The sequence below is a fragment of the Falco punctatus genome, assembly GCF_963210335.1.
Source record: "Falco punctatus genome assembly, chromosome: 14".
Taxonomy (NCBI): domain Eukaryota; kingdom Metazoa; phylum Chordata; class Aves; order Falconiformes; family Falconidae; genus Falco; species Falco punctatus.
The window spans coordinates 8,406,311-8,550,489 of NC_137594.1; positions in this window are offsets into that span (position 1 = coordinate 8,406,311).

Here is a 144,179-nt window from a genome sequence, read left to right on the forward strand (position 1 = left end):
TCAGTGTACAGTGACTACTAGCATAGGTAGACTTCCAGTAGGAACCATTGTGCGTAGGATGCCAAACTGGAGGCAAAGGTGCAGCTCTTTGGTTTTCCTGAATCAGTCTTTTCTAGTCTCTAACATGACCCTCTATTTTTAAAGATATTTTGAAGACTGTCCTTGAAAATTGTTATTAATGGCCTAGCTAAGCAGAGAGAGGATTACTACTTATCTATATTATATTTATTCCAATTTCTACTTTAAACATTGTTTTATGTAAATTTACCATGATATTTAATCCCCTCTATTTATACACTTGACTTACTACATTTTTACAAATACTTATTACAGTTATTTTGAGAATGTCTTGCATATTCCCTATCTACACAGTCTTATTTATTATTTCTTTTTCATTCTGATTCGTTATAGAAGCTAAAGTAAACCTGTGTAGGGAAGGACAGGTAGATTTGTGCATGGAATGAAGTGCTATGGTCTACATTGTCATAGAGCAGAACCTGGAAGTGTTGGAGGAATAATCAGTCCAGGAAGAAAAAGATGCTGAAATTTTACCTTTCTCCTTTGAACGCTCTATGTGGCTGTGTGCACTAGCCTTAAAGCAAGCTGCTTTGGTTGTCAGAAAGTCTGGGTAGAATAACATGTTGTGGGCTAATTTAGCTTACTGCTGAGCACTGCTGCCCAGCAGAGCTGAATAGATATATCTTCTGTCAGTCTACAACTCTGAAAACAAAATTGTAAAGTCGCTCCCACAGTAAACGGTTATTTTCCCTGCACAGTTAATGCAGTTGTATAGAACAACTAGGAATCCAGGAACATAAAAGCACAGAGACTGAAATCTTCCAAAGTATTTAGGCAACAAAATCCCATAGAAGGTGGGTTCCCTAAAAGGATGATCTTGACTGTGTTATATTCGTTTATGTTGCAATACAAAAATAGTATTTCTCACCGTGTCTGGCAGAGGTCATAGCACAGTATGGCTAGATCTTTGTAGTAAAGGAATAGCTGCAGTTTCTCAACAGAGTTCTTCTAGTAAAAAAACGGATCTGATCACTACAGCTAAGAGACTGAGGCTTGGCTCACAGAGGGATGATAATCCCAAACCAGTGAAGCTAAGTGAAAAGACGTGTAGAATTATTTGAGCACTGAAAAGATGCTGAGAAACCCATGACAACAAATAATCTGTTCCACTTCAGTGACGGAAACTGATTTCAGACTTACCTAGAGAGATAAATATGATTAACAGAATTTCAGTTTCAAGTCTATTAGGAATCAAACTTTCAGACTGACAGCCATTGTTTGATTTTTTCAACTATTTTTTACCATTTGATTAACAACTTGCAGGACACTGTTTCTCCATCACAGAAACAAATACCTTGGTTATTGGTAAGATGATCCGTTAAAGAAGAACCATATCCAAAGGTAGTGGAACAGCTATACTGAGGTTTTTTTAGCCTAATAGGGAATTGAATCTACTTCAGCCCAGGGACAAAATACTGCATCACTTGTGTTTGAAGCAATGACTGCAGAACATTTGCTACAATTGATCATTTACTGCTCTCTTTTTCTGGCTTTAACACTCTGAAGTCCTGCTTCTTCAGCACTGGGTTGTGTGAACAAAATGCACTGAAGTGAACGGTTGTCTCCAGACCTAGATTTTGCCAATACCTTTTTTTGCACAGTGCCCCTTCAGAGTGCACTTAGCATTATGAAGTGCCGGAAAGGAAAAGTGCTTCTTGGTACTAGTTCTACAGTGTAATCAGAGTTTAAATGTAAAATTTATTTTCCAGAAGAAAACAAATGCCAAATTCTAGTGGCCAGGAATTCAAGCAGTGCAAGTCAAAATCATAATCATAATCTCTTTCTCTTTAATGCTCCACTTGAAGACTGTGGAAAAGGAATAGTACGTTTTCCTGCTACTACTCATCCACTTTCTTTTTGAATTGGAAGGTGGGTTGGTTTTGTTTTTTTTTCTTACAACTGATCAAGTATTTGGAATACTAGTGTGAGTTTTTCCAGTTGATAGCAGGTGATCACAGAGGGCAAAGGTGAGCAAATGGATTTAAAACAATACTGCACAAGTAATGTTGCATGCACTAGTATTACATGCTTCATTGCATCTTTGGTTATTCATTCTTTACACCAGTCCTCTGGGACAAAATCAATGAGACATTTTATGTTATGCTTCAAAGTCATCATAATTGTTTGTTTTGAAGCAACATTTTTTTTTCCTCTTTTGTCAACCAAGCAATTTTCTGAAGTACCCAATTTTGCAACATCAGTCAGGAATAAAGCCAGAAGCTTTTTAACAATAATTTGAGGAGGGGAAAACCCAACAGCAACAAAAACCTATGCTGAAGTGCTGTGTCGTTTATAACATGGAGTTCTCTCCAAAGGGAAGTCATAATGCAAAAAAATACAAAATCCCCATAGCACTTACTTCAAACAAACATGAGCATTAAACATTATGTGTAGTATCTGCGTGACAACAAGTTGTCTTTGCATAATTAAAGCACCTCAGAAGATATGTACAGCAAGACATCCCACTGTCAATTAGCTGCTTGAGTGGCCAAGTTTCCACATACAAATTCTGCGTATTACTTCTTCAGAGAAGAGCAGCGCTGTGTTTGACCTTTTCTGCCTTCCCAAAGGACATTGCTGTATTATTTTTTGCACTCTATTACCTATATCTGAACCTCTGCTTTTTGTAAATGCCTGAGTCATAAGTTAAAAAATTACTAATTAGTATGGTTTTTGCATCTGTATTAACATCCAAAAGCCTTGACAGAGATTGCAAAGGCAGTGGTTCCAGACACAGTACAAACACTTGGTAATGAGTTCCTCTAGTGCTTTTCATCACATGTCAAAACGCTTTAGTGTCAGCCCTGGTCCGTCTTGTGTGTATGGGAAGTGGGGCACACAGCAGTGATGTGATTCCCTGTAGCCAGCCAGGAGGCTGGTGTCAGCCAGGGAAGAAATGAGGCTTGAAAATCAGGTGAGGCTTTGTCCATGCTGGCCCCCAAATCCTACAGCACAGAACTTGGAAAAGATACCTCAGGTCTCTATCTCTGCAGTCCATGAATGTACACTCAAGGCCTCCTCGCTAATTAGGAGATTATTCAGGAATGGCTATAACTGAAGCAAATGGGAGGGGGGCGGGGCGGGGAGGCAGAAGGATATTGTTAACATCCCTCTATCATAGTAAGACCCTCTGGGGATGATACTTGGCTGCTTGTAAGTGTATTTAACATAAAGCAGAGATGATTGAAAAATGTAGCTTGTAGCTCCCCGGGGCAGTTTGCCATTCACAAGATATAGGACAGTGAGCAGTACTGGAAGGAGATGTCGCAGGCAGCCCTATCCATGATGGCCCAGCAGGCAAAAAAAGGCTTGTGTGTACTCAGAATATGATTTGACGATTAGATCCTTTAGCACTTGTGAAAGCCACTGATTTACAACTCTTATTAAATTATTTTGTACGCTCTGGTATAAAATATTTGTTTCTTAAGATTTGATAAGGTGCATAAACCTAATACATCTTAAACACTGCATAAAAGCAGAGACGGTGGAGCTGTAAGGCCAAATTCATTAGTGGCATTCTATCGAGTTCAAGTGGGTTTATCCCATGGATGAATTTTGCACATACTCTGTGAAATAGGTAAGTATTTGACTAAAATTAGCCAAATCCTCCAGAGCCTAATGGAGTGCTTATGGGCTCTGGCAACTTAACCCAATGTTTCATTTGCACTAATCTAGCCAAGACTGCAGAAGCATGAAATATACTCTGCGGGGAGAGTGCTGCTCTTTGAAGCTAGTGGCTTAATTCCCATTGTCTCTGATGGGAGCAGGACTGTGTTTTCTGTGGCATTTACTCCTATTATTGTATACAAAAATCTTTTTACATATGAACTAATTTGGTCTGTATTTGGAGAAATTCCCATCTTCTGAATTTGCTAAAATCTTGTTAACTTCCAGGAGAGCCTGCACAGCAGTACCTGTGAATTCTGTATGTTGTCCACGTAGATACCATGGACTTCAAGACCCTACAAATTTCACTTCTCAGTGTGTGTGTGTGTATGCATGCAGATTGCTAGCTAGCTAATAGTAATGGAAAGAGGAAAGGAAGGGAAAATAACTCTTTGCACAGCAGAACGATATCACCTAACACATAATCCAACATTTTCCTTTTTGTAGGGGGATTCTGTAAGTACCGACAATTCAAAATGGGTTATTTGATTATTTGTGTTCACCTGCTTCTTTTGGATTCTCACAGCCTGGAGGTCAGCTGTACTGTGATGGTCTTGGGTGAATATGCAGAGTGCCACTGCTGCCGGCGCTGTCCCAGCTGGGCGAAGGGCTGCTGCCAGCACTGGGCAGCTGGGAAGTGGTGATGGAGCACTCTGGTGTGCAATTCTTCAGCTAGGTAAGTGACTGTTTCAGTTTATCCTTTCAGCAAGAGCAGAGGGTTTCTATTTTAGACAGTCACAAAAGGTGAGCATGTAGTGTTTAGGAGGAAGGCAGCTCAAGCAGTGATCTGGGCACAGAGAAATAAGGAAAAGGAAGCAAAAGTATCTTTGAAATGATCCCATTTAATGGTCAAGTAACTATTACCATGGCACAAACCCCAATTGATATGCTGCCTCCACAACACTTTGATTTACTCCTGTAGCTAGGTGCTGAGAGTGACTGTAATCATACGGGGTGTTTCAACAGAGAAACACATTGGGGAGCAGACAGGCAAGACAGTAGTCAGAAAGCAAGCTGTCTACTGTACCGGCAAGGCAGACGCTTCAAAGAGTGAGGAAACCTTTTCAAGGAAGTTATTGTCAGAAGCTACACAAGAGTTCCCAGTGATGTGAATGCCCACTGTTACTACTCACTCCCACTGAAAAGTATTTTTGTCCTGGTGAGGTGGCTTTCCCCATGATGGGGTGACAAGCAATCCCTGATCCTTTGGGTTTATTCCAGTTTACTTGCAGATTCCCTGTTTTTCTAGCCCATGGTCACTGCTTCTTTGACTTGAAAGATCAAAGTGGCAGTGCCATTCATTTTACACAAGTGCAGAGACACAGGAAGAGTATATTTTAGTCCTAGTAAGCACCACACATTCCCACACTTTCATTCTTCCCCTTAACCTACTGGAAACCTCAAACATCCAGTGTATAAAGTGTATATATCCAGGACTGTGTATAAAGAAGAGGGACTGCTGTTTCCTTTCTACATCTTAGTTTCAACACTTTCTGCAAGTGGATGCTGACAGCAGCCTACTACTGAAGGAATCGCTACTGGCTTTAGATGCAATTTCCCAAGCCTGTTATCTCTAGGCCACATTATGACACACTGGTAGCATGTATTAGTCCAGCAGTTTCTAGTATTTACCATAACAGCTCTCGTGTCACATCTGCCTTTCTTATACTTCAGGTGCAGCTTGAGGCAGGTAGAGCAAAATCAACACAGAGAAATTCTAAAAGCTCCTCTCTTTCCTTGCTCTCATTGCTACCCTGGAATGAGAATGGCATGAGAAAGGTTGCTGTGGAAATGGAGGAGGCAAAATCTCATTTGGGGAAATACTGGAGGCAGGTGATAGGGGAGAATGCTAATATATCAGCCCCACTTTCTGGCTGGTACACCCCCCTCTTGCACTGAGAAAATTGGTTTGTATTTGATTCTGCTGATGTAGCAAACCAAAACAGCAAGTCAATTTGTGATGAAAGATGGAAAAAAAAAAAAAAAAGAAGTGACCTGGTTTATTAATCTCAGAAGAAACAGGACTACTAACCAAACCTGTAACCCCCAAGAATGAATCTATTTACTTCTTACAACCCTATCTTCATTTTTGACTCTCACAGTCTGGTTTTGAACATACCGTAAACTTTCATGGGTATTCAGATTCCCTGATGGGATTTCCACATGCAAATGGACAGGATTCAAATCTGTTCCATTAAATCTTCACAGATGATCCATGTTTGAGACAAAATTTATGGCATGTAGTCAGTGTAGCTGACTGATCATTTTGTTATGGTTGCCTATTCTGAGGCATTTATTGTACTTCAAAGCACTTTAAGAGATGGAGTCATTTATCAGAGTACCTTTGAGATGATTATAACTACAAGAGAAGCCCTTTAATTGGGAGATTGCGTAAGATGGTATTGTACCTTAGATGCAAAGGAACAAAAAGAACAGAAATAAAGGGAATAACCTGCAAAATGAAAATGTCAGGAATAAAGAAGGATCATCACTAGATTATAGTGGTATTTCATCTTAACCATACCAACATTTAATCTTTTTATTACATTTTCTACACTAAAATATTGAGGCTTGGGATTTCTTTGGCACCTCCTCATGCACATTTTAATTACATCTATGTAGAATTCTATATAAAATCAGGTCAGCCTGGGGTGTCTGGTGTCAGCCTTGAAGGACTGGTGTTGCTACAGCCTCGGGTTAACCCATGAAAGCCATTAGGGTTAAGCAGTCCTTACCCTGACTTCTGCCAACCTTATCCAAACAAACAAGTTACTCTGGAAATCTTGGAATAAACTTCAGGGGAAGAAAACACAACTTCAGCCATTCTGAGTTTGACTTTTTTTTAATGGAAGTGTCGTGCTACCATGTGCTTCTCAGTTTGGCAGCAAAGGCTTCCTCACTAAGGCCTGTCTGCACACACACGTGGCTTCCAGTTGAAGATACTGTCCCAAAACAGATTCCAAAGAATGCATTTTCAAAATCCGTCTTATTTATACTTGTAATTGGTAGTCTGGAGTCTAGCAAAACCAATTTCTCATCACTGCAGAAAATACGCCGCCACCTTCACCAGTTAAATGCCCACAAAGACCCACAAAATCTCACTTTTGCCAGTATGATGATTCCTGTGGTGTGACTGCAGCAGGACACTTACCTGTACAGTTATACTGCACTAAATGACCAGTGCTGCTGCGAAACATGACTAACATTGCTCTGGTGTAGAATGGCCCTAGTAATTCCTTGGAAGCCAGTATAACTCAGTGAGTCCTGAAAAGGCTGGTTGTGCTTGGGTGACTGACTTTGGGCATCAGTGGCAAAAGGCTGGGAATCTGAGAAAAGCTGAAAACCTCATAGTAAATACAAATGACAATCTCTGATAATTGTTGTGGTGCAACACTTATTATGACAAAGAGGCTCAGCCATGCAGGTCATTTCTCAGCACTTGTAAACCTTCCTCACATAAAATCACTTAATGCTGCAGAGAGAACAGGCAGTTCTGTAGAGCTTTTATTGGTTTAAAAATTTAACATCTGGGAAGTATCATTTTTCCTTCAGGAGGTGTGAGGTATTATGTCTTATTCTGAGGGGGAGAGAGATTCCACCTGAGGAAAGGTAAAGTGTAGGGTCTGACAGCAGCAGGGACAACTCGGACACTACGAAGGAGAAGGTGCAGTGAGGGATGTGTCTGAGAGGGGGTGGTTCATTGCCATGAAGCCACATCACCTGCCAGGTATACTGATTAGGTGGTTGGAACATGCATACAACCGGGAAATTAATTACTCCATTGATTTTAAAAAGCACTCCAAAATAAAACGAGACATATCCATCCTAGATTTTGTATTGTCCCTAAAGACAACACAAATATGAACAGCTGTAGGTTTCAGTCATAGAAATGTACCTGCAAAGCACATTTTAAACCAGTACATGGAAGTTTTTGTTGGTTTTGCATGAAGTCAAAGTTTCAGAATACTACCATATAGCTTGCGTTATCAATCCCAACTGAAACACTTTATCAGTTTGTCGGAGTGAATTGTTCATAAGCAGTCAAGGAAGTTTATGGAAAATAATCCTCATGTAAATTTTTGTTAAATTAATTCAAATAATCAATTTGGAAATCACAACACATGTAATACTTAACCAGGAAACAGATTATAGCCGTTATAAAAATTAACATCTAATGAATATGAACAGCATAACTGTTGTCAGTCGACGTGAACAGACATTCAGAAATACATGCTGTAGAAATTTTAGATCTGAAATATCCTTAGCTGCCGTAGCTCTTCTTCAAATGATGCCACACCAAATACACTAGAATGTGTAATGTTGTTCTAGAAGTTTACCTTAATTGGATTATCTGACAATGTCAGTGATTGCCACCAATATTGTCCCTGCCTTTGTGCCTCTGATAGCCAGAAGAAACAGCAAGTTATAGAGACGTGCAAAGACTGAAATCACTCCTTTGTCAGTCTTGGCTTTGTTATTGCGTTTCAACCTGGAAAATAAGTGACACATTAGTTAGGCCTTTTCAAGATTTGGAAAACACTCTTCACCCGCTTTGTTTTACTTCATGCTTAGTAGGGGTGACAGTGGTTTGCTTTGAGTGAGTTTTTAGGCAGAGGAAAAAAAATTGTTCTGCATTTTGCTAGTGTTGCAAACAGAGGTTTGGAATCAATGGATGTTCAAAAACTGGAAAGAAAAAGGATGCTTTAACTTGTTGAAACTTTTGACAGAATTACATACATTATTTAGGTATGTGTGTAAAAGTGACACTTGGCTATTTAATGTGTTTTTGAAAAAGAAGTAAGATACTGGACTCTTGCTGCTTCTAAGCCTAGATTTATTTAGTTCCTGTTTACTGTACTGGAGCCATTAATAGAGTACATTATAGGAATATTTTTTTCATTCCTTAAGTTCTACAGGAAAATAATTATATGTCATAAACACCATGCAAAACACATTGACATTTAAAGTGAATTTTTTCCTAAAACTTTCAATTACATCCTTTTTTTGAAAAATCTGCAATTTTATATCAAACTGTTCCGGTTTGTTGTTTAAATGAGAGAATTCAAAGATACATCACTACTAGTGTGAGGTGTATTGTTTAGGAGTCTGTTGGAGGGCTTTAATTCAAATACAGCTTTTCTGGATTTTCTATTGCATAGAAATTCTCAGAAGGCAGCTATTGGAGCTGGAATAAAAGGTAAATTCAGTATTCTTGAAACCAAACAAGACAGGATACTTGAGCTGGTCAGGGTGTAGAGCAAAAAGGTAGGAAAGCTGGAGAAGCATGTGACATTTCTTAAATTATTGTATCAAATATACATGTTCTGGAAAGATAAATACTTCTTTGTGAGAATACTTAAATGATGTTATTCAGCCCTTTGCCTGCCACCTGTTTCCTTAGTTCTCTTCTTTAAAACAAAAATCTCAATAAGGCTTTTTCATTATTAATTATAGCCATGACTCTGCAAACCAGAATGATCTGATTAGTGAACTTTTTCACAAAACTTCTGGGAAATCTCTGTGTCCTCCACCAGATATTCTTCCTAATGCCCACTACTTTGCAGATTTAGTATTAAGTGATCAAATAGCAGCCCAGAGCCATTCAAGGTAATTGAATCCCATGATTTGGGACCAGGTGTAGAAAGATGTTCAAACTAATTATTTAATAATTGAAAACAATAACCAGTGTAGTTTAATCTCTTGCTGATTTTCTAATGTTTATTAATTTAGGCACCTGTGTCTTCTGCACCACTTTCTTTCAAAAAGCTTACAAGGATATGCATGGCATATAAATTTAAAGTGAATGTGATTACCTTGATACACACTCTAGGCGCTTAAGTGATTAGAAGAGCATTATTATTTTAATTGTTATATAGACTTAATTCTTATGAGTATGCTATTAGTTGTTTAAATTCCTAGATAGACATCAAGGTGCAGAATTTTCATTAAACACTCACTGTACCGTTTTCCACTACCTCTTCAAGTGGCCTGATTTAGGAAGAATCACAGAAAATATTTCCTTAAAAATTAGGCAAATACAACATTCAAAAATAGTTAAGATAAGTAAATGAGAAACAACATCAACACCAGCACCCTTATCAGCAGAAAAATCATTACCCTTCCACTAGTGTAATTCTGCTTCATTCTATTGTTTATGCAAAGTACATTGAAGAACCATCTGAAAGAAAGGAGGCTTATAATTACTATGAAAAATCAGCAACATAATCTATTTTAAATCACTTTGTGTCTTCTTTCCAAGGGCTTTGAATAGTAGAGCAGATGTTAAGCCTTGCACATTACTTTCACCTACCCTTGGTTCACTTAGCTATGTATATTATTTTAATTACCTTCTATACCTTCAAGGCAATTCCCATTATTTTATTTTGCTAATGCACCTGCTTAAAGAAAGAAAACTGTAAGTGGTGCACACAGGAAAGGGTAAAATGGCAGCAAGATTAGGCTTCTTGGTGTCCTTTCTTTTTCCTTTTTTCGACTGCCTTCCCTGTGACTAAATAATAACTACTGGAAGGAATAATTTTACAAGAGGGAGTTATCTGTTATTTTTATTTGGTCCCAATACTGCTAATTAACAGCAGATATGAAAGGTCCTGTAAAGGTTTTAAAATTCTAACAAAATCTGGTTTTACCTTCTATTCTTATTCTACTAACAGCATTCTTAGACTCCTATGAAATGGGCTGCTTTAGCCTTAAAGTCATAGAAAAGAAATGAATATAGCAGAATAACAACACAATTTACCAGCATGAACAAAATAGATGGACAGTGTTAACTGTATCATTCCAGCAGTCTACAAAGCAGTCCTAATGCCTTAACAGAATGTGTGAAAGTAAATGAAATGGCAGCACGATTACACTGATTACACTGGTTGCAGATACGTTAGGCTGCATTCATGCTTCAGTAGGGCTGTAATTATTCTTCAAAGAACTGCTGTGTGCAGGCTGCTCCATTCTTATGGCATCCCTGCTGTTTGTTTCCTCTTATTTTGTTCTTAGCATCGTAGGTCTCAGTCTTGCAGACACTTACAGGTGTAACTCTTCGTTTCAGCAGTGGGGAAAAAAAATCACCTTTTGTGCGTATCTGTAGTATTGGCTATAAACTCTTCCAACTCTTGTATGCCGCTACAGAAGTACCATCAAATAATAGGGTTTGGTATGATTTGATATCATTCCTAATTTCTTACAGAATAAACCTTTTGAGCTTTCATTAAATTGGTTGGTAGAGAGTGTGGGGAGTATGGCTGCTCAATATCAAACAGTTCTCTTCTCCACCTTGCCCCTAGGTATTAGTACTGAACAGAAGAAATCCAAACCTTTGTGATTTGTCTTTGATTAGTGCTGCCTCATGCTGCAAGCAGTACTTCAGGAAGAAAGATGAATTTGTTGCTGTTGTTTCTCACTTCCCATTGGCGATGCATGGCAGCACCTAGCCTAAAGCTGACCATTACATTTCATTTAAGAAAACTTATAGAAAAGGAAAACACATTTTGAGGTGTCTGCATTTTGTGTATACTTCAAAGGCACTGACATTTTACAGCCGCTTTTTTTCTTTTTTCCCCTCAGATAATGATATGATGCCAAGGCAGAATACAAAAGCAGAAAGTGGTAGTGTCTGGGGTGACTGTCAAGTCCTCTAATTTCTCTTCAGTGCCCTCTGCTTTCCTTCAGATACCTGCTGGCAATGGTAAGGTAGTGTTCCTCTCACTCTCTGGACTTTTTTGTGTGGTTTCTTACCATGCCAACTTCTGATTTGCAGAACTTTCTCAGATCCCACAGCTGAGCACAGGTCTGAATACTCCAGATGTGGACCTCAAGCAAGACTAGCTCAGCCACAGGCTAAAATGTACTGTAGAGCAAACAACAAAGTCTGAATCAAACCCAAAGGACCCACCTAATAATAATAATAAAAAAAGCAAAATCAAATCTTAAGCTCTGTTCTCCCCAAGGCTGAAGCACTACTAGAAAAAAAGCTATGGACTATTGTCGTCATAGAGAAAAGGAGGTTGGGAACACTGAAATCACAAAGGGACGAAGAATCAAATCAAGGCAATCCCAAGGATATTTTGGGGACTTTGTGTCTTTGCAGAGACTCAGGAACCAGAAATGGCAGTTGAGAAACAAGCAATCTGTTTCAAAGGGAAGATGGGGCAACCGCTAGACTGGAGATACTTTGGCCTCTATGGTCCATACCCAGTTCCAGCAGCTTCACTGGGGCTTTACCACCTACTGATGGAGATGTCAGCCTGTTTGTGTGCACGGATGGTGCTCACATTTTTCACGGAACTGTAGGTCAGGCAGCAATAACAATTTTCAGTATCCCCAGGCAGCTTTCAAACCAGGTGAGCCAAAACCAGATCTCCACCTTCCTGAGAGCAGAGCTAAGCATGTCGTAACTGAAAGTTGCTCTCTGCTTGTCAGACACAGTGATATATGAAGGTAATTGCTTCCGTGTGCATTTAATTACAGTACTGTAATTAGTAGGTTGCAAGAGCAGATGCAGAGGGTCTTTTCATAGGGCAGACTCTGATAGGCCATGAAAACATCTCAAAAAGGAAAGGGCAGGGCAATGTCACATTTGGCAGCTCTTTGTTCTTGGAAAAGAGGGTTAATTAGCTGATCGCTCCACTCTTCATCTTCATTTCTTAAGGTGGAGGGAACATGGTAGGAAGGAGACTGATTTATCTTCATGAATTTTTAGAACTAGCAAATAGCACCAAATCTTTGTTCAGCCCAGCATTGTGGCTTGGGCATGATGCTGGGGCAGGGACCAATGAGAACGCGAACAAAAACTCCACGAAGATCTTTATCCTCTCCAGGGAAAAGGAGAGCGAGAGATGCAATCTTTGAGTAGAGTTCACCATGGCAACTAGAGCAGTCCTTCCTATCATTTCTCATCAGGAGAGAGCAGTGATGATTCTGGGTTAATGCTGCGTGTGGGGACTTGTAACTCACCTGTACTTCCTCAGCACCTATTAACCAAGTTCATTTTTCAAAGTACCCCTTCGTGCTTTGTGGCAGCAAATGGCAGTGAGGTTACCCAGCTTAGCGCGGCTGCAGCTGTGGGTAACTCTTGGAAGGTTTTGAGGGTCAGTCCAGTGCAGAGCTGTTTGACAGGGAAATTGTGTCACTGCCTAATGACAAGCAAGGTGAGGATTTTACACTAGATGAGATGTGGTTTGAAGTCCTTAAAGAAAGCTGTGGTATTGGGAGCTGTGGGAAAGGGAATACAGCAGTGCTCATGTTGCAAAGCACATCAAACTTAATGTTTCAGGAATTGTTTTGTTTGCTTTAAATAAACAAAGGCATCTAAAGTAACCTTTTTTTTTCCTATTGGGAAACTTCACATCTTGTGTTCTTTAACTTATATTATTATGCAGCTGAAGTATTAGGTCCTGGTATTCATATTTATTGAAGCTATCTACTAAAGGGATTAAAAAGCATAGTCTTTTTAATTGTGCTTGTAGAAGTCAGTACAAATTGCACATTTAATTATTGTGTACTTAAAATCCGATAATCACAGAAAATCAAATACACAGCTTGGTTGACTCAGAAAGTATTTTTAATAGGGCACTATTAAATTATAGAGTTAAACATTATTAGATATATTTATTCATGAGAGATAATTTGATATGTAACAAAATAAGCCAATACATGGTGTAACCTCTTGCAGTCTAATTTTCATGGATGAGCTCTTGCATATTTAATATCCTTTGAGGATATATTTTAACCTAGACTAATTACTGCTTTCCTCTTATTTCTATTCAGTTTGACATCGACGTTTTGCTAAAATAATGTAATATTGTTATTACTGAGCAAATTAATAAATCTAGTTTGTTTATTTTAGAGCCATTGTTGATACTGTAAATGGCCTGATGTAGGTTATGACAACAAGCATAGTACACAAACAAAAAATAGCTATGGGTGAAAGACAACTAATACATCAAAATCATCTCTATAAGGGATCCTGTGCACATTGTACAAACACAATCATGAATATTTTCTAATCTATGAAGCTGCTTTGTAATATGTGTTTCTCATAGGCTCCTGGTAAATTTATAAAGAGGAGCAAAGTCACAAATTAATGATGATATAAGTTATTTTTACATTATTAAGACAGTTTAGCTTAAAAGACTCTCAGGATAGCTGGGGCCCTTGTCAGAAACTTTCAATAGACAGAATACCTGAGCACAGAGATTTTGTACTTGAAAGTAGGTTAATAAATTAATTGAGAACCTGTGTCATGGCTTTGATATATACATTAATTTTGTGTCTGAGAAAATTTTTAATGAGATGTTTTAATTTTGTTCTCAGTGACATTTTAATAAAATGCACTGATAGGTCAGGTTATATGTTTGTACATTTTGGTATAATGCCAGCAGTGTCAGCTGGCTTAAGCAGATCGGCTTGGCTTTGCTTGGTTCAGCAGCCAAACATCTTGCTACATTTTGCTTCCATTGGTTCATCAATTTTTTAACGTACTGAAGTTTTTATAGGTCTTTCTTCTGTGAAAATAATTTACAAAATGATGAATATGGAAAATAGTTAAAGAGAAAACTTACATTGATGAAACTTTAAATTGTATTTGATTTTACAGTTATGATGATGATACAGACTGAAAGTTTTCTAGATGAGTAGTGCAATAACATAGTTCATCTTTGTTCTGAATCAAGCTTGATTAGTAAAAGCTGAAATTCTCAGTGCTTTTTGTGAGGCTAAAATCCTTTGTTACATGTTGCACCAACTAAAATAAGTAGTGATTTTGACTACATGTAGATCTTTTATGTTTTTCAACCATTTTAAGTTTTTCAAAGTTTTTCAACCATAAATCAACTAAAATTCAAAACAGGAAAACCATTCTTCACTGAAAAGTAACAACTTAATTTAAAAAAGGGTGTTTTGGATACGTAAAGCAATGTAAAAGCAGGGTCTTGAAACTTCAGGAATCATCCAAACTGACTCTTCATGAGAAATGGTTTCAGATTTGAAGTCCATTTTGAGATTCAAGGCACATTTTGGAGAATTTCTGACCCATCTGGTTAGACGGTTGAGATTCGTAAGTCACAGTCGGGGAAATATTCATTGTTTTAAGCAGAAACTTAGAATAATACACACAAAATGAGGGCACTAATGGTAACTAGACAGTGACATATGCAGGGATTTGACTTTGTGCCTGTATGTATGTCTTGACTAACTTCATTTACACTTACGGGTACTAAATTAGTCAAGTGTGATGAAAAAGCAGCCCTCTGAGCGCTATAGAACTTCAGTGATGATCTCATCATGAAACATGATTTAGGGAAAGTTAAAAAAATGACTGGTATTACAGCTAGTAGTTTAAATAATTGTGCTTGATAGTAAAAAAAAATGATATGAAAGCAGGTAGCTTCCTCCTGTAATGAAGTCAGATGAATTTTGGAAGCTCTTAAGGACACACACTTTATCTTTGAAAGTTTCAGAGCAACGCTCATGAAGAGTTTAGCCATACACTAATATGAAGGAAATAAAATACATTTTAATAACGTCATAATCCTTCTATAAAATATTTTTCAAGTTTGAGTTTTGGGGTTTTTTTTTTCAAATTTTCATTTTTTTTCAGAGATCTATTGCATTGCTACTGCAAGTATTAAATGTGTTCGATGTGATAGTGCAATCAGTTGCAATCTCGGTCAGCCTTTTATGAATCCGTGTGACAAAGGCCCCATAACAAGACACAGACAATGAACATTTGTGCTTGGTCTTTACCAGAATGAGGTGTGGAAATGTTTTCTGCAAAAGCATCAGAGTTCTATCTGGAAATGTGTTTTTTAGGCTCAGTCAGACTGAAATGCAGTAATATCTATGGATTAAGAGAGGAAATGTGTTTGCCATCAGATTTCCTCTCAAAATTTTCACATTGCTGCTCCAGGAGTTTATGCTAGAGAATATGTCCTAAAGAACTAGAATACAACTATGTTCCTGGGTCAGCTCACTCTGAATTTTGCCATTGTGCTGGGCTATGGCAAATAAGAACCTTGTAGGTGTCTCAAAGAGAGATATTTTTGATGATGAATACTGACAAAGTAATTCTTACAGCATCCATTTTTTGTACTTTTAAATGTTTTTCTCTACTGCCAAGAAAATGTTGAGATTTTTAGAGCCAGGAATACATTGAAAATCTCCATTATTCCCCATGCTGTATAGAAATTTCTTCTAATAAATACATACATCTCATGAATTCATGATCATGCTACTCTCATAGAGCTTGATAGGAAAATCGCCCATGATCTTGGTTTTTTTCCACCTTGAAATTGTTGGGTTGCTGGTGCTCTCAGGTTACTCTGATTTGGCCATAATGCTGAAAAACAGAAGATATTAAATTAATCAGCTGCCCTGAGCTCAGGACCGACTGTGCTGAGGGCTGAGGTCAATGTACTGATAGAAATTGCACTGCCACAGGTGGGAGTAACCAGCTTTATGCTACTTTCACAGATCTAATCATTAGCATCAGCAACTGTGCAAATCTGCTTCTTGTGTTCAAGTGAAGAATCCTTCCCCAGCATCCAGAATGTATTTAATAAAATATCCCATAATCTTCTGGCTGAGAAAGAGACTTATCTGACCTTATCTGGTACCATCCATCTGTAGAGGTTGTCTGGCAGAAGAGGGGTCTGTGTTTTCAGTGCCTCTCATCCAGAAACACATGCTGAGTTTCATGTAAACTCAGCAGGCTCAGAGCTATGAACTGATACCAATACCAAATACTTTTTTCCCCTCTATCAGCTACCAAGAAAGTAAAATTGCTTCTAATCAAAAGGACAGCCCTCCCTTTGCAATTGTTTGCTCAACTATTTTTCTGACTGGTCTGCTTGACAGGAAAATGTGCAAGGAGATGGAAAACTTCATCTTTCAACATGAAAGAATACCAATGCACTGTGAAGAACTGTTTCTAGCTCACTTCTCATCTCATGTGGATTCATGTTGCTGCTAATTTCCTAAAATTGGCTACCAGGTTAGCTTCTAATTTGTTTGATGATGCATGTCATGGTATCTGGGAAGGCCCAGCAACCTGCCAGAGGCATTACAGGATTTACTAAACCCAAGACTTTTCTGCACTAAATTAAATCACACATTTACAACATCAAAGTTTTGGAAACTTTGTATTGCTCTGTGTTCATTACCTGTATGCCTTGTTTAAAGTGCACATGTTTTCTTCCTGAAGCAACCAAGCTAGTAATACAGATATTATTCACTGTGCATCTTTTGGGACCACGTAATCAGCCATTAAAGACAGAGAACCAAAGCATATTATATTTCATTTTGCTGACACCTTGCGCGAAACAACATCAAAATATGGGGATATTTGGTACCTTTTTCTTGTGGGTATTTGGCACCTGGTTTTATGAATTAGTATACATACCAAGTAATTTTTCCTCATATCTACTAAAAATAACAGCATGAACTCTAAGAGGTTGTCAACGTATTACTTCCCAAGGGAGAATTTTGCTCTTCTCTCTCATTTATCTAGGCATGTGTAGAGGCTTTTGACCCATTTAGCATAGATAAATGACCCATGATGTGAAATTTCCCAACAGTTTAATAATGCATTTAACTCAAAGTGACACTTGCTTGCAGCTGCCTTAAAGCAGTTTCTAGGCTATATATGTCTCTTTGAAATGATGTATGACAAGTAGGAAAGCTTCCTTGGTAGAACCCCAAATCCCATGGGCAGGTTACAAGAAAATCCTTTTTAGATTGCCAGCAGCAAATTTATACTTCACAAGTCTTTATTTAATTTTATCTGTTTTTCAATATCATTCACAGTTATGACCATTAGTCTAAAGCTCACAGTAACTTCTATACAAATTATTTTTTCCTCACAGTAATACATTGTAAACGCTTTTATTGATCCCATTTTTTTCACAAAGTACCAGAAGTAAACCCCTTGTCTTACCCTGAAAATGTTTTTGCAATCCTTGTACTAACTTAGCTGTATCGAAATTCTATTCCTTCTGAAACCCAGGTAGTGAAACAGAAAACTACATTCTGTGTATGTTTAAAATCAGGAAACTTTCTTGAGAAAACTCCCTTATGTATTTGAAGACAGAAGTCTGAATGATAGCTCTTAATTTTGCTTGCATAGTTTTAAAGCAGTTTTTGAATGTGTGGAAAGGTTTTTATAAAGTCTGCTTCTGGTGAAGTGAGCAATTTCCCCTGATACATGTCATATTATTAGCAAGAAAGATTTAAGAAAGCGAGAAATAAGCATTAGACTTGAGGAGGCAAACAATTCTAACTAGACAATCAAATCTATTATTTAATAACATTTATTTCTAGTATTAAAGTAGAAGTCAAATATCCAAAGTTGGATCCTGTAGCGTCCTGAATCATTTAGCATAGATAAACGGTGTAGAGTCCCCAAAGTCTACAAACAGAAAGCCCAGTCTCAAATAATAAAAAACAAACAAACAAAAAAAAACAACCCAAAAAAAACAAAACCAGGAAAATAAACTGGGAACAGTCCTGTCCATATGGAAAGGTTAATGTGGGCAGAGGGAGAAGAGATGAGAAAAGAGAGAAAAAAAAAAACAACAAACCTGAGACAGCCAGAAGCCGGATGACTAGAACAGAAACAGAGTTCACAGGATGTTTGCTACCTAGGACTCTGATCATTTTTCAGCTCTGTTGCTTCCTTTTGCCTCCAGCTTTGTCCATCTTATATTTCTCAGCCACAGTGATATTCCCCTTGTTTAGTTTCCCTTGCAGCATCCCCAGAGTCCCCAAGGTCCAGGCTGTTTAGTGACACTTTTTGTTGGGTGATTGTACAGCATGCAGGAGAATTTGGCCCTGACCCACAATTTGTAGTACAGGTATGAAATAATGGGGTTTGGAAGTTTACTCCAGCTGCCCTAACTAAGCCTGGGAAATGACAGTGGAACAATATCGCAGAGCAGAGCAAGCTCCTGCGCGCAGCACAAAGGCTGTTCTGCTGCTTGCTGCTTTCCTATTCATAGCAGTTTAAGCCCGTCTCCTCTGCTCCGTTTCAGTTTAAAGTCAAAGAAGCTAGTTTAAATCACCAAGTGCTTTTGATCTAGATCTAAACATGGCTTATATTTGAGCTTTCTGGCTACCATGCTGAGAGGCACGTGTAACAGCCTGCCTGAAGTTTATTCAGAGAGGATGGTACACTCGGAGTGTGCAAGCAAGGCTATGTTGGGCCTCTCACAATACTGACAGAATAATTGGGTACAAATTGCTGGAGCTAGCTTTTCCTCCCAAAGGCAGACGCCCATGCCTTTCAGTTTGGGGAAAGGGAATGGCATTCCAGAGAGGAATTCACTTACCCCACCCAGTGTTGGCTATCTGGAATGAGATGAACCAGATTTTGGAGGGTCTTCTCTTTTGTTCCTGACTACAAAAGAATCCTGTTAAACCTCTAGCTGTTAGTCAAACTGACCGACATGAATTCCTCCCTCAAGCAAATGAACTCTAAAGGGCAGAAACCCCATCCCACTGACGATGCAGCTTGTTTTATTCAGGGAACAAGATAGCTTTTAGAAGTCTGGTTGCCAAAAAAACCCTGCGTTCGGCAACACAGAATGCATGTTGACTAGAGGAGACTTGCAGAGACTAATTCTTTATATCCTAGACAAGGCCCATGTCACCATTAACAGCACTAGTTGCCAGCTCCCTGTGCTTGGCTGGCAAGTGGAAGTTGACTACATCGTGCGTCACCTTTGATACAGAGCAATTCTTCCTAGTTGGGGATGAGAACAGCTTTTACAGCGTAAGCTTGGATAAGCCTGCTAAAGGGGTGAAGCTGCCGACTACCCTGTAAGAAGATAAGCACAAGAAACAGCAGAAGTGAGGCAGGGAGCCTATATCAAAGTTAATGAAGAAGGCACAGGGTCTAAGGAAAGGAGGAAATTCTTCCAGGAGTTTGGGTTTGTATGAACTTAGAGAGATCAATTTGCTGCTGAACCATTTGAACTGAGCGACAGAGTTCATTTTGAGAAAGACATACAAACCAGAGCTCGCACAGCTAGTGCCTCAGATCAGAGTGACCTGATGAGCTGTACTCTGCGAGAGTGTAGCTCTCAGACTGCAATACGCTCAGAGCTTCAGTGGCAGGAAGCAATCTCATTTTGTAACTGGTCTTGCTGTTGAGAATGCCTGTTTAGAAATTTCCTTCACAGATGAATTAATTAGAATTAGCTTATTTACTAGGAAAGGAGACAGATGCCAGTTCATCTTTTGAAATATAAAGAAAACAAGTGATATTTACACTTCGTTTCCTCTTCATAACTCCAGATACTGGATTTATAAAGATGAATGCATTTGAAAGACGTTATTACAACATTTCTCACAAATAATATCTGGTTTTAAATATTTGTACCTACACACTTCCCCAAAATAAATAAAATCAACCCTCCCAAAGGGTACTTTTTGCAAGCTGCTTCTCTAAAGTGCATGTTTATTTGATCTAAGCTTCTTCACCAGTCATTGTTAATGAATTATTATTGAGGATTTCTAACTGAAACAGATAGCTTCATTTAGTATGATTAATGCTGATGTACAACCTCATTTTCATAATTACAAAATATAATAAAATGAATTCCAAATACGAATCTCTGTTATTTGTGTTACCAAATACCTGTAAAAAGACATTATGTTTCAAAATTATTGCAAGACACAGTTATAATACTCTGTGACTGAAATTGAAAGGTAAAATTATTTTTAATCACTGTTCATTACAAAGCTTTGGCAAAATATAAGTCGTATTTTTGAGACAGATAGAATTAATCTACTAAAAGTACGTATCTGCTGAAGCAGATATTCTTTCCCTACTTTTAAATATTTGGAGCTGTTTTATGTGAAAATTAACTAAGATTTTTCATGGAAACAGCATTTGGCCTTTTAGAACGTATGGAGTATTTTTTACTCTTAGAAGTTTTAACAAACCTCATTTCTTTTGCAGGTTTCTGAGTGCATTTTACTGCTGTAAGGAGAAAGCTCCCTTTCCATTCTGCATGCCGCTGATTTCAATGGTCTAATGAAGGCACAGTATACTCAAGAATGCAGTCCTTGGTACAGTTTACATTTAATAGCCTGTTTCCTTTTTCTAAATTTACTGTTTTCATTTCAGCTAAACTGATGTGATGTCAGAGTGATTACTGCTGGAAGTAGCTTCCTGCATCTTACATTGTAGGAGCTGCATTGAAAACAGGTGATATTACTCATACCTCCAAATAAATCAGAGGTAACAGTTAGGCTTCATCAAGACTGTCAGGAGAAAAAAGGCTGAGGAAATACTGTCTGGAGAATCAGAGCATCAAGGAAATTCCATGTTCCTGAGGCTGCTTGTTTGGTTTTCACTCAGGCAGTTCCTGAAATCAATACAGTCATTTAGCCAGTAATTAGCCAATAATTTTTCTAAGGAAGTAGGAGAAAGAACCTCAAATGGGAGGAGAACCTAAGTGAGCAAATGACTTAATGGCCATGGCAATAGAGAGCAAAAGCAAGCACAGTTCTGTGAAGGCTTGAAAATGTATAGATAGATAATAAATGTAAGCAGAATGCAGCTGATTTGTTCTTACCTTGAAAAATGACTGAGTGTCCTTTTATGCTTGCTCTGGTGTAAGTCAGATAAAAAGGAATCTGTTGTATCTCTTTCTGTAGATGAAGTGATGTCTCTGGGCTGTCAGTTTGGACTATCCAGTAACGTTTAAAGCTATAACTTTATTTTGATTTGCCAACATCTATAGGTCTATAGAGCCACTCTTCTGCAATAAGGAATGTTTGATTTTTCCAAGCTATTATGTCTGAATTAATTAGCTTAAATGTTGTGGTTGTAACATATTGAAGAATTCACAGAGGTGAATTGTGTCAGTCCCTGCATGCACATATGTGATCTTGCATAGGGAGAGAGGGACTCTGGCTTTGTATTACGTTATTTGGCAGGACTTATGCATGGCCCTAATCATTGCACCTAATGAGTAAGGGGTTATTCAAGGCTAGTTTAAACTGAAGCACACGGCAAACAAAGTAGGATCCTACACAGGCTGGTGGGTATGGTTCCATATGCTATTTAGAAGAGGAGATATACAAGGATATATAGGATATAGCTAACCGAATTGCAATGGGAGGGGAGAGAGTGAAAGTAAATTGGAATGTGTCTAAATCTGTCTTGCGGTTTGAATACTTTCTCTCCTGAAAAGTGAAATAGCATGCTGGATGCCCACAGGTGCTCAGGACAGTGGATTTATATCCTAGAAGACTAAGTCCTTCCTAATACCTGTCTTTCAGAAGGATACGTTACTAAGCAGGGACTCAATATGAGCCTGAATTTCCAGCAATTTTCCTTCCTTTGATCTAGATATAACCAGCACCCAATATTGTAATGAATCTTATTTGTAACATCTGATTAGCACTTTTATGGCTGGCTGATTGTGACAGGGCAGGTGAAGAGATTTGTGTCAAGGCTTTCATTAAAAAGGTGAAACTTGCACAGACTTTTTGGTGGTGAGACAGATAAACACATATGGAGATGGGGTCCTACAAATGCCATATTGGCTCAGAGCAGGTTAACAAGGGCCAATTAACCCTGTCTTGCTACAGGCATCAAGTCTAGTGAGAGTTTAGCTCAGTTGCCTGCTGAAGAGGAGGACAAAGTATAAAATCTCCGTGGCATCTGGGGACTGGAAACAGCTGGATGGTTATGTGAGCCTCCTGTCAGATGGCTGAGCTCTGGGGAGACAGGCTAAATAACCATCAAATAGGAAATAGGCCTTGGGACTAGTCCTTTAAGAATATTTGCTGGGTGACTGTATTTTTAATTATTTTGTTGGTTTGTTTTATTCTTATTTTTGAACTCTCCTTTTTCAGAAGTGGAACTAAAGAGTGCCTGAAGAGGAAGGCTAGGATACCTTGTGCTGGAGGGCGAGACCTATGGTAGCTGGCCACTGGAGACTCTGTGGGAGCGGACTTCAGCGAGCTCTGGTGGGATGAAAACACAAAAGCAGGTTGTGTCACATAGCTCCTTTCATGACAATCCTCCCATAAACAGGGGGAGTAGAGTAATATTCACTGTACTATTAGTTTTCAAATTACAATGCCTTTCTTTAAAAAAATTACTCTTTAAACAACCAGCCTCTCCAAAATAGGAATCAGAGAAAATTACGTTATTTGAATGGCTTAAAAGCTGTCTAAGCTGAGCTTTGAAATTTCAGTTTTCAGCTCTTGAATATATCTATGACTGTTCAGTATGGGTGGTGTAAGAGATCTTGAACTGAAAAAGTAGCAGCGATAAAAAGGCCCCAAATAGAAGTCTGTGTGGAGGTATTTCACCCAGGTCTGTTGACACAAAGCTTGCAGACTGTTCACCAGTCCTTATGAGATTAAAACCTGCTACTAAACATGGGCTGAAAAATAATAGCTTCCTATATACCTCATCTTTGGTGGAAAAATGAGTGTGATTGTGATGCATGTGTATGGGTGTATAAATGAAAATAAATTGTATATAATGAGAATGCTAGAATGAAGGCAAGTGATGAGCCACATGCCCTTTTTTTCTCTACTGAACGCTGCTAATAACTTGAATCCAGTACTGACAAAAAGAGGGATGGGAAGAGATTATAATGTGAAAAAATGTGAATGAAAACAATTTTAAAAGCATTTTGGATCCATACCGGTTTATTGTCAGATCTGACCAGTCATTCTCATTACCTACAAAAGCCAGTATGTGCTCTGAGAGCTACAGCACAGCCCTTTCTGTGTTCTGGTAATGGAGTCCTAAGGACTTAGCTAGTGGACCTGGCAATCCTGTAATTAAGCTATTGGTCCTGCTGCATTTCTCATTGGATTGATACACCAGCTTCTGACCTGCAGTTACTGACATCCTGAATCCTAGTTCCGTGGCTGCCTCTCTATGGAGGGAAAGTGTGGAGATCACTTGCATCGAGGCCATGAGGCAGAAGGTAAGTGTTATTTCAACTTTCATTTGGTACTTCTTGTGCTGTGGGATTGCATTGTTTCCACTGATTGTCTTCCATGAAAAGTAAGCACTTCTGTTGAAGCTAAGAGCCTGACTGTATGAAATCCTCTTTTGTATTGTATACCTAGTAAGTATTATATTTGCTCGAAAAAAAACCCCAGAAGATATAAAAAAGTCACTTATTTTCTCTTGTGCTTATAAACCTTAACCATATGAATGCCAGTGACCTGATATTTAAACTAAATTATTTTAAAGAGAAGTGTACATCATAAGCAACTGGAAGTAGAGAATCTCAGTTCATTACAGTTAGGATGATATTCTAAATCTTCCAAGTTCAAAGTGATCTACAGACCTCACTGTACTATTTACTACCATCCTCAAACTGTGAATGCAAGCACAGGTAGCTGTTCTGGTGAAATCTACTATAAAAATGCCAGAATATCACCTTTTAGAGGCAGAATATCAAACATCAGCAGGCCAGTCCCCACTGTTTTGTTTTGTATTTTTTTTTAAAGTATCTTTATTTAGAACAGATATTTAGAGCCTGAGCAGGCCCAAAACGTACAGAGATCTCCTAGTTGGGCATTTGCCTATAAAAACGATTAACTAAACTAAATGTGAATTGAGCCTTTGAGATTAAATTGCAAGTATGGAGATCAAATCTCCACAGGCAAGTTAAAATCTACCAATTATTTAAAGGGTTTAATTAAGTGCAGATCTTTCTGTAGGCTGATCTAAAAGGACATAACGTAACATTTGTAGCCAATAAAATGTACAGAATAGAAGACTATTTTTTTTTCATTTATTTCTACCATAAAATGTATGCTGTAAACTATGAGGAACGTCTGAAGATATTTCACAAGTAGCACCATCTGTCTTCTTGGCAGACTACGCAGGCAGTGTGGGTGGCTTAGTTACTTGCTTGTGAATCTATAACATCACTTGCTTAGTCTGCTGGATGGGGCTGCCCCTTCACTGTTTGGCACAATTTCAACAGCTCTGTTTTGGTTCCATAAAACAATTCTCTTTCTTTATGTGGCTGCTCTGTGCACCTGCATGAAGTAGCTGGGAATTTGCTTAGAGAATGCTTACCTATAAAGGTGAGTCTCTTGGTCCTCATACAAAGAATACTTCTTGCACGTGTACATTTTTCTATGTAAATCTCTGCAAGTTTTGAAAGTTTATTCACTTATGGCACTTGCTAAGTACATCAGGATTATAACTGGCACCAGTACAGAAAAGTATTTCTTCTTTTGTTCTGTGAAGCAACTTCTCCCTGAAAATGTCCACATATTTGATATTAAGCTCTAATCCAGAATAGGTTTTTCATGATTAACCTAAGTTACCAAATACTTAATCAGTCCCAGGCTCAGCTCCACTGACTGCAGTACTGTATGTGTATATGAGAAAGATTTGTGCCTGAGACGCTGTTCAGTGAGTTTTTGAGGAAAAGAATTAAAGGCAAGAAATACTGTATGTCTTAGCAAGAAATGAATGCTGTGAGAGATGTATTCTTTTAAATTTAGTCAGACTACGCAATTCTCAGCGTGTCTTCTTGCTCTTGCATGTTGTTTCTGTATAGTATTGTAATCACTTTGTAGCAGACTTTTAAGCTATTTATCTTGGCTTTAAATAACAGCCCAAAACAGAGAAAACAGCATTATTGGTATATTGATCTGTATATTGAGAAAGATCTGATGCCACCATTTAATAGACAAAGAACAAATAAGTATTTTCAGCCTGGCTGCCTTTTTCTACTGAGTATCAAAAAACTTTAAACCAGGTAGAGAAGAATGACAATGTTTCATGAAAAGAGCTCCCTTTCAGCTGGCTGCCATATAGCACACACTATACACTCAGGAGGGCAGAAAACCAGAAATCCTCCTGCAACAGTTAGAGGTTGTGAGTTACAGAAAATATATGTATTTACTATTTTTTTGAAAGGACAGCCAATAGCAATTAGTAACAAACTGACAAGGCTTCAGTGTTATAAACGTGTCAGTAAGAATAGTAATAACCCTGTATTCTCATATTACCTAACAACAGAAAACTTTTGCATTTATTAGGAAATTTCTGTTTTATTTCTTGCTCATAAAGTAAGGTCACTTTCCTGACTTTTTTTGAAGAAGAAGCAGGTTTTTTGGTAACTAGGTGACATTTTTTCTTGTGACCTAGTGAACTTGTGCACCATGTACATGTGCAAGTGTCTCAGATACTACTGTGGTGCGGTGGGTTAATGTTACTTAATTTTTATGTCCTAATGTTTAGGACATTTGTTTTTCTCTACACACGTTATTAGTTTCTCACCTTGTGTACTCTAATGTGAAAGAAAAGGCTTCCATTGGCTGCAGTGAGTTTTAAGCTGTATCAAGAGAGTACCTTTGTGCACACTTTTGCATCTTGGAGTTCAATCTCTGTCATGGCTGATGAGATACCAAAGCTGAAAGCCTGTGTGTGTTGCTTCTAGTTTCAGGGCAAAATGGTCTTGAAGCTTCAGCACTTACCTGCAGAACAAAAGAGGGAAAACAGCTGTTTGTTTCTGTATGTGTTGATATATTCAGCTGGATAGAAATAGTTAGTGCTAAGAGTTACATACTCCTGTAGCAGAAACTTGCTTTATGGCACATGCTGTCTTTATGTTAAACGAACAAAGCAGAGCAAAGGGGTTTTATTCCTTGCCTACTTGCTGCTGATGTTTTTGTATTTATTTATTTTTTTTTTAAGTAGAAAAGAAGTTGAGTTTTGCAACAATGGCTGGTTGCATTCACAAATAAATTACTCCTAAGGTAAGAACAGACTTTGTCCTTTTCTCAGGAGTGCTTTTCAGTCCTAGTAAATACTCATCGAGAATCTTCTCAATGACAAGAGTGCTGTAATGCCATCTCTCTGTCAAGTACAACCAGATTCAAGTTCCCAGCTGAACCCTAAGGGAAGGAAGATTGAATAAAATCCTCCTCAGATGTCTGGATTAGCCACATTGATACGGAGATGATCATCTTGGTAGATAAATTATAATATTCTCCTAGTCATCCTAGGCAACAGTACTATCATGTTATTGCCACTTCACCGAGATATGCAACTCTATCAGGTTATAAATGGCAACTCAGATGGCACTGACATGCCCTCTACTATCAGCTACTCTAGATATTATTCCTTTATTCAGTCAAGCGGAGTTTCTCCTCCACTGGCTAATGCCTGCCCAATCTTGGATTTAGCAGTAGCGTAACATTCAGACTCTGCTTTCCAGATAGTTCCCCCTGTGAAGGAATTGGCAGAGAATGGGCACAGAATTGGCTCCACACCACTGCTTACTAATGATCAGAATAGCTGGCCAGGCATGAAGAGGAATGTCAGCTGCAATCATTTATTTCCTTCCCTGGAGCGGGAGAGGAGCAGTGCAGGCCTGGAAGGAGTGTGGCTTGGAGACGAAATGTCTCCCTAGGCTTCTTGAGGAATGGGGCAGCTTCCTGAGCACCCCTTGCTTGGGGCTGTGCCTAAAGGCACAGTCTAGCATTTTCTGAATTGCAGACACTTTGAGTTGCTACTTTATATGCAACATTGACATTCCTTTCATTGCACATACAGTGTTCATCAGGCATTTGAATCTGGATAATGAGAAGAATGCATAATCCAATTGCAGCTCTTCATATTTCCTCTCATGCCTGACACATTGCTCCAGTTATTCCCAAAGATTATCTGATTAGCACCGTAACTCTGCTTTTCGGGGGAGGAACCTAGCAGGAATGGGCAGTTGAAAGAACACCACTTTTTTTTTTTCTTTTTCTTTTTTTCTTTTCTTTTCCCCAAATCCTGCCTTTAACAGAAATTACTCAATATTTGTGATTTCAGAATGGGAGGAAACTGGTATGCCAATTACCACACTAATAACTTCATTTGAAATTAAAATGGTAATTAAAAAAAAAGAGGATGTGTGCGCTAAGCCAAGTTCCTGCTACTCTGAAGACTGGTTTCAATTTACTGGAAACTTACCCTGACACCTGCATCTGCTGGGTCTTTTAAGTTTGTCCTGACAAAGTTAAGATACTAGCTTTCATTTCAACTTAAGTTATGCTTTCAGTGTAATTAAAAAAGGTGAATTATTCCATCTTGCTGTTGCACTATCTTACTGCCCCTCACTGAGAAAATTTATACAGTAAGGGGTCTTTTGGTGTAAAGTATCAAAAACTGGTCAAGTGCTACATTGCCACCAAGGCAGGTATTTATTGGCTACTGTAAATGGCTTGTAAAACTTCTGAAATGAACTGGGAGTCGTTTAGGGGAAGCTCACATCCCTCCTCCTTAAGACTGTGAAAACATAAGTGGTACTTCTCAATTCCTTCAATCACAGCCCATACTGAGATACACCTTTGATGAGAATATACATCATGAACCACACAGACCTGGTCAAGCTCAGTCAAACAAAATAGTTCCTGAAGCTGTGAAATAATGAGTTTGAACTAAAAAATAAATCAAAAGAGTATTTATTAGAAAACATTTTAGTAGCTACTCACGTTATTCTTCCTGCTGCTCTTTTCCCAGCTGGTAATACCAAACCTGACCCATCTGGATATTTTTTTTTCTTGCAGACTACCTTTTTTTCTTTTTTCTTGAATGTCCATTGAATAGTCACTGTCTCTTTTTTTAGTGCCTGTAACTTCTCTTACTAGTGAAAAATATATTCTGTGAACTGTACTTCTTGAGAGTCCCAATTCTTTCTGAACACAGTGGAAAAAAGCAACAGAGGAGGGAATTTGTCTTGAATACTTTAAACCCCCAGCTCTCCCCAAGGAATCTTTGCATTAGTGCTGGTTTGGGGAGAAGCCTAAAGTCTGATGAAGAAGCTGAATCTGACAGGTTTGGTTTTAATTATCTTTTTTTTTTAATTAGCGCTTTTTTTTTCCCATTTGGTTTCTTGTGTGTGGAACCAATGCTATTATAACTCATGGTTATCAATACGGTATCTTATGCGTGTACTGTATTTTCTTTAACAGATCTGTGTAAATTTATCATGCTTGGTCAGTGGTCTTGCTTATCCATGAGCCTCTGCTGTCACACATTTCCTCAGCAAAACCTTATCCACAGTGAGATGACTTCTGGGCACTGGACAAAGTCACTTATCTTTCAGCTTTTGGAAAAAGTGATAGTTCTTAAACTTGTCAACAGGCATAACAAGAAAGTTGAATGGGAAGGGGTTTTTAAAGTGTTTGAAAATTGAGGAACACTAAGAAATAGCAGTCCACAGCTCTTCCACCTAGAGCTGGTGAAGCACTTTATTTAAAATGAAGTATGGAAACCTTGGACTAAAGATTGAAGTACCTGTGGACCACCTCATTCCTTCAATAGTTCCCTAAATCGTCCTATGAGGACTTCACTGTCCAGCATAGATTAAAAAGATACTATTAGCTCACAGACTATAGGAAGAACTGCCTAATCTCTCGCAACAGGAAAGTTAATGACCTTTAAGAACATGTTTATGGCTGAAATGAAGGATTCACTGCTTAGAAGTGTTTGACACTTCAGTTTTTCGCCGCTACTAACACTTATTTGAATGCATGTATAGACAGTGTGACATTTATTCAATTTTCAAAAATCCATCAGATCCGGCAGAAACTTCAAACCCACTTAAAATGCAGTGAGTTTAGGATTTTTTGACAGAATCAAATGACATATTTAGAAGCCATGAATTAAAAATCCTGTGGAAGATTAATGAGCTCATATCGCATAGAAGTTACTCTTCTCTGAAGACCAAGTGGAGTAGATACTGTTTTCCAAAAGCTTAATGATTAGATATCTAGTTAGAACATATCAGTTTGCTAAGCTAGGGTTTGCTGGGTTTTTTTCTGCTGATTTTACTGCAATCAGAGCTTAAACCTCAAACTTGCAAGACCAAGATATTTGTTTGGTACAAGGATCTAAGAGCTGCAGGGATGGGTTATAGCTGCCCAGGTTCTCTTCAACTGTTCAGCTGAAGCATAGCCTTAAACAGAAATTTAATGGGGATTTCTGTACTTCTAAAGAAATGCTCTAAAAGCTATGATACACTGTCAAATATTCTTTATCTGTGTCCTTAAGCCTCTGCATTTTGAAGCATTTTCTGTTCAGATATGCATTTTTGACTGGATGTCGCTACCCTGAACAGCCCGAGTTGGTAGCTAGGGCATTCTCCTAAGAGCAAGAGCTTTGAACGACCTTTCACAGGTAAGCAGTATGTTTATTGTGCTGCTTTTGCAATTAGGGAGGTGTGTGGGTAAGTTCCTCCTGCTATTATTAGCAATCTGAGGAGGGAGGAAGAATATAGGGAAGGAAAGAGATACAGATACCTTTTATCAGGAGCAGTTTCTGGGCTCTGGATCTAGACAGATTAAGGCAACTCCCTAAAGCTTTTAATAAACTCCCTGTGCTCAGGGTTATCCTGTAGGTTTCTCCGGTATCTCGTTTGTTCTGGCTGTCTTGGATAGTACCATAATTTTTCTGTCATCCCGCGTTCTATGTGAGGATATGCCTCTGAACTGAGGTTTTTAGATCTGTGTCTATCTATCGGTAACTAAATGTGGCTATTGCAAGGCCTGATTTTAAGGACCTTCGATCTTCATTCAGATTTCAGTATGTGTGGGCACAAATTCAACAGATCTGATGCTGTAAAATCATTCAGTGACTTCTAGTGTGGCATTTTACAATGTATTGGGTTTTTTTTTTTAAGCTTCATGATTGAGAGTTAGGAAGAAGTGTTAGAAGGAGACTTGTGAAGGTGAAGAAAAGAAGGTAGCTTTTCCTATGATGAAAACCTCCTCCAATAGCTTTTATTCATCAAATCTTTTAAAAACATATTAAAAAATAAAGGTGGGATAGAATATTAACCAAAAAAATGCAACAGTGAAATTGTACACAGCTAGCATGAAAAACAGGATAAATGAGATGGAAATAGTTCAACAAAGGGGTAAAAGTATTGGTGTTCTTTAAATCTCCTAAAAATGGTGATTGAGACATACTGGAAATGCTAACATTGCTGATTTAATTTCTGCTCTAACACAAGAATATTAGTAATATGGGTCTACCACAAAGTGAGTAATACTACATTTAGGATTAAGTAATACATCAAGTATGATGGATTAAAAATGTGAAAGGAAAACTGAAAACCAGTAAATATATTTTTATTAGGTCAAATGTGAAGACAGGAATGGAAATTAAAGGTAGAAATCTAAGAACATCAATCTTGAGAAAGTCAGACCCTACCATATATGAGTCTAGTCAAACTGGAGTGAAATAGTGCAGGCAGCTAGCTCAGAAAGAAATGAAAGGTGCTTAGGGTGAAATATTCCAAGCAGATAGGCCAAGACAAGGCCTGATCCAACACTGTGCATTTGGAACAGGGAAATTCAGATTATAAACAGAATCTGCTTTCCCTTGGGTCCATCTTTGAGACAAACACTTTATTGCTCTTCATAAGCATCCAAAGACTGATCATGATGCTCATTGAACCCAATTAAACCTTTCTCTGGTTGAGCAACTGCTAGGTAGCGGAATTTACATTCCCTTGTCAAAACACCAAGGTATTGGCAAAATACAGCAGCAGAACTTTTGTTGAGCAGCTTCAGGGAAGGAATGGAAAGTGAGTGACACAGATGATTAATGAGCCTATTAAAGCTGAAAGTCTGACACTGTAGAGATAAGCTAGCAGTGAAAATGACTCCTACCGTATATGCATCAAGGGCATCAGAAAGAATACCCTCCGTATAATAGCTACCCACCATCATTAGTGGCAGGACGTACACATCTAGCATGTGTTGCCTCATTGCTGCTAAGTCGGTTCAAGTATTTTGAGGTGAAGGGCCTCGAGCAATTGTGTGAAGCCTCAGCCAAGTTGTGTGAGGCTTTGCAAGGTCTGATTAGAAAGGACACCCACACATCATTCAGGAGGGGCCAGATCAAAGCAAGCATGACAGTTGACAAAGAAGAAGAAACAAATAAACAAATATGATGTTGCAACTATGCAGTGACAGAGCAGGAGGTACAAGAATGATGAGGGAAAGGTTTGATAAAAGCAAGGAAGATGTTAAACTGACGCTGACCTTGGGAATCATACTGCAGTTGTGTTAGAAACTGTATGCGTGGTGACCCTGGGTGGACTGAGACTTGGACTTGCTTTCTCTGCCTCTGACATTCAGTAAAACTCATTACCTCCCTTAGATTCTGTAAAGGATTTTCCTAACAGCAATACGCCCTTGTGCTTTACACGTGTACGCATATTGAGTCCGGTGTTCCTGGAAAGTGTCAGATGTACCACTGATACACCGCACAGATGGCCTGTGCATGCGCACTCGCTCGGATGCATTCAGAATCCATCAGATTTAGCAGAAACATGCCGACCATCTGTGCAGCATGTATACAAAAATACGATGCTTGCTTTCGGAAGTTTCAGGCTTGCTACATAAGTGCTGTAGAGTTGCGCTGTACAGTGTCGCTGGAAACATGTCTGGGATTTCTGGACTGTTAGCATCTAGGCCAGGTGGTCTGATATCTTAGAAAATTGTGCACATACCTCAAACTTCACCCAAACAAAATTTCTGGATACAAACCCCAGATATTCTAGAAAAAAAACAAGGTTTATTTTAGCTCCAGTCTGTGGCAGTTATTTTGTGCCAGTTTTCCTTAAAACATTAACTTCATGTATCCATCTGTAAAGTATGCATATTAGTATCATGCCTTCTACCTCTGTTGTGCCGATTTAAACAATCATTTATTTACAAATGTGGATCTGGAAGTTTCATAGTGGTGTTGTGTAGATGCAATTCAATAAAAGCAATAAATATATTTTGGCCTTGTACAGGCAGTGGAACAAAAGGATTCTTAGCCTGCAAATTTAGCACTGGATACTGTCACATGAAAGCAGTGTCTTCTAGAGCAGTATTGCTAGAGTGTGGATTTGCCAGAGCTGCTGCTTGAATGCTTGATTTGTTCCTGCTACAGTGTTAACTTTTATTGTCACAGTTTACAAATACATCCATCCTCTTCCAGCCTGTCACTGTCATTATTTCCTTTCACCCTTGGAATAGAAAAACATCCTATTTTTTTAGTAGATCCCTATGGTAATCTTCAGTTGGCAGTGCTGTTATGCGCTTCTGTTCTTGGGGACCAAAACACATAAAGCACTAATCCTCAAAAAATATTTGGTAGGTCTAGCAGATGCAGCCCAAATGGAGAGGAATCATTGTATCATAAACAGGTCCATTAGACTGATTCTAACCAGCATACAATTTTAAGAGGTATAACCTGAAGGTTGAACTTGGCTTCTTTTCTGCAGTAATGCTACTGCACTGTCAATGGGGTGATGATAAACCACCAATATATCCATGGTCCTTTGAGATACCTAGTACAATGAAAAGATAGTATAATTAGGTGTGGGTAAGAGCAGAGATGTTTTTCAGTTTCAATATTGCTTTTTTTTTTAACCTTGCTTGTCAGAGATGCACGATAAAAAGATAAGTCAAACAAAGCAAACAATTCCTAAATGCTATATTCTGTTTGATACATTTTTTTTTCTTTTCCAATGTCAATCAATGTTGTAGCCTAAAACCTGCAGGCAATATCCATATGAAAGTTTTTTAACTTTACATTTCAGCCACATAATCACAAAAGTTAGTTCTTGAAAACTTAAAGGCATTCTAAAAAGCTCACATTTCACACATGTTAATTTAAGGGCAAAATGAATCTTGCAGTCTGAAATGACTGTTGAACTGTATATTGATAGACATCTGCTGATTTATTTATTTATTTTTCTTGATGGAACCATGCTAGCATTCTATAGCTTAATTGACTACATATGAAGCAAAGAGCAACTACAGTTATCTCCAACTGGTGAGACTAAAGGCTGAGCAGAAACATTCAGACTTCACACATAAACCTCCTGGCATTTTATCCCCATGGTTTACTTGGGAAAGAAGTGTGGAGCTCCAGATCAAAATAAAACCAGAGCAATTCAAGCAAGTTGAATTGATGGATGGCCTGCAATAGATGATCAGAAGACAAGAAAACTTAGCGTGGGCTTGTCATGCAGTTCAGACAGTGCTTATGAGATTGCTCTGTCCTGGAAGCTGAAAGCAAAATTGATCTGATGATGTGGTATTTGGAGCCAGCAAAGGGTAAACTGACAACACAGTAGCAGTTATTTTTATTAGATGATATAATAAAATCTCCATCACTTCATGTAGGTTTATGGGTTTCTGTTCTCTTTCTATAGATCTGTCATTACACAATGGAGTGAGTACAGAATTGCCTAAACCGACACTGACCTAAGTCAGTAAGTCAACATAGTGACATTACTTTGGATCTAGAAACAGTCTAGGTAACCAGAACAAGTTCCAGTTTCTCTGCTACTTCTGAAAGTGCATGTCTTCCCATCTACCCTGGATTTATTACATATAAGCTAAAAATAGAAATATATGTATTCCAAAGATTTGGACTTTTTTAAAAATTTTTTTTTAAGCAGTTTTCAGCCAAAACCATTCCAATTTTCAGCCAAAACCATTTCTGTTTTCAGAAGCTCATAGATTAAAACTGCTGCTTCCAAAAGCCAAATCACTTCTCAGGGGTTTTGTTGCACTGGACTTCTCTGAAGAAGAAAAAAAGCAAACAAAAACCTAAACAAAAAACCCACACAATTTTTAACTGGGTCTCAGTGTTGCAGTATTGAACAAAAGGATGATTGTATCTGCAGAATGAAAGACTTTACTAGACCAGATCCTCAGCTAGTAGAATCTTACAAAGCTGTACTGTATAAATGGAATTAGATCAGTTTATGCTGTTCAACAACTAAATCCTGCTAATACACTGTTAAATCAGGTATTTCTATAAACAAGGGAGTGGCACCCAGGCCACTTCATGAAATTTTGGTGTCAGCTATGGGCTTGGTTCTGCCTTACTAACAGCTTATTTCAGCTAAAGAAAGGTTGGAAAGAACTGAAGGCCTCTACATAATGAATTTGGAAGTGTCCCAAACTGATACTTTGCTTATTTTCTGCCACAACATATGATTAAGGAAACCCATGTGTCTTCATCATGTCCCACACGTGAGTTTTCTCCAGGGAGTAACACTCGCCTGGTGCTATTCAGCAATATTGAAAACACAGCACCAGTAAATTGGACATCCTTGCTTAGCAAGAATAAAATTAATAGATACATTATAATGGATTTTTTGTTTATTTCATGCCTTCAAATCAGGACACTGAAAATCTATGTTGCTGTGATAATAGTTTTTTGAAAGCAATAAAAAAGTATATTTTAATTGTTTTAATATGTGAGACTGCAAAATGTTCAGCCTCACCCTGCCTTCATAAAAAAAGACACTGAATTTATATTAATTGGATCTAATCTAGGATTATTGACTATATAAAGACATATAAAACAAGTCATCCAGTATACTAATGTTCTAAACCAGATGATTAATAAAAATATTTTGACTTTTATAATCCTTTGGTTTCTGTGCAAATGCATAGTCTCAATAATATATATATAAAAGAAATCTTGTTACAGAAAGTAGTAGCTATTTCACAGCAGTACTACAATATAACAATTCAGACTTAATGAAACATTTAAAATATGCTATTACTGATATTGTTCATTTAAATATGCTATTACTGATATTGTTTCATTATACAATTTCTTGTACACTATTTTCATGCTTAAGTGACCTCTAAATTGGACTATTGCAAATCACTACTAATGGATTTGCAATGAAATACTTGATATGGGTTCCTACTGGGACAAAAATGTGGCTGAGAAGGTACACTTGCCTCTATTACACTTTACAAAGCCTTTTGGAAATCAGTAGTATATGCAGAGTTTCTTAAATTAGGGACCCAGCTCCGTTTCTGAGTAGCAAACTAAGAATGGTGACACAGCAGAGAGAGGGGAATGGGTATATCCATTTTATGAAGAGATCCAGTTCACCTTTCTGCTGATGGATAAAAGATGAAACAAGTTACAGGGGAGAGAGCTGTTTCCACAGCAAATATCGTAGCTATTCTTAAAAGTTTAATGAGGACTGTAATATGTATTGCTAGAAGATTATATTTATAGTACTAAATGTATCCCATGATTTGCTATAAACATCATACTGTAATACCAGGGAGAAAAATTCCATTGTTTTCCACAAAGAAAAAAATCACTTGCTAGTTACTGCAATTTAAACATTCAGTCACTGACAACTTGGAAGTACAATATAATGTTTTATTGTAATTTATTAGTCTCCCTTTTTGGAATTGTAGTGAAACTGACTTGAATGCACTCTAGCGAGGTACAGCAATGTCTTGGCATGAGCTCTGGTTTTCTGATAAATAGTATAAAACAAATAGCATATACAGCCATTAAAACTGTACGGCAGGGTATCTCTTCAAGTTTTCATTCCCAGAGAACAATTGGCCTGTCTGCATTTTCATAAAGAAAATGATGCCTTAGAAGGAAGTTCTAGTTGCTTCCATGCAGCTCCCTTGCCATGGACGAGATGGAAGGCAAAAGTTAGCCTTGCCTTTCTTAACATCTGAAAGAAATTATTTTTCAAGTACCATGAAAACCAGGGGGAAAAAAAGGCACTTTTAACAATCATGCAGAGGCAATAGCCTCCTCTCTTTCCTCTTGTCTACTTCCCGCACCACCAGCATCAGAGCAGCAAGCCAGCATACCCTGCATCAGCCGAATCGATGCCACTGACAGGCATATTTAGGTCAGGAGGAACTCTGGCTAATTAATGCAAGGAAGAGTCACACCACTTCTGATGATCATAATAGCAAATTTTAATTATCAGGATAGTGTAGTGCCCTGATAAACCTGAATTCGCTAGCCCATGGGAACGTGTGCTGCCCAGAATAAGTAAGAAGTAACTCCTTGATCTGAGTGGAAATATACGGTGAATTATCGTTGCTGTCACTGTAAGTTTATAAAGCATTTTACAAAGACATAGCAAGACATATTCCCTTACTCAAAGATCTTATAATCTGGTATGAGATAAAAACAAGACAAGACAAGAAGCAACAGTTCAGGAGAGATCACTGATTATAAATAAAGGGTAGGAATAATTGTCTGAAGAAATGTTTCAGCAAGGAATTCAAAGGAAGAGAGAGAGTGCCTGCATACAAGATCAGAAGGATAGTTCCAGGCACACACGGCTGAAAATCAAGAGAATGTGATTACAGGATTGGAAAGAGCAGAGGGACAAGAGGCAGGAGGGAATGTGATAGTGCCGAGCTACTAGAGGCAAAATTACACACAGCTCTGCAGTCACTCGTAAGTATAGCTCTACTGCATGTTACCAAAATAACCACAACAGCAATTCCTAAGAGCAGGAATGAGGACAGTTTAATTTAGAAGAGTTTCCACGATGAGGTAAGTGATAGATGATTCAAACGTAGAGAAGAGGGCATAAGTGGGTTTTGGGTTTTGGTTGTTTTTGGTTTATATATATATATATATATATATATATATATATATATATATATTGCAGAAATAGATGTATGAAACAGATGTAATTTCATGAACAGCTCTGGTCAGCCCACATATGCAGTTTCCTATAAATAAAAACTCCGTCATAAACATTATGCCAGTTCCACTTGCTGATCTGGGGAAAAAAACCCAAACACTAAAAAGGGGAAAACTCTTTCTGTGCTCTGTCAGATCCACCTGTCTATCAGAACAGATGAGACCTTCCTCCAGTGCTTAGAAGCTGAAAGTCCACCACCATATTAATCATGTTGTGAGGGACCTTTGTTTTCTCCTCCAAGACAGCTAAATAAAGGCAAAGGTGAACAGAAACCAGTATCTGCTGGTGCCAGACTAGCTCCAGAAAGGTGACCAAATAACTAACTGGTCTTTTACTATAGAAGCCACATAGGATAACATAGAGCTAGTATCCCACTGGAGAGCTTATATAAATGGAGCTGCTATTCACCTTGATCGACCAACACAAAGAGAAAGGTCAGGACTGGTTTCTCATATGCCTGGAATGTCACAGGCTTTTTTCACACAGGCATTTTCTGTCAGATATTTCTAATGTTTTTTTGAGAATTTTAAAAAATGAATTTAATATCTGCTATGTTGTGAATGGATTTAACTGTAGCACTTGCAGAAGCGTTGTATAGACATATGCAGAGAAATCTTTACTACAAAGTCATATGTGAGCAGAGGTGGCTACTGAATATGACTTTGGCTTATACAACACTGAACAAATTCCAGCTACAGTCAACATAGGCCTGTTGCTCATCTCTAAACGTCTGAAGAGAAATCCCCTTTTCTGCCAACATGTGGTCATTCTTCAGTGATTATTTCAGTCTACCCTACTCCCCACCAAATATTAAAAGGCAAACATGAACTACACCTGTGAATAGTAAATTTATTCTGTCAAGAGTTACTATTTACCAGAGGCAAGATTCACATTTCTATGTTTTTCACATTAAGTGTAAACATTAAATATTTTTCTTACGTACTGTCTGGCCATACATAATTTACAGCATTTGAAATCCCGTTCTCCTCCTGAAAGAGAATGCAAAGTCCTCTCTCCCTGTGGATGTTTTGCAAGGTTAAGGATTTGCATTCTTTAATATACTTACTGAGTTGTTGTAGGGTGATGTACAATTTCTGAATTCTCATCAGTGTAGAAGCGAAGTTTATCTCAAAGTGTCAAAATTACATGTTCCTTTATTTTTGATCAGCAGAGTTCCCTTACTTTTGATCATTGCAAAAACTGAACATGGCATACACATAGAAAGGATTCTGGGAGCTATTAGCAGCTAAGCTTTTTAGGATTAACAGATTTCAAAAAATTACCTCCTTATCTTTTGATCAGAAATGAAGAGTTGTTGAAAGGTAACAACTGTTACACTCACTCCTATTTGGCAAAGGAGTTGTCTTGTTTTGTGGCAAAGCAGCATGTTATAAAACAACTAGTCAAAACTGTTACATTGAATCAGGGGCTGACAGCGTTTCTGTTCATTTCTCATGAATGACCTTGTCGGAAGGAAAAACATGGTATATTCCTGATAATGTTTACCCAAGAGGTAAGAAACATTTTCAGCAATGGAATGTAAATTGGATAAAATCTCAGCCTACACAGGCATTAAATTCCATACTATCTGGCACTGATAGTATGATGCAGATATTTATTAGTGCTTACAATGCATGGAGAATAATTTTGATAATTTCTTGCCACATTGACTCTGTGACTGTAAAAACCTGAAATGAGAGTGGGTGTGTATGTGTATGAATGAGAAGTATGGCACAGGAAGGCTTTTACTGAAAGCACAAGTTGGCAGAAAGGGTTTGCAAAGGCAGCTGGCAATCATCAGCTAAAAATTACTCCTGTGAGTCACAGGGGAGTAAGAACAAGCTGACAAACCTGCAGTTGTGGCACAAAAGCCCTAATGTTACTTCCAGTTACATGGAAAGTTTTAGCTGGGCTGAGATTAGTGCTCAGCACTCTCAAGTTTCAAACCAATTCTTTAATTCCTAGGACATTCTTTCACCTCTCTCTGTTGCTTTCATGAGGAAACAAACAAGACCCACATTAAGCATGAAAAATCACGCTTGTGCAGACAGAACAATCAGACATATTTACACAGAAGTATCTGTCTCAGTCTTTATATGCCATTTAACACAAATGTACACATCAAGAGGCTTTTTAGGAGACAGCAAAACCAAACATGCGAGAGAAATCCAAGCTTAGATGAAGAGATTTATCTATCTAGTCCAGCCTCTTATCTCTCCCATATCTAGACTGAAATGGTTACAATTAACTCTCAGAAATTAAAGAAAGTGACAAAGAACGGCTGCTGAGACAGAGGAATGGAACAGTCTCTTCAAATATTCTTCCCTCAGGGCAGGTTTGTGTAAAAAGCCCATTTTTATCCTGACCCTTCAGAATGAATACAAACACAAATAGCGTGATATAAATATGATTCAAAGGATGCACAGCTGTCTCCTGCTTCACTGTTAAAATTGCCCACACTGATCGTTGTCTACTGCTTAGCTAGGTTACCGTACCAAAACTCAAAACCAAGTGGAATTTTTCTCAGATGGATTTTGTTGCAAACAGAAACGTCAGTGACAGGCTGGTGAAGGGTATGAGCTGTGCAGATGTGCTCTAGCATGACTGGGCTTAGTTTGTGTTCTGGGCAACCTATGACTGTAACCCAGGGTGAATTTCTGGCTAGGGCTACAAAGGGGATGGAGAACTTCCAGCTGAGTTGTCTCTTCAGCTTTACACATTTTTCTGCATCCAGAACTCAGACTGATAATATGAAAGAGAATATGAATCCGTTCCAGTTAAAATAACAGCCTCACCAAATGAAAATATCTACACTTTCCTAATTTCTAGTCAGAAAGAAATAGAAGGTTTGTTTCCATTACAGCATCTCTGAAATACCAAATAGTTTTACAAAATTAGGCAAGCAGCTCTTTATACTTCTATCAAAAAAAAAAAAAAAAAATGCTGATCCTGGCAAAAAATGAAAAATCATTACATTAATTGCTTACAGCATGGGTTTATTCTGTCCCATTATTCAGAAAACATGCAGTAACTTTTCAAGTTATACTCACAGTTATGGAAGATGGACAGTGAAGGACAGTGTAATGGAGAGGAACCTAGCTGATTATCAAGTGCTGTAAAATCCTTTAAGATTCTTCAAGTGTTTTCAAACTTTTTATTAATTCATTCTGTTTATCTATTTCATGGTCCAGATATGCCATGGAACAGTGCTGACATCTCTTAATGCTGCTCACCTGTTCTAAAGGCTACTATAGCCCGTAGACCTGCCTACAATCCAGTTATATAGCCTCCTAATCAATGAATTCATCTTGACAATCCCCCAGTTACCTGGGAAGGTACAGTAGCTAAGAATAGTTAAAAACTTGTCCAAGATCATATAAAATTAAACCTACACTGCTTAGGCTGGAATTGTTACTAGGATAAACCAAAGCAATGTCATCTAAAAAACAGGAGTAAATAGTTATTTAAGAAACCATTTCTGCCAGATAGCCCCTGAAACTACTGTTGTATTCCATATTTATGATTTAGCAATAATTATAGAAGATTAAAAAGTATATCAACATTAACATTTCCCCAAATATAATCTTTGCATCAAAATACCTGGCTGGTCACCAGGAGGCAAACTACTCCTTTGCATCTTCTTTCATACCCACCTTACCACCCACAGACAGGAAAACATGGAAAAAGGGGGGTTAGCAAGACTGGATACCCAGTGAGCACTATAGACTTTTGACTTAGTCATTGTTTCAGTAATAGCGCTCTTATTAATGTTTCCTAAGCAGGTAGAGATCATTGCATAGAGGTCTAATGCTCCTTCAATGTCTTTGTAATTACATTCTTAATGGAATATAAATTAAAGAAATCCTATGGTGATGCCATGTAGTCTTGCTGACATCTTTTCTGTTTTACTAGTGTAACTACAAATGTAGAAAATTAGTCTGTTTTGATTGACAAAATCTTCATGAAAACTAGTCCAAAACTTTGGCTTAAAAAAAAGTAAGGAACTTGTCTTGGAATCCAACAAGACAAAAAAACCCTAAGAATGCCTGGTTTAATGTAGCTTGCCTTCTACAATGGATTTTTTCTTTTTCTTTCCAAAGAGATTTTCCCAGTTTATTATCATTGTTGTTCTTTGGGTTTGAGTTTGGGTTTCTTTCCCCTCTCCTGATTTATCTATATTTATTTTGCACAGATTATTTCATAAGGATTATTTTGTCATTTCTTCTATATAAAGTGAACTTCAAGGTCTTCTGATGAAAAATCAAATCACAGTAAAAATGTTCCTGTACAATACATCCATAATAAATAAGCATTGATATTGTAAGCTTAAGAGAGAATTCATTAAGAATCAAATAACAAAAGAGAAAGTCAGAAAATAAAATATGAAAAATTAATGGGCTTATTGTACAGGAAAGGAGAGTAAAGAGAATAAAACAAGAGAGCTTACTGTAGGCAAGTATGTTTAATGTTTATTTAAGTAAAAACAAAATATAAAGAAAGTTGGATTAGTGGGTAGATGAAAGAAATATCCAATGAAGGCAAGAAATAAGAAAATAATAATGCCTATTGAATTTTCACAAATTTTCACATTTGTCTCCTTTCCCTTTGCCATTTGTTTTCTCATTTAGAAAAACAATAGAATTAGCAGTGATCGGAAGATCTATGTTAGAGTCCCCACAAGAAAAGAAAAAACAGTCTGATGACTTTAAGCAATTCAAATATATTTTACATGAAAAATTAAGAGACTGCAGGAGTAAAGATCAGAAAAATAGTATTCTTTCTGTTCCCATTTTCAGGATTTTCACAGTGTTAGAAATATGGTTTTACTGTGAAAATATATAATTTGCTTAGTATTACATCAAGATTTTCCAGGTCTGGTAAATAACTGCCTCCTGAACTCTACCCAGTCAACTTTTGGGGGACAAAAATAACCAATCTATTTTTATATGTACAAAAGTATAAATCAAAGCAATGCTGTTTTCCTGGAAGTTTTCTTGACAAGAAAAGACATATTTGAAAATGGACTCCTAACTTTCACACCTATACAGTTCTTTAAACTGTATAGGACACTACAGGGTTGGTAGCATATGTCGTTGATTGGGCACGGTACAAATACCAAGCTAATGTGTCAAGTTACAGATTTTTTTTGCATGCTTACATTTATTACCACCTAAATTTCTGGATCTGTGTGAGGAAAACTGCTTGCAGGTTATTTATTTGTACAATTAACATATCTGCATAAGCAATTGTGCTAAATAAAGCTAATGAAGGGAGGTTCGAGATGTCTGTCTCTTCCAAAATATATCCAAATGGTGGGACTACCTAGTGAGGTTCAGTAGAGGGTCTCATTTAACCCCTGCAGGCTAAGCAGTGCCTCTCAGCCCTAGAACTTCTTTTGGTTTTACTCTTTGGATATCAAGAGAGGAGAAAGGTGATCTTCAGGCTGTAACAGACCTAAAGAAAAGATCCACAAATCACATAGGTGTTTCACAAGACACCTGTGAGTTAAAAGACAATCTGAAAACATGCCTAAGCCTTTGTTTTTATAGCAGTCTTCACCAGCAAAAATGCTTACCCCTTAGGGGGGAACGTGGTAGTGGTCTCCTCCTCCTGTTGGTGTAAGTGGGGAAGTGTGTCTCTACAGCGAATCTGGTTACAGGTCTCCACTAAGATCCACAGCTTGGTTAAATACCCAGGCTGTCTCTACCAGATACTTTGCTGGGTACAACACCTTTAGGTTATGAATCTATATAAAAAATAATTACTCTGAGTTTAGAGTGTCTGACATAAAAAACTCTGCTTCAGGAAAAGATTGCAATTAATACTGCTAACTTACAGTCTGAGGATGATGTTAAATGGTACTGTTAAAAAAGCAAAACCCAAGTAAATTTAAGCATTTCTATTGCATCCAAGTTCTTTTAGGAGTCCACATCAGCTGGAATATCAGTCAGGTATTGTATCGTCTAAGAGCAGCAGTCCTTCCCTAGCACCACACAGAGCACTGGCTAATTTAAATATAAATCAAATAAATAACCCTGCTAAACACACCCAAAGAGCTAACATTTCTTTGATAATCAACGCTGGAAAAAAACATGTTTTGACTTTTTTGTAAAAACTTTTTTTTTTTTAATCTCCTGGATGAGGATATTTATTGCTCATTTGTTTATAGACTAAATTGTTCACATCACTGTAAATAACTTCTGAAATGTTGTTCTCTCAACTGTGCTAAGCTTTAATATAGCATAGTAATGAGTGGGATGTGCAACTTCTGCTTATCTACTCTATTTTGGACAATGCCAATGGCTCATGTTTATTAAGAAAGTTGGCAGTGAAACTGAATCTCTGGTTTCCCCCTGGTAGATAAACTGTGTCTGAGCTAACATTCATGAGGATCTTGGAAGACTCATTTAAATGCAATGCCTAAGGCTACACATTTTTTCCTAGATTCCAGAGCAGCACATAAAGCGTTTACTTTTCTGATGTTCTTTTGGAACTGATGCTTATATATTACAAAGTCTGGCTGGGATTTTGTAGAAAGTACCAAAAGTCTATGTCTGAACTCAGTGTTCAGGTATTTTTGCACGTTATCCCCATTGCAAGGAAAACACTTTTTTGTTTGTTTTTTTTTTAAAGACTTAAAGCAAGAGATAAGTTCCATCTTGCTGGTGTATTTGTATTTGTATTGTCAGAATATAGGGAAAGCGAGCAAGTATTTTTCCTCCTTTCTCTGGGACCATGGATCTCAGCCATTCACAAATGCATAGTGTCTCCTTCAAGCCACAATAACCTATGACGTTTCTTCACTCAATCCTAACACTTATTTTAAATGTCAGTTTTGCATGATTGTCCAAATAAGATCTTTTCAGTTTAACAACATAATCTGAACCATTCCTGCAGGTAAAAGAAGTATCATGTTTGTCAGCTCTTCAGGCAGTAGCCTTTATCTCTACGCTCTATTTCAGATGTGCTGAGAACATCTGAATACATTTGAATACTCTACCTTAGAGTAGAAAAAAGTTGAAAAACAAATGAGTAAGTCAGGTATTTGCCTATTTATGTGATCAGTAGTTAATGGCATCAGTAGTTAATACTGCATGTGTTCCTATGCTTCTCTGTCATCTAAGCATCACATAAATCAAAACAAAATGGCCATGAAAAAGTGGCATTTTTCATCACTACAGGAAATTTTGAAAGGGTCAAAGCTTCCTGGAATATTCATGAGGTGGAGGTGCTTTTCAGTAAACATTCCATGTCAGATTTTCTAAGAATAACTGTTGGTTCTGTCTCATTGGTGTCTATAGCATTTTCTACATCTCTGGACATATTGAGGTTTTTTATACCAATATTTTGTGGGTGTTGTATATGCTGAACTGCAGCAGATGAATACATCTGTTGTTTTGAAAACCTGGATCATGTTATTTTAGGAAAGAAAAATTTACATTTACATTGCAAGGACTTAAAAAAAAAAAAAACCAAACAAAATGAAAACCAAACAAAAATGCAGAAAGTCCCAACTCTGAAACATACTCCTGTGAATATCTGAAGTGACAGTCTGGGATCTGAGAATTCAGTGCTGTAGTGGCTGTCCTTCAGGCTCCTGGTTCCCTGAGTGGAATCCAGACCCTAACTTTCTGGAAGAGGGCTCCTACCTCCCTCACCCGGTAGGCTGTACAGCCTAAGGGAGGGTTAACTCTTGCACGCTGGGACTGAGGTAGCCAATTGGATGAACAGGGATCCCCTTTTAGTCAACCAACAGGAACCCAACAGCAAGTCAAACCACTAAATATTAATCTGCTCTGGGTCTTAGTCCTCTCCGAGAACTTCAGCTCTTCAGTGAGCACCCCTTGCTGAAAGCAGGGACCTAGTCCCTTTGAGCAGTATTCATATTTTTCTTTTAAAACACAGCTGAAGAAGGAGATACTGAGTCTTTCTTTTCTGTACAATAACCAAGTGGTAAGAATACCTGCCCTGTAAAAGGCAAGCACAGATTCAATTCCCTCTGGTCCGAACTTCAAACTTGATCTTTTATCTTCCAGATGAGTGCCCCAAACACAAGGCTTGCCAGACACAAGGCTACTCAGGAGGTGGGGAATGTTGCTGTTCTTTTAGAGCAGTACATTTGTGCAGAAAAAAAAGCTCAAAATTCACAAGGTCAGAAAAGATGGATAACTCAGTGGTTCAGTGTTTAAGGTGCTCATTACACCTGGTCCCTGCTCTGAGGCCTGTTTCTCCTTTCTGGTTTTTTAATGCAATTTCTGTAGAATGTAAAATTCAGTTATATTTTCTAAAGAGGAGGGAGGTAAGTACAGACCTACTTCCAAATGAGTACTTTTAACTCCTAGGTGAAAGAACTCGCCAGCCCTCCACCCAGGGTTCATACCTATCTAAACAGGCTAGTAATTAAACTAATGCATACTAAGAAAAGAAGCCAGTGGCTTGAACAGCAGCAGCTAATTTTCAAGGGGAGTGGAAACAGCCGCTGGTTAGAAGCAGTTTCTGTTTGGGAGTTGTAGGCAAGTTAAAAAAAAAACAACCTTCTCTTGGGGAAGTAAGATATATAGAACAGCATCTAGACTATGGATCTCAGCTGAGCTGGGCTTTCAGTCTTGTCAAGAGTGAAGTAATTCGGGGCCTTGTTCAGGGGTGACTATAAAGCTTCAAGGTCAAACAGTCAGATCCCCTTGAAGTTTAGGTTTCTGTTGTTTAAGTGACAGCCCGGTGGAGATTTCTGGACAGCAATTTTAGACTGAATTACTGGTTTGTATTTTATACTTAATGCTCTTCCTAGGAAAATTACAACATACATGCAAGCACCTTAACCATAAGCCTGGTCAAACCCCTAAGTTTGGGTGCCAGCGAGATCTGAACTGAATTTCTAATACTGCCCTCATACAGAGCCTGACTAAATATTACTCCGAGCAGTATAAACTTTTTTTTTTTTAAAAAAAAAAGCAATGAAAATATCTCATGGACAATTTATGGTCAGTTGCCTGCCTGCCTACTGGCTTTAGGTACTGCAGCTCTTCATAAGTCTGTGGAATTGTGCCATCTTACATCCACAGCCAGTGTCACTCAGAATTCAGTTGCATCTTTTTAAAGTGCAAAATGTCATTAGTTGCACCAGAAGCTGACATGAAGTAGCATTTCCACCTAATTGTCCTATCCTTTCCCTGACAGCTTGCTGTTGCCCTTCCGAAACCTTGTCAGTTGGAATTTTGCTGAAAAAGTGCATTTGGTACCATTTTGAACCAGCATTTTCCTTGAAAAGTATTTTTTGAAGATTGACAGAGAAAGGGAAGGTAGACCAGCTACTCTGTCCTACAAATAACAGAAGTGAAAGCCTTTGCCATAAAATCATCTTTGTTCTTTTTCTCCCTCCATCATATTTTCTTCCTCCAAAATATTAATATGCTTCCTTCCTAGAATCCCCGAAGTTTTTGAGTATGGCAAACTCTCATACCACCTATTCAGCTGCTATCAATTTCTCTCATGTGGAAAGCTGGCAGTATAAAATATTTAATTCTATTTTTGTTCAATGAAAATTTTATTTAAATAACCTTTATTCACAACCCCTGCTAAGTGTATTACTGTTAGAATGCCCATTATTGTATACCAAGATGACTGTGAAAATAAATCAAGGAATACTTCCAGAAAACTTCAAATAATTAGAGAAATAAACTTCTGCTGGCAGCATCAGCCAAGATTATATTCATGATATTAATATTTGGTTTTCAAAAAGGTGATGGAGGCTATAAGATTACTTCATACACAGTGAGTAGGTATTGTGTGATGCCTTACCAGCCTGAAAATGAAAAAAACTGAAGATCATAAATGAAAGCCCATAAAATTATCTGGTATGAATAATTAAGGGCACACTTTTCACATCTTTGGACATAGATTTTCTTTTGGACCTACTCAAATTGTACCCTCTCAAGGTCTTCTCTCTCCAGACCCGTGAGGACTAAGATCTTGTAGCAGGTCATTTTCACAGGTACCAATTTCATGTTCAAATACAACTCAAAACTCTTTTTCTGGCCCAAATTGCATAGCTATCTGGCTGCTATAGTACAGATGCCTTTCCTATTGCAATTTCTGCCAATAACAGCAAAGGCTTTCCGTAGGAGCAGTCTGAGGAATCAACTGATTTCTCTTCCTGTGGGTCAGGTAATGGAACACTTCAAATTTGCTGCTTGCCTGAGCCCTATCTAGAACTGAAAGGTCTTTCTTTTTTAATTCTTTTCCAGGCTTCTGAGTTGAGCTGAACAGATGGCTTAAATCAAAGTTGGGAAAAGGCAAGAACTGATTCTTACGTGCTCCAGTTTTCAAAACACGTCTCAGCTATTCCTTACTCACTTTCCATTCAAACTGTGTAATGGAAATAAGCCAATTGACATTGCTGAGCTTTGACAATAGGACACTTGCTGCAGGATAGTGGAAGGCCTCAGATAAGAGGTTTGTATCCTAAAGCTATAACTTTTACATCATCAACATAAGGAGCGTAGCTTATGTTGAGACATAGGTTTAGTGTTCAACATAAAGTAGCTAGCCACAATTGGTCATAACTACTTTTTCCTTAAAAAGGGACAGCTGTCTTACCTTACTGAGAAAAAACAGTGATATTTGGAACTCTCACATCTAACATTTGCAGGACACCATCTTTGAAAGTAAATAACTGCTATATTTAAAACCAGCAAAACTTTAAATGTTTCCAAAAGATTCTGAAAGATAGATCCCAAGTTATAGCTGATGATTTTAAATATGCTCAAATCCAGGCCCATTTGAAGTAGAAGAACATATGTCTGTTTTGCATATAAAGGCCAAATGTATAAGGTCTGAACTTCTGAAAAGCAAATCTTGAAAACCTGAATGTTGGGTACAACTAAATGAGATTGTAGCAGCCTATAAAGAAAAATATTATTGTTAAACGTCCACATCACAAGTCCAGTGCACAGAGTATAGAGAAAAATTTTAAAGAAATCTTTTTCAAAGCTTTAAAAGAGGGAAGTGGGGCAAACTTTAGTAGAAATATAAAAACTCAGAAGTTTGCCAGAAGGAAATTAGAAGGTAATTATCACTACGTTGGAAAAGGAACAGACTAATTAATTAAAGCATCAGTAGTAAGGACATGTGATGAACCAACAGAGAGTGTAAAAGTGATGGATAAAGAGAGCAGGGTAACATTTTTTTGTAGATCAAGAACATTTCTTATGGCATAGGATACTGACAGAAGCTAGCAGACAGGAAAGAGATGCTGAAAACACTAAAAGTCATAAACACAAAGAAGAAAAAATGTGAAAATGTTACTATTTAATGTAAACCAGCATGTATCAATACCTCTGTTAAATTAGGGGAAAGGAGAACAAATAAAAGCCTTGATAGGGAAAGCAGCTTTTAGATTTAATCCTAAAGGCACAGGGGCCTGAAAATGACACAGAAAACAAAGGCTCAATCATTAGAGATACGGAAAGATTGCAAAGCAGGAGGGTGAGGGTTTACTGCATTGCAGTACAAGATACACAACTGTGAAAAGAATAAAGGGGTAGCTGGAGAAAAGTGACTTGGTTCAGTGTCACAGTACTTACCAGAACATGAGATTACTGAAGAAAGGCTGTACCCTAAAGGAATTAATGGATACTTCTATAAAAGGGAAAGAAAGATAGAGTGAAGAAAAAGAAGGTAACACTCCCCAATAAATAAAACTACATCAGCTAATTTACACTGGCCTTCTCCCATCTTGATGTTTTATGTTCTTATGGCTGATGCAACAGTGCACCTTTAGATGAATGCATTATTCACATATAACTGCTTATACAATTTTCACAGTAGCATTTTTCACCTGCTAATATGCTTTGCCTCGTGACTTATTAATAGTACATCAGACTGCTGAGAGACAGGTTTTCTAGGTTTACCTCCTTATATCAGTCTTGCAGACATTCCTTTTCTCAGCCCTTGAGTTTGAGCCTCTATTGCAAACATGGGTGACTAAAATTCTGTGTGAATTTTAGTGAAGTCTCTTCCTAGAGAGATGTTGACTGGGGAAAGCGATACACAGCTGAGATGAAATGCTTGAGATTCTGCATACTTTTGTAAGCAAACTGAGAGTTGTGGGGTCATATTATGATTATGGCAGTCTTGTCCTTCATACTAGAAAACTGTCCAGTTATTTTAAAGCCATGAAGTTTACATCACTGTTTTTCTCTGCATATCTTTATTCTTAATTGTATTTATGGTTTTAAAGCCTTGATAGCTTTATAATTGCATATTCTCCTCTCTCAGATAAAAACTGAATCTCAGCTTCTCTAAGGAGTCTGTTGTTATTGTTGCTTTTATAGCTTTGCTCCAGTTAGGAGAATGATTTAATATTAAACATTAAAGTATTCCCTTTTTGTCTCTCATAGTTAGGCATTTTAATCCTCTGTAAGAGGCATCATATGACTGTCTGGTGAAGCCATGTCTTGCTCCTGCATTAGCAGATGGGGTGGTGACAAGTTAGAATTTGGGTCCAAAGGTGGCATTAGTCAAAGCCGTATGTATAGAAAATGCTATTTCTTCTCCCAGCGTTTGTTTGCAACAGAAAGCAAGTCCTGCAGACAACAAAGACATTTACAGAAAAAATGTAAAGTTAGCACAGACAGCATAAATCTGAAGTTTTTAAAAGTCTCAGCTGAGAGGGCATAGTTTGCATTAGTTTACCCTTACCAGTTCACAGGCAACATATACACCTTGTCAGTACAGAAAAATTATGCCAAGTGATGCTGGTAGTAAGAGCAAAGGATGATCCTGACTATAGAGCACCACTTCCTTAGGCTTGCACCCAAGGAACAGCAAAGCTTAGAAGCTGTTGGGTCGGGGACCTGATTCCCCCCACTGGGTGATGTCCCTTAAGGGAATTAGACTGCTGCCTTTTGAGAGGATGGTGGCTGTAAATGAGTGGAAAAGAACAGGTTTCTGAAGGTGTCTTGATGCTTAACGTTCATAACCCTTTGGCTAATGCCTCTCTTGAACATTTCAAGATCTGAGCACTAGGGCACAATTTCCTATGATGTAATACATATATTTAAGATTATGAGTATATGTATATGAGTATATACACCCACCTTTCCTCCAAAAAATCCCAAGAGAAAAATTAAGAATATCCTCCCTATCACAGTAATGTTGACAGCTCAGTTTTAGTAAGTGCCTTCTGAAGTCCTCATAAGACCTGTCACATCTGGAGAACAGTCAGGCTCTAACAGGCAGCAGCACTGGGCCTGATTGTGTCCTGATTTATGCAGGTTTGGCACTCACAACATCTAGTGAGTGATGAAGTCTGTTTGTTTGATACTTATATCAAAGGAGAAGTACTTACACAAAGTCAGATACCAGAAATCCTACTAAATCATTCAGTCCATATCTTTTCCATTGGTAAATGTCTATGTAATATTATGACATGATTTGTTTACAAGTTTGTACTTCTATGATAATTTTGAATAAGAAATATTCTTCTGTAATATATGCAGCTATATACTTAGGCAATTCAATTTTTCTTTCTTTAAGTAGCTTCATCTGATTTGGCTATATTTTCTTCCAGAATCGTCCTAAAGAACCAGGTTTAACAGTGATGTGATTCAAACTTTTGTAAAAGTCACCTTTAAGATAAGCCATACATATTTATTTATTTAAGTCTTTTCTCATTGATCAGCCTTCCCAAGGCCTCAGTCCTAAATGCCCTTCCAGTTTGTCAATATTTTTTTTTAACTGAGAAGCCAAAACAATTCCAGTGATTCTGTAAAAGCACTATTACCTTCTTTCTCTGCACTCTCATAGTAAGATATATGCAGTGGAGGGCAGTAAATACGGATCTTTAGAAAATTCTGTAAGATACCATGCCTAAAACTTTACTATATTTTAATCTAATTTGCATCTTCACTAGATCTTGTCCATTTCACCTAAGTACAATCTTAATATCTACCTTATATCTATGTCTATAATCTTAATACCTTCTATAGGTGTAAAAATGAACTATAAGGACAATAAAGATTTTTGTTTTGTGACAGAAATTTGCTAAAGAATGGCAAGAATACTTTTTTCCCCTTCTCCAAACAGTATCCATTCTTCTGTCGACACAGTGTGTGCTCCTCTCTCTCCCTCTGCTTTAATTCTGATTCCATCAAAAATCAGAATCCTGTGACTGATGTTCAAAATGAGCTGAGGTGATATTGAGGTTTTGAACTTTATCTGAGAATGTCACTCACTTGAAGGCATTCCAGACCTCAAATGGCACAGTGCCATTCTTCAGAAATGAGACAGGAAAAAGTATTGATTTTTTTCTTCTTTTAAACTGAGTACCTAATGAGCAAATGAAGATATGGTTGGTCCTGGATTTATTAGGTGATCTAAAAGAAGCTTCTTAGAGTTCAAATGTATGGAGAACAGCTTATTGCAATTGTACTTCTTTTTTTTTTTTTTTCTGAGCAGATTTTTTCTATAATGCTACTAAGATTCGAAGCATAGATTAGATCAATTACACCATATTGCATTTCCATAGCAAACTGAAGCTCTTGCCTGGTAAAAATATATTCTTTGGATCTGACAAGAGACTGTTACAGTACTACAGCATATTCTTGTTGGTACTTGAGAAAGTAAACAAAATTAAAAGCCACTGGGAAAAGAGAATACATTGCTCCCTGAAGGTACAAGTGTTTCTTCAAGCTGAAAATTACAGATTTATAAGAAAAGACAAGTACTTTATCAAAAAAGTCAGATGTCTCAAATCTGCTAAAGTTAAATGAAATAAATATATTGAACAGACAACTGAATCCAGTGAACAGGTATCATGTAAATGTATCCTATCTTAACAAAAAATGATTAGTGTACAGATAAATGGAAAAAATCTTCTGGTCAACCAGAACTGGGAATCATCTAAAAACTTCAACAAATATAATAAGAAGTCCTACAGCCACATATATATATAGTTATTTAGACATAAAAACATGCAGACTTGCTACAAGTAGGGAGGTTTTAAAAGCTTTCAGCAGTTCATGATGCTGATGAAGTTATGGAGCCTAACCAGGTCTAGGTCCCACCTGCCACAGAAAGGAGAGTATGTAACAGGAATTATGTAAGGGACAGAGGAGCAGAGACAAAAGCTCAGACCACAAGGCTTGCTGTTCCTGCTGTGACCAGCACAGACAAGTGATGGAAAAGTGCTTTCACTGGGAGGGATCACATCTCCTCTCTATTCTTTTGCTGGTTACCAACTGGTGCAGCCTAAAAGGCTGTAACAAGCTGAGCTTTTGGGGGTGAAAGTACAGGTAAAGCAGGCAGAAAGACAATGATTGCTTTGCTGTCTGGGAAGTCTGTCACCAGAATCAACTGCCTATTCTGTCTGTCCACCCACAGAACTGATCTGGACCAGTTTCAGTTCAGGAAAACCTGACTTAAATCTTTTAAGTCCATAGATTTTCAAAAGGAAAATCTATCTGCAGATTTAATATAGAATTGTGTTAATAACTCATGTTTCTGAGTTAAGTGAGAACTGAACCTACCTGCATTTTCTGACACTTAATTACGCTTCTAAATCTACCCTGGAATGTTATAAAGGATCAAATCCTTAAACAGTAATTAATAAATAACTTCATCATGCTTTGAGAATGTAAATGGTCTTGGGGCATCCTTCCTTGAATTGGTCATTGTTTTCCTTCCTTTTCTGACCTACAAAGATTACCAATTTATCTTAAACATGTAAAAAAATTTCCACTAGCTGTATATTTCCAGAGTTAATGTAATAGAACTGCAGTTGCCTCTTTCAAACTTGTAGTACTAATGATAATTGATAATACTGATTCAGCTTATGAAATATGTTCATTCTTTAAAAGAAAGACATGTTTTACAAATGATGTTTTAATGCATGACTGCTGGAATGAATATAGCTGTTGATTTGAGAGAGTTGGACAATACATTTTCATCTCAGCATATTCCCTTTACTTATGTTTCTCTAGGTTCCTGTGTCCTGCGCTCTGTCTTAGACACTATTTTATTACAGCACATAAGAAACCCACCCTTCTTAGTAGGAGACATTTACTCTGGAATGAAGAACTGCTGCAAGAATCACAGCACTATGTAAGTGAGCAGAGCTCGGGGATATGTTTTTGTTAAAGAAAACCCCTACAACTGCTGTGCGTGATACTGGAAGCTTTCCCTGTGGCTGCATGAGGACTTAGTTGCAAGTGATGCAGGATAGCGTGAGGGAAAAGGTTTCGCTTAGTAACTCTGCTGCCAGTGGTCCTTACTAATGAATATAGAAGTAGTATATCGTATCTGCCATCCTCATAATCCCCGTTCCTCCAGACACCCTTCCTCATGAAACCAGGCTAATTTTAGCAGCCTAAACTTTGTTAAGAAATTGTTTGGAAAACCAAAGCAGTTTTACTATCAAAGTATGCAGTGAGAGCTTGCAATTCACTACCACATTTGGGCATGTGAAGATATAAAACAAGAAGTAGAAAAAAACAAGCCATGTGTGTGAGTGTTTTTTTTTTTTTTTTTGTAATTTCAGAGGAAAGGCTTTTTCATACTTAGAATTTTGAAAGTGACTGAAATGCTGTAAAAGTACAGCAGCACCAGGTTATTTTTCTTAATTGAAAGAACCAAAGAATCATTTCCATTCATCTTCAGAATGCAAAGTTATGTCAGGCTCTGATACTATGATATAATAAATGATATATTGTACTGCAGCAGCATAGAAAGAAACCACTGTATTTGTATAGCATACCCTGTACCAATACTGAAAGACTCATATTTAAGAAAAATAAAATGGATATTAGTATGGATAATCCACAATCATATTGCAGTTTCAATCATCTGTTTATGTCTGCCTCCCTGCAGCATTAATGATTAAATGTGGTTACTCAATGTATAACAATTAGCTTGGGATTACAGAATCCATCTGAATGCCAAGCAATAAGTCTTTATGTGAAGATGGAAATTCTACTGCCATCTATTTATTATAAAAGTCTCTCTGAGAATCCGATCTAATGTAATATGCTGTTCAGAGTATGTATAATAATCTAAATAGCATTGCTAAAATTAGATATGGTAGTGTTGATAAGTTAAGTGCATTTCCAGCAACATATTTTTTATGAAGATTGTTTATTACCAACATTGGCTTATATTCAGCTCTAAGTACTTGTTAAAAATTCCTGGTGTAAAAAAGATCTGTAATCGCTCATTCATCAGTAATTCTTTATTATCTCATTTTCTCTTGGGAAAGAAATAATGTTGTATGCATCAATCAATTGATCAAATAATAATGTGAAAATCTTAATCATGGTAAATGCATTCTGAGAATATCAATTTTGGACCAGACCTATCAATTTTTACTGATATGAGCTGGCCTTTCAAAGCCAGTGCGACAATTTACGTAAGTGAAGACTGTCCCTCTCAGCAAGGGCTTTGATGGCCCTATCCTTCAATAAGCGCAGGGTAATTTTTGATGCACCTGTCTAGTTAGCCTAATCTTGTAAGACTAGAGTTAATTAAACTCAAATCATAATGAAATTCCAGCTTTTGTGCTAGATTCCACCCCCCACCCCCCCCAGTTTCCTCTCATGTCTTTCCAGCATCATAAACCAGATAGCTTATCTGACTCTGAATACAGCAAGATCCACCCTGCTAGTCAAAAAGAAAACATAAGCAAACTGAGCCGAAGCAGGGAAACAAACGTAGATCAGGAGAGCATTAACTAACTGTCCTTCAACTAAGCCCCAGTTTCACACTGTGTTTGCCCCATAGTCTGTCAGATCATAGCTAAGCAAAGCAACGCTGGGAGTTAATGCTCTTGTAAAGCACATGTACCACTAGCAGAATCTTTTCCTCGCTGGGCTGATCTCAGGGCAGATGGCAGTACTGGTGCGTTGCCGAGAATGTTTGCTGCAAAGCCCCTGGAATGCCATCTTGAAAGGCAGACAATGAATGTAGCCTCAGACACAGCTCAGGCACAGCAGGGTATGACAGGATCCTTTCAAACCATGGAATACAGATATGCAGACCTTTCCAATCTTTATAGCTTTTACCTTTCCAGGGGGAGCCTTACACTTGTGAAACCTTTACAGTGTTTTCAGGCCCCCCTTTTGCAGTAAAGTTTCCACAGTAGGGTAGAAAAAGGCTATCAGTGCTCCAAATGTGTGTTTCTGGGCACACAAATCTGTTATTTCTCCTGGACCAACTATGCCTACTGAATCCTGCATGGATAATCCAAATGTAAAATATACAAATATTGGCAGCCAATAGGGGGCTTTTCATCTCAGGCAAGAAAATAGAAGTAATTCTGATAGCTTTTCCAAGAGATGCCTGGTGGGGTTTATTTGCCAAAGTTTGAATCTGTAATGAACAGCCTACTGCTGTTTCTGTTTTGAAGCCTTCATATTTAACATTCATTGATGGATTGCCATGTACAGAATGTGTGCAAACAAAGTGATGAGAAGAGGCTTACACATGAATGCCATGAAGGCAGAATGTTTATGAGTACTTGCCTTGTTCAGAAACCTTTCTTAAGGTGCATGGTTTGTGACATAACTCGACCAATGAAATGCAATTATCATTGGATGCTGCATGAGGACAACACACCAGTGGGGGAGATGAAAACTGTTAAAATACCACCTGCTTTGAAGAAAGGAATAGATGTCTTGGAATATCCCAGTGTTTTCATTGAAATTCAGGGCAGAACCTTTCATTCTAATTTTCCTCTTCTTGGAGTTGTCCTGTGTAGCTCTGCAAGCACAAGCCTTTCCAATTTTTTTCTTCAGGTATGAAGGGCTTCAACAAATATCACAGCTTCAGATTTTCATTACAGCAGACTTGTATTTGAACCCTATTTAAGGTAAAGTAGATTTTTTTTACACGTACACAGGTACAGACATGGTACATATGCAATATATAGCTATATGAAAAAGTGCAACAGCATGAGAAAACAAAGATTTCACAGTATGAATCTAGGAATACCTATGGTTAAATTGAAACAAATATTCCTATTTTTTGGCGGGGAGGAAAAAGCATTGGCACTAGATTAGATTCAGATAATAATGTTGATGTTATAAGGGGAAGAATTTTGAAGTCTCTGAAGAAAAATGTTTACACTTTAAAAATTGCTTTTAATATTGAAAAATTTCTACTTTGAGAAAATCTTTAAAAGTTTGTAAATGGACTGAATAACTTCTAAATGAGTTTGACCCAAACCAAAACCATACATTTTGGTTTCTGAATTTAAAATTAAAAAAAGTTTATTCATTTTGTTTTATGTTTGACCTGTAAGTGGTAAGTCTACTTTTTTTCCATTTTTTTCACCTATGTTTTGGTATTTCCAAAAGAGCACCAGAACAACCATACTCACAATCGGGTAGTGAGTATACACATTGTGACATACTACATGTGTTATAGGTTGATTTTTAAAACAGAACTATCCTGGAAATATTGTAGAGCAGCAGTTCTTAAGTGTACTTGCTAAGTTTTAGGAACACTACAGTTCCTGCAACTTCCTCTTAATTTTTTTGACATCTGCTAGATATAACAATAACAACAACAACAACAACAATAATAATAATAATAATAGCTAAAATATGTTAAATGCCTTTTTAATAATTTTTCTTGTGTAAGCGGAATGCACAACAGAGAATAACATTTTGAACACATGCCAGTATAAGCATATGGGGTGTTAGTGGTGGGAACTTAAAATGCTTTAGGCAGCTTCATTTCTCCAAGAATGATGCACAGAAAATCAGTTTTCTCCTTGAGGATGAACTTTGATAAGTAATAGATAGGCAGACATTTTCCAACACAATACTTGTCGAACACTGTAGCTCTCCAAATTAATATTTGAGTCAGAATAATGGAACTCAATGAAATTAGCTCATACAACCTATACTTTCTTACCTTTGGGTAAAAATGATTGTTTCTTATTTGTGTCTTCTTTCTAGTCCCTACTGCTAATACTCCAATTTTTCTTCTGCAATGCTTTAATATACCAAACAGACTCTTCTAGTAACTTATTTAACAGAATAGGATGTTGTAGCTGTCTCAGTTTTCTAATGATTTTGCTTTTTGTTAACACTTCAGTCCCTAAATTTCTTTTTCTGACTTCTCAATTATACCAGCAATTTAATGAAGGCTTGCCTCTTAAAGCATAGTATGTGCCTATGTTCTAATATAACCTGGTGTGTGTGAGAGGAGGTAGATGGGAGGGATACTGATTCATGGGGATCTGCATCAGATGTATCGAGCAAAGCAGTTCAAGAAAAGATGCTCATCTCCTCCGCCAGTTCAAGGCTGATGATCCCCATGCCTGTTCCCAGGGAGCTCAACAGCCAAACTGCCACTGTCTTCAAATACTGCAGAGAGTGTACTCTTGCAAAAGCACTTATAACCTTGCTGAGAAGTGTTCATCTTTCTGTTCGCTTTATGGTTGTACACAAGAAAGGTAATGAAGCAATAAACTCTGGCCAACCTGAAGTCACTAGCAAAATTCACTGTCATTGGTTGGTCTGGGATTTTTCATTTGGTCAGCTCTCCTTAGTATATAAAGCTTAGTACATTACCTTCTATAGAAAATCACACCATCTGCCTCAGCCATATCAGTTACACGATATAGTATGACTGATTAAGGTTTTTTTTTCTTTTTCTAAATATTTTTTATCTAGTTACTTTCAAATACCACATACATATTCACAATCTGTGAACTAATCTTTGTGTTTCAGTGTCCATAAATAAGTTTTGACATGTTCTTGATCTTTTAAAAGTTGACTGCAACTAGTATCAGCCAGTTCTTGGAAGGAAATCAGCCATAATTTACCTTTACTAATCACTTTACATACTGTTCCAACTACAGCAGGTTAATGCGGTGGATGTACATGTTATTAATTATAAAACTGGAGAACATCCTCCAGCTGAAAGTAATTATCTTCTTTTGGGTGGGAGAAGTCTAGTGTGGCAGTTGAGATGTAGGGTCATGATTCCCTGCATCAGCTTTACAGTTGATTGTATTAGATGTGACAGGCTTTGCACTGAAGCTAGAGTTTTATTCATACAATAATAATACTGCTCTTCTATTTTTTGGTGCAACTTACCAAAAATTAGGGTCTCATCAACCATTTTTCTCATTATTTGTTGGTATATCTGGACTTTCCTTTTGAAATTATAGTGTACTTCTGAATCCTTTACTTTTCACAGCAATTCTGCAGAAAAGCTATTAATGTTTCTTACTTTACTTGGAAATATTAACATTCCATCAAATGTGTGCTCCCAGGCCAATTGTACTATTTTTTTTTCAGTTTCCAATGCTTGCTGAACCTCGTGCCAAATACTTGTTCCTATATTGAATTCTTTCACATCCCAGGATCCTGTGTGACTGTAAATAGCCAAAAATGTAATATATTACTCAAAGTGATGAAGCTTTGTTAAGGCAATAAGTAATGCTTAGTAGAATGCTCTAAAGCTTTAGGACTACAGGGTTGCAAAAGGAAAATGAAGGAAATTAAGAGTAGGAAAAGCTGCTTTTTGCAAATATCCCTCTAAAATAAACCAATCAAACCATGAAGATACAAAAGCATGGATTTTTTTCACGATGAAACAAATTGAGAATAAGTATCAGTTTGCTCACTTACTTTAAACAATTAAACACAGCATCTTAGGGCTTTTCTCCATAGGTTTTGCTTTTCCCTAATCCTGCCTATTTAGAAGCCAGCACAGCTAAAATACAGTAGGAAAAGACCTATAATTAGGATTTAAGAATGTAATGGTATGAAACCAAAAATAGTGCATTCTACTAAATTTAAAGATATGAGCTTTACTTGTATAACACCTTTACACTGAAGCTATATGAGAGGTTGTTCCACTGTAATTATCCTAGTATAAAATTGCACTTTAATCAAAAAGTTAGGGCAAAAAGCAGTGTGCAGACAAGTCTGGTATTTCAATGAACTGAGCTATTTTACTGTCAGCCAGTATACCCAAACATCAAACAAAACCTAAGCAATTATATACACTAATCCTTCCCAATGTGAAGTTGCAGCCCAATGTGAATTCAAAAGCACTAAGTTGCAAATCCTTCAAAAAGAGCATTTACAACTTATAATGGAAACTCCAACAGAGCTCTAACTGTAATAGTGTGACTACTGCAGCGATTATTCTTTATTGCCATGGCATTTACTGCTGAAATAGTGGTGGGCAGATCCTAACATTCTCAAAATTAATGTGCGGTAACATCCTCATGTGAGGTATTGCCCAAGGTATGGTGTTTTGAAATGTAATATATCAAAATGATGATACTTCTCCATTTAAAGTTGTTCTGGTCACTCATTTCATACAATTGCTGCTTCAAAGGTACTTTTCATAATTTCAGAATAAATATATACGAAATAGGAGAATCTGAAAAGCATTTGGATGCTGACTAGTATTAATGAGGACTTGGAAAATGCCAACCTGTCTCCAGTAGAGCAGCTTTATAGCTGAGAGAACATTATGGTAGAGTGTTCTCTTGTAATGATTAATTTCCCCTTGTGAGCAATACACTTATGGCCCAAATCAGCTATTCCGTGTACAGAAATCTTATTGTTTTCTGTCAAAATTTTGCCTGAAAACCAAAAGTGTCAAGTCTTTCAGCAATGGCCTGATGGAAAGTAAACACCAGCATATGAACAACAATGAAAAGGGGCCATTGTATCTAAGAGAGAGTTCATCAATTCCATCTTACTAGACTTCCTCCTTTTTAATACAACAGAAATCATACAGCTGTTCATTATGTTTCTCTGATGTGTTGATGTATAGTTAGGCTGGTAGTGATCCATAGCATATAATTTAAAAAGAAATTGTTTCTGTGTTTCGAAGTTCATTCTGATCATAATGCTGAAAATGCTGTAAGAACACAGTATTACTGCCAGAAATGCAGAAATGTTGCATTATTTTTTTAATAGTAAAAATATTTCATATTAACCTATATGCTTATACTGTAATACATACTGTAAGTGATAAGAATCTTGTTATTTTGTATCTTTTATTTGTGGTAGTTACCCTAGTAGCAGACTACAAAAATCTGTAAAAACGAAATCAGGAATTCTAAGAGATAATGGGGTTAGCTGAAAAAGGGTTGCTGGTGTGCTTTCAGACTGAAACTCAGAAAGGAGGGACAAAGAGCAAACTAGCAAGTGGCAACAGCGAAAGGAAGCCCGTTAGCACAGAAATGAGGAAGGGAAACAGAGTGAAGCCCGTTAGCACAGAAATGAGGAAGGGAAACAGACTTCCTCTAATATATATGGAAGCAGTGTAAAATAGCAGTCACTATTTTACAACAAACATGCAAAGTAAAAATAAATTTTAAAATTTTTTAAAGACTTTATGCAGGTCCCAGTAAGAATTCTTTCAGTGTTTCTACTTAACATATTTATATTAGAATCTCATTCTAACAGGAACTGTAGTTCCTTTTTCACAATAGCAATATATAAAATATAAATGCAATATATATACACAGATACATAACATAAAGATTAAGGCGAGCTTTAACAGCAGGTCTTCCTGGTTAGAACTGGGTACCTGATGTTCACTTGTGAATAAGAAACAAAAGGAGCTTACATTTTCTGAATTTAATTGTATGTTGGGCTGATAATTCTGACCTCTCTGATTTCTCATTTCAGTGTTTTAACTTTTTTATCCAGACTGATATTTCCCTTCAGTCATAAACCTAGTTGCGGCTCACACTACAGAACTTCAAGCTATACCAATTTCAGTGCCAAGGGTAGGAGGTCCAGATCCCCTTTGCTGCTAATAGACTTTCTGAGATCTAATTGTTAGGTGACTGGAGATGTCCTTCAGAACAACCCATCTTCCTCCTCTACTGACTGTACAGAGCTCCCCCTGACCTACATGCCTAGAGGTCATTTGTGGTTTTGCCTTTTTATTTTCCTCAGAGGTGATTTTTAGCCTAAAATCTAAAATAAACAAACCAGTATATTACTACCACCACCTTCAGTACTTTGAATGACCCCTTCAGTACACATTATTATACTCCCATGCACTATAGGCATCACTAAACCAAGATCTTGTTCAAATGAAGTTTTAATAGCTTTACTGAGAAAAGCCTTTTACCCTGTGGGATTGCTATATATATTTTTTATTTTGAAAATTTCTTTTTTCGACCAGATGGTTTATTTTAATTAATTCTTATCACAGAGACATCTTTGTCATAAAGTACTTCTAGAACAGATGAGCAGAATTATATAAGCGCTTTTGTTTACAGGATTACTAAAAGAATTACTATTTCACAGGGGAAGTGCTTGTAATTTTATCTTTAATTTTTCCAACATCCTTGACATTTAAAGATGGTTTTAATATTATTATTATTGAATTGCAAAAAAAGAAAGCTGTTGAATTTGTATTGATTTTACATGTGTGCTTACACTCAGAAAGATGGCATTTCAAAACCTTTTATAAATACAAGTTTTCTCTTTCATAGTAAACAATACAGAATACATTGTATGGATGCCAGTGTTTGACTACAGAAAGAAAAATGTTACCTTGCTTCACAGTACTAAAGAATTTAAGAATGTATTTGCATTCCATTTGTCTCTATGGACTACAAACCATGATGCCACATAGTAAGTTCAGAGAATTTGACTATACAAGCACCGAGTCTTTAAGAACAAACTTCGTACCAAAGGTTATAATTTTCTTTTGCAACGTGAGGCATAAAAACATTGAAAAGATAACTCGAGTTTGTGTTTGTCACACAAGGTCAAAATCATTCCAAGTTTTGATAGGCTTTGTAATTCTGAAGTTTACTAAACAGAAACAATAATTCAAGGTGATCCTTCAAATTAAAAAAAAAAAAGAAACAAAACCCAACAGAAAAACCAGAATGATGATGTGCAAAGGAGTCTGGATGTAAACTTTGTAGCTTTTATTACAAAACAGTTATTTTTACTTCAGATGTGGCCCTGCCCTGATGTACAGGTAGTTGAGACTTTCTTGATCTAAAGATCAAAATCAAGATCTAAAATTCATTGATGCCTCATTATTTGGTTAGGATTTTTATTGATAAACAAATTACTCATTAGAGCTAGGCTAAAGCTGTCAAAGGTATTTCTAGCACTGTAATGTATTATGAGATGCAGTGCAGCTTCAGTATTGGTTTTTTATTACATCATGGCTTGAATATGTATTGTGAGTGTACAATTTTGTAAGCAAAATAAGCCAATATCTTCCACAAGGAAAACTGCTAATGTACAGTACTCAAAGGTCTCTGTACACCAGCACGTTTCAGCTTTACAAGACCATTTCCTGCAGCATCCCAATCAATTCACCTCATGATCATTCAGCAACAACCGCTTACCAATCTGCCAAATAACCAGAAGCCATTAGTTTATTTTGACGTGTCAAATGTAAAAATAGATACAGCTGATGTGTTCTCACTTGGGATACGTATTGTAACTATTGTAAATTGTTACCAGACTTCATGGGTGAGAACAGGGAAAAAAAACCCACCTCACATTAGGCTGCATGATGTTTCAAAATAAAATGATGGGCCAGTTTATTGTAAAGAAAAAAAAAATCATCACACGGCAACTCCGTTCCCCTTCCCGTGACCCCATCCCGAATGGCACCCGCCCGGGTTTCGGGTTTTGTTGCGCTTTTGTTGCGCTTTTGCTGAGGGCTGGGCGCAGCGCCGCCCGGGTGAGGGGCCGCGGCCGTTCCACTGACAGGACTAGGCGGGAGGCGGCCGGCGGGGGTGCGGGAGGTGGCCGGTGGGGGTGCGCGCGCCGTTGGCGGGAAGGGGCGGGCACGCGCCGCCCGGGGCACGCCGGGAAGGCCCCGGCACGTGCGGGTGTGCGAGGAAGGAGCGCGGCGGGCGCCTGAGGCGGGCCGGGCGGCGCGGCGGGAGTGGCGGTCGGGCCGGCTCTGAGCCCCAGGTAAGGCACGGCCGCTCCGGCCAGGCAGCTCGGCGGAACGCGGATCTCTGCGGGGCCGGGGCGGGCAGCGGGGCGGACGCAGCTTGGAGGCACCCGCGCGGTGCCGGCGGGGGCCCAGGCCCGTGACCAGTGGTGCGGTGAGCTTTGTAGGACGGGGCGCTTCTGGCTGCGGTACGGAGTGGTGAGTGGGGCAGCTCCTGAGGGGCTGCCGCTCAGATTTTGTTCTCTAGGAGCTTTTGTTTTGTTGTTTTTCTTAATTAAAAAGGAAAAAAAAAGTGTAATTGGCAAAGGCCACGAGTTGCATGTTTTCTGAGGAGCAGAGAGGTAGATGGCTGTGCAGGTTTTATTTGCAAAGTGATTTCAACTTTTGAAAAAGATTTGGACAGTGCTATTGAGTGAAATAGTGATTCCGTTGTTAGGAGAACTTACTTCATTGTGGCCCATTGTTGCTCATGGGGCGTTGTGCAGTGCTGGTGTTGGTGTCAAGGGCGGTTGCATGTCCTGGCATCGAACCGAGCCTGCTGCGAGTGTCATGTCGCTGTGGTGTGTCACGTCAGCACCAAAACCATTCCCAGAGTACATGGTCTCATCTCTCCTGCTTTCAACAGTGTTGTTGCTCTAAGCCGAAGGCTTGTGTTTAGGGGAAGAGATGCGTTTTTTTGTAGCCTGGTTGAATGGAGGGTTACAAGAAGTTGAAGTAAGCAGTCTTCATCTAGAACTGTCATTATGGTGAATGTAAAAAAAACCACCTGACCCTTTAGTGATGTGAACTGACAGTGAAGAGGGGGATTTAAGCAGTTAGAAGATGAATATATTTCTGGCTTTATAAATGGCAGTGATTCCTAAGGGCTTAGGTCTGGTGTATAAATCCTCTGTTAACGTGACAGCCTGTTCAATACTTCCTTTTTTCTTGTTTTGGTCCAATTACTACATATTTACGTGGAATAAAGGTAACAATCTGATTTAGTATGCATTGTTGGCAAGCACTAAAACCACAGCTTGTACACCTCTTTTTTTTTAAGTGTTCCACTTGAAAGTTCTCAGGAGTTGTGTAGAAGGAAGGAACTACTGGGACATTTTTTAGATAGCGGGAGAGGATTCTGATTGAGATGGGTCTGCTTTTAAAGGGAGATTTGACAAAATATTCTAAGTCTGGAATCAAAAGCAATTGCTTGAAAGGCTGCTGACTAACACGCTTCATATACATTGCTCTAATCAGTGAGACTGCAAATGGTGATTAAAGCTTAGTGTTTCTGAGAATTACACCACCATACTGTCTCAGGCAGACCAACATGCCTGAACTGTGACCAGAGGAGTACGTTCACAGCTAATATCCATAGTTGCATAACATGGCAGACACTGTCTGATCAAAATTTTAAAAGGAAGTATAGTCAAGAGCAGATCTGCTCTCGTTTCCAAAGCCCTAATGAGCGATTGTAACTGTTATAGTACATAAAATATTAGGCCCTTTCAGTGAAGCTAATGTCAAAACTGAATATTTAATAATGTATTTGCTCTTTTGAATAGCTTAAAGAAAGGTATTGCTGAATATGAATCTACAGAGATGAAAGCACCAATACTCAGTGTTTTCCAGACAATAAAGGCTACGTATTATAGATCTGTCCTACTTTTTGTTCTCCTTACTGGAATAACTTGCAAAAAATTGAGATCAGGTATCCATAGCCTGATCCAATTCCTTCTGAAGTCCTTTGCTTGCTGAGTTTAAGTGGCGATAGGACTTTAAAATCACTTACTACCTAGTTAAGTCCTCTTGGAGCATTGATTTCCCCAAGATCAATTATAATTTTTTAATATTTTTTTGAAGTACCTGAGGACTCTTAACTTTTTTCTTTTCCTTTTCCGTCACTGAAGTGGGTATGTAATGAAAGGGAAAATGGGGATGAGGAAGTAGGCTTTAAAAAGAAGCAATTAGAAATGGTTTCTATGGCATACAGAAGGGTTTTCAAAGTGTAATAAGTATTTTGAAGGAATAAGCAACATAATTCTCGAGTGTGACTGCACTGCAAAAAAGCTAAGAGATTAGTTAATCTTTAATCATTCCCATGTCAATTTAGCATTTCTCCCTCTATGCTGAGGAGACTTCTAAAATAGGACATCTGCCACAAATTCTCCTTGGAGAACTAGTTCGCTCACTAATCAATTTCTTCCTTTAGCACATGTGTCCCTCTGAAAAATTTAGCCACAGTTATCAGTCAGATCCAGATAGTCAAAGTAACGGGACATTCTTTTGTGATTAAGAATATAGATGATGATTGACTGAATAAATTGAAGAGTCCTGGAAATCAACATGAATGGAAAAGATAAGTCCTATTGTTCTATCAAATAAAGCTAAAGAAATTAGAGTCAAAAGAAGCAGGCACCTCACTAATGAAAAAAATGTAAAAGGAAATATACAGCTTGACAGTCTCCTGTATGATATGTTTTTAATTCATTTCTTGTTCCTTGGACAAGGTGATAACAGTGTTCCAGTTTAATCCAATAACCTATCTCCAAAATGATCGGTGTTCTTATTTCAAGCCTTGGTTCCTTTCTGCTTTGATTCGGCTCATATGGTTCCTACCCTTTGATTCTGTGCTCACCTCTTCTCCATGCAACTTGACCTTTTGCAGCTTTTCTCCCCCCTCCCATTTGCACACTCCCTTTCTCCTCTCTCTTTCATCTTTCCATACATATTAACTCAGCAGGATTTTTGCTCTAACCTTAATTTTCCTGCATCCCAAAGCTTCACAGCTAAAAGGTTGCTGCTAATCCTCTTTCTATTTCTCTTTCTTTATAGTGTATTTTATTCATCCACTTTCATTTCCAGAAATACATGGTATACATAGACGTTTACTCAGACTTGTGTATTCTCCAGAAGAAGCCATTTTTCTAAGCCATTTTTAATGCATTTTGAGGGTCACTAGGGGTCACAAATGTAGAACCATATCTATACAAGGAAAATTCTTATTTTTAGTACATCGTTAAAATGGTATGATTTTGAGAAAAAATTGCATCCCAGCAATCAGGCAGAGGAAATCACTTCTGTTCACTATAGATGAGAAAGGGAGATCTTACTATCCTTCCAAATCAGTCACAAAATTAAGTGGCCAGGATATGGACTGAAAGTGTTAGGTTTTCAGTACGCTAAACTCTTATTAGGCTAATTCTGCAGATCAGCTTGCCTGAATCTGGAGGTTGGTTAGAGGGCAAAGGTGCTTAAACCTATTCTAATGTGGCACAGTTCTAGGGCCAAGAAACACTACCCCTTCATGACAACTTTAAGGTAAAAGGCTTGCAGAAGTCTCCTTTGAACCTGCAGGCACTGTAGTTTTGTTCACAGTTACAGATGGGCTAGGCAGAATACTCCTTAAGGAAGAACTCCAGGAAAAAGCAAAGCTAGACCAGAAGTTAGAGCTTTTTGCACAGATGGCCACCTGCATAGAAAAGGGAACAATCCATGGGAGAGGATTAACTTTGACCTTTTTCAGCGTGAAGGGTAATGCTTGGAGAAGGCTGGGCAGAATGTTTCCACAGTGCCATGTAGTCTGAATATTTGCATTTCTTTATATCCTATTAATGAAGAAAATACTGCAGAAAATGTTTTCTTTTCTATGGAAACTCAGTCTTCTGGAATTCAAAGAATATTTATTGGCACTAACACTTCCTTTTTAGTTAGCGGCTGTTTTTTTGGTGGGTTTTTTTTTTTCAGTTGAATTTATAAACCATTTTGAAAATGACAGATGTTAATGAGCTGCATAAAATTCATATGCTTACTTTCATTAAAAGAAACAATTCCGTTAGGATATGGCTGTGTGAATTCTCTGAGATCATAAACTTTAATGCAATAAATAAAATGCAGAATAAATAGTTTTTTAAAAGGTGTTAGCACATGTTCTAAAGAAATGAGTTTTGTGGAATCCTTAACCTATTGAAGTGAAAAAGCAAAATTACCATTGTCATCAATGAGATGGCAGTTCCATCCCGTTCAAAACGGGGATTTCAGCATCTCCTTCAAGTGGGCTTTTTCACAGCATGTTTTGACATGATAGAAGACAAAAAATGGCTCGCTCTTCCTTTATTAGGAACTATTTACCAGCTGGTGAAGGATTGGCTTCTTAGCTAATCAAATTAATTCACTCCCTGACAGGACGTTAAGATGGCCAGTGCATATATGGTGCATTTTCCCAGGGACAGGTGAAAAACCCCACCACCATCAATAAAAAAAAAAAAAAAAAGATATTTTGTGAAGGATATTCTGTCAGTCCCATTTGATTGTAAGTGGGACAGGCAGGGCATTGCTCTGTGAAGTCTGATGCAAAACACCTGCAGAGTGCTTTGTCACAGAAGTCAATTTGCCTGCCAGTTCTCACAGAAAAGCAATTTGAATTAAAGTTATCAGGTTTTGTATCTCTTCTGATCTTTCCACTTTAGTTTTGCATTTAAGCATTTGCTTGTAAAACAAAAGATATCACATGGCAAATTTTAATGTTATTTTAGGAAATAATTCCCCTTTGCAGCATTTGCTGTCTATTCTTTTTGCCAAGATTCATATCTAATGCCTTTTTCAAAGGATTTATTTTGGAGAAAATGCTAAATACCTAATCCCCCATGCCCCTCAAAAGTATTGGTCCTAATATTAAAAAAAAAAAATATCCTTCTAATAAGCTCCCATTTGGTAAATGTATACTACTGTCTGTACTTCTAGAATAAAAATAATACTGGCAGAAATAATAATAACCCTAGTTGACACACACCACTGCACAGAAGTACAAGGAATAACCACAAGAAAAAGTGTTCATTCTTTATTTCATTAGGTAGAGATGGTTATAGCTTCTGCTTTAGGTTGGATAAATGAAAAGGCTGTTGAAATGTTGTGTTCAGGTACTTTCTCAACCTTTTTCTTTCTGAAATCTGGTGAAGATGTTTTTGTGATGGGAGATTCATTGTGAAAGAATGGAAGAAAGTTTTGGGGGAGGGGAGAGGAAACTTCTTCAGAGTTTTTAGTGAAAGTTTCCCTACATCACCTTTCTGTAAGAAAGGAGAGAAGATTCTAGTACCTAAAATTTCTGTATCCTTTGACCATTAAAATTTTGATTCTCCCGTAGATTTTAGTCAGGAGCTCTTAAAAGAATATATTTAAAGGCTTTCGTATATCCATATCTAGGTGTTTTTCCATGTTCTGAGACTAGTGTGTGTAAATGCATTTTTTTTTTTTTTTGTAACCACACATTTGCCGCATTTTTCCTATATACTTTTTACAGGGTTAAAACACTGGGGCACTGAAAGAAATGTGTGTCTGAGATGGCATGAAAATAGCTTTATAAAACCAGGCAGCAGATCTGCATGAACAGAAAGGAAAGAATCATGGATTTGTAATGCATTGTGAACACCGCGCTTTACTGAAATGCTTAATATTAGTGTAGCATTTAGTCAAAGGTAACGTCTAGAAGTCCTTTAATATAACTAGAAATGAACTTAAACTGCAATATGTGACTAGAAACGTTTTGAGGTACGGAAGACTAGATTTTGGATCAGTACAGTGGTGGCTGGGTTTATATGTGGAGGTGAGTCAGGGTAGATGATTCAACACAAATGTTACGAGAGCTTGGGAACTGATGGCCAGATCTGTTTCTACTTTTTAGATTGTCTCTTTTCTCTTCAGGATACCTTGACCTGCTAAATATAGTAACTTCTTCAGTATATCTGAGATAGATATAAGATAGTTAGAATTTCTTTCTCAATGAGATTTAAGAGATTTTTTTCTTTTGTTGTTTATCTCTGGCTCTGCAAAGCAATTAAATGCCCTTGTTTGATAGCATTGCCAATTTTTATTTTATCTTTTTCTAATGAGCTGTTATATACTCAGTCTTAATGTACAATAGAATAAAATTCCCTCTTTTCTTGCTGTAACCTTGGAAATGAAAAATCAGACTAACGGTATTCCAGCTAGGGTATGAAATGGTAGTATATGCTGGGTTGGAGGTCATTAAATAATTTGATACGCAGCAAAATCTGTTGGATTAGAATAGTATTTTCCTCTCCTTCCCAAAAGATTTAATTTCTTAAAGCTGTTGCTTTATCCATTAAGTCTAGATCATATAAATGTTATTGCTTCTACCAGCAGCAGGTGGAAAAGTGGTCATGTTATTCTGTTGATAACCCTCTGAATCTTTTGAAGCAAATTAAGAACGGCACTGATGATCTCTCATGGAGTTGAAAACCTGCAGAAATTTCTTTTTCTTACTTATCCAGGTGTCTGTTTTACATGAATCTGTATAAGGTCTGTACAGAATCACACATTAACCTAATTGTGTTTAGGAAGCAAACTAACAGGGCTTGTGGGAGGTCACTCTGTGTGGTGTTGTAGTACTTGAAAAGCCAATCCAGTATACACTGGGACAGATCCTGATTTCCTGTCTGCTATACAAAATGTTGCAAGGAATTTTGTTTTCCCCCCTCACATGTGGATACTGTTGTAGACTATTGATCTAAGGTGGTAAAGACAGACTAAATGCTAGTGCTTGAAAAACAGCATAAGATCATGGTGTTTCAATGGCCTAAAAATTGCTGCTTATTAGAAGAACGCTTAGAGCATCTAAGAGCACTGAGCATCTGTGAGACTGCTGAAATGGGAACTGTTGCAGATGGCCCTGATAGCACCGGTGGGTGAATGAAGTATATCAATGCCACCTCAAACACATTGATCCAATTACACAGGTGAAGTTCAGATGCAGCATAGGTTCTCTGTTGTCACTTACAAACAGTTGAAGGGTTATTTTTGCCCTCTACTTTTTTGTCTACCTTTCTGGGGGAGGGGGGGGGAATTGAACATAAACATATGAGCCAGATAGCCAGGTAGAGCCATGGAAGAAATCTCCTGTGTTTGAGTACTTTTGTATGGACTCCCTCCTTTTCAAGGGGTTTGTTTAAATCAACTTACATCAGTTGGAAAAAAGTCGGGATTATGCTATTATATTAACACTACTGAATGCACCACAGTACCTGAGGATATTTCTATCAGGTTGGACAGAGACAATGTAAGTGCCTGGATCTATTGGGCAGTCTTGCTATGCCACCCAAGCCTCCAGGGCATTTCACAGCAGTTTTACAAAAAGAATATTTCCATACCTAGCATACTGACAATTATTTTAATTTGTTTAAATTGGCATAGCCCTGTGGACAGCTTATTTAAAAGCTACACACACTATTATGTGTTCATTCCCTAAAGGTATTTTTACTGCAGGCACATTTGGCATTGAATTAATTATCATTCTAAAATGTACTTTTGGAGTCAGCCTAGTTTAGCTGGATGAAAAGCTTAGTGTGGAAGAAATGGTGATTAGAATTTGGGGTCCGTAATGGTTTACAAATGTCAGCTCAATTACTTATGGAAAGTGGGCCCATTCTCCTGGAATCAACTGAACTGAATTTTTAAATGCTAATAATTGAAACTGCTTATAGTTGTCCTTAGCATCAGTGGAAGCTCACAAGCTTCTCAAATATATCTACATGTTCTTTCTGTTCATTGGAGGTTTTCTGTTTGTTGTGTGGGTTTTTTTTGTTTGGTTTTTTGTGTTTTTTTTTTTTGTTTATTCCTAAATTCATTATTCTTTGCTGGTATCTTTTTCTTACCGTAATCTATCTTTTCCCAAGTTCCTATTAATGTATGTGGTGTCTCACAACCTTAAACAAGGGCAGTAACACCAAAAATCTGTGATGTTGAAGGGGATTTAGTCTAAGCAGTGTGATTCAAAGGGAGATGTTTCCTAATCTTATGGCCAGGTAGGGTTGCATCATTGCTGTGGCTGAGCTCGTATTCAGAAGAGAGTCGCAGTCTGTGCAGCACGCCTTCAGAAAGCAGTACGGATTAGGAGCCATTCTCTTGTTTTATTTAGGACACACTGGCTGAGGGCTGAAGCAGTTTTAAATACTGCGCGCATTTTGCTCCTGTATAGAGAAGTGTCTGTCTCTGCCATTTCAGTATACAGACCTGGCATTGTCGGACACAAATTAGGGAAGGGAACAACAAGGCATCAAGTTGTATTGGCTTTAACTGCCATGAAGTTGCACATTCATAGGAAATCCATGTTAACTAGTTTTTCTGTTTTAGTTGGGGATTTCTGGTTTGTGGCTTTGTAATCTCTGAGTAATCATCTCAAAAAATTCTTTCATAGACAGCTTCTAAATTTAATCCTTCATTGGTTCAGTTCTCCAGGGTGCAGTTTTGTAGCTGAATATGACTTTGATTCTCCTGATCAGCTTCAGAATTTGTAAAGTTAAACAAGGTGAATATTTGAAACTGAACATAAACAGTTGTAAAAAAAAAAAGCAGCCAAAGAAAGCTCTGTCTTTGGAAAATCTTGAGTTGGATTCTCATTGTGCTGTAGTCATCTCTGTCCTGTCCCACCATGGAAATGTCAGAGCTGTTGAGCTCTGTAGTGTATCTTAACAGAGTTGTTTAGCACGGGGTTTTTTGTAAGTACGATAAATTTGGAATAAATGCTTTGTTTAATGGACTTCAAACACGTACTTCTATCTGTGACAATGGTACTGATACCGGGGTGGTGAGCTGTGATGAAAAGCCTTTAGAAATGAGGAGTGCCAAAAATAAGCCTAGAATTTCTTGCTTTCGTTTGTGTCCATTCTTACTTTATTTGTAAGACGAAAATACAACAGATTTTAATTTCAAGGACAAGGTGAATCAATGGAACCTGTGAAAGGAAAGCTAAAAAAGAGCAAGAGAATGAAAAATACAGAAGCTTTCCGCACATGGCAAGTTCCCTAATACCTAACTGCTAAAACAAATCAGATGAAATAAGCAAAATTCTTATGACAAATTGAGGTTATGCTAAACAGTACAATGAAAACATCAGTGTAGTTGGCAGTAGTCAAAGAAGTGAAGCAAAAGTTAGGGGCTTAAAGATTGCTGTTGGTATAAGAACAAAACAGAACAGATCATGACTGAATAAATGCACGGGTTATCTGTGTCTTGAGTGACCGTGCAGCTATAGTTCCTCTCTTCGGGAAGGATTTATTAAAACTGAAAAGATTTCTTAGATTAGAGTGTGATAAAATGCAACATATGGAATGGCTTCCATTCATGGTACTATGGGGCAAGCTGAGACTCTACAACCTAAAGGAAAATATTAATGACTCAAGGGGCATTATGGACTACAAAGTCATGACTGAAATGGAAAACATGAATAAAGACCTACATTTGATTTCTTTTCTAATGTGGGAAATAGAGGCTATCAAAGAAAGTTAATGGAAGCCAGACTGAAAACAGACAAAACAAAATAGTTCTGCCCATCACAGCTAGTAGATGTATGGAAATTCTTATTGAGTGTTGTGGATGCAAAATGTTCATGTGGACTCAAGATACTAGATAGAACTTGAAAGAGATTTGTTGTGGGTTACTAAATGACCAAACCACAACAGGCCCAGAAGACTTCCTGAGTCAAAGAAGGGTCAGAGGCTGGAAGGAAGAGGAATATTAAGGTAGGTGTCATGTGATTGTTCTTACTTTTTCCTAGAAATCCGCTTGTAGTCCCTCTTCGGGAAAGAATACTGAGCCAGACCGATGCTCGGTCTGAATCAATACTGTCGTTCTTACTTTCACAAACTATTGTTTGAGGTTGTTTAGGGAGACTAATAGTGGTGAAGATCCATAGCAGTGACTGAATGTTTTAAGTCATGCTTGGAATACTTCAAATGAACACAGTATTTATGGGATTTTTTCAATAGTCTAAATGGAGAAGAGAAATACAAGACTTTGGAGAAAGTAAATTAAGAATAGATTTTCTGGGTGGACTGTTAGAATAATGGAAATACTCTGCTGTTTGTGACACTGCATTTGAAATGTTTTTAAGCACATCAGTATTTTTGAATTAGCAGTGATCAGAGCCGGTTTATATTATTCATCAAATCAGATAAACTATTACAGGAAATAATGTGTTTAATTCTATATATAGTTTGAAAATGTGCATTACATTTTAGCCAAATTTCAACCCCCAAGGACTTTACCAAAGAGATCTGAAATACAAACTCCTAAAAATACATTTTTGTAAATGTTAAAAATTGCAAGTCACAAGAAACTGTTGTGAAAAAATCTTGCTGGCTCAGTAGAGTAGCATTTATTTGAATCACTTATACCTGGGTCTGTGTTACGATTTTCTAAAGTTTTAAAAAACCCAGCCAAACAAATGAAACCCACAAGCAAAAACTGTGAGAACTAACTATATGTCTCATTTCTCCCTTAGTGTGAGACTTTACATTTATCATAAAAAATAAAATTCAAGGTACATGATGGATCACATAGTATTCAATAATGAACATTGCTCGAGAATTATCTGCTGTCTTAACAATTTCATTACAGTTAGTGTACTGGAGACAGTTCTAGGATTTAGCAATTAAATTGGTGAAAAGATATATTCTAGAAGAGGTAATTGAAATGACTTCTTTTCCTAAATAAAACAAGGTTCCAGCTTCTGTAAATAATGATATTTATTATATTTTGCTCAGTAATTTTATTTATTTTTTTTAAAGAACTAAGATCATGTCTTCAAACCTAAAAGATGTGTGCTGCCGTGCAGCTCCACTTTTGTTGCATTAGTATGGTGACTGAGAACAGTACTAACTTTAAAACATCAAACACATACCGCTTGGGGAGTTTTCAAATGGCCTCTACTTTGATAGCAAAATACTACATTGCCAAACCCTTTGTTAAATATATATACATACATGTGTATTTCTGTAAGTATGTCCCCATCTGTCAGTTTTGCCTGAGATGGTATATTCAGTGATAACTAGAAAGACCGTGATGCACAGCAAGTAGCCATAGCGTGAATGTTGGATTGGCAAAGGGGAGATTGAGCTTAGCTTCAGCTTCCTGCTGTATGTAAGGCTGGTTTTTATATGTTCTCAGACGGTCGTATCTAAGCAACTGTGTATCGCTTACTTAAGCAAGAGTAGGGACAGTCAAGTCAGATTAGTATTTATTTAATGATTTCTTCTCCTCTCTTGTTGGAAATGTTACCCTGCAAACTGTCTTTCTATAAAAATACAGAAATGATCCATGCTACTGTGTTGTGCATGAATCTGTAAAATCTGTGGTGCACCTGCCTATAGCCAGAATGTGATCAGAATTTGGCATAGTAGTTCTTCTGTGTTCGACTTGGGCAATATACATGTACTTTCATTGTAAGTTCTTTGGCAAACACTTCCACTATCCTTCCTTGTCTTCAGTAGTTGTCAGTTGTGCATGTAAATATACGCTGTTAACTTTCTGCTTGGTACCAGACATATGTACTTGATTCTCAGAGAAGGCAGGGGGATAAAATACAATGATCTAACTTGCTAAGGCTGTGTATGAGGTATTATTCTAGGAGTGCACTTCCAGTCCCTTGAAATCAGAATATTTTTGTGATCAAGAATCGCCTTTATACTCTTGAGTGGGAATCTGTAAGCTGTAACTCCTTAAGGTCTGGGTTTATTGAAGAACTTGAACCTGGCTATAAAATAGGAATTCAGAGCCCTTGATAAGTATCCGTTTCCTTTGTCTGGAGTCAGCTGCATCAGAACTAAATTCTCATTCACAGTAAATGGGAAGAATTTGAGTATGTGAGTAGTAAATCCTGTGAACTCCAGTGTTTGTAATAACTTGCCTGTTTCTAACATTGTCATGCCATGATCAGGCTCAGAGTACTTGTAGTACAGATTTGCAGTCTGTTACACACTTCTGAAAATATATGCCTAGGAACATCCTCTTGGAAAGCTGCTTGAATACAGGTGCTGATGAGCACATGCGTCCAGGCAGTGTCATCCTGAGCTCTGTGCTTTCCACTTACGGAAAATCAAGTTTGTAGACATCAAGACAGTAGCAGTCACCACGTTACTGGGTAGGGGCTGTCAGCCCCTCTACAGAAGCTGCATGATAGTGAAGAAAAAAAAAAAAAAGTTGCAGGTATCTTGAAATGGAAGATCAGTCAGAGCATTGAGGATACTGTAGTTCAAAAGCCCTCCAGTACAGACTTAATTTTCTAGCACCTGCTTCTCTATTATACAGCAGCAAGGAGTATATGTTTGTTAGATGTAAACAGTCAGGTGCATAAACATGAACCCCAAGTTGTTTATCAGAAATCTCAAGATCATTGTTGTCAACTGTATTTGTGTTCCCAGGGACCCTGCAATAACCTTAAAAATCAGCCTTAGTGTTAATGCACTAAGGGTATCAAGGTTCGTAAGATCAACAAGCAGAAATTCTGACTTAGATACCAAGAGGGGGGAGGGTCTTAGCTGGGATAATATAGCCTAATATTTTGAAGTGTAAGTATCAGTTTCAAATTTGTGAGTAATTCCATCCATTTGCTTTCTGTGTCCTGGTTTTAGCTGGGATAGAGTGAGTTTTCTTCTTAGGAGCTAGTACAGTGCTGGTTTGGCTCTGATGTGAGAACAGTGTTGATGGGACGTTGATGTTTTTAGTTGGTGCTGGGTGATGTTTATACTAAATCAAGGACTTGTCAGTTCCTTGGGCCCAGCCAACGAGAAGGCTGGAAGGACATGGGACATTGTGAGGGGACACAGCCAGGACAGCTGAACTAGCCAAAGGGGTATTCCATACCATATGGCGTCATGCTGAGTATGTAAACTGGGGGAAGAAGAAGGAAGGGGGGGACAATCCGGTATTATGGTGTTTGTCTTGCCAAGTCTCCATTAGGTGTGATGGAACCCGGCTTTCCTGGGGATGGCCAAACACCTGCCTGCTGATGGGAAGCAGTGAATGAATTCCTTGTTTTGCTTATCTTACATGGGTGGTTTTTGCTTCACCTATTAAATCGTTCTTATCTCAACCCTTGAGTTTTACATTGCTTTCCAGTTCCTCTCCCCATCCCTCTGGGTGTGGGGGAGTGAGCAGATGGCTGTGTGGTGCTTGGTTGCTGGCTGGGGTTAAACCACGACACTATGCCAAAACACTAAAATAATTTTCTGTGCCTGTTGCAGGTAATTAATTTTTCAGGGAGTGTTCTGTGTTTCTCGATGGGCTGTATCGTTAGTCATAAACTTCCCTCTTTACAGCTGGAGTTCTGTTTTGACCTACCAGTATATGCAGGGTTTCTGGTTTTATTTGTTATTTTTTTTTTAACCCTTTCCAGTTTTACTTTTTTAATGTTTTATTTTCTTACCAGCCTCTATTGTTTCTTCTCCATCTCAAGTGATGGGAGCTAAACTGACACTGTGTGCGTGTAATGTTACTAAACTGCCATATTATATTTGATTTTTGATCCAAGATCAGTATATTAAGTGATTAAGACATTCCTAAGTGAAATGTGGAATAAACTACTTTGAGTTTTTGGCAAAATTTCAGCAGTGTCCTACAACAACATTATATTGATATATAGACAGTCTATTAATGTATGACTAGTTGAAACGTAAAAAAAACCAAACCAAAACCCTAACACCAAAACAAACAAAAACCAAAAATAACCCACCCCAAAACCTCAGAAGCCTTCTCAACCACTCAAAATTTGAAGCTGAGTACATTAACATTTTAGCAAAGAAACCACTGGTGGATCACTTGAGTCTTTTTATTTGATGTAGACTTTACGGTCAGCAGAGTTTATTTCTCAGTATACAAAAAGTGTTCAAACACTACAGACAGATGGTTTTGCTTGTGTTTGAATGAGAATGATTTCTTCTCTTCAGCCATTTCGTGGCTTTTTACTACTATGACTAGAAGTGAAAAGAAAACTCTGTTTTCTTATCTAATGGCACATACTTTTTCATCATACTTTAATTTGTCTCCTGAGTCTTAAGCTTCATTCACAGTTAGCGTGTTCAATTTAGCTGTGGGCTGAACTATCTACCTTTTTTTTTTTTTTTTTTTTTTTAAATAACTGCTATCAATTCTACCTAAAATGCTCTCATATGTATCATTATGTTGTGACTTGGCTTTTCCCTTTCACTTGCTCTTGAAAGTTATCTTTTAGCTGAGGCTTGGGACCTCTGCCTGTCATTGCCCTCCTGAAAAGATCATCATTGGTTCACTAGGAGGTGATGCTTTATCATGGTAATTTAGTCTTTTTTGTATCAGGCTTTAAAAAAAACAACAGAAACACAATAGAAAACCCCAACAAAATCTCAAAGAATTTTCTCATCTCCAATTTTGTCATTGGAATAATAGATCATTACACACTGTAGGTGATGTTAATGCAGACAGCTGCTTTATTTTCTCCTTTTATTGAAAAATATTATACATTATTAAGGCAGGAAAAAAACCCCAAACCAGTAAGTTAAACAATTCAAATGTAACTTAAATGAAGCAATACTTTTGAGGGAGGAATTGTACTGACCAGCTGTTGTGCTGGAACTAGCCAAACTGAATTAAATGACAAAACTTTAATGTAGTGTACAGTTATAAGTAGCCTTAGTGTGGCATAGGACTTTCAGAACAGACTTTGGAAAATGAAGGTTTAAGGTGAAGTTTCGTATAAACATAATACTTTTGCCTCTCAGCCGTATTAGCAGTGGACAGCAGAAATGCAGCTGCAATTGTAAGCTGTACTTGCAGCTTCAAGTGTAAGAAAACCTACCTTAAAAAGATTTAATCATCCTCAAGCTGACTCTTCAGTACAGTGAATTGGCTTTGCAAGAAATGCTTTCACATTGTCAAGATTGCACTGTGGAGAGGCTGTGAGCTGAGGCAGTGCTGTCCTGGACTGATGTCCATGCAAGGCTGCAGCATTCCATGTAGTGTGGGAAAACAGACTGAGGTGAGAACAGCGGGTGAAGTACACACAGAGCAGACGTTCCCTATGTAAAGACTGGAGTTTTGCATTTTGACCTATGCTGTGTCCTAGTTTCTGTTTCAGGAGAGTCAAATGATAAGTCTTCAGACTGTAGTGTCTCAGGATAGACAAAGGAAAAGAAATGCTAGGCTTTCAAAGTTTGCTTCAGGAAAAGAGTGAAACGCAGTTTCATCCTTTGGCTAAGGGGACCTCAATACTCATGACAATATGTGAGAAGACTTACAAACGCCTGGGCTTACAGTACTGAAGTTTCTCTCAGGCCATCTTCTGGAGATGTTCCGCTGTGAGTATTTTTATTTGAATTAACATTGCAAATATGGGCTGGTTTAGATGCTCACCTGGGTTGTTGTTGCAGAATGTGACGTGAAAGTTGACCTCTGTTGAGGAAGAGTTTGAAACCTCTTCCTATGCCCTACTTCAAACCACTTTAAATTGCAACTCTACTGTGATACATGGGGCTGCTTGTCCTCTTTGTTACCATTGCCATGAAAGGCAACACTGTGCTGTGCCTGTGTGGATCTAATTTCCTCCAAAGCTATGTCTTAAGTAGACAGTGTAGAAACAGCAACTTGCCCAGATGCTGTCACAGGCTCGTTTTTAACAGTGCTGACAGAATAGGGGGAGAGGTTTGCAGTGATCACTAATTAAGCTAAACAGAGTTTCCTCAAACAGGCTTCTGGGAGCTCTGCACAAATATCTTGATGCAAGATACCCCTTAAAAAAGGAAGGAAATGAATCCAGGGCTCCTATGTTCATTCTTAATGTGTCTTTTCAAACAAATGAAAACTATGAAACAAATCCTATTAAGAATACAGATGCTATTAAGAGTAGAGATGACTGAAAAGGTGTGTTTTGGTGTGTTTATTAAATGAAACACCCCCCACCTCCCCAAAACGTTACAAGCAGGCATACATTGCTGTTGCTGTCTTTTCATCCTTGATTAGATGTTTCTCTAAGTCTTTGTACTTATTATCCCTTTATGTCAGCTGTCCTCAGTCTTCCTCTGTCATTTGAATGCTTGTGGGAACAATAAACCAGAGGGATAAAATGGCAGCAGAAACAAATTTGTTGAGGTATCCAAATGCGAGTGCATGCAAAATCCTCCATTTCCCTTGCATGCTGCTCAATGTCATCTTTAAATGCTGGAAGTCTCTCCTTAAGTATAGCACTTGTGAATCACCACAGGTTGATTGTGTCTGTCATCTTTCTTGATAAGCACAGTATAGAAAACATGGTGTAGGTATTGGGGGCAGGGAGTTAGGGTATTTGTGATGCACTGAGGAAAAAAACAGTTTTGTGGCATCTTGACAGAAGAAGATAACAAACCAGTTTCATATTTGCCAGCTGAGAATTACAGACTTGGTCAGGAGCAATGCAAGTATCAACTTTTTAATTTGCTGTGTTTTCAGATTTTTTTTTTTGTCTCCCAAAGAAAGAGGCTTCTAGGCAAACACTTGTGGACATGTAAGAGAATTACACTTTTAATATTATAGTGCTCATTATTTTAATTAATGGCTGCAAGAAGTTGCTCTGAGACAATTTTTTAAACTTCCTGAAATGATCGTTAATATTTGATGAGAGGAAGAACACTATCTCCTCAAGTAATGAATTGGTGTGTTATGAAACCCTGTATCTGGCACGCTTCTTGAGCAAAATCTGTTCATTTCTTTGACTTGTACTGCTCCCCAGTGATTATAACTTCCATTTGAACTGTGTTTTCTACCTGCACAGTACTAAGCTATTGCCTACTATTTTTTACCACTGCCACACCTTTTTTGAAGTGGAAGCTGGCAGGTTTAAAACATCCCCTAATTTTGAAAAGTTTGCATTGTTAAGCAAGTAGTTGAAGGAATTCATATGTTCTGGAATAAGTTGGGGGATAAGCCTGGGAGATGGAGCCAGGTACCTGAGGCACCAGCATATTCTAGCAGGCAGGTGTCTTCTGTGGATCAGCTAGAGGCAGGCCAAAGGTCTGCTTGGCTGACTTAGTACCTAAGCACAAATGCCTTTTGAAAATATTACTTCTGTAGCTGTGCATGTTGAGTCCTTGCAGTAAGTGCTGGCTATTGCATTTGTAACTGAGTATGTCTAGGTAGAATGATCCAAACATACAGACTTACCTAGAATCTCAACTGCAAGTCATATGGGTTTGCTTGCTTTTGTATGTTGGGCTTGTTTGTGTGCTGCATATAAAAAGAGAAAATAAAAAGAAGATTGCAAGGACAAGATTCTGCTGCCTTTTTTTCACTGTTAGGTGGGTTTTCCTTTTCTGTATTTTTATTATTATTTATTTTAATTTTCATATTGCTTAGATGGTACTGTAGGGATGTCTTCAGTCTGAGTCCTCCAGTATCTGCCTCATTATTTCACCTTTGTCAGATATTCCATTGTCTGCCTTACTATCTACTCTTTTCTCTATATTCGTTACATGTGAACCGTGTTTCTTAGCACTCTACCTGTGGTTTTCTTCCCTTTTTCTATAATGCATAATGAATTTTGTTTAAAAAAAAACAAAAAGAGAAATCCATGAAATTAAACAAGAATTGTTTTGGTGAATTAGGCAGTATAGGTGTCTTGCACAAAACCTTGGAAGAGAATAGCTGACTTCATTGATCATATGTGTTAGGAAATGCAGGCATGGACCTAGCTCATGAAGTCTTCCTTCAGTGTTGGCAGTTGAATTTTACATTTAGGGAATGAAGAAGAAAAAACCATAAAGTATACATATTCCTAACACGTTATTAGTGGACCAAAAGAAAAATATCCATGCTCCAAATAATCAGCTGAGAAAAGCAGTCAGGTTCTTCTCAGATTCCACATGGTATCTGGGTACCTGATTTAGAGAACATTGAAAAGGTATCCAGTTCAGAAGATTAATCAGTCTGATTAAGTTGTGCATCCAAATTCTGTGTTACCCTGAACCTGTAACTTCAAAAGGAATCTGAGTACACTTTGTTATTTTCTGTATTTCCTATTCATTCAGGTTTTTCAAAATAAACCCACATTTTCAATTAATTCAGTTAAGGTTCACAAGGCAAAAATAAAGAAAAATATTAATTTATCATTGTCCTGTTTTAATAAGAGTTTAATAAGATATATGTTTGTATAGAACACACAAGTAATGATTGTACCAGATAAGACATGAATTTCAGAATACCTGAAAATTATTGTAAGAATGATTTTTAATAATTCTACAAGATATTTTAAACTAATAATTTATGTGTGTGTGGGTTTTTTTTTTTTTTACTGCATTGGTCTCTGTGGACATAATTAATAGTGAAGTTGTTTTCATTTTTAACAAGAATATTTTCTAGTGCCCCTGGAAGAGAGGACATTTTTTCTAATTAATAATTCTCCGTTTTTTAAAAAATAATTAAAATATAATAATAGCCACGTTCTTTGCATGACTAGAAGGCAGCTGCTAAGCATACTGTGAAGTCGTATTTCAAAAACACAACTCAGAATGAAATCCTAAGCTGGTATAAACAGGTATAACTTCATTAAATTCAGTGGAATGTTGTTTGCCTGCTTTAGTCTTGAAATGGCCTTTATTGTCATTCAAGATACTAAGCTTAGCAGTAAGTCACTGACTTTCTTGCTTTCAAAAAGCTTTTATAGCTTTTGAATGTACTGTAAACAACAGTGGGGTAGATAGTCAATTTAAAATTATCTAATGGCACCATTTCAACAGACGTGTGTTATTAAGCAACACAAAGAACCTTTGAGGCTATGCAACTAACTCGGGAGTCATCTGTGTCTTTTGTTGTGTGACCTGATGGAACTAATATAGAGATTCATTTTGCTAATTATGTGAATAAAGTGTGGTGGGGAGACAAAAGCCATCTTTCATTTAAAGCTATCACCAAGAAATGTTCTTTTAGGACTGTAGTTCTCTCAGCACTTTAGAAAGACCAGTTCTTATTGGTGATTTGAAAAGCAAGGTAAGACAAAACCTTACCCATTAAGTAAGACATCTTCCCGCTCCCCCTGCCCCGTCCCTGTCTAAGGGTGTAGATTTACTCTGTTTCCAAAAATCAGTAACTGGTTGCCAAGTCATCCTTGCTTGATGTGGCTTTACTTACCTTTTGAAATCTGTTGTTTTTGTGAAGGGGGGGGGGGGGGGGGGAGGTTGGAACATTTCAGGAGGATGAAAATCATGACTCTTTTTTTTTCTCATTTTTTCTCAAATTCCTTGGTGTTGAATGTTTGCTGTTCTATATGCCTGAGGTGTTGGGTGTTGTTAACTGGTCTAATGATTGTCTTAAGTTCAGGCACCACCCTGATTTAGCAGAAATCTCATGGAAGGCTTGGACAAGTTTGCTCTCTGGTCTTCGGGGCTGTGTATTCAGCTTGCTACAGTCACAGGTGGAAGAGTACTTCGTGTTCTAGAAAGCTTCTCTCTCTGGTGGCATCAGTTGCAAAAATAACAACTTAAGTTGTTATGAGGACTTTTCTTGGGCAGACATAAAGGCTAGAAATGGCAGCTTCCATAGCTGTGAAAGAAGCTGTAATTGAGCAGTTTTCAGCCTAATGTGACAGGCTTAAGAGGTGTGAAAAGCCTGATGCATTTTGAACAAATCTTCCTGGGAGTTATCACAGACAGACTCCCAGCACTTGGTGGTTCTCCCAGCATTTCGTGGTTCTCCCAGCACTGGTGTTTGACATGCTGTACAGACAGTTTTCCTTCTCATTGTACCACAGCAATAAGGCATGATAAAGTTCATTTAGCTGTCATTGTAAATAGATGTTAATTATATGTAATTGTCCATGTTACCAGTTTATAACATAATAGCCTGATACATAGCCCATCGATGTGAATCTCTCCATTGACTGTAATGGATTTTTGATCAGACCCAACAAAATAAAGAAGACAGAGAGATGAGAGGGAAGAACAAAACATGAAAAACAAGGGAGTCTAAAGTACCAGAAGAGTCTTTGCTGAGGTTTGAGCCTTGAACTATAGCAAACACTCACTGTATCCTGCATGGCTTCACAACTGAAAAATATTTACTGAGTACGTTTAACCAAATGGGTTAAGTATACATAATCCATTTACAAAACATTTACAACTATTGGGTAAATTGAATTCATTGTTTGTATGGTTGTCTCTGCAATCAAACTGTAATCATGTGTAAACTGTAAGCAACCATGTGCAGTTCATATGCAAACTGGTTTTGCAAATCCAATTGTATTACCAGTGATAATGAACTTCAGCGTGTAATAGTTTTGGGGTTTTTTTTTTAATATCTTTAAAATGCTTCAGCGCCTTTCTTCCTATTTTAAGCCCTTCTGAATTTTAAAATGTATTAACATATATTGCACATTTCAGGATTACCTTGCATTTAGTGATGAAGTTCATGCCACAAAATATAGTGTCTTGCCATAACCTGCTTTTTCCATGCATACTTGATCACTTCAACTCCAGCTCAAATCCAGAGTTTGTATTGTAATTCAGAGTAGCATCTCTATGGGTTGGCAATACAGAGAGAGAAGCTTTTAAGCTATACTACTTTTCAAGGATGCTAAAAGGTATTTATTGTTTGCCGCCTTACCAATCCATAAGCTTTTGAACCTTGAACAGTAAGTCAGCATAGCTTTGCAGGTGGTGAGAAATGAAAAATAGCATTAATGCTATTTCTTTTAAAATTCCTCTTTCTAGTTTCTCTGGGAAGCAAGTCACAGAAACTTTATGAAGTTGTGAAGCCATATGAAAGTTTTGTTAATATACTTTTGAGAGGACCTCATTAGCCTCCACTTTACTGCTTGCACATAACTACTTAAAACTTTTGTGCAAAATCACATAGTAATGTGTTTCCAGCCCATAAACATATAATAATGTGCTGTGATGGGACTGCTTTATCATAGTTTCCCTAGGCCTCATAAAAAAGAGCAGAATTCACAGCCTTTGCCTTATGTCACAACATCATAGTTTTCACTGAAATTTTGTGTACTATAGATCAGAATGTGGTAGGCAGGCGTTGGAGTCGTAATTTTGGAAAGGATGCTTCTACAGGTGTAAATCCTGAGGTTCCTTGAGACTCTGTCTTTTGTAAGCTGCTGAAGCTAGGTTAATGAGCTAGCTTTTGCCTTTCCTCACAACTGTCTGCCGTAGCAAACAGTCCAAAGAACATGTCAGAGAATATGGAGCTTTTTTCCCCTGCAAGAATCAACTAGCTGCAGAGTTCTAGAAAGAGCTGTTTTCCCTGTCCTAGGAATAATCATCTCCACTAAGGGAGAACTAGCAGAAGAGATCCTGGGGACCAGGAGAGGAAGAGTGGGAAAAAAATGCACTGAAGCAGGGCCTGAGAACATATTGGTAAATGTTATGTGAAAAAAGGGAGCCAAACCCATCCTGTTATTACAATGCTTAGAAGATAAAGCTCTTCCTGATCCAAACTTCCTCATTTAAATAGTAGTTGTTTCCTTTCATGAGTGTGTAAGTTCATTCAGATTCTTCCTGAGAAAATTTTATATGATCTGTCTTCAAAGAAAAATGTCACAGGACAATAGTCTGCTGCTAGGGGAAAAATGTCAAGGTGAAGTCTGGCCATATATCATCTCTAAACGCTGAGGCACAAGGATTTCAAGGGGGAAGGTATTTATCATGTGATACTGTTCTATTACAATGACTATATTTCTGTTCTGCCAAGTGATTGATGCATGCTGTGTGTAATCATTCTTTTAGTGCACTAGTATGTCAATTGTTCACTGTAGTGTTGTTAAACAGCTGCATTCAGATTGACTGCAACAAAAGGCTCGTGTTAGTTTTGGCCAGTCTGAAAACAGCACATTGTGAAAGCGCCAGCACATAGGTTCAGTATTTATTCATTAACAGACAATACAAAAATGTTAGATTATCCATCACACTACTGAGCTGCTTTCCTAAAAACTTGGCAATAAAGATTATTTCACAACATGGATGGGCAGCTTGTGTGAAACAAAAAACAATGTATGCAAAGGAACTGCAATATGTATGTAGTTTGAGCTTCATTTGAGGAAGTATGTGGAGTGTTTTAGAGTGCATTATTTGCCCAGGCCACTGTTAACAGCTGTATTCCAGCCCTGCCTCTCCTCTGAGCAGAACATAGGACAGTTCTGGTCCCAAAGTCACGTTAGTAGAGCAGTATGACACATACGAAGCAGCATTTACTGTCACAGTCATGTGCTAATGTGTTTCATTAGTGTTTTGTTTGGTTGGTTGGTTTTTTTTTTTTTTTTTTTGGAGGGAAACAGACCTGCTGATCAGAAGTGAAGGTGAAGCTAGCACTGAACTATCTACAACTCACAAATGCATCTGATAGCTAGAGGGTGTTAGGGTGAACTCCTAGTCTATGTAAATTTTCAGTGATGTCAATAATTATGATCATGCGTAGCCCAAGAAGCAAGTTATATATATAAGGTTTCCTTCGTTACGAAGTAGAAAAAAATACAGCAAAAGAGAACAACTTGCTTTTCTAAAAGATAGGCTATTTTTTTCATGAACAAACATCATGAAGTGATGCTAATTTGCGTGTGCCAATATACTTATTCATGTCTTTCAGTGTTTGTGGGAATACTTACTAGTTAAATGCTTATTTGCAAATTGCAAACTAGAGTTTTGTCCTGTTTTTGCTAGTACCCATAACTTTGGAAATAAAATATATTTATTTCAAGTACTCATTGATATTAATGATTCACCATTAATTTTAAATAATACCAAAATTTCATGATACACAGTTGTCTTCATGAATATATGAGAAGCTGTGTAAATATGATTAAGATCCTTCCAGTTAGATGGGTATCAACTACATCCAGTCAGTTGTCCAGTTGTAGAAATACCTACACTTTGTTGTTTTTGTTCACTAAGTTATAACTGTACTCTAATAGTTTGGAACAGTTGGGGGTTTATGTTTGTGGGTTTTTTTTTGGTTGGTTGGTTGTTGGTTTTGGTTTTTTTTCAGCTCTGGGTATGTTGCTGTGGAAAATTGTGATTTGTGTTTTTTACCTTGCTAAGGTATGGTTGGTTGAGATTTGGGACTTCAGATAAAAATGCTGTCAGCACACTTTTGGGGGATGGTGGTAGAAGAATCACTGAACAAAAAATGTATATGTAATAAAGAGTATATCTGAAAATTAATCCGCAGGAAGGTGAAGCAATTTCCCCCCCCCTCCTCCTTGCATCAACTTCACTGAGTTTTTACTTTGAGCCATATTGTAATTGTTAATTGCTACCCCATAGCACAGACTGCACTGCTCCACTGAGCGCATGAGAGGCATTGCTCTGAAGGCATTGCCTGAATGAACAATCTGGCATGCAGTGGGAATACATCCATTGTATCTTTCTTTAAGAAAAGTTCCTTTTTGTAAGTTAGTGAATTTTTTTGGCTGGTCCTGCATATTAGTAGTTAAGCTACCATATACGTTTCTCCTAGCAAACAGTCACCAAAAAAAGAGGCTATGGAGAGAGGCTTTTCGGGGAACTAGTGGTTTCTCAAACCTACTTAGCAGGGAGTGAGAGCTAGGGTGAAATGTTTCCCTGCCTTTATAGCCTCCACTGTTGTTCAAGTAAACGCTAGCTATGTTTTTACATTGTGGAAGATAGTGTACTGTATACCAGAAAACTGAAATGAGTGTATTTGATTCTATTTAGAAGTGACCTTACTAGAGAGGGCTTGAAATCCATCAAAATATGCATTTCTATCATCCTTAAGAGATACTGCTCTTAAGTAATTTGGTTGTAATGGAGATAATAGAAAAATTATTTCAGTCTTTGCTTTTGCAGAGGTATGTTTGATTATTCTGCCTTTCTACATCAAGAACTCATTCAAAAGTAATATATGGAATGGATTGTTTGGGAAACAAGGTCAGTTTGTTTTATTTCAACAACATATTCAAACAGCTAAGCTGATACGACTTCAGTAATACTGCTCCTTCTGCCCCGTTACAAGGAAGGAGATGGTGAATTCTAGGTTAAGGGTTTTTTTTGTAGACAATGGTTGTTTTTCTTAAGTGTCATGCGCTTTATTTGTAAAGTTTGGAAAACATTTGAAAACACTTAATCCACCTTCTAATTACATTAATTAGATACAGTAATTAAGATACAGTAAAAATGTGTTTTGGACTTTCAGGCTAGATTGAAAATGCCACGACTCAAAAACTCAAAATGAAGATCCTGTATATACTCAGTTGGACCTCAGATTTGTTCAAAAAACTTGGATATGTTCTCTTTTTACAAGGTAACTTCCTTCACAGTAAAGAATCAACTATTACACTCTTGCTTTATGTGGGATCAAGTGCCTTCTCTCCTGCTGTCACTGTAAAGCAGAAACTCGGGATAACGTGAAGCTTTGCATTAGTGACCTAGCTGCAAGGTGCTGCCAAAAGGGTGGTTGTCTATTCCCCAGCCTTATCTTTAAACCACATTTTCGAAATCGTGTGAATTCCCGATCTGTGGAATCGGGTAAAAGTGTGTGTAACTGAAAAACTTTTGGTTTAGGACAGTTAGATGTGTGAATCATAGCTCCGGAAACTGGGACCGTCCTTTTGGCAGCAGGCCACATTTTTAGGAGATTAAGAAATGATGAAATATGTCACTTTATTCTGCCAGAACATTTCAGAGCAGCTTTGGGTGCAAATTCACATCCTTCTTGTTTATTTCTTTTTCGTTAGTGGAATGTTTAAAGTGTCATAAAGTAAACGAGACTTTGGTCTTTGGGTGAAGTTGAGATTTCAGTTAGATACATTATGTAGCTTCATGTTTTTCATCTTGTTTTTCATTGTCTCATGCAGAGATGTTGAACTTCTAACTTTCTGTAAGAAGGATATTCTTATACTATTGTTTGCTTCCCTGTATCTTTGTGCAACACATTTTCAGTCCCACTGGGCTGGCACCATTTGCAAGAATATGTTACTTAATGTTTACTTTTTGTTTTACTACATGCTCTCTCAGGAATTTTCAAGCTTGCAAGGCTATGAAACTATAAAAATGAAAAAGACTTGGACTTTTAGACTACATCAAACATACTTTTCATGGCTTATGCTCTCTGAGTCATGCACAATCAGGTTTCAGACAGTGCTCAAATATGTCTAGAGTTGGTATTACACCGTTGACTCCATTATCAGCTGTTACAGTTCCAGGGCTGGGAGAAGGAGGTCACATATTTTGCTCATGCAGACATCTAAAAATGTTGGCTATTGTGGCATTTCATTTAAATCACACCATGGAAGAACAGGCAGCATAGAAAAATAATTTGTTTTGTCCATTGGTGATTTACAGTTTGGTCAATTTCTCTGGGAACTTTTGACCTACTGTCACTGTTCCTTTTGCAAAAAGAGGATGAGTGCTCTGGTGTTGGCATTTTCTAGACCTTTACACCAGAAGTCAAGAGAAATGTGGGGAGGAGTAAATCTTGCTTTCCCATTGGAATAGAGTTGATGATTCAGACCAGAGTTTTCAAACTCAAGATTTCTTTGTAACAAGCAGGACAGCATTCCTTTGTTGCAGTAACAGGACTGAGGATTTGCTTACTTTTAGATGGTTCACCACAGCAAGGTCTAACCCTCAGCATCTGAACTGGCTGTTTGGAAAGCGTATTTAGATGCTCGGAGTTGAGTTGAGACCCCACAACCTTCCTAGGCGACCTCACAGTGAAAAAGCAGCTCCTGTGTTTCAGTTTGTGCCCATTGCCTCTTGTCCTGTCACTGACCACCACTGGGAAAAGCCTGGTTCAGTCTTCTTTATGCCCTCCCTTTAGATATTTACATACATCAAAGAGATCCTCGCCCCTGCCTTCTCTTATATAGCCTGAACAGGCCCAGCCTTTCCTCATGGAAGAGATGCTTTAGTCCCTTCATCATCTTAGTGGCTCTCTGCTCGATTCTCTCCAGTAGCTCTGTATCTCTCTTCTACTGGGGAGCCCAGTAATGGATACTGGATTCCTGTGTTTAATTCCCATCTTTAAATGTGTTGTTTCAATGTATGTTATGAACACTTTTTTTTTTTCAGGCACACACTTACACATTGTTTTCAGGAAAAAAACAAAACATCCCCATGGAAAATAGTCAGTGAGCCCACAGTTTCCAAGAAAAACACAAATTTTGCTAGGGTGGTTTGGAAACAAAAGCCCAGACTAATTCTGGGGTGAGCACTGGATCTTCACAGATGAGGACCAGTTTATATAATGGCAAACATCCCGATTTTTACAAAACCTGTACTTCTTCTGGAATAGAATTCCTGACAATTTAATAAATGTTTGATGTTATAACAGATCAGTTTGAATGGATAAAAAAGTTCTGGCATTTTTGTAGGCATATAGATTGAACAGAGTGATTTATCTTCGGATTTTTGGTCTGAATACAGTAATGCCTCTTCCATCTAATAGGAACTCTTTGAACAGTTGTTCTAACTTTGGGGGAAAAAATCCTCCTCAGACTCTCCAATGGTATCTTCAACAGCCAATAATTAATTTTTTGGAGTGAAAATTATTGTAATGGAATTGACCTTTCCCTGTAGCAATAGGTTCAATCACTTCCATCTGTCAAAATCTCTTTGCAGGATTTTAATTAATGGTGAAAACTGTTTGCTCCCCATGTCAATGAGTTACTGAGAATCCCAGATACCTGAGCCATACACAACATTCTGGCAGTACAAAAAAACCCCAAGCAAACAAACCTCCAAGATGAGGACACATTTCCTGGGGCGAAATGTGGAAAGCAGTAGAACCCCTATCTTCTCCCAGTTGATCTTGAAGCCAGAAAATAATGAAAAATCATCAGTCTTCCTCAGCAGGCTGATGAATCCAGCTTTCCAAAGAGCAGCTTCGCAGCAGCATGGCCACATTCTTTCAGAGATCTGTGTGAATTACGTATATATGAAAATGGCTTATTCTTTTTCTGCCACCCACATGCTATTCCTGCTATCACTAGCAGTTTTAGTAACTGGACTGTTGCCACAGAATTGTAGGCAGATCTGTCTTCAATAGTCAGCTGCACAGATTCTCCCTATATCTTTTTGCCTTTTGAGACATGTATGTTGTCTTTGGAGGGAAGGCACAAATTCAAGGATAACTTGCATCTTCCTCTTGAGTAGCTGATCAGCTGAGCATTAGCTCAGTGATATCTTGGCCACAGAGAGTGAGCATTAGAATCATTGCTTACATACCACACCTACAGGGCTAGGTGGGCACCAAAAAGCAGGAAGAATCTGAAGTGTACTGTGGACTGCATGTTTTTGTTATCTTCTGAAAAACTCCAAGAAAATTTCTTACTGAGTTCTTTTAATATGGCATGACACTTGCAGTAATGGTGGAGTGTGAATTCCACAGGGCTGATGACTTGCTTTTGTGTATTGACATTGAATGGTAAATGCAGTTTCTCCCTTGCTTACATTTCTGTTCTTGCAGAGCAGGTCATATGACTTTATGGCTACTTTAGTATCAAATACTGCTACCCAGCTTTCTGGTATTTCATTATCCTTGAGTTAAGCTAAGGCTGCCTAAGAAAAACTGCTTGCAGACATATATAGATAGATAGAGCAGAACCTGAATAAGAGTTCTTATAGATGCCATCTACACAAATAAAAATATATTTCCAAGTTCTAGTACTGGAATGAGCCTGAACCCCCACAGTGGCTCAGCAATACTGAGAAGCAGCTATCACCATATGTACTGAACATTCTCACCATGTGAAAGCACAGCAGTTATAATGCACTCTGCTTTCAGGTGTGGTTGGTGGTTTCACTTCTTTCTCATTATCCCTGCTAATACCCTCTGTCCTCAACTTCAGGCATGTTACAGCAGGCTCAGCCATTGCTGCTAGAAGGTGGCTGTGCACTGCATTTGTGTCTTGGTTCACAAAAGACAAGCTGATAGGTAACAAGACAGTGAGGAGGGTTTAGTTCAGACCCAATTTTAGTTATTGAGCAAATAGCAGTAATGCTGCCAGCCTTCATTACATTGCAGAGACAGATGGTCTGGACTGAGAGACCAGCAATTAATGTACAATGTGTTCTTTGTTGGCATTTACCACAAAGGGGTTTTTTTGTGTGTATAAACCGTCTTATTCTTAAAGCTTATTTTGTTTTGTGACGCTAGCGTGTATATGGAACTGAAGGGAAATAGTACTGTGTAGGCATTAAGTAGAGGAGTCGTTCTCTTGCTCTCAGCTTTCACACAGCATTGTAACGATTGACATAATTTTGAAATACTCTTTATTATAGTCAAATCTTCTTAATGTATCTTCTGCATTAAAATGACTTGTTTGTCCACTAATATTCCTGTTAAATTGGGAATTTTGTACTTCCCATCAGGAAAGAAGTATTTCTCCGCCCTGCATGACAAGTAGAAATTTAAGACATCGGATTGAATGTATACATGTAGTCCAGATCCTTGCCTGCGTGAGAATCACTAAAGTTTTGTACTTCACTGACCAGCTGAAGAACTTGGCTCGGTGTTGGGTTTTTTTTGTTGTTGGTTTTTTTTTTTTTACATTATTTCTATTCTTCTGTTCTATTACTGAAACCATGATTCATTCACTAAATAGAATCCAACAGGAGATAAGCCATATGTATGACTCAAAGCCATGGCTGGTTCCTTGACTATGCCACAACTATTTCATATCTTGAATGCAAGTTCTTTTGGTTAGAGCTGTATAACACCAGATCTCATTCCCAAACCTGCAAATCAAAAGGCACCAACTTTTCATGATACCTGCTAAAGCCAGAATGCCTGTGGAGGTGAGTCAGTACGTGTCTGTCTATTGCTTTTGGCCAGGTTTGGCTACAATTTGAAGCAGAGGTGATGATCTGTGAAACCAGCTCCATATTAATACTCCTGCCTCATTTACTTGATAGTATCAATTCTTGCAGTGAAGTTGGAAGGTTTTTTAGCTCTGCCTTTGAGATATTTGGGAACTTATTTGATCCAGATGGTGAGCCTCAGACGCTGAAGACATAAATATGTGATCATGTAATCGGAGTATGCGTCATGAGCAAGAGGTGAGGTAACGTTCTAGGATAATTTTTCTGAGATCTCTGCCTTTCCCTCCAACCTTAGGGTTTTTTTTTCCTTTTAAAATGGAATATTATATATGCAGTAGAGAAGGACAGGCAGATAAAAGATTGGGTTGTAATTATAAGCTATTGTAGATAAAAGTCCAGTTTTCCATTCGATAAAGCAAATTCCCTTGGGCAAATTCTTCAGCAACACAGATAGATGCCTCTTCTTTTATACCATGCTTATTTGCACTGGCTTTTGCATGAAAACCCACTGTTAATGTAAGTATGAATGATTGTTTTGTAAACATTTGTTGTGCAGTCCTCAGATTACATTATATGGTATTGCACTGGGAATGTTCTTCCTAGTATCAAGCATTTTTCAACTAGTTTCTCACTCAGTCTGTGGCTATCTTTCTAAACTGCAGTGATTGTTGTATAGTCAACACAGGAATATATTTAAATACTAATTGGCAGATGCTGCTGATATGGTGGCTTTTTGTGACATCTAAGATTTTTGTGACATCTAAGATAATTGTATCTTCTAAGAGTTTTGCATTTTTTAATTAATTTAATTTTTTAAATTTATTTCAATAAATTATCAGTTTTTCTTCATTTTTTTTTCTGTGGAAGAAGAGATGTGCCTGAATGCCAGACGTATATTACGATGGTGCTACAGTGGTGTTCTTCAGCACATGTTGCATTGTTCATTGTCTCATGCAAAAGATGCATTTTGTGTCTAGGAACTCTTTCATGTTTTGTTTTGCCCTGTTCCAACACCCCCCCCCCCTCCCCGCCAGTCCTTTCTCCAGAATTGCTTCATACAGAACTCCAACTCTTAACCTTCTAAGAAGGCATTTAATTTGTTTTGAGTAATACATTTTTCTACTTACTTCCTCACTTGCTGTCCTGTTTTGTAATAGCCAGAAATAAGAGCAACAGCATGAGAATTACTTGGGTCAAGATGCTCTGTTTCAACCAGCAGCATATTCCCTTCTCCCTCCCCCATACACACAATGAACAGTAACTACAGAGCAATAGGTAGTTCTTGTGATACTTCTGATGCTCCGAATACAGTTCTCTGTGAATAATAATGAATTAATCAGTCCTGCAACAATCTCACATATTGGGCAAAATGATTCTTCCATATTTTATATATGGAGAAAAAGGAAACAAAAGAGACATTGATTCGTGTATCAATCTACCTAAGCTATCCCTCAGAGGTACTTCATTAAAAGTAAATATTTGTCTTTGCTTTTCTACATTATAGAAGTATTTGTGGTTCTGTGCAGCCCCTGGCTTAAAACATAACTTCAGGACTGTGGTAATTTATGGTCCTCTGCAGTGAAGGCCTCTAGGGCTGAGATTATCTACAAGATCTTATCTATTGTGTTTCCTGCATGTGGAATAGAAAATACCTGGCCTCCTGCTTAACTGCTTAGGGAGATATCCACATTTATGAGCAGTAGCAGTATTTTAAAGTATTTCCTTTCATTCCAGAATCCAAAGCCCATGAAAATATTAATCAATTAATTACACTGTACAATCCTCTTAAAACATTTGGTAAATGAAAAGTTTTCTTTTCTGTGCAGAATGAGCCTTTAACTACCTTTATTGGGGCTAAATTGCTTGCACTTGAATGTTCAACAGAGCAGAAGTCAGTAAGAAATTGAATAGTAAGTGCCCTTTCCTCTCTAATGACATTTCAGGCAGTAGTCTGTCTTTAACCTTTTGATCTCCAGCCCCCACTACTTGGTGATTTTGATACTGAATCACAGATTGGCTTCAGTGTTTCAAACATACAGATATATTTTGTACAAAGGGGTTAGAAGTTGTCATTGGAGTGGTTTATTCACATAAAGAATGCAAGATTCCTAATGTAAAGAGTTTCCGCTTCGTTCTCTCGGTAAAATAGGGCTGTTCTCCACTTCATGGATCTCTTGATCAGCAGAAACATGCTAAGCCTGATTTGAGTGGATATGATAGGAGAAGCCAGGCTGGGAATGTTAGTAAGCACCTAGTGGTCTGTATATAATGTCAAACCACCTGGTTAATATGGAATGAAGACAACAGGGACTTGCAAGTTAAATTGCCCTTTTCCCCAATTTTAGAGAGCTTGCTGTCTGCTTTCAATGAGCAATGACATATGCTTAAAATGTGTGGATGCTGCTCAATTGTACATGCTTGTCCTTTTCCCATTCTTTGTAGGTTATTTGGAGTTAGTATTTGTTATTGCTCATCTTAATTACTGATCATCTCCAGTCACCTGTTGTGTTCTGCCAGCACTGTCGAATGACAAAAATCAAACCCAAACTGGCTTAATGATTTCATATTAGGATTCAAACTCTCCTTTTATGCCTAGGGCAGTCAGCAAAGAACACGATCTCGCTGGATTATCTGGATGACTGAGAATCACTTTCTCATTATGGGCTAATTTACTATGCTGGAATCTCAATATACTCTCTTTTACTACCACTGTTTTATGCAGTGGTTGGCAGGAGCATTAACTCAGCTGTTGCCACTTGGAGTGTTTCCCTCATTGATAAAGGCAGTAATTCAGTGCTAGGAGCAGAGCTCTACTCCGGTGCCCTGAGATACTGCAGCCCAAGCATGAGTAGGCTATGAGGACTCTTCTGTGTGTTTGTATGTAATACAGAAGATATGTGCTGAAGACCATGCATGAAAGAGAGGAAGGACAAACAGCTGGATACAGAACCTACAATTTCTTGTGTCACTCATGAACCATCCCTGAAAAGAACTTATTTTAAAATTCCCAATATTTACCATTAAACTTCTGTTTAGTTCAGGGGTAACTAGCATTTATCTGTAATGTTAGGTATGTCATCTTAATTTTAACATACTCTATTGTCCAAATACCATTCCACCTTTTCAGAAGAAAAAAGATCGTTGTGTAGCATGTTTAGTTTTATTTAGGTAAAAAATTCAAAGCCACTGGTTTCTACTCTGTACTTTCACTGTCCAGAGGCTTAATGTGAGCCCTATACTTGAACTTCTGTAAATTTGGAAGGAATATAATAAATTAAAACAATATTTAGCCTTCCTTCAAGCAAGGAAGGACAACTTTAACACTGATTTAGAGCTCACTTCATATATAAATAAAAATGGCTTTTTAAAATGTATTAGACCATCATAGTAACATCAGACAAGGGTTTGTGATTTGTATGGGAAATGGCTTTTTCTTGTGCCAGAAGCTAAGGAAAAGTGACCCAAATGACCTTTAGGTTGCTATATCACTGCTTATTTGAAAAAAAAAAATTCCTAACAAATAAAATGTAAAGCAAAGCTAATTCTTTCAAACCACAACTTCGCTCCATTTTATTTTGCATCAAAAATGTTGAGGCTGCCTTAGCCTACACAGAAGCAAGTAAGTGCAAACATACTTTCGAGCTCCTGCTTGACTCTACCTTTGTTTTCCCAGTGTGGGCAATGAGGAAAGCTTCCCCTTGTCTCCTAGGAGTGGTGCTAACATACCTGGCAAGAAATGAAATTCCGTAGTTCAGTAATAAAGTTGCTTTGGTCTAAGCTGGTTTAGCAGTATGCATGGGGAGTACAGACAAAGATTACCACGTTCTTCCCTCACTTGTTTGGCTACAGCGCAGAAATTCTGTAATGTGATCTATCTTAGTTTATGATAATTCCAACCTGAATCTGTCTGAGGCAGAAAAAATGCCTTTGAAAGCTTGGCTGTGTCTCTTTTGCAGGTTAGCTTTGCAAGGTTCCCTTTCTCAAAATCAAAGCTGTGGTAGGTGCAAAGGAAGGGAGGAGGAGGATGAAGGGGCCCTGCATGGGATATGAGGGATGTGACAAGGTAGCTCCAAGGATGAGAGCAATCCCAGAGAGTCCTCATGTGAGAGAGAGATTTGTTTGGCCAGCTATGATACCTACTACTCTAAAAAGAGTAGATGCTGAGCAGGAAATCTGGGATGTGACTTCTGGTTGATGTTTAGCAATGTGACACAGTAACTGTACTGTATTTTCAGATACCTTTTTGGATTCTCACTATATACAATATTTGTTTGGCTGTTTTGGAAAACTGCTAGGCATTATGGCAGCAGCAGCAAAAGCCATTTCATACAATTGTCTGTAGTAATTTCTACTGATTTGACTGCCAATTACTTCAAATGACAACTTGGATGTAGGGTTTTTTTTTCTATTTTTATGTATTCTAAGGGGGGGGGGAAGTAACATAATGGCTATGAGCAAAAATATTTTTTTTTCAGCCAGAAGTAATTCACAATTTTAGTTAACAGTGCACTGGTGAATTCTGTAAGGTGACTAACGTTAGTGAATATTCTCAGACCTGAAAGATTTAAAAAAACCTGACCACTTAAAGTAGTTGAAATTATTAACAATGTCTGAAAATGCATGGTCCTCAACAAGATACAGGGCATATCACACATGATTTAGTGCTTTTGAAATGTCAAATAATGCTGATGCCTTGCAACAATACAAGTGTTTTAATTTCTGTGGCATTTTAAAGAAGTTAACTTCGCAATTTTATTGCAGGATGTAATGTGCAATTGTTAAAACATAATCAAACTGATGGCTTTATTTGATTTAACATGGCGTATTTGGTATGGTGATTTTCAATCATTAACATTAAACTCTGGGAACCATATGTTAAAACAATCTTGTTTATTGAATAAGTACACTCAGTTAAATAATATGAGCAGAAAAAAATTGAGACTTTCTACTAAGCATCTTTATCTCCATTTTAAAAATCCTCAAAAATTCATTAGGACACATCTAATCCTGCAAATGGTAAATCATTCTATTTATAGATTGCATGGCATTTTGATATTAAAATGCATAAAATCTGCCAATAGTTTAGAAATGAGGCATCAGCAAAGAGGATTATTGGTCTACCTAAATAATAATACAACCATTAAGAGGATAACATTTTCCAATTGCAATTACATGCCTTAATTTTAAAGAAGCTATCATTTACAATAATTTGGCAGATTCAGTCCATATTTCTTTCACAAATTTATTTCTTCATTATGCCTCAAAACAAATTTATGGTGCATTTATGTTTGTGAAGATAATTTGCTCAGTTTATTGTGAATGGAAATCAGTAATTACATACAATCTCATTTTCTACAGACATAAAGTTAATTCATGGTAGTAATTTTACACAGAATATTAGCCTGTGTTATGATGAAAATGTTACTGTGGCAAATGGTCTACTACAGTATAATTTGCTTGGACTTGGTGAAAAGGAAATACCGACTTAGTAAATAACACTTAAGTCATTGATTCTGTGATAATTTGGGGTGATTCTAAAGATTTATTAATGATGATGGGAAAAATTCTTATCTGGTCCTGGAATCAGAACCTCTTTTGTGAGTGGAGAATGTGTGCTTATTAAAGGAGAAATAAACACTTCAAGAAGTCTAGCAGCATATATGCCTAACCAGAAGCTGGAAGTAAGTCTTTGATACTGATGGTGGAAGCAATAGATCCAGTTCTCTAAAGAATTTGACTGGAAGACCTTCCTTTAGAGATCTGAAATGGACAAAGCTAAATCAGATGTCTGGAGGCAGTGTTTATATATTAATAGTCATGACAATTTTTTGTTATAAATGCTCTTTGCAATCATCTGAGGCTAAACCTTTAGTTGCAGGTATTAAAGGATCATATATTGAAAAAAAATAAAAAGACAGAAAGAGACGTTTTATTTTGCTCATATCCAGCTCATGGATATTTGCTCAGAAGCAGGTGTGGTAGTTCAACATACACCTAAATGTTTTGCTCTGTACATTTGGGTTTGCAGTGCATTCCTATAGTTCTTCAAAGGAGATTCCTCTCAAGAAGTGTGAGAGAGAAACAAATTACTTATTTTCTCACCCACCCCAATGAAATTTGTGAATGAAAATTGTTGAAACACAAAAATTTCTCAGGGAAGGGGGAAACAACAAAGGAATATTGTGATAATTTATTTGGTAGCATTTAGCATTGTAGAGCTATATGCACTGGTGATCTGGCCTTTGAATGTTGTGGCAGCCAATGACAAAACTGTGTTGTCCTGTTGAGTGATACAGCTAAGCTGTTATCTACCTTCTTTGTCCTGCTGTAGACTGAAGCAAATATTTCATTAAGCAGGTACAGAAATTATAATTTGCTTGGTTTTATGAAAGAGTTAAATAGGGATAATTTGCCATTTTGGAACTAACTTCCTTGGGGATTAGGTAGTACTGAATAACCGTGGTCTTCCAAGAATGATGCTACAAGAAAGCTTATGTACTCTCAGCTGAACAGATGGAACACAAATATGTAATTAGGCTTTATATCACATAATGTATAAAATGTTATACACTGGAAAATACCTCCCATCTCATTAAAAGTAAGTGAGGTTTGGCGAACTGTGGATGTTTAGAATAAGACTAGTAATAAAATGTTTATGTCATTAAGAATGAATTAGTTGTGGAATTATTAAAGGAATATTTTATCTCAAGGGCTGTTGTGAAGTATAGGTTTATATATTCCATAAATTGCTATCACATAGGATTTATGGAAGTATTTAAACATTCAGACTGAACTTGCATTTCAAATGAAAGCATGTGGAGCTCTAGCAGCTTTTGAAAAAGTTGATTTTCAGGTACAGATACTGTAGATGTCATAAAGTATTTCTGACCTAAAGTAATGCTATAAAAAATGACAAATTCCAAGGTCAGTATTTTCCAAAGTGAGGAGTTATTTTATCTGCACTAATTTTTAAATATTCAGTTTAAGACTTGCACCTGATTTCTGTATGCCATGCTCCCCTTGCAAAAGTTAGGTGTAAACCTAATGAAAGCAGCAGTCAGAATAACATCACTGGAGATGTGTGGCTGAAGGGGCTGAATTTCATAAATCTGAAATGAGAAGGTGGTTAGCTACCCTACTCTGCATTGTCTCAGTTAATCATTAAGATTTGTTTTTTCCCTTATCCTTTCCTTTCCAAAAAATGGGGAGGGTAGAGGGGTATTTAGATGAAGTATGTGTTCATAGCTGTTGAACAGCAGTTGAATTCCAGAGAGAATTCCAGACGTACGCAACTGAGAGTTTACTACTGACATAAATTGCTACCAGGCTGCAGCTATACAGGTCATTATGTGGCAAGTCCATACATATATATCAAACATACGTAACAAACATTCATATTCTAGAAGAGGATATGCTCAAAATAATTCTGATAGCTTCATATTTGGGCAGGTGCTAAAAGGAAAAAAGCTTCTATTAAGGCTTGGCAAAACCCATGAAACATCAAAAAATACTGTTCCCTTTAAAGGAAGTTTTAAAAAACTGCATTCTTTATTTTTTTCATCAATACACGGTGAGTTCACTTTTGGAAGACCTAAATTCTATTTTGAGCTTAAAACCTGATCTTTTTCACTTTGAGATTATGATTGAGATAATGGCTTGTTGTTTGGTGGTTGTTTTGTGAGTTCTGTGTGTGTGTTGATATTTTTTTTTTTTTTTCCTTTTCTGGTCTTGCATTTTCTGTGCATCATGCATACAGTGGTTTTGTGGCAGAGACAGTCCTGTAATATGTTCATGCTGTTGCTATCTGACATGGCTCATTGATTTTGTTTGGAACTTTTAAGTGTTCTTGAAATACAAATTATTAAGAACAGTCATTATATTATGTATCTGTGCCTTCTCTTCCAGTAACTTCTTAAAACCTTTAAATTATGTACAAATACGCATATCACCTAGCACAAAGAGCCTAATATTGGTTCAGTTCTGCCTTAGTAGCAGAAATAAATAGTACCAGTAACCAGGTCTTTTATAACCTTGCATTTGAGCACAGCATAAAACTGAATAAGAAATGATACCTTTGGGTAAGATGTTGACTTATTTTAGAAAATAATGAATTATCATCAGCAGCAAGGTTTTAGTGTTTTGTATTTCCTGTCATCTCCTGACTCTTCTCTTTGTGCTTAGAATTTGAGACCTTGTGTAGGGGGCTTGAATGCTTAAGGGAAATACACAAATAAATTGTGCCCTGGACCAATTGCTGTGGAAGTGTTAAATGGGACAGTTAAAATAGTGAATATCTAGCTTGGTGGAATCAGGTGGAAATCTTACAACCAACCAACCAACCAACAACAAACCCAATACAAAACACAACCCACCCTCCACCTCCAAAACCCCAAACCCCAACAACAACCCTACATTAAAAAAAAGTCTTATAAGTGTTTGTGTGTGTATGTGTAAAAGCATACTGAGGTATTTTTCCATTTCAAATTCCTGATGAGTTGTGTATTTTGCCAGTAGGAATGAACTGCACAGTGTACAGTACTCTGCTTCGTTTCTAGGGGACATACTGAGGTGGCTAATGTCAGTCTGTTTCTTAGATCTTCACAGTCAGTGGCCTTTTTTTCATCCAGACTTCTATATTGCTGCATATTCAGAGCTCTTAAAATGTAAGGTTGTCTTTTGAAAGGAATTTTATGTATGTAAGTGTATATACGTTTAGTAAAAAGATAGTCAAAACATTATGTAAATCAGAGTATCTCAAGGGGAAGATGAAAGCACCTGAAGACTGCAACATGTCATTCCAGAGTAACTTTTTGTTAGAAGAAATACTTATAATAGTTCAAAATTAATTCAGAAGTGAATATTACTTTGAAGAAAGGGTACATGGACTTCGAAACAATACAGTAGAGCAGCAAAACAGTTATGGTAATGGATTGTGATTATATGGACTTTGAGAGCTAGCTCCTGCTAATAAAGTAGATCTTTCAAATACAGTGATAATGTCTGTTAACAATTATGGAATAGACTTCCTATAACTGAAAAGTAGTTCAAGAGAAACAAAATGAGACTTATTCCACCTCTTTGGTGATCAAAAGATTTAACATTCTGAAGTAGTCATTTCACCTTCTGAAAAAAGTGAGGAAAAACTCTGTAGAATGACTGAAATTAAATTTTAAGGCTATTAACAACTTTTAAAATGGAATCATGACATAAAACTAATTTCCTCTTGCTTCTTATTTTCAAATAAAGTAATTTCTGTTAAGGTAGGAGGGATTTTTTTGGAAATGGTTTGTATTGAGCAAAATACCATTTGGCTGGGAATCTAAATGAACACCACTTCCTATATCCCTGTTCCTGCTGTTACCTTCTGATGCCACCCTAACTTCTCCAAATCAGAAGAAACTGGAAATACTCCACTGAGACATTTCTGGGTTGATTCCAATAGTACCTAGTAACCTTAGTCATGGATCAATGTGCTAAACAATGAGCGGTCAGGAACAAATGGATGGGCTGTGCCTAGGGGTTTTCAAATCCAAGTGCTTAAAATGCGTAACTTAGTTGGTGTTAAATGTGTCCTACAGAAAATAGTATGTGGCAAAGCTGGACAGATTAATGACAGACATTCCTGTTGCATCTTAGTAAATACACAGAAGCCACATTTTCTCCAGGAGTCTCATGAACGACACAAATTGTTGCAGGCTAAGAGAAAGCCTGGGGAAAACACCACATACACTTGCCCCCTTCTTACCCTCTTTTCAGAGGCTCCAGCCTAACTGGATCTTTCGTTTGACCCAATACAGTAGTTGTGTTCTTATGTTGCTCTCCAAAGATACTCTGTTATGAAGTCATTCACAAAAGCAAAGTTTTTTGATGTAGTGAATCAGAGAACTGCAGAAAAAAGCTAAATAATTCCTGTAAGTTCAAAAGAATATCTTCAGCTCCAGGTGCACTGAAGTCTTGCAGCCACTTCAGCTTTCATTAGTTTATTGATTGCTTCCAAGTGTTACAGAAACGGTTTTGTACTGCAGGCTCAGGTACTGTGAAAAGGTTGTTCGACTAATAACAATTCAGGAATTCTGGTGCCTAGCAAAATGAACAACCCTAACATTGAGACTTCTTGCTGTATTATGCAGGGAGGAAGGGGATCTCAGGTGAGTGTGCATGGATTTGGCCACAAACACATTTAGCAGGGAGCTGGTGTACCAAAACAAGTGTGACTCTGTTGTTGCTAGAACCACTACCTGCTCTGATACGTAATTATTTAAAGTAAAGTAGAAAACTGGCACCAGGGGAGAACCTGACTCTCACATACTTCATTAAGACCTAGAATATTTTTATGGGTGGTTGCGAACCAAGTTACCCTGTGCAGAAGGTGGATGTACACTTGGATCTTCTGCAGCTAATAGTTTCGCATCTGTACCACTGCTTTTATTAAGCTTTATTAGCCTTCTTCAGTGAAGGGGTTAGGTATACCCCTCACTTCCAGCTGATTGAAGCCCATGAATGACAAGGCTGAGTACATGTAGTGTTGGAAGGTCCTAGTAGCTGTGCAATGCCAGAATTTAGCTTTTTATATTTTTGCCCAGAAATAAAAACATGTTACTGTTCACCAACAGAAGCTTAAAATTCGTTTCTGTGGCATGGTACACTGCTGTGTAGGTTCCCATGCTAGCTGTAAAGGAGCTGAGGCACCAGAGTCATTATATCTGCAGTAGTAAAGTGCTTTGCCCAAGCAAAAATGAGCAAGGAAAAGAACAAGCTTAGGTGTCTCTTCAAAGCAAGGCATTATACTGTGTCAACAAACTCTAGGGGACTTTATTACTGTCAGGATTAGAAAGGGGATTTGTAAATGATAGAGGGATATAAATGTTGAAGTTTGGAACTTAGGCACCCAAATCCCGTCTTCTCAGTCTGGTCTGTTACTGAGAATGTGAGCCTATGTGAGTAGCAGCTTCAGAACTACTGTTACAAACCTGTCATTAGTTTTCCTTCTCTTACAGCGCCTATGGACTTTCCCTGGACATGGACAGGTTTTCTCAGGTCACAGGCAGATATTAAAATTGCAAAAATGAAAAATATTTTTTATTTTTCTGTTGTTTGCTTGGTGTCCCCCCCCCTTTTTTTTTTCTATTTAAGGGTATTCTATGTGCTAAAATTTTGCTTAAAGGTGGTAAACTCTCCAACTTGCAAATGTCAGGCTAGTTACTAGTCTGCAGTAAACTCTTACAGCCCATATTACGAATAGATAAAGATACTGTCCAGCTTTGTGCCAGGATTTGCATTAGTTTGTGGTGAAATACCTGGAACAATAATTCTATTCTGATTTGGGAGGGTTTCTGTTACAATAAAAATATCAACTAATTAGGGTTACTAGTTTCTGAAATTAGTAGGCTATAATCCATCGTATTTTCCTGCCCTGTCTTGTTATAATTTACTTAGGTTTGTTGTGTTGTTCACTGATCTCTGCGAGTCCACATGCTTCCCTTTCCCTTATGCATATAAATACAGGAGCTCATATTGTAGTTAGGGATATTCCTTCTCATATCATGCAAGTGATGTGTAGTATCTTTGTGCCGGCCTGAGAATTACAGGCAGCCTTGTCATAAATACTTCAAACTTTGCTACACCAGTTAGGTGTTTCAGTGAGACTAAAGTGAGTTGCTAATGGCTGGTACAACCCTTATTATGTGATTCTGATATCTCCATAGAATATAAACATGTTTCATAATTAGGACTAAGACTGTGGATAGGCAGTTATCCTTCAGGTTTCCAAGAGTCTGTTCTGCTGGAGAATAATAAAGGGACACTGGAAAACAGGTATCAAGAGATGAATACAGAACAGTATATTAAATAGCTCACAGCAAAGTGATAAGTAAATATAAGCAAACAAATCCTCGCTTGTGTTGACAACTATGGTGTTTGGTCTTGATGGCAATGCACCAAGATAATTTTGGGAGCTGCTGGCCTGGCAAACGGTGGAGGGACCAAGCTTGAGTCAGCCTGCCATAGCATTCTTGTGGGCTGATGCTGTGATCCCAGGCAAATCCTTGCTGATCCTCCTTATTTGGGTTGCAAGTTCTTGAAGGTGAGGGTTGTCTCCCAGGATGTACTTAAGTATTTTAAAAGCTTAGTCCCTGCTGGATAAATCCTGTCTGCAACGTGTGTGGTTATTTAATGGTGGTCTTGGCTACATGTGACCTCTGGCCTAGAGAAACAAATTGCTCATCGTACTACCAGGACAGAATTAACATACATTTATGCCTTATAATGTGTTTTTGTTTCAAGTCCATATGCTGTTTACATAGCAGAAGTGTGTTCTTGCTAGAGCAGACCATTGTGCTATTACTCGTGTGTGGGAGTGTCCTTGTTTGTTGTTCTCAGTTGAGATGGAGGATGAGTCCTTCAGAACAGCAATCTTTGCACCAGGCTGGGGCTCTTCATTTAGTGTGATGCATCAGAGGAGTCTGGAAGACCTGAAGAAACATGTTCTGACAGTATCAGTATGTGAAGTGTGAAGCTGTACCTATGTTTTTCTTCTTAGGTTTCTAAATATTTAAATATTGGGTGAAAAAATAACAAAAATCAAGCAAATGTCATTTAACTCATTACAAGTTGCTTCTTTCTCTGTCTGGATATAAAGAAATAGTAGAAAGATACTAGGTATCTCAGTTTATTTAGTGCAAACTCATCTGATCTTTATTTGTGCTTCTGAAAACTTTTTGAAGACTATCCATCACTGCTTCACATGTACAGAGACAGATCTTCTTTGGCAGCCTCAGTCTTGGCACAGAGTTTATAAACCTGCCTGAGGACTGGGAGGCTTCAATCTCCAGCATGCTGCACTAATGTTGCTGTTTACTGTAATACACCGGGAGCCAAAAGACTCCTGTCTCATAATAGTACTGTCTCTGTAACACAGAGTATTGATACAAAATACATAATAAATACCTTCATCCTCTCCCCTCATTATTGAAGGAAGTGTCTGGCAAAGAGCAAGGTGAGGGTTTTTTTTCCTGTCTTGTTTTGGAATCACATCATCAATGCCAATATCTTTCTGCAGTACCAGAGACTCCTTTGTGTTTACGGGGGATGGAATAAGTACAGATATTCAGAGGACTTCACACTCATGTTTCATCACTGAAGCACTTGCACCTCTTGGGTCTTTTAATAGAATTTGGCCCCCTTACTGGCAACAAAAATCTTGATAAAAGCTATGAAAAGATTAAAAGAATTTCTTTATTTTAGCCATCTTCATTATTTCTTTTAGCAGAACTATGTTTTTATAAGGGACTATTCCACTTGAAAATCTTTCAGAAGCTGTAACTATTCTCTTGGATGAAACAGAAGAATAACAGTGTTGAGATTTTAGCATATAAATTTGATGCTGCCTAATTAAAGGCAAATCAAGAAAAACAAAGATAAATTATTCAGGCAAAAGCTACCCTATCTGTCTCTGGCATTAGTGGAAAAACACAGGCTGAGCTCATACTTTGAGACCAGACAAACTTGTAGTCGTTGTTGTTAATATTGGTGGCACTTTGTTAGTCCCTGGTCTGCAGTAAAAATGAAGCAAGATTACATCTAAGCTGGCATTACTAAGTGGAAAGGAAACCAAGCTAGAGTGGAGAAAGAAGAAGGAATTAAGGAAAAGGACATAAAGGAGAGGCTGACATGAGTTAATATCTCACTTTTCAAATTTGAGGCATAACCAAATCTGGCAACATTGGGTGAGTCCAAAATATATTGAGGATTGGAAACAAGACTGCAGTGTCAGGACTTCATGCTACAGTGCTTGCTTGCCAAAGTTAACTTCTTACATTTCTTTCTGTTGTATATTGTGTTTTTTCAGATGAATGATGTTTCCTAAAAGCTGGAGATTTTTCCTCAGCTGGCCAATCAGAATTTATTTTGGTTCTTTTATTATGAGCCTCTGTCCCAATTTAGAAAATCTTTCAGCCCCTTTGCTTTGCAGCCGCTGATTTTACGAAGTGTCTTTCATTTATCCTAATTCTCCAAACATGCAACTGAATTTGGCTCAGTCTGAATGCATTTAATTTGTGTTAACTCTCAACAATTTGTGTGTTAGTGCAAATTAGGTAATAGGACTAATTTGAAGTGTTGGCATCTACTCAACAGCTTTGAATGCTGATCTGCATCCTACCCACCTGAGTTCAGTGAGATTGTGTATAACTTATGGTCCTTCCTAGCAGTTTCTGAAACAGAGAGCATGGTACAACTTGGAGGTACCAAACTAAGCAGGATACTTCCCTGAATAGAGAGGTATTGACAGTACAGAGAATAGTAATAGACCTGAAATCCCTAGTGAAGTTACTGAGATGAAACTGTTCATGAACTTTGTAGAAGTTTTGATTAGTTTGGTCCGAGGCTTATTTGCAAAGTGAAATCTTGAATGCCTGTGCAACTTCATCACAACTTGGTAAGCAGTGGATTACTGTGTGTGGCAAGCAGCTTCCTAATAAAAAAAAAATAAATAATGGTTTCTTTAACTTCTTTTACATGGGAATGATGTAAATTCTCAAATGATTTCTCTTTCTTCCAAGAAATTGCTAATAAAAGGTTAAATTCTGAGCTGATGTTACAAGAGGAAATGAGAAATTTGGAGGGAGGTTGGCTTCATAATGCATGAATTCAAAATGCAGTGTTTTAATTTTGCTTAGATTCCTTCACCAGTGTAAGAAGTAGACATAAAATATTTTTCCCCCAACTGCAAGCAGAAATCTAGCTTATATGATGGTACTTTATTTACTGACAACCTTTACAGGTATGTGAATGAAAAGCCACGGTCTCTTTTCTTCCAGGGGAGAAATTTCAGTGCCATCTTATCCCCTAATTGAAGTGAATTTTGCTGGTCTCAGCTTACTTCCTAGTAACTCTGCTTCATCTTAGATATTACTATAAAAAAAATAGTAAAAGGGACAAATTGATAGCATCAGATAGTGAGAGTCCTTGGAAATGAATTAACTCTTTGGTCAAGATTGGGGTCGTTGCTGGGACAATGTAGCAAAATCATTTTATTCAATGGCTTTTCACAGTAGCTGTATCTGAAAGCCAAAAAGTCTCTGTGCTTCTTAGTCAGCGATGTCAGAGAATGTCAGAGCAGAGATGCACAATAAATTGGAGTGAAGAAAGTTATCTGTAATGAGTATTAACTATACTAAGGTTTGTTTTCAGAATGGTAGAGGTTTGACCTAATCCAGAGGAATATGCTTTTTGTGTTTTGCAATTTTGTAATTGGAAATGAGACATAGATGGCATGAAAATTCTTCTGATTTATTCTTCACTCACATAAGTTATGCTGGGTCTTTAGTTCTGTCACTCTGCCTTCTGTTTTACATTAGTTTTACAATCAGAATGAAAGAAGATGATACTCTTAGGGTAATGTACCTTAACAACACAAGGTAGATACCTTCTCTGCTTTAAAAAATGAGAAGTCTGAAATGAGCAAGCATGCTTAAATATGTTAACCAGCCAGCTTGGTTTCTCGTGGAAGGTTCACATTCAACTTTCATCTCTGGAGGTTCTTTGTTGTCTTTATTTTGGGCTTTAAAACTTGTCACATTTGTTAACAAAGGAATAGGCTATTACTTTGTACAAGGCTTCACAGGTTGCTTTACCTAAATAGCTCCCAGTGATTTGTAGGTGAAGAGGATGTTTTTATCTTTCAGCAGTCTTGATTTGAGCCTTCTTGCCCTCATTTACTTATCCATTGTCCAAAGAATATGATTCAGGATTTTAAAATGCTAGTTGTTATATTTCTTGTTATTTTTCCTCCTCCTTGATTTAACTCACAAAACAAAAAACAAGCAAAAAAAATAATCCTGCAAACCTGCAAATACTGGACTAACATACTGTGCCTAGGTATTGTAGATAACATTATATACAGTTATTGAACTATTCTTTCCCTAGCCAATAATTTACCACTCATATGTATAACTACTTTATCATCTATTTGATCTGCTTGGAATAAATTTTTTTGTAATATTATCAATATGGCAGAAATACTGACATATTTTTGAGTACTATCTAATAGTGAAACAGTGCCAGTTAAAAATGTATCAAAGAACAAAATAGGCAAGTAACCCATTGCAATTTTAAAATTGAGTTTTTCTTTGAGCCTGATAAAACCCAGACAATTACCAGTGTAAAGTTTGTAACATAAAATTGAATGTTTTTCTGATCTGTGGCATGCTGTCAAAATGAAAGTGTCAGAATGAGATCTTGTGAAGTATTTGCCTTGCAAAGAAAATACTCTTCTGGGAGATTCTTAATTTAGAAAAATTGTACTGGTGGTGAAATATAAACCAGGCAATACTGTTCTAGCATTTCCGTCACTGGGATGCTATAGTGAAACTGCTCTTGTGTAGTTACCTGCTTAGTTATTTCAGACAAGCACTTTTGATACAAACCTAAAAATTCTTATTGCTCTCAAAACATGCAAAATCCCAGTCTTCACTGAAACTTGAATTCTGTTCTGTCCATTTATACATTATATCAAGGCAATAATGCAGCCTTGGATTTAATTCCAAACCTTGTTCTTTTAATCTCCTTTCTAAGTGTATTGAGAAAAAAGCAATAGCCAGTGTTTAATTATCTTCTGCACCAGTAGTTCTGCCCTTGGTGAGCAGAGGATTATTTGCCTCATGTCAGCAATCCAGTGGCTTCTCTGTGTGCTTTCTGACCCACTTGCTGAGAATCTGCAATGGCAATACAACCAGAGGACCAGGAAGGTACTCTGCAAAAGAAAGGTGACCGCATCATCAGCACTAGCATGAAAAGAGGGTGTGCTACTTTCTCACTTTTTTCATTTTTTTGTTTGTTGTGCTTTGGAGGCCTGCACAATTACAAGAACTAGGGGAGAAATATCGTATCATCCACTCAGTTTAACTGAAACCCTCTGACCTGGAGGGTTTTTCTGCTGTGTCCGACTTTTGTTAAACTGGTTTCATCTAATCTCTTTGGGATATTGTCAAGCAAAATCTTAATGGTGTACTTGTATTTTTAATATTTAAAAGTAAGTACTTTTGCACTAGGAAACACTAGTCCCCTGGCTGTTACTGCGCTATAGTAATGATACTAATTTATTTCAAGACAAAATGTGTGCTGTTAATTTGTTCAGTTAGCCTTCTTTCAGTTTAGTTATTGGTGGAAGTTGGCTTTCTCTCAAGTCATGTATGTTATAAAAAGGCAAAAGAAAGCTAGCTATTTGTGGGAGTGGGAAAAATTCTGGATAATTTAAATCATCTTAATAAAAAGGAAAGGGAGCTTAGATTCTCATTGAAAATTAAAGCTATAAGGCAGAGGTTGAAGTGCTAAGAACAAGTTTCAGGTGAGAAGAATAGTTATGAACTTGATGAATTAATTAGAATAAAAAATTAAAATGTGACTGTGATGCTGTACCTCTGAGTCACTTGAATATACTTGGAATGACAGTGAATAAAAATGCTTAGGCTTACCCAAGCTAAAAATGCCATAATTTTTGGATGACATGGGGAATATAGCTTAAGATGTGTATGTCATTTAAATGCCAGAAATGTCTGATAACTCACAGGAAAATTAAGGCACTTAAAATGACAGAGCTGTTTTATCATGATGAGAATTGAACCCAAGCCCAGGCATCAAAGCAATTGAGCAGGCTTACAGCTTCATTTGTATTTGTTGTTCCAGTTTTCTTAATCATAGTCACCTGGGGACTCTGGTGTGGGACACATCATTGTCGCTTTTACAGTAAATCCAGACATTCTTTAGCAGCTTCTCTGTAGGTAAGAGTTGCACTGTGTTGTTTTGCTTTTTTTTCCTCCCTTGTCAGATACATGTGACAGGTTAGCACAGATTTTTTGACTACATGCTCCATTTTCACTGCATGCTGAGGCAATTTGCTATCAGTGCACTTTGTTATTTCCTCTGCTTTGTCTTTCTGACCTGCAAGCTGCTTCTTGGCAGTAACTGTTCTTTGAATACAAACATTCTCAAAGCTCTCCAGGCTGTGTGCTGTCGGTGTGAGTTTGTAGAAGTTTTAATCTGTAAGAACTAGATTTCTGTTTTAAGTACCCATTTTTGACTGCAGGCCAAGTTATTGTTTAACAGTCAAGTTCCACTGGTAGGTAATATCACTGTTCAGCCTCCAAACAATTAAGGCTGGATGAGTTCAAGAGATGCTGGGTGTTTCTGTGCCTGATTGTTCCTCCTGCAGCCTTACAGGCTCTGAAATGTATGCACACCTAGAGAACACTGCAGTGTTTACCTCATCTGTTGGCCTCCCAACCTTTAGAAATGGACAGGAGAGCCTCGCTTGAAAACACATGGTATTTTCAATTGCTAAAGGTTTTTTGTTGCATTTTGACTTTTACAGAAGTCACTTACTTAGGAGCATTAATGTACTGTTAAGGTAACAGGAGAGAAAACAACTATAATGATTATTCAGTTTCCTACAGGAACCTGGGGAAAACAACCAAGATTAAGATAAAGCTCTGCTAATGTTACTAATAATACATTTGAAAATGTTTTTCTTCAGTCTTCTATTGACTTAAAGGCTGAGTTAGTAAGTTTGTTCACTTAAGACATATATATGGGCTTTTTACGCATTCTGGTTGTTTCTTCCATCATTTTGTTCATGATGTACCACAGTGTATTTTCAGGGCTGTGCTTGTATGTTTTTCCTTGGGGAAGGTCTCTGTTTTTTCAAGCTGCTCCTTCAGAATATTCAAGTGGTCAGAATTGGCTCCTGATGGACTCTCTAGAGGACTCAGCTGTGTGGTGGGGATAGATTTATGTAGGGAGATTCTAAGCAGCCTGTTGGCTTTGTATGTGGAGACTCATATGAAAATGAAAATTAGCTAACCAAGATTCTGTATATCTAGAAATTGAAGTCAGCTGTTTTTAATCCCCTATGTAATACATACACACTTATATCCGATTTAAGTGGCATGTGGTGTATTTAAATAAATCAATAAGTAGGTAGTAACTTAGAATAGTGGTATTCCTAATAAGATCTGGCTTATCTGTGGAACTTCAGAGCCTTTGCACTGTAGTTCTGTATTAAGTTGTCATTTATTGGATATTAAGTAGCAAAGTTCTTATACTCACTCAGTAGGAGAGCTGGAATCTAAACCTATACATTCTGATTTATTAACTCCTCTTCTAGACAGTAGATCTCATTGCTTTCTTCTGGTTTTAGTAGTCAGTAATTTTTTGCTCTAAAATATGTATTTCAGTAAATGCATTTATATTACAAAAGGAATGTATAGGCATCTACAAACACACAGTGAAATACAGACTAAGCAATGCAAATCTGCAGTCTAATAAAGTAAAGCCATTTAACACTATTCTGATTTGCTAAGCAATGCCTAAGCTGAACAATATTATCAGATTCAGCAGCTGCTCTTTTGTTCAGCCACAGGCTGAAATATCAGGAGGTGAACAAAAATGGAGCTAAAAACCCACAGCAACAAAGGCTTGAAAAGCTTGATAAAGGCTTTATTTTGTATCTAAACCTACATCTACTCCACCCTTCAAGCCTTTATTGCTTCAGTGTCCATTAAGGCAATAACCACATGTTTTTGTTGGGAAGTCAGGATGTATCTACTTTTTAACCAGAGGATGAGTCATTTGCTCAGTAAATATTTTCAGAAGCTTTTGCTTGCTGTATTTCTGTTCATCACACACACGTTAAGGGGGGGGAAAGGATCAAGCCAATTGCATAGTCCTGGACCACATTAGACCTGCTTCTTTGACTTTTCCATGTGGCACGATTCAGTGTACAGTAACAAAAAGCCAAGTTAGCTCAGAGCAAATTAGCTTCCAGGACCTGGGCTATGTAGCTGTGCAAGTGCCCAGAGATCGTTCTGCCTGTCCAGCACAGGGAGAAAGGTGTAGAGCAAATCCATCAGTACTGCTTGTTACACTCAAGCCTTGAGCAGGGTATTGCATTGCATTGCACCATGCTCTGTAGAACAGGTATAGCCTTACTTCTTTCAGTATATTTATTCAACTGTTTCTGTCTTGATTTTAGCTTTTGTTGTGCAGTAATGGCGATTAGCAATATTATTTGTACGTTGTGGTTGCTGGCGGTTACCTGTGCTGTGGAAAGGCAAGACATAGCATTTTCAGCTTTATTTGGAATAAAAGATAATGTTAACCCAGTACTAAATGGAGAAAGCTCTGTTCCAAGAAAAAAGGGGATGGGAGTGAGATTGTGTGTATTTTAAATCATATCCATAACATAAATGTCAAACTTCTTTGTGTATAAAAATCATATTCTGTCCAGGACTTAAATATTATGTAATGCCTGTACATTCAGGACTAAACAAACTGTGGTTTGGTTTGGTTTTTTTTTCTCAGTAAAGAATGTTATTTAAATAAAATTTCAGTAATAACAAAGGAGTTTCCTAGCTAAAACATTTTTTTGGATCCATTAACTGAACCAATTAAATTATTTGCTGGAGGGCTCATGTTTGTAATGTAATGTTTATGGCCAGATAGATTTGTTATTGACTGACTTTTTATTAAAAACAACAGAGAAGGTATCAGTAGCTTGCTTGCTGTTAGCCAGTTACCTGGGGAAGGCATGCAACTCATATCAAGAATGGCATGAATTCTGAACATGAAAATTGATTGATTCTCAAATGAAATATGATTAGTATTTCATGGGAAGGATTCTTTTGTGGCAAAGTATTGCATACCACAATAACCATCTCCTCAGCAGAGAGCAAACTTGTTTGCTGAAACTTGTGGGTGTTTGTTTTTTTTTTCCTTTTTTTTTTTTTCTTGAATTTGGGCTTTTTCTACTATGGCTCTGATTTGTAGCAAACATTTATTTCATCTGCAGACAACATCCCTTAGCAGAAAGTGGTACAGCTCTAGAGAAACATTGTTCACAGCTGGTTTTGCTGCTGTTTTCCAAGATTTAGCTACCTATGCAGATGTTGAAGGTCCCCTGTAAAGGTCTGAAAGCAACCTGTCTGCTAATTTAGAATAATAAAACTGAAAATTTGAAAAAGCAACAACCAAGTGATCTCATTACAATAACCTGAAAGCTAGGTAGGAAATGCTAAATTGGACGGTGTGTATTAAATTTGTTGTTGCAACTGAAATTCTTTTAGTTCACATTAGCTTCTAGCTCATTTTTTAACTTTGGACTTGTTTCCAGTATTGACTGTAAACTTTTATTACAAGTATATATTGTCAGTCTTCCTCACACTTCTGTAGTTTCAGTGATGAGAAGAGGGATGAGTAGAAATTTCATAGGCTCAACAGGAACATAATCATATAAAAAAAGACCTTGAATAGGTTGTTTGTTTTTTTTTTTTCCAGAGTAGATAGTACAGCGACAGCAAATATGATTGCAGTAGATTTTTTTTACAGTCAGTTACAGATCCATGAGAGTCTCTTGACTGTTTTCACTTTGATTTAAGAAGCTAAAATTTCCTAAAACACCCCTCCTCCACCCCAATTTATAAAACTTCTCCAGAGAGTGGGAGTATATCCTGATAGAAACTAATTGCTATGGATTAAAGGAACAAGCTTGTAGCATCCACATATTATATCAGCACTCAGAACAGACACCAAAGTTTTTATGGGAAGAAAATTACATTTGAAGTACTCTCAATATTCATAATCTCTTAGGCTCTCTGAAAACCTGGGTGCAGAGTTATTGTAATGGTGCACAGTGACTGGTTGTGTGGAGGAGGTAAAACTGGTTTGCTGCAGATCCAAAAGTGATAAAGCTGATTTTGAAATGGAGATTAAGACCTTGAGGGGGGATGGAAATTACAGTTTTCTCTAATAGAAGAAATATATAATACAGTAAAGCTAATTCATTGTCATTTTTATGTGCTTGTTCTGTTCCAGCCAGGTACATCAGAGGTCAAATGCTCTGAGACGGTATCTGAAGGATTTTTTTTTTTTTATGCTTAAGTTGTAGTTGTCTCAGAACAGAAAGCCCCTCTGTAAGTATGAACGAAATTAATGGATTTCTGCATCTTTGTAGTCAGCTTAAACCTCCAATAGCCTGTTATCTAGAACTGCTTGCAAAGTGTGAATGATGAGCCTCAAACCTAGGGAAGGAACAGTAACAGATGTGAACTTCACAAATGGTTTCTGTAAATAATGGCCTAAAGCACAGAGTGGACCTTTGCTCATAAATACATTATTCTTTTTTTGGATTGTTTTTGTCTTAATCCCAAAGAAAACATATCTGTGCAAAGGACATTTCTGAGCATTTACAATTTGTATGAAAATTGTAAATGCAGTTAAAAGAAAAGGTATGTTGGCTGTTGATTAAGAGAAATGCATTCACTAATTTCATACTATTTTCAATGTTAAATATAAAAGTTCACTAGTTTTTGGGAAAAATGTTTTTCCAGTGGAGTAAGACCACAAAAAAGTAATCTGATCAGTTAATAAAACTTTTTTGTTGTAATTTTTTTACCATTCCATCAGGCAAAATGATACAAAGCAATTAAAAGAAATCTAGAATAAACAAAAACAATTCCACAGTATGAAAAGGAAATTTCATCTAAAGTCATATATGAGCAAAGAAAGAGGAAAATGGAACTTCAGCTTTATTAGCCATACCAATATTTTACTGCAGTTACAAATTCACACAGATGCCAAGATATTTTATGTTGCCAAATGGTGCTTTTATTTTGCAGCACATGTTGTGCATTCTTTTTTAGAAGTGAACACATCTGCTGTGACTTCTTCCAAAATCCATTTTTCCTTCCCTGCAATTTGGGCTATGAAGATTACAAAGCTATAAATCAGAACCACAGCAAATGCAAGGGATCTGATTTACAAATGCAGTAGGTCTTTGCCTTTGCAAATGCTGCAAGCAGTACAAGGAAGCTAGGGAACCCTTGGCTTTGTAGAGTGGTTTTTCCTACTCTTTGCAGGAGGGATTTCTGTGGAGAGAAATGGGAAAAATCCAAGCCTATTTTCCAAAATGTTTTTGATGGTTAGATGAGGACGAAGTCTAAGAGTAGTGGCTGAACTCTAAATTCTGCTTATGAGAGAGATGAGCAGGTGATCTGATGCATGTGGTTTTTGTTGGTATCCAGCTTTTCTCCCATCTTTGTTTCTCATGGAGACTGATTCCTAACTTGTCACTGGTAGAATACAAACAAGATAACTATATAGTACTCGCTCTGTTGCAAAATATATATTGATTCAAAAGACCTTCTGTTATATCTTTCCTGTACCTTTAGCCAATGTTTATTTCGTACTGTTGAATGTTTGCTGAAGTCACGCTTTTGAGGGACATAAAAGATTGCTGCTGAAGGGGAGTGAGCATGCTGGTGAAAAGGTACCAGAAATAGGCTGTGGCTTTTAGGGTTTGCAGACAACTATTGGAAGAATTGACAACAATTATGTTTTCACTAAGTGAACGTGTAAGATGAATTTGGGTACTTGGTTACCTCAGAATATTTTTGGAAATTCTAAATTTAGTTGTAAAACTAAATCATCTTTTTCATGTCATTGTAGCTTTTCATTCTGAATTAGTTTGTTTAATATCATTTATATAATGCTATAGCCGTCTTAATAGTAGTTTTTTTTTAAACTTGCCATTGTCTGCCTCCCCCAATATTGGTAGTGTTACAAAAAATATTTTCTTCTCCTGTGGTGGAAAAAGCTATTCAAGCTGCATTGCTTCCTTCTGCTCTTCTCCTGTCTTGCAGAATTTCAAAGAGAGGGGCATGGTATTGGCATAGCTAATCCAAATGTGGAGGTAAAACAGCTAATAAAAGTAAAATATTAACATCAAGTCTTCACATTTTCAAAAAGAATAACATCTATATAAAGGGCTAGAACAGGTACTTGCTGCTAAATACTAATGAACAGTAGCTACTGGCTATTTTTATTTTAGCTAGTTTTTAAAATTTGGATCTTTACTCATGAAATACATTAGGAACTGGAGTATTTTTCCACCTAATGTCTCAAGTTAGAACTAAAGTTGCAGCAATATGATCAGGAATTAATTCATTCTGCTATTAAGCCTTCAGTTACGCTGAGGCTTTATCATTCGCTGCTAATAAATAGTATTTATAGTTGGCATATACCTCCTGTAGCAACAATAACAAATGTGTTGCCCGAGATAACCTACTTTATGTAGCTGTTAAAAGGCACTTTTCATTCAAGTTTCACAATTTAAAAAATTCATTATAAACCTCTTGAATCCTTCGGGGACTGAAACAATGCATGAAGCTGGATGTTTAAAGTGCAGACCAGATTTTGAAAAGGGCTCAGAAGAGCCTGTAATACAGATCTGACACTTAAGTATGCTGAGCACACAGCAGCTCCTAATGCGATACTTAGATCTAGAGTCTCAAAAGAGTTCAGAAGAACCTCGTGTGCTGAGAGCTTTTGAAACACTGGCCATGTCACAACAAACGCTGCTGGGGACTTTACACTCCTCAAAATCTGCTAAGCCTGGCTTTGATTTCTCTGGGTCTTAAGCACTTTTGGATGTCTGGACCCAAACAAAGTTCTGTGTTTTATGTGGGATTATTTCCTTTTATCTAAGAATATCATTATTTCATCCTTTCTTAGAATTAAATAAAAAAATACATGGCATGATGTAAGATGCCTGTAAGCTTATGAGAACCGGGTGATATTCTTCTGACCGCTGTGTTTCCTCAGTTGTCTCGGGAGCGAGCCAGAACAGGGTTCTCCATTTTGCCATGTAAAAATCCTGTTTGAGCAAAATAAAATTTGGCAACTCCTGCTTGCCTTCTGAAAGTTTCAGTCTCTGTAGTTGTCAGTGCAGCAGAGGGTAAAAGTAAGTGTGGTGTGACTTGGCAACGAAGTGGGGGAAATTTCTGTTCCAAAGGTGTCTGACATACTTTTAAGTAGTTCTCACACCCTTCCATGTTGCCAGGTCTCAAGTTAGCTGTTTGCATAGGTGTTACCCAGCTGAGAAGACACAGACCTGTTGGGCCAATCAGAGAAGTGAGCAAATGGTATTGAAACTTTTGAAAACACACAAAAAGTGCAGAAAACCCACCAAAAAAAGTCCCTGACAATCCTCTGTGGAACTAAAACCTGATTAGTTAGCCACTGTTTTTACATCTCTAGGCCGGCCAGAAGAGCAGCAAGCGTAGGTAGCTGGGCCTTGCACTTTGTATGATGTTAAAATTGTATTTTATGTGTCAGATAAAAAGCAAAGGCAGAAGTGTGGTAAAGAGAAGGAGCTCAAGTCCTCGTCTTTGCTCTCCCTGATAGTGAGGATTTCGTTTGGATGATTCAGCTCACCACTTCCTACATTTGCTGTGAATCAGTATTGAAGTGGCATGTTGTAGGAACTGCCTATTGATGGAAACTTAAATTAGCATTAAGGAGCAGGCACAGACTTTGCAAGATAATCTGGCTTTATTTGTTCCTTCCCTTTCTGGCTTCTGTGTGTATATATCTTATTACTAGGGAAAATTACTTTTCTTTGTGCTGCCCTTTAGAATTGTGAACAAATTACACGAGTCCATTGAATGAACAGTAGCATGGAGATTAAACATGGGGGGTGTCCAACTGCTAAAAGTTAGTGTGCTAAACAATGAGAGAAAGCTTTGACAGGGATGGTGGGAAGAAGGTACTGAATTAGTCTTAGTATTGCATGTGACTGTGCAAGGACTTTAATTTGGGGGATGTGTGTTCTGTTAGACCAGGGAAAGGAAAGTTTTGTACCCTTTGGAAGTGGTGCTGAAGAGTCACTTACTGGTGTGCAGGAGGCACCTCTTGATGGTGGTGCCGATTCCAAATTCAAAGAAGCAGGTGCCTTGGAAGGAGTGATGAAATGTGTATGTGGGAGTACGGATAACTAAGCTCTAAAAATTCCTGTTTGCTGAGGTTTTAGCCCGTGTATCCCACTGCAGGACTGTGGTTTGCTTGTTATCTTTTTGTTTTTCAAACCCCTTAAATATCTAGGACCAGATTATCCTGTGGTGTGAACTTGGAAATTTCATTTAAGTTGAGAGGCCCTTGAGGTAGGGTGTGGTAAGGGTCTGATCTCAGAGTCATTGTCAGCTAGAACAGTAAGAAGGCTAACATTTTTTTTATTATTTTTGCCATGGCATCCACTGGCACTTTTGGAAAATGAAATGTATTGTTCCTACATGTTTCTGGACCCATAGCAGTTTGGGAGTGAAGTGCTAATAGTATATTGTTCTCTTTAAACAAAAGTCCTTTTTTTACAGGGGCTAAGGATGATGCTTTATGACTGCTGTGCTTGTAATTAGCAAAGCACCACAGACGTTTTATACCAGTGTACTAAAAACAGATGCATTGTCATAAGTGGTATGCATTTGCAGCTGCCTCAGCACAGTGACCGGTATTTGGCTTCAAACTCCAGATTTCAAGCCTTGATGTATGAGACAAAGCATTATGGAATTTTGATTGACTTGCTAGCCATTACTGAGATCAAAGGCTTGGTTGGTTTGTTTGTTTGGTGGTTTGATTTTTGCATCAGACTTCTTTATTCTGCCACCTGGGCTGGGTTATTTATTGAAAGAACTTCATGCAGAGATGTTAAATTCCAGGGAAAACTCAGTGATCCAACATCATTCTCTATTAGGTAACAGTTGAATGCACTGCCATTATAGGAACTTAAGCACAAGTTTATTTATTTTTCCTGGGGAAAAGATTTAGCTTTCTGGGTCATCCTTGTATGCAGGCAAATTGTGTTTTTCTCCTTTTGCAGTGGAACACTAGAACTTTCTGAAGTGTGGGTGGGAAGTCCTACCAGTTTTAATAACATTGCTCTAATCCTGATTCACAGTGAGTAGGCAGTACCTTAATGCAAGAATAGTTGTCAGTAGTTAGAATGCTGATGAGTCCTTTGGTGTCCTGATGAATAGGTATGTATTTTTAATGCACACACAAATAAAAAAAACCCTCATATTTTCAGAGGCTTCCATCTCAGCCATTCCTTTGCTATGGAATAGATTTTTTTGTTTCCAAAAATATTTTAAATTTATAAAGCAAATGGCAATCTGTTAATTTATATTTTCTGAATATATTCTGTGTATGCAGTCGGTGCCTCTCCAAAATACATGACTTCTTATGGAGCTTCTAATAATATGTTGTGGTAATGGTAATAATAACTCATATTTAACTAGGCAGTGTCTGTCAGATGGCTTCTTTTCTGAAACTGTGAGGACACTTGAGCTTTGCAGCATACTGCCAAAAGACCTCAGATCCAGTGTGATCAGCATATCTCAGTCTTGAGAACTCCAAGACTTGCACTTAGCTAGGCAAATTAGGCAAATAGTAATTGTTACCTAGTATTATGTTTCCATATCATAAACCCCCAGTAATTCTTATTGTACGTAATAGATATTTCCAACATTACCTGAAATAAGTAATAGGTTAGTAGTGTGGAGTTTTTGTTAGTATTAGAGCTGGGAAAACATTTTAAATTTTTTAAAAGAAACATGGTCTTTTGAAAAAGCAAAAACCCTGTTTACTGTTTTCTCAGCTGAAACAAACTATAATGAGGTAAGTGAGAAATTATCTCAGTGTATCACTGTATCTTCAAATAGATACTAATTGAAGATGCCCATTCCGAACATTTGCATGGATTTGGGAACCTTCAGATGAGGTTTCAATAGAGTTTGTTAGATATCCTGGCTTTTAGCTGTTGTTAACTGACTTTCAAACAACAGTTTGAAAAGTAAGGCTGTCACAGTAAAATGTCCCAAATATCTTAGCTGATGAATAAGCAATATTTAAATCAAGTATTTGTTTTCTCTGTGCTTTTGCCGCACTGTGTACCAGTAATGCACCTTTTTTTTTTTTTTTTTTTTCTGAAAGATTGCATATTTGTTCTGGAAGAGGTAGAAGGCAACTCAGACTACAGTTTTGGGTTTCTAAATTGCTTAGATTGAAGGGGCCTTTTGAAGCAGGATATATCAGAATGCTTAGAAACTGTATTTAATCTACCTTTGTATTGTATGCTTACATCTTTGCCTGTTTTGTTTATGCTTTGTGTCCTTACTACATGGAGTTTAAGTCCTTATTTACTTCGGGCACATGCATATGTTTTTCAGATAATCATTTGGTTGAAAAACATGAACCTATGCCATTATAAGAGGATAAAAAAAATAAATTCTATGTCAATTTGTTAGCATGGTAATCCCACTATGGGTTTCTTTCCTTCAAAATATTACCTTTTCCTTTCCCCTGATTTTATGGTGTGTTCCCAAGACCTTTAGTATCACAATTATTAATTCTTGTCACACAGTTGAAGAAGGACCCAGAAGCAAAACCGAACAAATTTTTATCCAGAATCCATACCTATTACTTTTGCAATTATAAGGATTTGTGTATCTTAATTAGAACAAAAATAAAATCAGATCACAAAATATAGGCTGTCAGAGGTAAAGAGGCAGAACCTGAGGAAAGCTATTAAGGACAAAATTATGCCCAACACTACGTGATCATAGGTAGACAGATGTTAGCAGCAAGGTAGCAGATGTCCTACTAGACAGCAATAAACACACTGGAGGCAAGTACATGTTTCATAACATGAGATTAAAAAATAAATTGAAATTACAAAAGATATTCCTTCTCTTCAGTTTAGCAAAAAAAAAAAAGACCTTTATCCCTTGTGTGCGGATCATGTATGGTGCGGATTTTCTAATGCTGTTCAGAAAATTAATGAGATTGAAGCATTTTCTTCAGATGCGAATTTTGTTTCAATTAAATTTTAACGGTGCCCCCATTGCAGATTAAATTCTACCTTGCTATAGGGCTGACAAACAAATAGAATGAACAGCGCTAGGAGACCAACAATGCCAATGAAGTTTTCATAGTAGATGATCATTATACTAAGCCTTCTTTCATTCTGCTGGAGATATTTCACCTTAATGGATGCTGTTCCTTCCCCTGGGAGAAGGGAGTGAGGAGAGTTACTAATTTCAGAAGATTTGGCCTGGTGAAATTAAGAAAACCGAAATACTAGTCAGAGGGAAAACCAGGAAAAATATTTTTAAAGAATGTGAAGTGATCATGTGGTATCTACAATATAATCAGTATTCAAGAAAAGGAAACCTTATTTGGTAACATACTGTAAACTTAAACATTCTGAACAAAGAAGTAAAAAGATTCTTACAGTTTCAAATGATTAATTATTGGGGTTTTTTTAGGCCTACATAGTAGATATAGATAAAAACCCAATCAGCTTGCTTTCTGAGCAAAATTATGACAAAGTTCTGGTACTGCAGATCAGCACAGCTGAAATCCAGTTCTGTTACAGCCCAGAGTAGGCAAACAGGCTGCCCAAAATCTGCCTGAGTAATGTGTATGTCTCGCAGGCACTGTTACATCAAACAAACATCAGTTGTCACTTGTTAGGACCATTAACTAGACAAGTCCAAAATAAAACATAGACCAGAAAAGATACGTCTTACATTCTATAAATTGTGTGGTCTGAGAATCTATTAAAGCTGACAGAGAAGAGGGCTCCGAATTGGTGAGCAGGCTGATTACACCTTGTTCTTTATTCCCTATTGACTTTGGGTATGCCATACCTTTCCATTTCCTAGAGAAATAAATTAAAAGTCAGAAGTAATTTACCTGATGGAGGGTGCAGGTGGATTTTGTTCAGATGAGCATTTGCACATCGTGAAATCCAATTTAACCCCTTGATGGGGTATAGTTTATTTTCTTTTGTTGACAGCTTTGTGGCAGCTAAAATAGGAACCTGATTAAATAGAGACAGTGAGAGATTGAGGTCTTGTTCTAACAGCAGGAGGATCAAGGCCTCTAATCTTATCTCCCCGAACACTGAGATGAGCTGAGGATGCTGGCAGCGAGATAAGCTTGGCTATTTTGAGCTATAAAAAGACCCTGAGAAAAGAGGTGTAAGGTGGGGGGGGGAGAGATTTTTCGCATACAGAAATAATACTGTGTTGTTTAAATACATTTGGGTCAAGTGCTTGGACTGTATAGCGTGTTATAAAAGCCGTGATTTCATTTTACTGTATGGGCATATATCAAAGTACAAATAATAAAAGCTTGCTCCCTCTGCAAAGAAAATACATGTCTGCAAATTTTTAAATTCATAATTTATAATCTACCAGGAGCACAGTAATAACAGTAGAGGCCAAGTGGGAGGAGACCACTTCTGGCACAAGTGGAATTGCTTCTTCATGCAGTCAAGCTTTAAAAATATTTTGAATGGAGCAATAACATCAAATCACTGAGGAAAGCGTTTTGTCACTTTTCATGTAGAGCTGTCTGTACAGGACTCTTTTGTTTATTTTTTGTGTATTTGTTTGGAAGTAACCAAAGAAATGATAGAATCTCTGTTCCCCTTCTTGCACTACATATGGTGTGGGGTTTTTACATTTTCTTGTAATACAGTGTTCCATATCAAATTTTGGGACGTTAGATGAAAATGGGGAAGAATGAAGAAAGGAAAGGAATGAGACAGCACTGCGTTTATAATTGGTTCTCCTTGGTTTACAGGAATAATAAAATCGAAAGGAAAGGCTAGACACAAATGTACAAAATATGTAAGAAAGATACTACACCAGTTACTTTTCTTAAAAGTCAAAAGCTGCCACTTCTGCAGTTGTCTTTAATTGGCAAAAGTCTAAAATGACAGTTAAGTCAATTTAATTCAACCATGGTCTTGTTTGCTCATTTGTGGATTATGCAGATTCATGCTAGCTGCAGATTTGTGGAGTACATAACATCTAGAGTTCGAGCGTATACTTTCCGGAGCACATTTTTGAAACTCCATTGCCCTGAGTGGTTAAGGGTTAGTCTCCAGTGTTAGCTGGCGAAATGGGCTCCTGTTGTCATGAAAAAAAGTACGGCCAACACATTATGATCTACCTGTTAGGACCGTGCTTCTCAGATCAAAATACCACTCATTCAGTTCCATTATCAACCAGAATGAAATTTAAACTTCAGTTTTCCTCTCCTCTTCCCCTATTGCTCCTCTCCCCTTGCTCTGCTCTTCTCTGCGTAATGTACTTTTTAACCATAATACATAGCCAGAGCTCTCTGTCACAATATACATTTTTATTCCTAGCATGTAATGCATGGGAGCTTGCCATATTCAAAGAGACCTGTAATAAATACTTTTTAAAATGGTTTAAAACCTTGGTTATTGCCAAGCAGTGTTCTCATATCCTTGTGATGATTATTAGCGTTGATTTATGTTTTTCATATACCTTGATTCTGGTCATCCAAACTCAGATAGTCCCTCATTGCATAGTTAAGCTGGACCAGTTGCAATGGTGCACTGATATCCCAAACTTCTTATTTGTTTATTGTCTTATGGGTATTGTTGCAACAACAGAAGATCCTACACAAGAACCACTATGTGCATGTGGGGTTGGAATTTTTCCTGCATTCCTATTTCTCTTCTCAAGTGTCTTGAAAAGAACATGGTCAAAACCCACTTGCAAACTGTTTTCCTACGAGGGTTTTGAAAAAAAAGAAGAAAAATTGTTTAGCATTAACAACAGTGTCATATTTCATAAGAGATTTAAGCTTTTGTTTCTTCTTCTGATAGCTGTGGAGTAGTGCAGTAATAAATTGCTAGTAATGGCTTGACTGGATAGGTGCTAGTAGCTAAGTGCTTATCAGGTATTAAAATTCAGCTTGTCACTTAACTCTGTATTATTGCACTCAAATTTGAAGTTTGATACTTAGATTACTTTTAATTGGGTAATATTGAGATTGAGAGACATCTACTGATTTGTGTTCTTTTTTTTTTAAGTAAAAACATTTTTCAGAAAAAGGGGAAGATTTGGAAGCAGAAATGGGTATCATTCCCAGAATGGCATACAGTAGAGACGAGTTCATTTAAAAATGCTGTAAAGATCTGTTAGTCACAGCAGAATAATTCTCTGGACATTGACATTTTCTCCATTCCACTCCAAAAGCCTCACTTCAGAAGAGTTTAAATCTAAAGAACAACATATTTCTAAATCTGAGGCAAATGTAATATAACTACATTGAAATGTGTATGCCGCACTTTGCTTATGGGTTATCGTGGGTGAATCAGCTCTGTTTATGCTACACGCTAGAACTCAGATTAAGTGTGTATGTTGAAGCCCAGGCTGAGCTGAAGGGTAGAATGTAAGGCAGGAGTGACTGGAGCTAGGCTGTGCTTTGCAGAGTTGATATATCAAGATAACACACTATAGAAGAGTTTGCACATGCCTACTGGTTAGCAATTTAGCTATAAGAGCAGATGCAGAAAAAGAAGAGTATCAGGATCTTCCATTTTCACTAAATCAATTTTCTTGAGGCTAGAGGTTATTCTAGTTCTCACCCTGATGATACATTGTGCTTAAGGGAATTGAAGGGTTTTGCTGACTTTTTATAGGGATAAATAGACAGAAAACACCTTTTCTCACCCTTTGAAATATTTTTCACATACACTGACATTAATTTGACCCTTAGTTTGAAAGGCCAGGCGTTGGAAAAGGTAGAAGGTAATACATGACTTGATAAGTACCATTTAGTTTTAATTACTAATGGAATTGCTACGTAGTAATCATATGACAGTTAAATATTATTAAGTGTTCGATCGTTATTATTGGAGTTTTGCCAGTCTTTAATGGAAAAAGGACTAAATGTATTATTTTCACAAGAAAATGCATGCATCAGGCGCTTGTTAATTCTGTGCTAGGTCTGAAAAGAGATTGCACCATTTGAGCGATAATTATGGTGTATGTGGATTAGTAAATCATCTTCAATGATTGAAGATGCAATGTTGTAGTATCTCTGAAAAAGAATCCATTTTAATATGTGACGAGAGTGTACTTGAGGCAAAGACTGGGCTTTATTTTATTTTATTTCTATTGAAACAAAAGTCAGAAGCAATTGATCATTTTTGTTCAGGTAGGTTTTAATGTACTCCTTTAAAGGATGTTGCTGGTAATTTGTCTTAAATTACGGACATGAATGTCATAATTCTTTTGGGTTTTTTTCTTTATTTTAGATTGTATACATGACAGTCAACAGGCCTCAGATAGGATGCTCAAGTACCAAGCAAAGTAGCTAGATTGGCTATAATGCCCTGTGGACAATCATCCTTGTGTCTGAACTGCAGCAAGGAACTAGCATTTTCTTTACACAACCACTACTGACTTACAGTAAGGTTGTTTTTTGTTGTTAAATTGTCCTTGATATACAACCTGCTTTTTTGAAGAGCACAGGAGTTCCACTATTATCACAATCAGTAGTGTATTATTACCTAGGAGGGTCAACACTTTTCTGACACACTTTGTTCTTCATTCACATGGAAATGGCATTATGGAAATGGCAGCCGTAATCGAAGATGATAACATCTATGCAATACCCATTCAAATCATAATTACTTACACAATGCAAACCTGCTGACAGGTGCTGTGAGAAACTGTGCTGCTCTATTTCATGCTTTATTCTGAATAGTCTGCCTTGCTCTGTGAAGTTAATAATTTCCCTTAAAAGGGAAAAGAGTGTTTAAAGCAGGTGTGATTATGCCAGCTGATTAGCATTCATTTCTCATTGTCACATTCTGAGAGAGGGGAATTTTTACACTTCCTTTTTTCCAAACTTTTGCCTGCTTCATGTGGTGACGCTAGCAACACCCTTTCAGCATCATCTCTCTTTCTGTCTCTTTTTTGAACGAATGTATGTCCATTATATCTACCTACGTGTATCATATCAGATTTTTTTGTTTTGTTTTGTTACATTTATATAGCTGTGTATATGCCTACAGCCAAATACTTGCATGCATGTATAAACACCTGGACAAGTAAGAAGTGTGAATGCCCTAAGAAGTATTGCAAGGAGACTCTGGAGTGGCACCTAACCCATTTGAAATACATGCAATGACGGTTGACCATTCTAGGGAAAGGCTGATGGGGAACATTCAAAGTTAATCAGAAGCAAAAGCAGAAACAAACTACTTAGAAGTGTGATCTTTGTGTGATAGATGCACGAGATCTGAGGAAGAGGATCCTTACTGGCCGTACTGCATCTTAGTGCACTTTATATTGTCTTCTGTGACTATAAAAGACACACTGATGGTTACTAACATTTCTATATTCATTCATCAGTAAGTGTTTTAATAATTCTCCCCTAATTATGAAACTGCAGACCACTGTATTCCTAGTGATACTTTGCAAAGAGTGCCATTTTTATTCTGATTAAATTTTAATCTATGCAGTATGTACAGAAGGACCTTTTCCCCTTACAAGTAAACAAATATGTTATTTAGAGAGATCCTAAACCCTCAGTGCGTGAGTCAGATTTGGAAGCGGATTTATAGCATTATGATTGCCATTGTTTGTTTGCATTATAGCATCTTTTACCCATAGTGTCCTACAAAATAAAGTGTTCACTTGATAACAGTAAAACTTCTGACAAATTAATTGCTGGAATCCTTTGAAGGATAAAGAACATACAAATGATGGCAGATGACTCTTTATCCCTCTCTTTAATTTGTTTTGGGCATTGATTATAGTGTTTGTAATCAGTGGAAGCACTGTTGAGAGTTGAATGGGCTGTGGGCAGGCGCTGTGGAAGAGTGATTTAACTGAATTCTATTGTGCAGGAGCCCAAATAGCCTGGTGTGGAGATTTTATGAGAATAATTGAAAGCTTGCAACAGATGACTTCATAATGTGGTTTTGAAATTATTTCACCTCAGTATTGGGTTTACCCTGAGCCCCACTCCCTCTTTTCTGGATGTAGTTCATGCTACATTTAAACTTGGATCTCTCCAAGTGAAATTGCTGTGCTGCAGTAAATGCCACTATAAACTATACAATTTTCCATATTGAACCATTGGTGAAGTGTATATAATAGCTTGACAATTGAATAGGAATTCTGAAGTTTATGACTAGCTAACAAGATTGAAGAAAATGAACAGGGCTCTAGAGCTTGAATGTATTTGCACGTCACAGATGTTTATTTTGAAATTGTTTTGATTTGCTCTGGGTGTTCGTTGTTTATGAATGGAGGATGCCCTTTACATACTCCTCATCAAAATGATGAAACCACTGGAGTCAAGGATGACAAATGGAATTGGAGGTGTATGAGTGAAGCTTTACGAGTGTAATGATAAAGGCCAGGCTGTGTGTGATATGAACCTTTCTTTTGCATGATTCACAGCACCACTCAGCACATGAGCTAGCCTGTTACTTCTCCTATTGACTTCATGATAGGGCATGACCTTATTCACGACCATAGCTTCCAAGCTTTCTATAACAAGTGAAGTTACAGGAAAAAAAAAATCTTAACAGCCTGGACCCTGTAGCTCTTTGTAAATGTGATAATTATGATCAGAGGGAGCACACTGAAATATTATACCTGTACTAGGATTTAATTACCTGGAGTTGCAAATCAAAGGACAGCTAAAAATATTCCATGTGTGTTTTAGCTATACAGGAAAAAATAATTCTAGGTTCACTCATTTAGTTTTAGTGATGGGGGTTAAAGCTGCAATGATACATACAAGACTTGAGTGTAGCTTGCTGTGTGCTACAGCACGCGAAGTGTAACCACTGGTGTAGCTTCAGGCAGTTCCCCGGGCCTTCTGACTGAGCCATTGCACCAGCTGGCTTACCTTTATATATATGCACCCGTGTTCTGCTCTGTCTCATTCCTGTCATAAGTTCCTGAAATGCCTACCTCAACACACAGGCTCCCCAGGTAAAAAAACAGTCACAGACCTGATTTAAAATATATGTGAACAGCTACAGTTCAAATGGGAGCTATTTCTGGAGGCAGGACTCTGTTGAGGCTACAGAGTTAACATGGAACTTTCCAAATGGATTTAAACTGTCTAGTAAGGCAGTTGCAACTGTGGAGTTGCTACTAATTCAAGTCTTCCTGGAGCCTTGAAAGTATAGATCCTGGCTTCTACTTTTGAAAATGCATAAAATTTGTAGTGAAAAAGTTTGGACATGTTGAAAAAGATGAGTGAATAAGATGGGCGTATTTCCAAACAACCCAGGTCGCTTGGCAAAGTAGGTGAAAATGTTTTTCACTTCTGACCAGATGCATTTCAATATGCTTTCAGTATGAGAGACTTGCAGCTTAGAAAAAGTGGCTCTGAAAGTCTTGAAGATCAATGCTACAAAATCAGTGCAACACACGGGCATACAATGACCAGGGGATTCTTGATCAGGATAAATGATGCTGTAATGATGTTAGTTCTGTAAGACAGCACAGAAATATGAAACATAATGTAACTTAACTTCTTAGTGCCTCATTTTCTGGTAGAATCTTTTGTTCTAAGCTTGATACTTATTCCCCACAGTGTGCAGGTAGGTTGCTTTTCCAGAAAGAGATTCACTATTCAGACACTAAGTGGAGAGCTGTCTAATCTAGTCACTAGGAAATCATAAGGCTGAAGTAGGATTTATGTCTTTTTTTCCTTGCTAGTAAGATTTAAGTTTAATATTGGTGTATATATTTTGTAGAAGGTGGAAATGTGGTCTTGAAATCACTTAGGCTGACAAAGGGAACCTACATTTGCTGCTTCTCATGTATGTTCAAACAAATGAAGAGGGAACAGGAGCGTGTGCGCACACAGCCCCCACCCCCCCCACCCCAGTCTCTGCTCCACATGTTATTTTAAAAGAATGGCAGCTGTCACTGCTTTCTCTGTGGGATTTCTCTTGGTTTTTTGGTAAGGAATGATTTACAAACTTTTCCAGAGCAAGACCCACTGGCAATCTGGGTGGAGTGCCTCGTTTTTGTGTCCAGATGGGGCTAATGAGTTAGCTAGGAATCAAATTCTTTAATTCTAGAAATACATAGGTACACTCTGGGCATCAGTGAAAAGTAAATAGTTAAGGTTTCTGCAGAGTAAGGGATTTCTGTATTACTAGTAAGGTGCTTCCAGTATTTAGATGCCTAAATTTTATTTCATTCTGACTTCAGCAACTAAATAATTTAATATTTTCGCCCTCTGTTACAATTTCTATCGTTGTACATTACTAGAATCCGTTGCTCTTCTCTGAGGTCTGAATTATTTTCATTTTAATTAAATCAAGATATTAAGGGACTTGGTCATAGTCTATAAGTTAGCTAGAAAGGATAAGTTGGCTCCTTAGTCTAGGACACAAAAGGCACTAGATACAATGGATGTATGTTGAAGCTCAGTAAGTTTAGTTGAAAAACCAGGTGATTTTTTTCTTTTTTTTTTTTTTAATAAAGGTAACAAATGTTGGAGCAATTTGCCAATGGTTTATTTTACTGTCTTTTTTTTTTTTAATAGCTAAGATTGAGCTTTTTTAAGGATTTTGAAAATCCAAATTAAAACAGGGATTAATTGAAGGAATCCTATGGTCTGTCAATTGAATCTTACCACATCATGTCTGCGCTTTGTCATTCCTGAATTTATAAGTGCTGATCATTCTAATGGCTGAAGAACTGAGTTTTAAGGTCCCAGCCTTTGAAAGTATGTAGGTAGATGGATTGAGAGGGACTTCGAAGCCTGGAATTAAGTTGTTTAGCTTTATGTATTTTTGTCACTTAATAGTGTAGCGATGACAGTATTGATGAAGTATTGTTGTGTGTTGAGTGTGTCAGTATCAAGTTGGTGTAAATTAACTTGCAGTTGTTTATTAAAATGTTCTCCCTGAAGCATTATGTTGGTTGCTGTTGAGGGTGGAAGTCTGGACCAGATGGATTTTGGTTTGAGTATGATGGTACAGCATTCAGTTCAGCTTTGCAACATTCTGTCCAACACAACTGGCAGCAAACAGTGTCAAAGGAGGGCTTGCAGTATATGATTTATCTTTTGTTTTTCTGTCTATCCACTTTGCTTTGGTAGTAACCCTTTTCCTTGTTAGGAAAAATATCTTGTGTAAGAAATTGTCAGGTTAAAACAATATTTGTAAACAGCAATGCAGTAGTCTTGTTGCACACTCTTGGGAATGACTGGAATAATCGAAATCTTAATTTTGATTTAGGGCATAACGGGGCAAATACTGTTCCTGTAAGTTGTCACAGGTGTACCTGAATAGATACTGGTGCATTCTGGAATGACCAGCCTCTCTTTCTGGAGAATGGCTGTTGAACATTCTGTACCAGTGCTGTCTTCTAATATGGAAACCTGTTTTTTTCTTAATATCATTTCTTCTAACCCCATTTTATGATACTCAAAAATTTGCATTCAAATCAAACAATTTCCAGTGATGGCAGATCTCTTTTGTGTGTTATCTCCTGCACTAGACAGAAACGTTGGCAATAATAATTCTGGATCTCTTCTACAATCACCTGTGATTAGGCTTAACAGTGTGTCAAAAGTATAGGGTCAGTTTTGGTTTTTAGGTATAAATCATGCAGTTTTGTCTCTGCAACATTTTAGTATTTCTAAAACAGTTTACAAGTTAGCTCCTACCTAGCTGAAGTGTGTTACTGGGCATCCCCCTTTACCCTAGGCAGTCGTGTCTGCCACGAGAGTAGCCACCACAGGAAAACCAGCTTCATATAAACGTTGCCACCACAGATTCCCAAGTGACAATTCAGCTGAATGGAGGTTGATAACTAAGCTGGCAACAAGCTCAGTGGTTGGAATAAAACCAGCGTCAGCTTTTCAGATCTTACCCTTCACTAATGTAATTAAATTCTGAGTCAGACCTGGAGTGAGGCATGCTTCCAACTGATGCTGCATTTCCTGAAGGTCAGCTGAAGAGCAGTGTATTTCAGCAAGTGCAGTCTATGGAGTTGCAAGTTTCCTGATTAGGTTTGGAATTGAAGAGCTTCCCAAGGCCTAACTTACTTGAGAAATTGCCCATTGAAGCAATCAGACATAATAACATATGACACTGCTGCTTAATGCTATCACATATGGGAGTGTGCATGTGAGATAGAAAGACAGACTGATTCAGACTCTCCTTTTGCCAAGTTCTGTGAAGTAGTAGCATTAGTTCTCTCGATTGTTGTATTGCTCTTCTAAGATAATAAGTTTGATGAATTGCGTTCAAAATATGTTTGATTCATCTCCCCATACTTGTAGTGTGGATTTACTGTTAGATCACACCAGCTTTTTTTTTTTCTTTTTCTTAGACTTCCTGAACATCACATTCCTACTTTTGTTACGTTTTATCATTCGTTCTTGTCTGATGCAGATGAGGTAATTCCCATCTCCACTACTGGGTGAGTTTACACAACTCTTCATCAGAAGATGAAGAAAGCAGAAGTCTGCTAGTCGTTCAAAGGAAACACTGTCTGATGTCCTCATTTGCTGTCCCATGATTATACATTGTATGACATGTTAGTTTGGAAAAGGCTGACAGGAAAGGAAAATTACATAAATTTGTGGTTAACTTAGCTGATCTTCCTGACTAACCAGTTTAAATTTCTTCCCTTTACTGAATATTTCCAGCATTTCCCTTCTAAGAGGGACTTTTATGATTTGATGAAGGAATGTCAACCTTGTCATGCTTATTTATGCTTGAGTACCATAGACAAAACCCCCATACTTAAACTTACCTGGTATCTCAATATTAATCATAGAAATAGTGTGCTATGTCTGATGGGAGGGCAGGGAAGTCTAATGCTGTCTGCAGGTGGAAAACTGAGATGTTCTGAATCGTGAAGTGTACCCCTCTCTTCTCTTTGTGGTCATGTGGAAAAAAGTCCCCACCTCTATAGAAGGTCCTTCTTCCAAGTAACACAATTGGCAACTTGTCCCCTTTTTTTTTTTTTTAAGTCAGTGACTCAGCCTTTAATTTCTGTTCCTGAAATGAAGTTAGAATTTTCTTTCTCTCTTAAAAGAGAAAAAACTCCCAAAAATTCTCCGTCCAACTGGATGGAGAATTTTGTCGTTAATATTATGAAGACAGAAACCTTGAAATATAGTGGATTGTCAGTGGGAAAACTCTTGTATCAGTCATGATCCATCATATCTTCATACAATATCTTATTCTTTTCCATAAATGTCAGGTCCTTCAAAACAGGCTTATCCCTGCAGGCTATTTCCCATTTCTGATGTGTTCAAAATAATGAGAGTACAACCTGCCTCAAATTATGTGTCTCTGCATTCAGTATCCCTAGGAAAAAAAAAAAAGGGGGTCTTTTGGCGGTAATTAACTATTTGCAGATTTAAGACTTACAGTTCTCTGTGCCAAGACAAACAGTTGGTTAATTTCTATAGAGATATATTTTGCACAGGGAGAAGCTTATGAGTTGTGACAACAGTCTCTTTCTGGATAGTGAGTAGCTAATAATAATAAAAAAACCCCACCAAAACCCCACCAAAACATTTGGTTTTGCCCTGAAACGGAAAGAAAAATGTTTATTTTCTGAGATAGAAATACTCTGAAAGACACAGTAATAAATGTTATTTTGACACTTTAAATTAAAATCAAACATTTTGGGATCACTGAACTAGAAATCATTTCTTTACACTGAAATACTATGACTTTTAAAAATCAGTTCAATAGTATACTGATGTCCTGAAGTGGAAAAAATGGAGTTAATCTAAATAGCTGATTTCAGTGAGTCTTTAATATCTTCTCGAGTTTCCAGTGAATTGAAAGGTTCTCAATCCTAAAAACCAAAAGAAAAATATTTCTTAGAATTCTGGAGTGCTGTTGAAGTTGAAAGGACAGTCGTATCAGAGAAGGGGAGGCAGAGATAGAAGGAAAACATTGAGACTCAAGATGTAAAGGAGTTGGGTACACAGAGACATATACTCTGTGCTTAGAGATAAAATACCTATGGAAAAATAGGCAAAATGGTTTGATTCTTCAGTGTTAGAATCAACAATGATGTTTCTTAAAAATTAGTAGATGTTTTGGAGAGGAGACCTGACCTGAAATCTACTTAAAACTAAGCTGACAGATTTTCTATTCTGAAGACAGTAAATACTCTGAAACACCTTCAAGAATGTAAAGTGTCTATTCATCAATACACATGGGCACATGGGTTTGGTCTGCCTGGGAAGTTCAAATGGAGGTAAACCTCAGAGTAAGATAACTGTTAATAAAGATTTCCTTTTTTAATAATTTAAGTACATTATCACTTCGAAGCAGGAAAGTTTTATGGAAGTAGTGCTCTAACTTGGGAGATCAGTGTGCACTGGTCAGAAAAAGAAAACTAAATTTTCTGAAGTTCTGTTTGTGGTACTCCCACACCACCACTCCATCCCTTTAAAAACAATGAGAACAACTAGGAAAGTGTGTTGGGAATTCAGTCAGATGCGAGGAGACATGTCAAATGATGCACTTAATTATCTAATATACACCAAGAATAATCACATACAAAATCCACATAGTGCTAAAACTAAGCATATTGTTTTCCAGGGGAGGAGTAATTTTCCTTTGCCCCAAGTATAGAAATGTTCATTGTCTTACGATATCTTTAAACCCAATGTGATTATCTTAAAAGCCAATATGAGGAGTTTTAGAAGTTTCATTCAACTTCACAGACTCATTTACTTTAGTCAAGGGAAGAATAACTAGATTGGAGGAAAGAGAATTTTTCAGTAGCAGGCAGTGAATCTGCTGTCTGTTTTATTTGGGAAATACGGTGGCTAGGAGATACTTCCTTACTGATATTAAATACTTTAAAGACTCAGAATGTAAAGGACAATCTCCATCACTTTAAGGAAAGAAGTAGTTAACATAATGTTTTTCAAAATACTTAGTTTTACACCTACAAAATATTTCAATAATGAAGAGATACAGACTTGGTCACTTGAAGTACAGGGCACTTAGGTGTATCTGTTTTCGAGTTAGTATGCAAAGCCAATTAGAAAACATAAGAAATGAGATTTATACTCTCTGTAACACTTGTCAGGAAGACTTGATGTAGAAAGCAAGCTGGGAAGGCTGTGAACTCTCCGGGCCTGTACAGTCATTCAGTGATCACCGTGAGGAGTAGCTGCCCTTCCTTGAAGGTTTCCAGTAAAAGTGCAAGTGGCTTAAAAAAAATTCTAAGGGTAAGGATGTCAAAAGCATACGAATAAATGGAGATATTTTCAACAGTATTATTGAAGCTATTTTAGATGTCTGGGCCCTACTGAACTGTAACAAAATTTAGGAATCATCTTACATTTATAGAAATCTTATTTGGTTTCTAAATAAATGTGCTGATTTTTTCCTAAGTGTTGAGTAGTTGATAGCTCTTTGGATAAGGCCTTAACAATGTGTGTCATAACTCAGCGATCATAAAAGCAGTAACTTCAGTATATGTATCATGGGGATTTCTGTAAAGTTAGATGGTCTGGGGGAATGTTCATGAACAACCTTAACAAAGATGTCTTGGATGTGACTGTCTCTGAGTAAAGATAAGACTGATACTTGTGTCACTTGCAGGCTGTTATTTATAGTTCAAAGAGAAAAAAAAATTGTAATGTCTGAGGAAGTTGCAGTCAGTCATTAAGAGATAATTTCAAAACCTGATGGTGAAGACTTACTGTAATTTTTCAGAACTGTTTAACTCCCATATAAATAATTTGTTTACTTCTGACAATTGCCTGCTGTATCCTCAGATATTTTAAATTAAATTAGCCCTAGATCCTGATACTGTTATCAATTTTGCAAAGTTCACGTCAGCTTCCATTGATGTTGGGCCTTTATAGATGTAGCAGGCCATGAAAATACAAATTTTCATGCATAGCCTCCAGTATGAACCTTTGAAAATCTCTACCAAAAGTTCCAATGTTTCCAGTGTGCTTACAGTCATTCTGTAGTACCTATACTCATGGTAACGTGGTGGTTCTTTTTCCCAGTTAACATCTCTAAGGAAGAGTTCACCAACTAACTTGTTCAGCATAGACTAACCAACATGGTAGAAGTCTGCTGAGTACTTTAATTAATGTCCATTAAAAGTGCAAAGCTGTTCTGCTATGATCAGACACCCTGCGATACACCTATAGAGGGTCTTGATCCCATTAATTCACTTACCAAAATCCACTATGGATGCTGCTTCATAGGTAATGAAAAATTAAGCAAGCTTTGACCAAACCTTGGGAACATAACTCAGCAGTTAGCAAAGGAAACCCAATTAAAATACTTTCCATGTACTTGTTTTTAAATATTCATGCTATTGAACCATTCCCACTTAATGCATAAATGACAACATAATATCCAACTGTAACAGTTGGTGGAAGCCATTTTAAGTAGCAGTTTAACAAACAGAGATGGATTTTAATTTGCAATGCCAGTTGAGCTGTAATAAAAACTAGTATTCCAGCTGTGAAAAAAAAATAAAGCACAGCTTGGTTTAGAGTTATTTACAGATGTGTAGGGATTTTTTTTTTTTTTTTCTTAAGCCATACAATGGGACCATTTGGTCATTATTTCTTCCCAGAAACATTTGTATCTGATGTCCTTCCTACCCCTAATTTCTGGAATCAAACTCCTAAGAAAATGCACACTAAAATATTATGGCAATTCTTCAGTGTTCATTGATTACAGAATTCAATTTCCTGTTGCAAATGTTAATATAGCTGTTTAGTTGTTCTTACAGACTATGATGAACTTATGTTGACTTTGAGATAAATCCTACACTGCTGTCTTTAAATGATTTCCACATGTTGGCATAGTTGCTGTCTCCTGGAGTGTTACTAGGGTTCTTGCAATTTTGATTTCTGTTTGTTTGTCCTTCTCAAAATATCAACTGCTGGAATCATGGCATTTGCTGAAATCATGGTATTTTGTGGAAGTTTTAGCACTTCTTCTTTAATAATGAAATTCCCAGTTGCATGACAGAAAAGCCTGCAAATAAGGGCCAAGCACACCCTTAAAAACTCTTCAGAAAACCAACCCCCCCCCCCCAAATGCCAGCTTTTCCTAGTATTAGGATAGGGCAAGGAGAAGATAGGATCACATTCGAAAGCAAGCCTGGAAGAATGGTTCTTGGTGCATTCCACTGAGTGGGAGACACTGTCACTAACTACCCCAATGACCTTTCTGTCCTGCTTTATGGCTTTATTTAATACATACGGTATTATGATCACTGAAGATTCACCTGTAACTAAACATAAGCTCCCTTAAACAAAATGTTTACTGCCCTGGGAAGGGTTAGATAAAATACATTGATTTTTTGGATTAAGGAATTTGGCCAGTGAAAGTTTTCTTGCTTTTTCAGTTATTTTCGGGATGTTTTTTCTTCTTTGTTTGTATCAGCACGGTCTTAATAGAGACCAAAAAATGGTAAAATGGACTGTGTTGTAAGATGAGCTCTCAGGGACCTGAAAGTCTGCAAGCAGTAAGCATAACAGCAAAGTTCCCAGAGAAGACAATTTGTGGAACTCCTAAGCCTGAAGTGCTTTAACTGAAGCAGTAAAGTTCAGAAAAGAATAGGACAACTTAAAAGACATTTAAGAAGTTGTGATTAGAAATTTGCGATAAACAAGGGGGAGGAAAAAACAGGTATGGTGCCCTCATGCAGCAGAACTGGAAATAAACCTTTATTAGAGGATAGGAGAATGATGCATGTTAAGAAGAGGAAGCAGCAATTCTGACCTTATGTAGGAAATCACATTAATTGTGTCTACCTGAGATTCAGGCTTTCTTATTTTAGCTACAATTTATAGAACCGTCACAGGTTTCACTCGAAATAGCTCAAGTGACATGCAGGACTGTGGAAAATATTTCAGTGACAAATGGAGAAGCTGCAAGTAAATGTCTGAATTATAGCCTCCTTAATTGGTAATGACATCAGGAGAGTTTAACATGAGCTGCTGTCATCTGAACTGTGTGTGCATTAAACAGATGAAGAGCACAACAGTAACTTGGCACACTCATAATTTTTGGGGGAGGAATGAGAATTACGGGGAGAGGTTGAATTACAGTACAGTGTATGTAAAAACCAGAAATATTCTTGAACGCTTCAGCCTATTGCAGTAAAATTTACAGTGTATCTTGTGGTGGACAAAAAGATTAAAAAAAATCCCCTGAGAAAATAGTTTTGAAGAATGCAACTTTTATAAAGTGTGAAAGGATTTCAGTTCTACCTCACAAGTGACTGTAAAAAAGTATTTTGTTTTCTTAGGGGTATTTCCTGTATTTTAATTTCATTGCCTTTCAAAAAAAAAAAGGGGGGGGGGGGGGAAAGGGTAACAAAGCATTTTGCATTAGTGCACATCAGGAAAGCAGACCCTTCAAATACACCAAAAGGTGTCAGAGAGTGTGCCCTAGTGACGTGCGGCATTTGACTCTATAACTCGAAAGTTATAAAGTAGGTATGTTTATTGTGCGCAGATGCACGGGGGATCGCTCCTCCACAAGCGTGCATACCCGAAGTGAGGAACCATCTCACATTTATACAATGAAACAAATGAATATTCAATTAACACCTATACATATTCGTTACCTAAACCCCGCTTCGTATGTTAATTAGCTTATCAGTCCGTTTCCTGGAATGTGGTGGTCTTGCAGGTTTGTAGGTGATTCATGTCCTTGTGACCATCTGATCTTCTCCAGCAAGGAGACTTAGCACTCCCTCCCTCTAGATAGCATTGGAATATCTCTCATCCTTTTCTCATTCTTTTTTAAAATAGCCCTTTTTGTTAGAGGAAGAAGGGCAGGCGTCTCCCGTCTCGCCTTTGTTAGAGGAAGAAGGGCAGGCGTTTCCTCAAAACTGTAGTTGTCTCCTCAGAGCTGTGTGCCTATGTGACCAGACACCGCACCCATGACCAGTCACCATACCCACATTCCTTGAGCAGATATATACAATCACAGTCGGTGTCCATTGTCCCCATTTCACACTATTTCTCCATATCACTAGTGTACTGTGCAAGCCTGAAGCCATGTGGCTTTACCTGACCCCTTCAGTTCCCCAGCCCTGAACTGGTGGGAGCTGGAGGCTGGCACTGGATCTGAGGACTGATCCGAAGGTTCCTCATGTGTAAGCTGAACAGTCTACTGTCCTGACGCTCTCTATTTGAAGTGCGTCTAAAGAGCACTTCTGCAGAAAGGCTAAAGAGTAATGACTACTGTCTGCAACCAGAATGACAACTTACTTGCCTCAGTTTCCTTTGCTTTCCAAGTAACACATGTCAGTGATGAGTGACCCTTTTGGGGAGAGACTAAGTGCAGTAGGAAGAACAGATCGGAGAGTACAACATGAAACCTTGACTTGCATGCCAAGAGAGATAGGAAAGATTAAGAAAACACGAGACCTAATACCATTCCATCTTTCTGCTAGACTACAAAACTAAATAGCCATCTTCTGCGAAAGTACTTGCTGGTGTACATTCACTGAAAATACTAACCTACCATCCATCACTATCACCCCTCTCATTCCTGGCTTACGCCTTTTGAGATTCCAGGAGAAACTTTGTAGGATTTAAAGCTGTTCGCTTTGCTGCCTTCAGGGCTGGATTTCTGTCATTCTTAGTTAGAAGCTGGTGGCGTGGCATTTTTGCAGAGGGCAACAGTGTTACTGCTATGCAGATCACTTAATTAATCCAGGTGTTATGACTGCAAGTCTCTGAAGATGACAGTGTAATGTAGGGAAAGCTGAAATGAGAGGTAATGAAAGGTAATGAAAAAGTCAGAGGTTGGCAAGATGATCCTGTGATGCGAGGTCAAACAAAACAAAACACTTAATAAAGGACTGTGGAGCTGGAATTAGCCAGTATTGCTGAATGGGCCACCAGTGTCACAAAAGCAATATACTCACTGTGGGAGTGTGGGAATGTAGAATGTCAATGCAGTACAGACCTGTCTCCTCGCACTCCCCAGAGGCTGCTTAGAAGCTAACATTGCACCTACTGAAAAAGATTTATCTTGTATTCAGCTGCTATGTGTAAAAGAAAAGATGAAGCTACTTGAGGGAAGTGGCAAAGCAAGCAAACACAGAAAGAGTTGCGTCAAAATTACAGGCTTCCCTCAATGAAGGATGCAACCAGAGGCATGGTCCATGACGTCTTTTGCTCCAAGTGAAAATGTTACTAAAATTAAAAAAAAAACAAAACCAAACAACCCAAACCAACAACATTTTACAGAAAATAAGTAAAATTTACCTGATCATTCAGAGCCAGGACCAAACTATTCATTATCAAAACTTCACTTAATGCCTGGGATTAGAATATTCAGTTTACACAGAAGAGACCATAGGAAGCCCTACTACACTGCTTTCATTCTGCACCTCCTTGCCAGGGAACTTGTTATTGTAGATTATTGTATTTAATGATTGAATTACAGTAGCTTTCTGGCTTGGACCATGACCCTCCTATGCTAGGTATTTTGCAAACAAAAACTAACAAGACTTCCTGTCCTAAATCACTTTTAATCTTAAAACAAATAACAGATGGATACAGGCAGATGGCAGAGGAAAAAAAAAAAAAAGTGACAAGGTCTGATCAAGAATGTTTTGTCATCAAAACCATGGTGATTGATAAGCTCTCCTTTAGAAAATTTGGATTTGATTGTCTTGACAAAACTTTTGATGAAAAGGACAGAATTTCCAGTCAAGGTAAAGCGACCAACAGAGAATAATGAGGAGGTTGTCACTCCACTGGGCTGTAGTGGATCAATGTTCAGGTGTTTTGTTAGAATTTGGTATGATTTAAATCAGACTTTCATACTTGCTGTGTGCATGCTGCCCCTTAATGTCATCAGGAAGAAAGCCCTACTTACTATGAATACACACACACAGAGATATACATGTGTATATGTACACAGGCACACACATACGCTAATGAAAAAGTCGCAGATTTGTCTCAGTGTAGAAAAAGGCTCAAGTTTTTTTGAGGAAAGAACCTTCATTTTACAAGTAACCAAAGCTAGTACAAGGAGAAGAAAGAAACAGAAAGGGAAAGTACAGAAATAAATTACCTGGAAGGCAAATATTTAAGTTTTAATCACTGGTTTAGCTTCAGCGTCTCAAAGTGGTATAGATTGTTGTAGCTTGTCCAGCTACAAAGGAGGTGTTCCAATTTAAATGCTCAGGTATATGGTCTTGGGTTCCACACTTAAATTTCTTTTAAAACATTGGACAAGAAGGTAGACTTGTAGTGAACCCTTAGAGAGGACTGAGTTGTGGACTGTGCCTGGGACTTTCTTATGGATCACTGTTATTAGAAGAGCCAAACTCTTCCTTCTGAGTTCTCTTTCTTCAATTGTTCATCTCAAAAGAACATAAAATTTCCTCTTCTGTAGAGGGGTTTTCAACAGTACCTCCTGAGTGTCCTCCATTCACACCATTACAGTGGAAATCTACCGAGAGTTTAAACCCAGATGGTGAGAGGATGGCTTCAAAATGAGAAAAACGTTGCGCGCCATAGAATAAATTCTCTTTCTATTTAAAATTGTGTAAGAAAGCTGTGCCTGTAACCTTCAGAGGGTGAAATCTCTGACCAACCAATATCAGACATCCAGTAAAAATGTTTAGCTTAGTATGAAATTACATCAATAATAAATAAAAATAATGATAATAGTAGTGGTAGTTTACTTTTAGGATGTGTGCTGTACACTGCTAAACATGAGAAAAACAAACAGGGATCTCCCTTTCTCATCCCCTACAATTACCCCAAAAGTAATGTTATTTTAAGGCAAATTTTAAGAAGGGAATTTCATTTACATATAAATGTACATCTTATTCAGCACTAAACTGGCAATATCAAAGCTAATTGAGGGTAGGTACTAATTGGAAGTCTGATTTGCATAGTTTAAGAGTGGAATAATGTAAATATACGTTAAGATGCAAATATCATGTGAGTCTTAATTCAGTACCAGTATCCTTTTCATTGACATAGGGATACAATCAATGGATATATCAGCGTCCATTCTCTTTTGACATATTGCAATATTTTATGTAAAATTAGTTCACTGCAGCTCCCATAAAATAGTTTGATTCCTACTGATTGTGATGTTTTTTTGAATGAAATCAAACATTTCATGGCTTACATTGGCTATATTTTATGTATTTACCATGTTCAATATTTTATTGCTTAAATTTATTTTGTGACCTAATGGGCCATTTCACCATGAACATTCATGCTCAAGCTTGTGGAAGTTTAATCCAAGCTTGGAATGACAGGCATTGTTTTGAACAGCGGTGTTTTCTTGCAAACCACATGTACTTGTATAAGGTAGAATAGAAATAAAATAGAAACAAGACTGAATCTCTTTGTTTTGGTTTATTATTTTTTTTTACTCTTAACCGTAAGTAAACAATCAGTGGTAGACATTGAAGCCTTCTCCCCTATCAGAGTACAAATTATTTATGAAGATGTTATGGTTGTGGTGTTGTTTTTTGTTTTGTTTTGTTTTGGTTTTTTTTTTTTTTGGAAATCTATTTTTTCTGTTTTTCAGGCTAAACATAGGTCAGAAAATGGGATTTACCTCATTCTACCTCCACTTTTATTCACTTTTTAAAGGGTTGTGTTTGATAAGAAACTTTTTTTGGTTCTTAAAATTCATGATACTGTTTTAAAGGTTATAAAAAAAAAAAAAGTTGCAACTAAAAAATAGCCCTTTCAGTCTTCAGCTGTATTTAATTATCCCAGTAAGAAAAGCTTTAATTTTAACATTTCCTTTTAAGGATGGGTGTTTGTTTCTGTAATTTAGAAGTGTATCTTGCAAAGTATATTAAAAACACTGTCAGTATACAGAAAGAGGCATGTAATAGGGAATTTAGTTATTTTTTGTATAAATTTATTCTCTGAATTTTGAATTGCTACTGATTCCCTCCCTAAAAGATTGGAAACAGGATTAATGTAGTATAAACTTTTCTTCAGTGCAGTGATTTAAGTGTTTTTAGCAGGCTGTGTCATGTTGAATTACTTAACAGAAAGTAGAAAGAAAACACTATGCTGACAAGAAGTAAAGATATTTAGTGATAGCATGAGAAAACACTTTAAAAGAGAAGTTTAACTCCTGAAAAATGTAGGGTTTGGATTTTTGTAAGGCTCTAATCATGGGAACTTCTCAAAAAAGCAACCTGAGGTTTTTGAAGGAGGTCTTAATTGATCTGCTCCCTCTCTACATCGTGGAGTCTGTCTTTGTCCGTTCAGTTTCCATCTGGCCCTAAAGCATGCCTCTTCATTTATCCTGTCTGTATTTTTTTTTTTTTTGGTTGAGATCTCTATAAGTTATCCCAGGTAACATCTAACTTACAGAAAATGGTCAAAATCAGACAAAATTAATAAAACCAATTCTTAGTGTATAATATTTATTCTGCTTCTGGAGAAATTTCTTCACAAATTGTTCTTGGGCTGGACAGGTTTGCTTAGTGTTCAGCCGATTTTTTTCTCCTAATATCACCATCACAGATTGAGAGCCATGAAGTTTAATTACCCTCCATTTTCTTTGGTGTGGGACTTACATATAGCTAGTCCTACATACAGTGGCACATTTTTCTGGTACAAAATTTATGACTTGTACATAAAATTCCCTGAACTTTCACAGAAGCAATCCCTTTTCTATAGCAGTTAAAAAGAAAAAATAATAAAAATGCTTTTCTATTAAAGCTGAAGTCTTAGCTAGTATATTTGGAATAAAAACAAAATTGCTATGATAGTCTTCCTTTGACTTTATGGTGGTATAAGAAGGATTAATAATACACTGTATAAGCATACTGGATGATAGTAAAATAGAAGAATTAAAATCACTTCAGCACATTGTAGATAAACCTTTGAAAATAAGTAAAAATTCAGTCTTGGTATCAGAATAATTGGAAAATATGAGTAACTTTTCCGAAGAAGAACTGCATTTTAAAATGCTCATTATCAGGGTGTAACAGGAGTCAGCATTGCATTGCTAGAGATAACACGTACAGAGGGACAAGAAATTGAAAAGGTGGAGAAAGTCTACAGAAGGTTAAGGAGGAGGGGTGGAGAAGATGATCGTCTATCATTTCTGCCACAATAAATCTTCCTCTTTTGAGAGAATAGTGTGACCCCAGAACAATGAGAACAAAATTGCTCTGATTTGCTATTTCCAGTGTCTTAGTATCACTTTGGAAGTCTTACTGATCAGGAGCAGATCATGGTTTTTTAAGTGTTTATTGGCACGAGAAACATGTTTCTTGTGTTTTTTTACAGGGTGCTGAGCATTGCTATTTTGGGCAAATTCTAAATAATTAAAAAAAGGATTGTATTTAATAGAAAATTAAATATTAAATAATACTAAAAAATACTAAAAAAAATAAAATCAAAGGTGCAGGATCATTGTTTCAGCCAGTAGGTCTCTGTTGTTCATCAAATCAGAAGTTAAGTCTTCTGTCATTTTTTCAAATCGCAACAACAGAAGCTAACAGTAGAGAAACATACATGCACTTTAGTTGATGTAACCATGAAGATGGCAGTGCACTATGAAAAACAGTGTCCCATCTCAGTCTGGAAGTGACAGACTCTGAACGTGGAATGTATGAAAGAAAATGTGTTGTGGTGATAGTACTGATGTGGATAAATGGCATGTAAGGGGTTGTGTTTCTCTGAAGAACAGTTCAGAATAAACCACAATTTCTTTAAAAAAATTATAGAAAACCTACGAAACTGAGTGGCATCTTAGTTTGATAGAGAAAATATGCATACATGGCACATAGTGTATTAGAGGTCATAAATACCATCACTGCTGATCATAATTCCTATCAAAAGACACAAACAGGTCTAAGAACTTGCATTAATCTCCTTTTCTATATGCTGGAAGTTGATCTGTGTTTAATTAAGGGTTAGGATAATCTTGTCTTTATGGCTAGACTGAAAATGAGTAGGTGTTCGAGTCCTGATTCTGCCACACGCTTCCTTTCAGAATGCTTTATCTCTGTTTTTTTTTTTTATTTGAAAAATGGATGTAACCGTTCTTTTCCTCACAAGAGCAAATACTGTACTTTACGCTAATTTTATAGTGAACATTTATGGAGTAAAGCAATTTTATTTCCACTGTATGTTGAACTGGGGAGGCAAAGATTTTTGAATATTGGCCAATCTTAAAAAGAAAAAAAGAGTTTGGAAAGGTTAAATAAAAAAGTGTAAGAGCTCAGCAAACAGTTGAAAGAGAAGCCTGTTCAGAAAACTCATAAAAAAAGATCATAGCAGAGAAGGCGAGAAAAGGCCAAATTGTTTCAACTTCTGAAAAAAGGAGACTTAGCTTTACCTTGTCTTGATGTCCAAGATATTTCTGATTGCCCTTTAATTTCTAAAAAAGGGATAAGCAGATACAGTGAGTGAAAGCCAAAAATGGACCTATTCAGAGTGGAAATAAAGGGAATGTTTTTAAAAGGCCAGAAAGGTAATCATTACAGACAGATTAGAATTTCTATCAACTGTAATCTTTTCGTGAAGGCTAAAGAATTTTCTGAAAGGTATTTTATAGCACAGCAGAAGCGACAGTCTTGATGCAAAAATTGTTGGTCTGCATCATGAACAAGGTCAGTCTAGACTGTCCCAATAGTTCGTTCTGGCCTTACAATCCATAGATCTATGAATTAATGTTTGTAAGTCATGCTGATACCATAATGATGGAGGCCATAGAAGCATGTTAGTCATGCTAACTTACTGCAGGTCTTGGAAACAGAAAGGAAGA